Source organism: Pongo pygmaeus, chromosome 12, assembly GCF_028885625.2.
Source record: "Pongo pygmaeus isolate AG05252 chromosome 12, NHGRI_mPonPyg2-v2.0_pri, whole genome shotgun sequence".
In the NCBI taxonomy this organism is placed as follows: domain Eukaryota; kingdom Metazoa; phylum Chordata; class Mammalia; order Primates; family Hominidae; genus Pongo; species Pongo pygmaeus.
In genome coordinates, this window is record NC_072385.2 from 24,029,308 (window position 1) to 24,160,562 (window position 131,255).

The 131,255-nt window shown below is 54.2% G+C and overlaps 2 protein-coding genes and 1 long non-coding RNA gene across 5 annotated transcripts; 2 read left to right on the plus strand and 1 right to left on the minus strand.

The window, feature by feature from the left end:
• The first annotated feature begins 6,373 nt into the window (after positions 1–6,373).
• Positions 6,374–23,687, plus strand: PROM2 (prominin 2). Of its 2 annotated transcripts, XM_054475227.2 has the most exons (24): positions 6,374–7,046; positions 7,676–7,725; positions 8,145–8,347; positions 8,442–8,562; positions 8,809–8,872; positions 9,183–9,272; positions 9,576–9,778; positions 10,142–10,216; positions 10,933–10,996; positions 11,197–11,356; positions 12,050–12,202; positions 13,442–13,565; positions 14,127–14,218; positions 14,345–14,429; positions 17,177–17,323; positions 17,848–17,919; positions 18,686–18,778; positions 18,973–19,026; positions 19,301–19,381; positions 19,564–19,632; positions 20,378–20,467; positions 20,650–20,756; positions 21,099–21,172; positions 21,390–23,687. In XM_054475227.2, exons 1-23 carry the CDS (start codon positions 6,803–6,805, stop codon positions 21,160–21,162), a joined length of 2,505 nt encoding a protein of 834 aa, XP_054331202.1. In that variant the 5' UTR covers positions 6,374–6,802; the 3' UTR covers positions 21,163–21,172; positions 21,390–23,687. The 2 variants fall into 2 exon arrangements, with proteins under 2 accessions (XP_054331202.1, XP_054331203.1); XM_054475228.2 differs by lacking the exon at positions 8,145–8,347 and having other exon boundaries at positions 6,996–7,046.
• A 5,601-nt stretch (positions 23,688–29,288) lies between these two features.
• On the plus strand, positions 29,289–118,546 carry KCNIP3 (potassium voltage-gated channel interacting protein 3). 2 transcript variants are annotated; one of them, XM_054475229.2, is made up of 9 exons: positions 29,289–29,477; positions 42,447–42,612; positions 106,906–107,030; positions 107,458–107,527; positions 107,748–107,818; positions 114,013–114,120; positions 114,792–114,896; positions 115,631–115,693; positions 116,403–118,546. In XM_054475229.2, the coding sequence occupies exons 1-9, from the start codon at positions 29,463–29,465 to the stop codon at positions 116,448–116,450; spliced, it is 771 nt and encodes a 256-aa protein (XP_054331204.1). In that variant the 5' UTR covers positions 29,289–29,462; the 3' UTR covers positions 116,451–118,546. The 2 variants fall into 2 exon arrangements, with proteins under 2 accessions (XP_054331204.1, XP_054331205.1); XM_054475230.2 differs by lacking the exons at positions 29,289–29,477; positions 42,447–42,612 and adding an exon at positions 77,989–78,506.
• On the minus strand, positions 104,972–114,846 carry LOC134737834 (uncharacterized). The gene is made up of 3 exons (XR_010123200.1): positions 114,213–114,846; positions 113,864–114,083; positions 104,972–105,390 (listed from the first exon to the last, which is right to left on the minus strand). It is a non-coding gene; the product is annotated as an uncharacterized LOC134737834 (long non-coding RNA).
• Positions 118,547–131,255: the final 12,709 nt, after the last annotated feature.

Genomic DNA, 131,255 nt, shown 5'->3' on the forward strand with positions numbered 1-131,255 from the left:
TGGCTCCTCTCAGTGTGGAAGATGGGAAGCCAATGCTGCTTTCCCCTGACTTTCTCATTCTGCTTCCTGACCCTTGGGGGCGGCTCTTGTCCTGGCTCGGTGCTCCTGGTTCTGCTTCATCTCGCTGTCACTGTCCTGAGAGGGAGTACAAGCTGCAGAGCAGGGATGGACAGTGCAGGACGGCACAGGCCCCAGCTGCCAGACCTTTGACCTCCAGGGCCATTCAGCCTTACAAAAGCATCCTGGGCGTCTCGCCACATGATTAACTCACAATAACTTGCGGTCAGCTAATCCTTTATGGTCTTTCTGTTTCCACAAACAGTTGTGAATCTGAGAATCCTTGAGTTGGCCGTTTCATCCTCCTGCCTCCCTTTCGGGCAGTGAGTATGAGCCCCGTGCCAGTCTCTCCAGATCCCTTCCAGGCCTCCTCCTGCCATTGGGACCACACACTTTCCCCCTGGTTGTGTGCAGTAGGCGCACTGATGAGACTGGTTTCCAGGTGCTGAGCAGGGCAGGCTGTGATCAGAGTAGGTAATGGGCCGCCAGAAACTTCCTTCAGGCTTTGGGTCTCACGTTTCACCCCAGCGTGGCACCCCCATCCCAGGCTCCGGGCTGTGGTTGGGCAGGCTCATCTTTAGGCCTAGCCCTACCTCTTCCCGGGCCCCACTGATGAGAAGCCTCTGCTCTTCCACCGTGGACTCCCAGAACTAACTATCTCAGGGACAAAGGGTGCAATAGAAAGTCTGTCTATTTCAGCTTGTTAGTGCAGAGCTCCTGAGGACCTGAGCAAGTCACATCAGGAGACTCTGGGGGCCCCACAGTGCTCGGGAGAGTTTGATGGACAGTGCTGTTGTGAGCCCCCAAGAGGCAGAAACAAACAGACGCATGGCCCCTCCAAAGGGGGAACACCAATGACCTCTCCTTCCACTGAATGTGGGGGAAGAGACTGAAGGGAAGAAGGTGTCAGGTTAGGCCCAGCGGCTTTTGGCCAATGTGTGTCCACTGTATTTATAAGTCCAGTTCTAGCGGGGCTACATGATGCTACCAGACCACATGTGGCCTCAGCAGCCTCGAGGTTCTGCACACCAGACTTCTGTCTGTCTCCTCCCAAGGAGTCAGGGCTCCAGGGCCCCAAGGAGAGGGGCAGCTGATGCCAGTGTCAGATGTGGCCCGAGCCTAACCTTGAGACAAGCCCCCTGCTGATCTTGGAGAGAGAGGGCAGCCGACGAGGCTCTGGGCAATGAGGAGATCTGGGTCAGGCTGGAAGATGCTGCTTTCCCATTTGACACAGAGGCCATGGACAGGGGGCAGAGGGGACTCACCCGACCATGGAAACGGGGAAAGAGCACTCACCTGGCCATGGCCCATGGAGAGGGAGCAGAGGGTACTCATTGAGGGGACTCACCTGGCCATTGAGAGGAGGCATAGCCTATCCCGTGGGCCTGGGCTGCAAGGACTGAAGTTTTTAGTTGACCAGAAGCCTTCCTACAGCCGGTCTTTCTGGAGGATCTGTTTGATTGTGGCCTGCTTTTTCTAGAAACTCACCCTGCCACAGGGAACCAGAGCACAGCCACCCCTGCCTGCAGGGCCCCTGCCCTCCCAACTCTGACCACTTCTAACAAAGCTCCCTGAGGCCCTGATGTCCCGTGGCCTTCTAGTCCCTGCCAGGTAGCCGTGGTGAGGCCTTACTGGCCTGCCATCGCCGTCATGGGGACTCTGGACACTTTGCTGAAACCCTCACACACGTCCACACTTGGGCAGCCTCTGTCTGGTTTGCATCCCATCCTTACTGCTTGGAGAGGCTCACGAAGAAGGTCCCAGGGCTCACTGAAGAGCCTCCTCCCTTTCCCACCCCACCCACCTCGCCCTTCCTTGCCAGGCTCACTCATCACAGCGGCACAGAGTTTTAGTCTGGGGATTCACTCATTCATTCTTCTTCTTTTTAAAAAATCTATTTATTTATTTAAAGACCAGTTTATGAGACTGGCTAAATTTTTTTTTTTTTTTTTTTGTATTTTTGATAGAGACAAGGTTTCACCATGTTGGCCAAGCTGGTCTTGAACTCCTGGGCTCAAGCGATCCACCCACCCCGGCCCCCATAGTGCTGGGATTACAGGCGCCTGCCACCAACCCAGCTAATGTTTGTATTTTTAGTAGAGATGGGGTTTCACTATGTTGGCCAGGCTAGGCTGGAACTCCTGGCCTCAAGTGATCTGCCCGGCTTGGCCTCCCAAAGTGCTGGGACTATAGGCGTGAGCCACAGCACCCGGCCAGGGGTTTTGGTTTGTTTATTTTCATGGCCCTTATGGGGAACAAATCTTATCTTTAAATGTATTCAGATGTGCTTTTCCAAAGTTTCGAGACTGGAGAATATGCTGAGAATATGCTGGGTTCTGTGTTCGGGGCTGAAGAGGATGTGACCATGAGTAAAACTCAGTCCTGTCTATGTGGGGGGTGACAGACAGGTAAACGGCTAATATGGGGGCAGGTTTCATATTAAGGGATGCCTTGAAAGGACCCCTCACTCAGCCTAGGGGTCATAGAGAAGGTGACCACTGAACCAAGCTTAAAGGATGAGCAGAAATTGGGTGAACGTGGAGGCTGGGGATAAAGAAGGGAAATCGTGAGCAGGGCCAGGATGGAGGGGAGTGTGGTAGGGTGAGCCGAGGACTGCAGGCACTAGCCAGGGGAACTGAGAAGGGCTCCAATGTTGGAGGGCCCTGGAGACAAATTAAGGAGTCCAGTGTAGGAGCCACTAGGAGGTTTGAAGCAGGGGAGCCCGGGGTCCATCTGCATTCCCGATGGTCCTTTCTGAAGCAATACTCAGGAGGGGTGCTGGAAGGCTGGATGTGTGGCTGCATGCCAGAATGAGGGACAAGAAGTCAGGCAGGGACCCACATTCTGGGAGCGTGGTGGTCAAAATGCTCCAAAATATTCCCAGAAAGGCATCCCAGAGGCCTGTTCCCCCATGGCCACCATGTGCCACAAGCTTGGGCCCAGCCACTATGCTTGCTCCATGTAAGGCTGTTGCAGCCAGAGGGCCCTGGTGGACTGGGAGACCCTGCCTCTGGCTGGGACCATCAGTTTCCTCCCGCTGGGATGGAGAGTGTGGCCTGGGGTGCTGGTGGGACTCACAGTAGACCACCTGGGAGAACACATAGACTCAGATTGGCAGGGCAGACCTCTCTGCCATGTTGGATGAGGGGAGTCTGTTCTGCAGAGGAGGCCAATGTGCACTGGGGAGAGGCCCCGTCCCAGAGAGAGGGTCTGAGACAGACATGGGGGCACTTGATGGATTTCCTTTTCCAGGATCTGAGCCCTCCTGAGGGCCCTTGGACTCCAAAAGTGCCCTTGTATCTCTATAATAAATCCTCATGTTTCAAATCCTTCAGCTGACCTAAGTGAGATTTTCGTTGTTGCCATCAAAAATGTTGACTAAGACAGTGGCTGTGTGTAGCCTTGATGGTCTGGTAAGTGGGTCTTTGTCCCCTTGCATTGGTTTAAAACTCATTCCCAGTGTGTGGCATGGATAGCAGAGGCAAGAAAGAAGAGGAGCCTGTCTTCTTGCCTGCCGTTTCCTTGAGAAGTGTCTGAGCATCTTGCTGGTCTATTCCCAGCATGGCTGCATGAGGCAGCCAGAGGGGCCCAGGGGCTTTCTGGAGGGCAGAGTTCCTCCCCTTGCTGAGGTCTCCACCTCTCCCCGCCTCTTCCCCACCTTGGGGCTGTGGGGTTTGGGGAACATCGATCTTCTGGAGATGAGTGAGTCAGGGTGAGCACGTGGCCCCAGGAGGTGTTTCCAGGGCAACCAGGAGCAGCTTCTCCTGGTCAACCAAAGAATTCCCCATGGAGGTCAGAGGGTGCCAGGGGTCAACAAGAGCAGAGAAAGTGCAGGTCTGCCCAGAAAAATGTGAGGAAAAGGAGGGGCCGGGACCCCCCTTGGCCTCCCATCCCCACTTTCAGAAGCCCTCCAGCTGGGCGGCCTGTCCCGCCCCCCAAAGCCCTTAGTGGCTGCCCCAAGGGCACCCATGCTTGTAAGCAGCCCCCACCTGCCTGCTTGCTGGGCTTTTCCAGGGAATTCAATTAGAGCAGTGGCTTCCTCGCCTCCTCTGCCCAGCTCCAGGGCTGGATCCTGAACCCCACCTGCTCTCCCACACAAGGCTGGGGGTGGGAGGAGGTAGGGGCTGATCGGTGGGTCTGATGATAAATTGTTTATTGGGATCCTGCTGGGGAAGGGGAGCTGTCCTGTGCACTCCTGGCTTGGCCGCTGACTCAGAATAGTCCTTTCTTCCATGTATCTATTTCTCCATCTGTTCAATAGGCAGATTCAGCATCTTCATCCCGCCCTGGGCTGAGGAAGAGGCTTGGTATGTTTTTGTTTTTCCTAGGGGAAATCTTATCTTCAAACTACGGTGTTTTTACCATACACACAGATAAAAACAATAGCAGTAGCCAATGATTGGCTTAATTATGACAATAATTGAGAAGAGAGAGGGAGTGGGAGTGGAGCACGTGGGGCCAAAGCTGCTTATTTCCCAAGTCCACAAGGGCTTTTAGTACTAACCAGGAAGCTGGCACCTGAATTCCCCCACCACTAGTGCACCCGGGTCAGAAGATACAAAATCACCTAAGCAGCAGGTGCTCGGGTGAGGGCCGTGTCCATCTTGCTGCTGATGGGGTGGTTAGAAAGCCATCCCAGGGGAAAGCATTCTTTCTAACAGCCTAAATTGGACAGAGAAGGAGAAGGGAGAAGCAGTGAGGCCCTGGAGAGACCAGCCCTTCCTCAGTGCAGCCTCTGTGGAACCAGGAGCCCCCAACATAGATGCTGGGCTCAGGTGAGTCGGGAGGAAGGGCTATGGGCGGGCCTAGGCACAGCCTGCACTGAGCTTCACAACACAGTCATAGGCAGTGTGGCCAGGGGCCTCTCTGCACACCCTGGGGTTGGACCCCTACAGGAGGAGCTGCCCCTGGACCCTCCCTGGGGTCCACGGCCAGCTCCCACCAGACCTAGGGTTCCGGGGCACCCCTAGACTATTCTTCACTGCATCCCTGATCCTCATCTCTGAATCACCCTTTGATGAGGCCCCACTTCCTGTCTCACCCCACTGTAACTGGACTATGCCTTCTACCATTGTGTTCTTCATCTCCTGGCTCTGAGAAAGCTGCAGAGGCAGCAATGGGGAGGGTACGAGCTCTACTGTGGGCCCAGCCCTGATTCACACGTAAGGCCCTAATTGCCTGATAACCCTACCAGGGACAGCAGGACATCCCTGAGCCTCTCACCCACCCTGCAGACCATCCTGAACTACTGCCCTGGGCTGAGCTTGGGAGTCCTGGGAGCCATGGAGCCAGCGCTTCTCTCCAAGGCTCCCAGTCGGGGTAGGGAGCTGCCATGGAATCTCACAAACTTTGATTACTTATTTAAATATGAGTAACACACGTTTAGTGCACAGAAATGAGGAAGTACACGTGAGCAAAAGAGAATGAAAAATTGCCGGCAACTCCACTGCAAAATGATCGCTGTTTTACACCTTCACTGTGTGTACTGGTCTGTAATCTTTTTTTTTTTTTGAGACGGAGTCTCTCTCTGTCGCCCAGGCTGGAGTGCAGTGGTGCGATCTCAGCTCACTGCAAGCTCCGTCTCCCGGGTTCATGCCATTCTCCTGCCTCAGCCTCCCCAGTAGCTGGGACTACAGGCGCCTGCCACCACGCCCGGCTAATTTTTTTTTTTGTATTTTTAGTAGAGACGGAGTTTCACCGTGTTAGCCGGGATGGTCTCGATCTCCTGACCTCGTGATCCGCCCTCCTCAGCCTCCCATCTGGTCTGTAATCTTCTATTTGAGGAAATGATTGCCATTTTACACCTTCACTGCGTGTGCTGGTCTGTAATCTGCTATTTGCACTTATGAGTGCATGTGAGTATTTTTCAGTCACAAGAGACATTTCCACAGCATGTTCTTTAGCAACTGCCCGGTGTGTGATGTAAGAGGCTCATTTTGCTGGTTCCTCAGTGGTGGCTTTCAGGACTGTTTCTGATATCCTCCAGCCCTTCAGTGAATTTCCCCATGACCTGCTCAGCTACAGGCGACTTTCTGGGCATTGGGTATACAGCTGTTCACAAAACAGACCTGTGCAGACACATTTCTGGTCATATCCTATCAGTTGTTTCAACTGCTGACTGGATGACGTATGGCCAGGCCAAAGGGCACACCTCTGGGATTTACCCTCCCAAAGGCCCGTGCCTGTCAGGGTAGGCCTCTGTTCCGGATTGGCCTGGCAGTGGGCACCAGGCATGACCTGCAGGGACAGAGCAGGTTCCAGATGAAGCAGGGAGAGGAAGCCTGGGTCCTGGCCCTGTGTGTCTGGTCTTATGACCATTTTGACCAGGGCTTCACCAAGCAGCTGTTTTCCCAGCTCCCAGACTGGGCTGCTGGGGCTGGGCGTGGAACAGAATATTTGAAATGGGGCCACTCTAGGTGATCCCAAGCTGCTGAGGTGCCTTTTGGACCCAGCTGGAGGCAGCCGTTGCCTGCAAGGATCTAGGTGGTGGGGAGTCCAGGCTTCCACCCGTGGCCACCAAGGGCGGTCCCAGCCTGGCCCTGCCCCTACCCTGTGCCTCCACCCCTGCCCTTCCTATGCTCCGAGGCAGGCAGGGAGGCGGGAGGCCAGGTAGCTCAGGAACCCAAACCTGTCGGGCAGGTTTTGAGAGCTGTGGAGAGAGGGACAGAGGCTGGAGAAGGATGCATGGCCTGCCCTGGGCTTGCCTGTCCCCTCCTGAGCCTGAGCCCCTTACCTTCCTGACCCCATGAGGCACGCACTGGCTCTGCTGGCTCCCCTGCTGGGCCTGGGCCTGGGGCTGGCCCTGAGTCGGCTGGCAGCAGGGGCCACAGACTGCAAGTTCCTTGGCCCGGCAGAGCACCTGACGTTCACCCCAGCAGCCAGGGCCCGGTGGCTGGCCCCTCGAGTTCATGCGCCAGGACTCCTGGACTCCCTCTATGGCACCGTGCGCCGCTTCCTCTCCGTGGTGCAGCTCAATCCTTTCCCTTCAGGTGAGTGTGCCCCTCCCCCATGAGGGCCTCAGCATTTGGGTCCCCAGCCCAGCTTCCTCTGTCCCCCTCTACCATGGGATATGCCCAACCTACCAGCAGGCACTTGCCACCTTCCTGGGGTAGAAGGCGGAGGATCTGGGGAGGGCTCCAGAACCTACTGTGTGACTGTGGGTAGGCCTCATTTCCTCTCTGAGCCTCAGGTGCTCTGTCTGTAAAGTGAGGAGGTTACATTGGAAATAATTAGACCTGACTCAGACATCCTCTTAGTCTATCGGTGCTTGGGTTGGGTGGTCCAGGAGTAGCTGAAGGACCCTCCCCGTCCTGTCCCTTGCTGCTTGAGGGGAAGAACTGCCAGGCCAGGCCCCTTCTCTGCCTTTGCCCAGTCTCAGGACTGACCTGTAGGGTCCAGGAGGAGAGGTGTGCAGCCTCCTCTCTGCTCGCCCTCCTGAGCAGTGCTGAGGTCAGAGCAGGATGGCACAGGGCTGCGGTGATGCAGCCTTCTGCGAGGGTGCCATGGTGGTGGCAGGAGCCCTGCCTCAGAGCCACTTTGCCCTGGCAGTGGGGAGAGGATGGACACAGGGGCAGGGCAGTGGCTGCCCCCAAATCCTCAGCTTGGCTCTTTCCCGTAGAGTTGGTAAAGGCCCTACTGAATGAGCTGGCCTCCGTGAAGGTGAATGAGGTGAGCAAACTCAGGAAAGGTGCTGGGGGAGGGAGTTCTGGGGTGAGCAGCAGGGCGGGAGCAGAAAAGCCTCGGCTCTGCTTAGCCCGCCTCGCTGGGTGTCCACCAGGCGGGGGCTCAGGCGTCCTCTCCCCTCCTCTGTGGGTGCTGCAGTCCGCAGACCTGGGTGCAAACCACAGCTCTGCCATTTACTGGCAGTGAGGTTTGCAGGGAGCTGGAACTTCCTGAACTTCAGCTTCCTCCTGTGTACCATGGTGATGAGCAGTAAGAATGCGGTCACCTCTGGGACGGGTTCCACGAGATGCAGGCCATGCCCCCGACGGCACTCCCACCCCTTCTGGTTTCCCTCTGGACTCAGGCAGAAGCCAGGGTTGGGCAGTGGGGGTCGGGTCGCCCCTCATGCCCTGCCACCTGCCCAGGTGGTGCGGTACCAGGCGGGCTACGTGGTGTGCGCCGTGATCGCGGGCCTCTACCTGCTGCTGGTGCCCACTGCCGGGCTTTGCTTCTGCTGCTGCCGCTGCCGCCGGCGCTGCGGGGGACGAGTTAAGACAGAGCACAAGGCGCTGGCCTGTGAGCGCGCGGCCCTCATGGTCTTCCTGCTGCTGACTACCCTCTTGCTGCTGTAAGGCGCTGCCCAGGGCCCGGATGGGGCGGGCTGTGGCCTCCAGGCTCCCTCTTACCCAGCAAGCGCCTTCCTCCTCCCTCCGTTCCCACAGGATTGGCGTGGTCTGTGCCTTTGTCACCAACCAGCGTACGCATGAACAGATGGGCCCCAGCATCGAGGCCATGCCTGAGACCCTGCTCAGCCTCTGGGGCCTGGTCTCTGATGTCCCCCAAGTGAGCACTGTTACCCCTCACCCTCATGTGCCCCTGTGAGCACTGGGCCCGGGCAGGACAGAGCCGTGTGGGCCCTCACTGGCCCATAACCAACGCATCTGAAAGCCGCCTCCTCTCCCGCCCTTGCCTGAGAGTCGACCACCCTCAGGGTGGATGCTATAGGGGCAGGGAAGGGGCCAGGGAGAGATGGGGATAAGGACTGTGGGTGACCAGGAAGGGCTGCCTCAGGGCCTTGTGTTTGCCTAGGAGCTGCAGGCCGTGGCACAGCAATTCTCCCTGCCCCAGGAGCAAGTCTCAGAGGAGCTGGATGGTGAGGGTCTCGGGGGCTGGCAGGTGGGCCAGCTCCAGGGCCTCTGCTCGGGTGCCTCGGTGGGGGCCTTTCACTCCCTCATTCTGGACACCCCCTGGGAACAGGCTGGTAGAGATGGGGATCAGGCCAGCTGGAGAGCAAGAGTGGCCGCCACTCAGCTGCTGGAGGAAGAAGCCATGTCCCCCTCCTTCACTCCTCTCCACCCCCCGGCTCCTACAGAGCCCAGTGGGGCCTGGGGAGGCAGGATGGGAATGGGGAGGGACCCTCCACTCTTGGGGCCCCACCCTGCAGACTGCCCTGTGCTCTTCAGGTGTCGGTGTGAGCATTGGGAGCGCGATCCACACTCAGCTCAGGAGCTCCGTGTACCCCTTGCTGGCAGCTGTGGGCAGTTTGGGCCAGGGTGAGCTGGGGCCGCACCCTGGATAGTGTGGAGCCCAGCGGGTGTCCTCCTGGGGCGATCCCACCTGCACCTAGCCCTGGATTTCCTGAGCCACCTCTGCCCCACCTATGACTTCCCCATCGCTGTACCCCAGGATCCAGCCCCCCCTCCCCTGGCTTAACGTGCCCTGGGGCAGTTTCCATTGTAGGCAGGAGGTCAATGATTTGCAGGTCCCTTTGGCTGGGGGAGGGGAGTTCTGCCTCCTGCAAGGTGTCTGGGGATGCATATGGTGGACCCTGCTCAGGCTAGGTGTGGGTCTTTCAGCCCTGCAGGTCTCCGTGCACCACCTGCAAACTTTGAATGCTACAGTGGTAGAGCTGCAGGCCGGGCAGCAGGACCTGGAGCCAGCCATCCGGGAACACCGAGACCGCCTCCTTGAGCTGCTGCAGGAGGCCGGGTGCCGGGGAGATTGTGCAGGGGCCCTGAGCCAGGCCCGCACCCTGGAGCTGGGTGCTGACTTCAGCCAGGTGCAGACCCAGGACAGAGTCTTCTTAAAGCCACGGAGAGCTAGCTGCCTGCTGCTCCTGGGATCTGGCAAATTCCCAGTCCCCTTGCCCTGATGTTCCTCCCTTGCTCCACCCACCCAGGGTTACTGCCGGTCATCCTGGCAGTGGGTGGAGTGCTCCCCAGGCCACGCCCTGTACGTGAGCTTCAAGTGTGTGAGCTCCTTGAGTTCTTGCTGCCGCCAGGGGCAGTAAGAGCCATGGCAGTCCTCATTTTACACTTGAGGACATTGGGGTTCAGAGGCACCTGCCCCCCGCATCCACCCTCAGGGATGCCCTTCAGGCCTCTCCATGAACTTTGTCATAACCCACCTTCCCCCATTTCAGGTGCCCTCTGTGGACCATGTCCTGCACCAGCTGAAGGGTGTGCCCGAGGCCAACTTCTCCAGCATGGTCCAGGAGGTGAGAGCCACCTGGTCTGCCTGATTTCTCCCTCACCTGCCAAGTGAGGGCCTCTGTTTCCCCCTTTTGGGCAGGAACCCAGTTGAACCTAATATTTGGGGCCCCACCCACCACACAGCACCCTGGGCAGGGGACTCCCGACGACCATCCTTGGTGTGCACACCATCTGTGCTCAGAGGGGAGAGCTGGGACCTTCAAGGTGGCAGGCATCTGGGGGTGGCAAGGGAGCAGTACTCAGTCTGAGCCCAGAGGGCAGGCGGTTCCCCCGGGTGGAGATGGGCCAAGGGGGAGGACGCGGTGCTGTGAGTCAGCGCCCAGGACCCAGGACCTGGAGCTGGGGAAATGATGAGTCAGCTGTGCTGGGTGGCTGGAGTGGAAGGTTCCAGAAGGAAGGAAGTCAGAGCTGAGGCTGGAAGGGTGGACTGGAGCTGGACCTTCAGGAGCTAGACCTGGCAGTTGTGTGGAGGGTGGCTGAGAGTTCACTGCAATGGTGGGAGAGGGATAGGGGTAGGAAGAAGAGGTCCGGGGGAGGCAACGTTTTGGGAAGTTGAGTCAGACTGGGCCAGGGGATGGGAGAGGAGAGCAGCAACCAAGAGAAAAGAGGGAAGCTGGGAGCACTGAGGGGGGCCCTCCCTCTAGGCCTGGTGACTTTGGGGTCTCCCAAGAGGGGACACTGGGCAGAGATGGGGAGGCCCAGCCCTACTTGGTTCCTGCAGGAGAACAACACTTTCAACGCCCTTCCAGCCCTGGCTGCCATGCAGACGTCCAGTGTGGTGCAAGGTTAGGCCGCATGGGTCAGAGCCACCTGCCAGGCATGGCTTCCCACCCCACCCCTACCAGGGAGGCTTGTTGAGAGAGGACTGGGGTGGCGGGGGACTGTCCTCCCTCTGTGGTTCCCAGATGTTCTTCCTGCCCACTTGTCTTGTTCCTGAGCCCCAGGGTGCCCTCCGCATCCCACAAGTCCCTGCTACTTTGGGCAGAGCTGAAGAAGGCAGTGGCCCAGCAGCCGGAAGGGGTGAGGACACTGGCTGAAGCGTTCCCGGGCTGGGAGGCAGCTTCCCGCTGGGCCCAGGCACTGCAGGAGGTGGAGGAGAGCAGCCGCCCCTACCTGCAGGAGGTGCAGAGATACGAGACCTACAGGTGCTGGGCACCCGCAGGGTGGGGTAGGGTGGGTAGCCCAGCCTCTATGCCACCCTGACACCCTGAGCCCCATTTCCCAGCCCCTATCAGCCCCTGACTATACTGAGCCTCTGTGTTTTTTGTTTGTTTGTTTTTGTTTTTGTTTTTGTTGTTGTTGTTTTTTTGAGACGGTGTCTTGCTCTCTCACCAGGCTGGAGTGCAGTGGGGCAATCTTGGGTCACTGCAACCTCCACCTCCCCGGTTCAAGTGATTCTCCTGCCTCAGCCTCCCAAGTAGCTGGCACTACAGGCGTGCGCCACCACGCCCAGCTAATTTTTGCATTTTTGGTAGAGACAGGGTTTCACCATATTGGCCAGGATTGTCTCTATCTCTTGACCTCGTGATCCGCCAGCCTTGGCCTCCCAAAGTGCTGGGATTACAGGCCTTAGGCACCGAGCCCGGCCGCTTCTGCATATTTTTAAGCCAAGACCCCTGACGCCAGAAGCCTCCAAGTCCCTACCAGGCTGTGTGCCCTCGGAACCTGAGCCTGGAGACCACACAAGAGCAGTAGGGCCTCAGGAAGAGTCTGTATCTGCATTTCTGAAGCCCCAGCCTTGGGGTTAGAGGCCACACCCGGTCGTCATGTCCCTCACCTGTCCTTGTTGGTGCCAGCTACCTCCTTTCTTAGTGACACCCATGTCCTCTCTGTGGCAGGTGGATCGTGGGCTGTGTGCTGTGCTCCGTGGTCCTGCTTGTGGTGCTCTGCAACCTGCTGGGCCTCAATCTGGGCATCTGGGGCCTGTCTGCCAGGGAGGACCCCAGCCACCCAGAAGCCAAGGGCGAGGCTGGAGCCCGCTTCCTCATGGCGTAAGAAAGGGCCGGGAGAGGGGAAGCGTCCCCCCTTATAGGGCTGGCTGATTACTCTCGCTCCTGGGCATAGCTCCCGGTGTGGCTGCCAGTGTCATCATCTGAATAAAGGGGTTGAACCAGAGCAGGAATGGCCAACAAGGAGCTCTTCCCTCCTACAGCAGGGGCAACTGTAGCACCTAATGGGCACTCCTTCCCCTGAGTCAGACACAGCCTAGAGTCCCTACCCCAGCTTCCAGGCGGCCCCCACCACCAATAGGCAGCAGCACCAGAGGTGGAATCTGTTTGCCAACCCCAGACTAGATGGTCTCTAAGGCCAAGGCTGCCACATACGGTTGTACAGGCTGTTCACTGAACAAGAGTACCTGGCTAAAGGGGTAAGTGGGGGCTGAAATCCACCCCATGTTTTACTTTCCAAGCCTCACAGCCTGACATGGGGCTGTGCCTGCCTCATAAAACCTTCAAGCCCCCTGGTCTAAGATCTTTACTCCTCAGACCTGCTGGGATTCTGCCCTGTCGGCAGGTCATGCCTGGTCATGCCAGGTGACCCTTTTGAGTGCTGGGTCCTGGAGTAGGTCACCTCCATGGGCCCTAGGCACAGAAGTGAGCAGTCTTGGCTCTTTGGGTTTTGTTTGTTTTTTGTTTTGTTTGTTGTTGTTGTGCCAGGGTCTTGCCCTGTCACCCAGGATGGAGTGCAGTGACACCATCATGGCTCACTATAGCCTCAACCTCCCAGGCTCAAGCTATTCTCACGCCTCAGCCTCCCAAATAGTTGAGACTACAGGCGTGTGCCACCACGCCCAGCTAATTTTTAAAATTTTGTAGAGACAGGGTCTCACTCTGTTGCCCAGGCTGGTCTCATACTCCTGGACTCAAGCTATCCTCCCACCTCAACCTGTCCTCCCACCTCAAACTCCCAAAGTGCTGGGATTATAGGTGTGAGCCCGGCTAGTCCTGGCTCTTTGAATAAAACAGCTGTTCTCTCCTCTAGGCTGCCAGGGCCAGCCAGGGAACCAGGGACAGGGTGGGGATGGGGTGAAGGTGAGGCCGGGACAGTCAGAAATTATGGGTTCTCCCTCCTCTCCAGGAGGCCAAGTCCTCCAAGCCCCTCTCCTCTAAAGGCTCTGTCCTGGGGCCAACTGGCTGAGCAGGCTGGCCCTGGGGTGAGGGTGGGACAGAGGGTATGGTCAGGGTAGCCAGTCCCTACTGTCCCTCAGTCCTGCCTCTTGCCTTCCCCAGAGGTGTGGGCCTCAGCTTCCTCTTTGCTGCCCCCCTCATCCTCCTGGTGTTCGCCACCTTCCTGGTGGGCGGCAACGTGCAGACGCTGGTGTGCCGGAGCTGGGAGAACGGCGAGCTCTTTGAGGTAGGCCTGTCTCTGCTCGAAGGCCCTCCTGGGGAGGGAGGTTGGGGGCGGTATCAGCAGAGCAGGAGGGTTGGGGGAAAGTGGGGGTCAGGGGGATAAGAGGGGGAGAGGGAGGGGAGGAGTGAGACAGACATGGCCAAGGAAAGAGACAGAAACCCGCCAGTGGATAGTGGAGGGAGAGAGCACCCATGAGTCCCTGAGATGCTGCCCAGGCCCCAGGGCAGGGACCTTGAGAGATGGCACCCTGACCCATTCCCTGTCATCTCCTAACACTGTCTGGGAGATGGGACCCTGGTGCCCGGTGAGCTGCGATGCTGGACCAGGTTCTCTGCAGAAGATCGGGCTAGGCACCCCTACTAGGGATTCGTGGGAAGAGCCCCTGTAAGGATTTGGGGCCCAGGGGTCACCAGAGTTAGAGGCCAGGTGTGAGCTGGGGTGAGGGGATGTTTCCTACACCTGGTCTGTGCTGTGCCACAGACCACACAGGGCCAGGCCCTAGGGGACCAGGGTGGCCTTGCCCCCACCCCACTCTGTGCCCATTTCTCACTGCCCCATCCCCAGTTTGCAGACACCCCCGGGAACCTGCCCCCGTCCATGAACCTGTCGCAACTTCTTGGCCTGAGGATGAACATCAGCATCCACCAAGCCTATCAGTGAGTGGACAGCCTGGGCAGAGCTGGGGACCAGGGAAGGAAGGAGGAGGGCCAGTGTCCCTCAGGGGACATCAGCCCCCCTGCCACCCCCAAGGCTCATCGTCTGCACCCCTCACTCCTCCTCAGGCAGTGCAAGGAAGGGGCAGCGCTCTGGACAGTCCTGCAGCTCAACGACTCCTATGACCTGGAGGAGCACCTGGATATCAGCCAGGTGAGAGAACGTTTTGGAAACTGTGAGGAGCCCTCCTCAGATCCCCCTCCTCTGGTCTTTTTGCCTCTGTGGAGGCACTGTCTCTTTGAAGCTAGGAGACCTGAGAAGTCTGTGTGAGCGATTAAGGTGCCCGAGGGCAGAGGCCCAGTTATCAGCTCTGGGGAAGGTTCCGAGTGTGTAGGTGGGTCCATGTGCACCTGAAGGCTATGTCCAGCTCCAAGCACAGCCAAGGTGGCAGCAGGAAAGGTTGGTGACAGTGAGCATGAGGACGAGGGGGCACATGTGTCCTGACTGAGGACAGGCATTGGCTGGGATGCTCCACTTGGGAGGGGGAGGCTGCGGAAGGACGTGGCAGTGGTGATTCTGGCTAACAGTGGTGGAGGGCCTGCCAAGCTCACACAGGTGGGAGGTGGTGGTGGCAGGATTCCATCCCCAGCCTGAAAAACAAGCCTCTTCCTGTAACCTCTGGAGTTACTGGAACTTGGTGTGTAGAACTGGAGACACTTGCCAATGCTGGAAAGAGACAGTTCTAGAATGAAGGCAAGGAAGGGCTGTTTCACAAGAGGGATGGACTTTGAGAGTGGGGCTCTCCTCATGGTGCACAGAAGCTGGAAGACATTCACTGCTCGACTTCCACGCTCCTAAGCATATGCTGGGGAAACCCACATCCCCTGGCCCCGGTTCCCCTCTCCCTCCCCAAACACAGAGCATGCTAACTCCTGATTTTGCATCGTTCTGGGAAACCCTTCCAACCCCTGGATCCACCAACCAGCCTCGGCCCACGGACACCACAGCCGGATGGCCCAGTCCCAACTCTGTGCCTTGAACTGCACAACTTGGGACAGTTATGCAGCTCACTCCTCCTTCCGCATCTTTAACCAGACAGGAGGCCCCCCAAGCAGGTGATATCCCAGTGCTAGGCCGAGACACTGCCCTGTGGAGGAAGGCTGGCCAGGGAGGGATGAACCAGGGCCCTGGGCAGAGGAGCCCCCATCCCCTGCTGGCAGGAAGCCATGGCTCTCGAGGAGAGGAGTCCTGGGCTCTGGTCCTTGGCAGGGGAGGGTCCTTGGCAGGAGAGTCTGGATAGACAGGGCTTTGGATTCAGATGCACTGGGCAGTCCTCTGAGGCCACCTGACAATGTACCAAATGTGGCTGTAAGAATCCTCGTCCTCAAAGGAGATACTGAGGGGTAGGCAGACGTGAGTAGGACACAGGGCTTTCCAGAGCATGGGGAGGGCACCAGCCACCTTCCCACTTCTCCTGAAACTGCTGCCACTGATGCCTGAGACACAGCCCGAAGGCCCCCACCTGAGAGGACCAGGCCTTTTCTTCTCCAGGAGAAGGCAGCCTGGAGGGATGAGGGGAGGAGAGCCAAGCTGGGCTGCAGTCTCTAACCACCTGTGTAAACTCGGCAAGTGGATGCTCCACTCTGACCTCAGTTTCTTATCTGTTAAACACTGGGCTGAATTTTATGACCTCTAAATCTCTTCCAGTGATAGTAGGAAAATGCTGAGGCTCTTTCCTGAAAATGCAGTTGCGTGCATTCATTCATTCATTCATTCATTCATTCATTCATTCACACAGCTAACAAACTTGTCCCCTGCCCACCATGTGTGACCCTCCGAGTTAGATGCTGGGGGTTTGGGGCGGAATAGGCAGGCAAAGCCCCACTCTTGTGGAGCTGACAGCATTGAACAATTAACCCACAAATAAGATCATTTCAGAGCAACAAGTGCTTTGAAGGCCTCGACACAGCTGACAGGATACAGAGGGGCTGAGAGAGCTATTTTATTTCAGGTGGCCAGGGAAGGTCTGTGTCTCGGCCCAGAAGCCAGATGGGCACTGGAGGAAGGCCAGGTCTTGGCATTTGGGGCAGGGGCCTACTGGGAGCCTGTCTGGGGCTTGGGGTGTCCAGGACAGGGGGCCCTGAGGGCCTGCCGTGTGAGTCTGTTCTTGCGTTGCTATAAAGGAATACCTGAGGCTGGGCATGGTGGCTCATGCCTGTAATCCCAGTAGTTTGGGAAGTTGAGGTGGAAGGATTAGTTGAGCCTAGGAGTCCAAGACCAGCCTGGGCAACATGGGGAGACCCCCTCTCTACCATATTTTTTAAAAAGCCAGGTGTGGTGTCTTGCACCTGTAGTCCCAGCTACTCGAGAGGCTGAGGTGGGAGAATCACTGGAGCCCGGGAGATCTAGGCTGCAGTGAGCTGTGATTGTGCTATTGCCCTCCAGCCTGGGCAACAGAGCAAGACCCTGTCCCCTCCCCCAACCAAAAAAAAAAAGCAATACCTGAGGATGCATAATTATAAAGAAAAGAGGTTTAAGTGCAGGCTGTACAGGAAGCATGGCACCGGCACCCGTTTCTGGGGAGGCCTCAGGAAGCTTCCACTCGTGGCCGAAGGCCAAGGGGAGCCAGCGCATCACATAGGCAGAGAGGGAATGAGAGAGCCAACGCGGAGGTGCCACGCTCTTTCACACAACCAGGTCTCACGTGAACTAACTGAGCAAAACTCACTCATCCCATGGCAATGGCACTAAGCCACACGTGAGGGATCCGCCCCCGTGATCTAGTACCTCCCGCCAGGCCCACCTTCACCCCCAACACCGGGGATCGCATTGCAACATGAAATTTGGAGGGGACAAATATCCAAACCATATCGCCTGGTGACGCCCTCGCTTTGGGGAGCATCTCTGGAGTCCTGGCTCAGCAACTGGGCATGACTCCCGCCCTGTCCCCGCTCTCCCAGTACACCAACAAGCTACGGCAGGAGTTGCAGAGCCTGAAAGTAGACACGCAGAGCCTGGACCTGCTGAGCTCAGCTGCCCGCCGGGACCTGGAGGCCCTGCAGAGTAGTGGGCTTCAGCGCATCCACTACCCCGACTTCCTCGTTCAGGTCAGCGGTGGGCACCTCAGCAGGGCTTCCTCAGCAGGTGGTGATGGAACGAAGGGGCCCACAGAGGAGCTGGGTGTGCATCTCGCCTTGTCCCAGTTCTGGGCTCTTCCACATTTCCTGGGGCCTCTTCCTGTGGAGGTGTCCCCAGATCATGTGCTCCTGGGCCTGTCCTCCTGCCACCACCCCGGTCACACGGAAATGGACACCCTCTCCCCCAACCCAACAGCATGTATTGCTGTTCATGGTCCTGAACCCATTGCTGCCGAGGACGCAGTGGGAAGTTGCCTCTTCCTTAATTACACCAGAGGGTGCCTTATTTGTTCTTGTTGTTTCTATCTCACTGGGAAAATGTCTGAAATATTTCACAGTTCCAGGGAAAACTCACTGTGACTGATATGTCACAATACACTTAGCTGGTGTAGGTTATATTTGATAAGACTGGGGATTTGGAGGCTGGGATCAGGTGGTCGTGGGCCCCAGGGGAGCTGATTTCATCCCTCCTGGCCTCTTCTGTCCACCTGCAGATCCAGAGGCCCGTGGTGAAGACCAGCATGGAGCAGCTGGCCCAGGAGCTGCAAGGACTGGCCCAGGCCCAAGTGAGAGGGAAACAGGGCCCCGACTGGGCAGCAGGAGCCACGGGGGGCTTGGGAGGCGGGAAAGGGTGGGAGGATGTGAGGGCAAAGGCAGGGAACTGAGGACCCCCACCAGTGAGGCCTGAGGCTCCTGACCCCTGGCTGGGCTGGAGGGTTTTGCAGCATCAGTTCTGACTCAAGCTCTGCCACCCATTGGCTGTGTGGCCTTGGGCAAGACATGCAGTGTCTCTGAGCCGGAGGTTCTTCATCTGTTGGGTGGACTGTCCTCCATCTCAGAGCAGATGAAATCACTTCTCTGGCCTCACGCAGTTGGGCAGGTGTTTCTGTGTGCCACTTGTGGGATTTGCTGGGACAGGTGCTGTGAGGACATTGGGATGAATGAGATGTCATGGCAGTTGCCCTTGAGGGGAAAAATAGCATTTTGTATTTATAACTATTTAGGGTTTAAAAGTTCTCTTTGAAACATCCCATAGGCCCCGCAACAACCCCACAGGGTGGGCAGAGCCAGGAGCATCCTCAATTTCAGCAGGTGCCCCTGTAGCTCAGGCATGTTCTGTGACTGACTTAGGGGCACCCAGCAAGCTAGAGTGAACCTAGAACTTGGATCTAGGCCCCCCAAACCAAGATCAGGCCCTGGAGCTTAAGGAGGGCTCGGTTTTCTGCCTCTGAGCCCAGCACTCCCACTTCCCCTTGGTATGTCGGACTGAAAGGCTGGGTGAGGGGTAGATGGGTCCTGGGCGGGGCCGTTCTGATTTTTGTATCCTTTCAGGACAATTCTGTGCTGGGGCAGCAGCTGCAGGAGGAGGCCCACGGACTCAGAAACCTTCACCGGGAGAAGGTCGTCCCCCAGCAGAGCCTTGTGGTCAGTTTGGAGGCCGAGGGAGCCTGGGGCCTGGGGGAGGGGAGACCTGGAGAGGGGACGGTGAAAGGGGAGGGAAGTTCTGAGAGTTCCCCTCCTCTCCCCTCCCCTCCCCTCCACTCCCCTCCACTTTCCTCCCCTCTCCTCCCTCCCCTTCCCTTCCACTCCTCTAACCAGCCCTGATCTCTTCTCCACAGGCAAAGCTCAACCTCAGCGTCAGGGCCCTGGAGTCCTCTGCCCCGAATCTCCAGGTGGCTGCTGTTGGTGGGGACGTATGGTGGAGCGGGGGGCTGCAGAGGGGGGGAGGAAGTAGGAGCCCATCTCACTGTGCACCTCAGAGCTCTGCCCAGGTTGCAGGTGGGGTTGGGAGGAAGATGGGGGTGGCAGCAGAGCCTGGGGGATCACCACCCTTGGCTTGTCTGTTGGAGCTGAACCCTCTCCTGCTGAGTGTGCTGCGGTGTGTGTCGAATTAATGAATGGATGCGTGAATGTGGGACACTGAGTTGAGGCTCTCGTCCCCTCCAGCTGGAGACCTCAGATGTCCTAGCCAATGTCTCTTACCTGAAAGGAGAGCTGCCTGCCTGGGCCACCAGGATCCTGAGGAATGTGAGTGGTGGGTGGGACAGGGAAGGGGCTTCCACCCCTGGCTTCTCCAGTCCAAGCTTCTCACTGTGGCTCCCAGGAAAGCTGGGCCTGTCCCCAAGTTGCCAGGCATGGGGGGTGGCGTGGGTGGGGGGCAGTGCTGCTTCTGGGACCCCTACAGCCCAGACCTCCTTTCCTTCCTGCAGGTGAGTGAGTGTTTCCTGGCCCGGGAGATGGGCTACTTCTCCCAGTACGTGGCCTGGGTGAGAGAGGAGGTGAGTGGGGCCTCAGAGCAATGACTGATTCCCTGCTCCATCGGACCAGCTGTTCACCCTGCTTTGCCCCGCCCCCACCCCCGGAGCCCCTTGGGGGTGACCCAGCCCTTCAGGATCAAACCCAAACTCCCAAACCTGGCATCTGCACCCCTGCTTGCTGGCTGAGCTCTGCCCACCCCACCTCTGCTGCAGCGCTTCCCTGAGCTGAGTGTGAGCAGGGTTGGTGTTCTCCAAAATGTTTCATCACACCTGGCCTGCAGGTCCTTTCCTGGGCTGGCCCTTTCCCCAGCTTGTCCAAGGCCAATCCTCAAAGCCCACCTCCCGCTGCAGACCCTTGCTGAACACAGCCTCTGCAAGCTGTCTGGATCCCCACACTAGGGCGACAGGGGTCTGGCTTTACCCTGAGTGTGTCTGTGTGTCTATGTGTGTGTGAGTGTGTGTGTGTGCATGCACACACACGTGTGCCTTCAAGCACTGTGGCTTGACGCACAGTGCTGCGTCATAGTAGGCCTTAATCCAGGCTGGTGAACAGATGGAAAGGGGAGGGGCCCAGCGAGGAGCCTGTGGAGTATGTCCCCATCTGTCTGTACCTGCCTCTCTGCATGTGTGTTCAAGTGTGCGGTGGTCCCAGTGGTGTCCCCAGGCCTTTCTGTGTCCCTGTCAACCACTCTCCCTGAATTGAATATGGGTGTGCGCCTGTGGGTCCGGGTGTCTCTGCATCACCTGCCTCATGTTGGCGCCACAGGTGACTCAGCGCATCGCCACCTGCCAGCCCCTCTCTGGAGCCCTGGACAACAGCCGTGTGATCCTGTGTGACATGACGGCTGACCCCTGGGTGAGTGCTCCAGCTCACCAGGGCTTGTCCACCAAGTCCCCAAGTCTTCCTGCTCTCCAGGGAGGGCTGGGTGAGCAGGGTGTGAAGCCAGGCATGGCGTCTGCCCTGGCTCTGATGACAAGGCAGCTGGGTGAGGCTGGGTGCCACATGGGTTGGTGAGCCGAACTCATGCCTTGTTGCAGAATGCCTTCTGGTTCTGCCTGGCATGGTGCACCTTCTTCCTGATCCCCAGCATCATCTTTGCTGTCAAGACCTCCAAATACTTCCGTCCTATCCGGAAACGCCTCAGGTGAGGGGCTGCCAGGGCTGCAGGCAGCATCAGGGGCCAGGGAGGTATCTTTTCAGCCGCCAGGGTCCCGTGCCACAGCCCCTCCTGAGACCTCCCAGGCAGAGGAGGCTCATGACCAAGCCCTGAAGAGCCACATTCTGAGGAGCTCCAAAGCCGGGAAGTTCTCCTGTATGTCTGCCCCTTACCCTTCTTGCTGCATCCATTCGGGTGCAGCTTCGTGGGACCTTTCCCATCCCCCACAGGGCTTCTGAGGAGAAACCCTCAGGGCTCTGGGTTTGTCCCTGTGTCGGGGCTGAGGGTCTGGGGGAAGGGTATGCTCACTCTCTGTCTTTGACACTGCAGCTCCACCAGCTCTGAGGAGACTCAGCTCTTCCACATCCCCCGGGTTACCTCCCTGAAGCTGTAGGGCCCTGTGGGTGAGTTTTCCCCAGCTCGCTTAATTGCTCCCTGCCAGGGATTAAGGGAGTGGGGTGGGGAGGGGCTGGGGTCTGTGGTTTCCAGAGACTAGGAGGGCAGGAAGGCTTGGGGACATAGTGGAGTCTGGGTATTGGGTGTGGCCCATCCAGCAGTGGGGCTGACAGCCCTGTTCTCCCCTCCCTCCCCTTCACCTGTTTCCTTCTTAATCCCTGACAGGGTGAGGTGACCCTGAGGCTGCCTGTCCTCCCCTTTGATTCAGCCTGGGCCACAGGACTTCGGTAGCTCTTGCCCCAGAGCCCAGGCTGGCCTCCAGGCCTGGACTGTCCCCAGTTCTGGCTTACCTGGCCCCACCTTACCTGCTCCTTTCCACCCCTTTCTGCTCACGACCCCCATCATTCACTATCAGAATCACATGGGACTTCTGTGCAGCTGCAGAGCCAGCAGGTCCCTCCAGGTGTCACCCCTCACCCCCATGCTGGTGGCATCCTCACAAGAAGAGCCTGTTCTCCACCTGCTGGAGCCTGGACCCTGGGGCGGGGCAGAGGCCTCGTTCAACCCCACTCCCCTTCCTGTGTGTCCTCCCCCTGCCAAGCCTCCCCCTGCGCCTCTCTGAGCCCCTCGCCCCCCACATTGTCCTCATCTGGCCTCCCCCCGGACCCCACTTCCCTCTTATACCCTTCCTGGCCCTTTGCTTCCTCCCTTAGTCCCCTCTTCACCATATCTCCACTGCCACCTTGCTGGCCCCAGGGACCACCCTGCCCAACCAAACCACTCGGGTAACGCCACTAATCTGGCAGGGGCCACCATGGCCTAGGTCTGGGCTGGCTGCAGGCCCTGCCTCATGGCCCCTGAGCCCTCCACTGCCCCAGGGCCTTGGGCCCTCTGCAGATCTCATCCAGGATTTATTGGTGTCCAGTGGGGTGAGGGAGGCCTGTCTGAAGGCCGAGCCTCCCTGCCTGCACCCAGGTTAGAAATGGGGGTACTAGTACTTAGCTCCTCTCTGAGTGCTGGCTCCCAAGGAAGGGACCTGGGACCTGGGCCACAGTGGGGGCTCGCCCTTATCTCTTCAGAAGGAAGCGTCTTCCACAGCCCCCACCCAGCTTTCTTAGGAGTGATCTGGTGGCCAGAACAGGATTTTGCACTGCCCCTTCTATCCTGCACATGTGGCCTAGGGTCATCCCCAGCCCATCCCTGTGTCTGCCCTGAGTGCTGGACGCTGCGTTCCAGAAACGAGGAAGAGGAGAGAGAAGAGATGGACAGACTTCAGATCCTTAAAGTGTTCTCACTTCCCTGAGACTTGGTTCTGGGTCCTTAAAACCAGGTTTCCTAGGCTGGGGCCCTGTACATAGTTGGTGTTTAATGAGTGTTTATGGAGAAGAGAGTTCTAAGGTCACCTCTGGCTGCAGGCATCCAGGGATTATTCCAGCAATCTGCAGGTAGGGAGAGGGTCCCAGCCTGGGAGCCTGCTGTCAGGAGCAGGCAGACCCGGACTCACAGCCTGGCTGTGATGCTTGTTTGCTCAGCTTCTCCATTTATAAGATGGGGAGAATAGTCACAGCCTCCTCAAAGGGTTGTGAAAATCAAATGTGATAATTTGTGGAAAGCCCTTAGCAGTGGCCTGGCACAAAACAAATGCTCAGTAGATGGAAGCTGCCTATTATTATTGTCGTTGTTGTTGTTTGCCATGACTGCTCTGGGCCGGGGGTAGAGCTAGCGTCTGGGCATGTGCGAGGGAAGAGGGAGGCAGGCCTCTATTCAAAGGCAGAAATTCCTTTAAGATTGTGGTCTGCTGGGTTTCAGGGAGTGTCTGTGTTGTTTGTTTTTGTTTGTTTGTTTGTTTTGAGACAGGGTCTCGCTCTGTCACCCAGGCTGGAGTGTAGTGGTGCCATCTTGGCTCACTGCAACCTCCACCTCCTGGGCTCAAGCGATTCTCATGCCTCAGCCTCCCAAATAGCTGGGACTACAGGTGTGTGCCACTATGCCTGGCTAATTTTTGTATTTTTTGTAGAGACGGGGTTTTGCCATGTTGCCCAGGCTGGAAGTGTCTATGTTTAACTGCATCTTATAAACCAGCAACAAGTTTTCTACTAGAAATTAGAATGGTGCATACACAATGTATTGTTATCACTGTCAGATGAGCATCCTTGAATGTAGCATGACTGCCTCTTTTTTGCGTTTCTTAGAGGTTTTTTTTTCGCTTGTTACTCATCTGTTGACCTACCTGGGGGAAGTAGCACCCTTGCATTTAAAAAATAAAATTGATGCCATTACAAATGGAATAGAAACAATTTTTAAAATATTTTCAGTTCTCTTTCAAAATTACCTATTTTATCTTTTATATATTTGAACATATTAAGCATAGTTATTTTAAAGTTCAGTTAGTCCCTTATATGGAGCCTCCATGAGTCTGTTTCTAGTGCCTGTTGTTTCTCTTGTTTTTTGTTAGTTTTGTCCTGTCTCCTCCCATACTTGGCAATATTTTAATTGAGTACAAGTAATTTCAGGTCTAGGATGGAGTTATCTTCCTCTGTGAGGATTATGTTTACATCTGGCAGGTGGCTGGGGATGCAGTGAGCCAGATCTCTTTCATCTACTTGCAGGGAATGAGATGATTTGAGTCACTTTAAGGGCTGATCTACTTCTGTTTCATTCATATTCATAGGGTGAAGCCCACTGGGGCTCCAACCCAAAGCGTAAAACATTTGCCAGGTAGCCTTCCTGTTGGTGGGCTTTGCAGTGTCTTCTAGAATCAGCAGACCCCCTACAGAAAACGTAGTCCCAGATGCCATGCATATGTCTCTGAGTTGCCTTCTTTTCCCAGATCTTGGCCTTGTAATTCTTCACTGCTTTGTTTCCTTCCCAATACTCTCAATTAGACTTAAATATATATATATGTACATATATTTATTAAATAAATATGTATATATATAACTTTAAAAGCTGTTCAAAATGTCCTCCCCCGCACCCCCCCCACACACAAATTTTGAGCGGCTTTTTAAGTTGTCCTGAACTGGGAATTTGGTCCAAATTACCCAGTGCACAGTTATTAGAAGTAGTCCTAAAAAATTGACTTTGTTGTTGCCATTATAAATTGGGAAAAGGCTGCCACTCTTTGAATTTAGTGTCCAGAAACTGTGGCCCAGCTAATTGAACATTGTCTTTTGAAAGGAGTTTTGTTTAGAGAGCACCACGGTAACACTGGTTACCCGGGGATGGGGTGGCACTCGGCAGTTGGCAGACAGACAGAAATAGCCACAGAGAAAAATAAATTACCTATTTCTCTGGCTTTTAAAATGCTGGAATCCTAAAATGCTAATGCTACTTTACATGTGAAACAAAGCCCCTTCGAAGTCACAGTCTATCTCTTCTGGCCCATGACCGTCTCTGAGGGAGCAAACTATCATCTGGTTGAGCAGAGGAAGCTCTAGGAAGTTACACAGCTGGTTCAGGGTCTCAGAAGTTGAAGCCCAGCCAGGCTTTGGAAGCAGGTCCCCTGGTCCTGGTGGCCCTGGAGGTTTCTTCCTGGAGGCAATGCCAGTTTCCATTCCCTGCGGGCATGTGGGAGCGAGGCCCTATCTCCAAGGTGACTTGAACCAAGTGTCCTTGCTGTCCCTGTGGCAGGGATGACAGATTGGGGGTGCTAGGAGTTCTTCCAGACCCTTCAACCTGGCCACCCAGCAGAAGGCCTCACGGTAGATTCTGCCAAAGAAATGCCAGATGGGCCAAGGTGTCTGAGGTCTCAGGTGGCTGCTCAGGGCAGCTCCAGCTGGCTCGAGGTGTACAAAGGGAGAGCCAAGTGGCTGGGGCAAGAGCCTGCCCAACTACCTGAAGGGACAAACAATGTGAGTTAACATTTATTTACTGAGTTCTGAGCATAAGTCAGGAAGCACTTTCCATGAATTAACTGGGAGGCAGGCATTGTTATTTACCTGCCTGACAGTTGAGAAAGCTCAGGCACACAGACTGGATGTGGGCGGAGTGGAAAGGGCAACGCTCATCCGAATGAATCCGCCGAGAACAGTGCCACTCAGGCCACATCTGAGTCTTCTGGAATCAGCCTGAGGCCCTGATGTGGGTGGATGTGGACAGCGTCCCCCTTCCCTACTCTCCCCCAGCCAGAGCCGTCCATCGCTTCTAGCCTGAGTGCCAGGAGCTGAACCAGGAGGCTAGTGGCCAACCTGGTGCACACAGCACATGCTGCCAGAATAAAGCTCCTTCTCCGTGGTCCCAGCCCTTCCTAGCACATGCTGGGTGTGCCCGTCCTGGGATGGTCCACACTCATCCGTCTTACAAATGCTCAACAAGAACTGCAGCTCAGGTGAGGAGGGATGGAGGGGGTGTGCAGAGGGTGGGGCCCCATCCGAGCCCTTGGCTTCTGCCCACGAGTGAAGCAGAATTTAGGGAAGAGGTGGCTGAGCCCCTACCCACACTGAGGGCTGGAGTGGGAGCCAAGGAGTCAGGCGCTGAGGTTAGAGGAGGGAGGTTTCAGGGAGGCGAGCTGAGTCCAAGGGGTGCGGTCGGCCGCCCTCTCTTCACTTCAAGCTGCAAGGAAAGGGGCTTTAAAGAAAGCCGCCAGAGAGCTTCACGGTGTCCCCTGCAGTTTAATAAATCCCTTGGACTGATGCCTCACCCACTGCAAAGTCTAGAGGGCAGTCAGCCTGGCTGCATTGAAGGCGGAGCTAAGGAGAGGGCTGGCGGCCCAGGTGAGGGCCTCCTGTGAGAGACAGCGTGCAGTCTCCCAGGTCCAGTTGAAGGAGGCTGCCCAGAGAGTGAACCGACCTCAGCCAAGAGGAGGCAGAGCTGCCACTAGGTTTTGGGGGCTTGTGGGTCCCCTGAGGCCCATGTGAAACACTCTAGTCAGGGGACCATGGGGCCAGGCTCTGAGGACCTTTGCAGGAGCCCACAGAGAAAGAGGGACAGCTCTCAACCTCTGCAAACCCAAAGCGCGGCTCAGCCGGAGGCTGCCATGCCCGCTGCCTGCCCCAAGCCGCCACCCCCAGGCCTGAGCTGGGTGGGGAGCAGGAGAGTTGACGATGGCATGGGCCTGGGTGGGGGCTGAGCCTGTGTTGTGTGATGTGAAGTGATGAGGACCATTTGTATTTTCTTACCAAGATGCACCCAGCCAGCCAGGCTTTTCTCTCTCTCTCCCTGTACCCCTCAGCCAGGGCCCAACAAAAAATAGGGCCTAAGGAAAAGAGCCCTGGGCTGGGGCTCCACAGAGCTGGGTTTGGAGGCCTGGGGAGGAGGGACTTGAATTTGGGCCTGGAATGCGGGATCGTGAGCAAATATGGAGGAAGGCGTAGAGGCCCCCAAGGCCCGTGGGCAGGAGCGCCATGAGCCGCTTGCCTGGGGAGGACAAGAATGAGGGCCCTGGTCAGCTGAAACAGCCCACGACTGCCTCCTGAAACACTGTGACAAGAGGAAACCTGACCTTCATCCGGGCTTGAAATCATCGCTTCCTTTCCCACGTCCAAACTCCCCCCAGCCTCGGTTTCTCCCCACAGCCCCTATGTGAGGAGACCACAGTGGGAAACACAGGGCTGAAGCATTCCTAGCGGACAAGACCAGGTCCTCTCACAGCCTCCTTAACCTTCTGTGGGTCTGATACACCGCAGAGAATACTGGGAATTGCCAAGGCCGTCTCTGGGAAGTCTGCAGATGCCAGTGTGCTCACAACACGTCCTCCTCTGAGGCCCACGTGGGAGTCCCAGCCCCCTTTCTTCTCCCCTTCTCATTCCTGTGTTCCCTACAGGCCCAGGGGAGGGGCCCAGCTGGAAGCACTGGGGGCCCTGGACAGGCCACTGAGGAAGGCGGGTGTGGTGGCAGGGTCACACACGCCCCACATCTGTGTGAAGGGTGTCCACCCACATGCTAGCTGCAGTGGGAGGTTCGCAAGGCCCGAGCAGCTGGTGGGCCCAGCAGAGCAGGGCAGTCGTCCCAGGCCTGCGGTGTCACGGCTGGTGGACTCCGAGGACAGCGCATCTGAGTGTGGGATGTCAGCGAGTGTGCCAAGCAGGGGCGAGCAACTCTTGGGGGTGCTGCTGTGACGAGTGGGCTCCTCTGCTCCTGACTCCTTCGGCCAGGCCGTCAGGAAGACCAGCCCGTCACGGCAGTGCGGCCACCAAGTTTCCAAGCTGCTGTGTAAGCCCTGGGCATAGAGCCGTCAGCGGGATCTCAGCACCCATGGTGCTCACTCTAGGAAGAAGGCAACAGGCTTTGGGACCTGGCTTTACCACTCGCTAGCCTGTGACTTGGGCAAGTCTTTTAGCTTTTCTGGGTCTATTTTATCATCTGTAGAGTGAGATAATTACACTTTTCTCCCAAGGCCACTATGAGGACTCAAAATGCTCAATGCGTCCCTGCTTGTGGAGGTGAAGCTTGCTCAGAGTCAGGAGGGCAGGACAGTCCCAGGCGGTGAAAGGAGGATGGGGCTGGGCACAGTGGCTCACGCCTGGAACTCCAGCACTTTGGGAGGCAGAGGCAGGTGGATCACTTGAGCCCAAGACTTTGAGACCAGCCTGGGCAACATAGTGAGACCCCATCTCTACAAAAAAATACAAAAATTAGCCGCGCATGGTGGCATGTGCCCTGTAGTCCCAGCTACTTGGGAGGCTGAAATAGGAGGATTGTTTGAGCCTGGGAGGTCAAGGCTGCAGTGAGCCATGATCATCCACTGCACTCCAGCCTGGGTGACACAGTGAGACCCTGTCTCAAAAAAAAAAAAAAAAAAAAAGCGGATGAACTCCCAGGATGTGGGCCCTGAGCTGGCAGCCACGAAGGGGCTTGCCTCCCTCCCCCACTTCCTAGGGTGCAGTGTGGGTGGGGCAGGGGCAGCTGGGGAGTCCTCCGGGCTCTGCTGAGCCCCTTCCCCAGTGTGAAGTCCAGCCTGTTCTGAAGTTGCGCAGGGCCAGACAGCTGGGCTGCCACCTCCCCTCTGGAAACAGTCCTCCTTGCCTCGGTGGGTCGACAGTTCCAGGCTATTTTCTTCCCCTTGAGGATCTGAAAGTTGGAGGTAATTGGTTGGCTCAAAAAAAAAAAAAAAAGAAAAAAAAAAAAAGGAAAAGGGCATGCAAGCACAATTGTGCAGGCTGCAAAGGAGGGAGGCATCCTAGGGCTTCGTCTCCATGGGAACTACTGGCACAGGCTGGCTCCTCTGGGCTCCAAAAAGGGAAACTTGGCAAAGGTTTCAGGCACCTGGCTCCTGAGTGGTTTGCTTGGGGACCAAGCAAATGCCCAGGAGCTGCCCGCCTGAGGGACAGGACAGAGCCCCCTCTCTCAGGGATGCCTGGGAGCCCTCAGCCCCGTCCTTCACCCTCACACCCCAGGAGATCCCGTCAGGTCCTCAGCCGCCCTGGACGCATCCTGACTTGGGAGCTGGGAGGGGACCCAGCACAGCTGGAGAGCATGAGCAGCTCATGCTTTGGGGAGACACCCACGCTTCGAGGCCCTAGGATGGGTGAATGGGAGGCAGTTAATGAGGGACAGATGAAAGAGGTGGAAGGACCCCTGAGTGTCACCCTGCTGATGTGGCCCTGGTGGCTGTCGCTGTTTCTGGGTTGTGAGCCCCAGACCAGCACCTTGCAGAACAGCACCTCAGGCCAGGACCCTGAGAGAGGATGCTTCAGATGCTGGGTGCAGTGGCTCCCTGCTGTCCTGGGGGCCCCTTGGGCTGAGATCATCATAAGGGTGGCACGTCCTGTGTCTGTGAAGAGTGGCAGGCAGGACTGGGGCGGTGGGGGCATCCTGGCTTGTCCAGGAATGATCCCTTCCTTTTCCACTTCCACAGTCCCTCCGGGGCACTCTGGGTTCAACTGCTGCTCCTCCCCACTTCTTGGGGCGGAAACTCCTGCCCTGAACTCCCCTCTCCCCAGCCCCAGCTCCCTGCACCCTCTACCCCCATTCTTCCTTGGTGACCAAAAAGGGCGAGGAGCAGAGAAAGAGGCAGATGGCAGGTGAGGCACAGAGAGATGCTGGTGACAGGGTAGGGGAGAGGCCAGGAGAGCCAGACAGAGGCTTGGACAGGCTCTGAGAGGCCAGGATTAGGGGCTATGGAGAGAGGAAGAGAGAGAGAGAGAGAGAGAGAGAAAGGGAGGGAGGGAGGAGGCAGAGGGGTGGAGCGATAGAAGCCGGCAGGGAGGAAGGGGTGAGCAGGGGGAGGGTGAGAAGCTGCCGTTGACAATTACGTCTGGGTCCAAGCAAACATGAGGCAGCTGCCAGCCGGCCTGGGCAGTCTTGTCTGCCTCGGCTGTGAAGTGGGGAGGCTGGCAACAGTTTCCTTCAGCGCCCAGGATGCAGCCGGCTAAGGTAGGTGCTGGGGGAATGGGGTCTTGCTCTGGAGGGGGATGCGGGGGAGGAATGGAGGCTCCTGGGGGTTGCCCTGGACCAGGAAGCCTTTTTCTTTGACCCCTGTCCCCTCTTGTTCTACTTTCCTTTGGGGAAAGTGAGCGTTGGGGTGTCCTGACTGGCGTTGGGGTGTCCTGGCTGGTGTTGGAGTGTCCTGGCTGGCGTTGGGGTGTCCTGGCTGGTGTTGGGGTGTCCTGGCTGGGAGGCTGAACTCCTGGGGCTCCCTTTGGATGGGAGAGGTTTTAAGTGTTTGCGGAAGAGAAGCTGGACAGAGGAGGAGCTTGGGGTCAGCCCACGACTCATCCTGCTCAGTTAGGTCCCTGGGCCAGGTGCCAGCGTGGCTGACACTGAGCCAGGGCCCCACAGCCTTCAGGGTTGGGGGAGGGGTGAGCCTGGGAGGGAGTCACTTGTGCTTGGAGGTTGGTCAATGAACGCATCTTCTAATCAAGCCATCAAGTAACGAATGAGTGCCCACTTCCTCTGAAAGGGCTAGGAGCCCCTAACAAGAGCACTTCCCACACATTCCCTCTCAGCAGGGCTGTGGGGAGGTCAGAGAGAGAACGCAAGGAAAATGCCTGGCACAGAGTTTGAGAAACAGTGGTGGGGAGCAGGGAAGGGTGAAGAATTAAAGGAGGAATGAGGGAAGGAGAAATAAGCTGGCCCTCCACCTCTAGCTGACTCTCAAAAGGTCTGGCCTGATGCCCTGTGAGCTGCTCACACATTCAGGATAGTTCAGGACTAGGTCTGGCTGCTCATAACAGAACGCCCCAAATAACAGTGGATGGAACAAGGTTAGCGGGGTTTCTCTCTCATGCAGAAGTCCAGAGGGGCAGTGGAGGGCTGGCTTGGAGGCCGCCTGGTCAGCAGCATTTCAGGCCTGCTCCGTATCACCCCCGAGGTTACCTTAAGGTGCAGCATGGCTGCTGGAGCTCCACCAGCACACATGGGCTCATACTGACATATGAGCAGGAAGGAGAAAGAAAGAAGGGCAAAAGGACCCAGAGACAATCAGGGTCTTGAGTGTAGGAAAGAAGGGATATGGGGTTGGCACCTCAGCGTCTCTGCCCTGAAGAGATGGCTTCCTGCCTCTTTCACTTGTGAGGACAAGCATCCAAGCATGGGCGGGTGGCTGGCTTGGACCACACTGCCCCCAAACCCCAGGCCTCCCTTGTGCTATCTGCTCCATCTTCCAGGGTGCCAAGAGGATCAGCTGAGGTGATGGCGTGAAGCCCTTTGAGCATGGCAACACTACACATGGAAAATGTGCCTTCTCTCCTGTCACCTCAAGTCTCCCCAGCAACCACCATGCAGGCAGGGCAGAGTGGAGAAATGTAGCGCCTTGTCCCAGGCTCAGACACTACGGTATCAGGGTGCACAGTGCAACCGTGCCCATAGGCAGAGACGCATTGAGCGACCCTGCATGACTACAGAGATGGGAATTTCCAGAGTCAGGCTGCACACAGGTGTGCACACAGCCAGCTCTGACCTCCAGCAGAAGACCGTCCTCCCCTCCTTTGCCTTTCCTCTGCTGGCCTTAACTGCCAAAGGTCACTCTGGGAGCTTGGCCACTCCTGCCCCTGCCAGACTGGCGGAGTGGGTGGCCTGAGTCCTGCACTTACATCTGGTTCTTCCCTTGGCCGTTGTGACCCCACACTGCGCTCCACCCTCCCACAACCAGCTCCTGGGCCCCGGTGGGTCTCACTGTCCTTATGTCTGCTAGTGGCCTTCCTGTGGCTGGCCTGGCCAGGGAGGGGAGTGGGACCCACACCTTCTGGTGCTGGGCCCAGAAGAGGCAGTGGTCCTAGGAGAAGCCACCACTAGGTTTCTCATCAAGATCAATGGGAGATTGTGACGGACTGTAGTCAGAGCTCAGGCGGGGAGGTGTTCTGACTCCTCAGGGTCACGGTCAGTGGCTGTCCCCCAGTAACACCCCATGTCTGCCCGGCTCCCCAGCCTTCTCCCCACACTCCCCAGCCATTCACGAATTCTCACCTCACTCCTGGAGGGAGGCGGGGAGGCACTGCCGTTCCAATTCTAGACACTGAGGCTCAGAAAACTGGAACAGCTCCAGGACTCCATGAGCTTGATCCCATGAGCTCTTAGGAGAAAGGAGCGAAAGACCTGCAGTTTCTGCGACAGGCACTGCTGTCGCGGTGTTGGGGCTGTGGTGTCTTCACAGACCAGCCCGTGCACCGGGAATCCCTTCTGCCTGGCTTCCAGCCTTGTTGCAGGGCACTGTGCGAGATGGGCCCTAATTTGCTCCCACATTTCAAAACACCCCAGGCTGCGCTGGGAAGAAAGGGGCTCTGCCTCGGCCCTCCAGGTAGAGCCCAGGAGAAGGGCAGGGCTGAGGACCAGGAGCCTGAGGGTGCCAACGCCCATCTGGGACATTTTCTCCCACATTATCTCCCTGGACCCTCATGCAGCCCACAAGGCAGCTGTTGGTATCGTCCCCACTTCACAGATGGGGAAACAGTGGCCTGCCCTAGACTGCAGGCTACAAAGTTGTGGCTGAGATTTGAACCCTGCTCTGTCTTACTCCAGAGCGCAACAGGTCCCTAGGGCTTGGGGGTTGTGGAAGAAGACGCAAGAGGAGAAGGGCATGCCTTTAACCAGATGGCAGAGGAGGGGCCCATCCCAGCCATGGGCCTGGTTCCCTGGGCCAGTGGTCTGTTGTGCCCTCTGAGCCCTCTAGTGAGGGCACACAAGCCAGACTCCACCTGGCCACATCCCCTGCGTTAGCCACGTGACCTGGAGCTAGTTGCCTCCCATTTTTGGACTGTGGATCCAGAGCTAGGAAGGAAAGGACCCCAACATTTTAAATTCAGGTTGCCTTGTCTTATCAAGACCTTCTGTGTGAGGCAGAGAACTGCTTTGCTGACTTAGCAGAGGGGGCTTAGAGTCCCCCTGCCCTCCCCAGCCCACCCCTGGGCATCCCAGTGACTTCCAGGAGCAGCCAATGTGGCTTCTGCGGGGAAGAAGGCACTCTCAGTTTCTAAGGTGAAACAGAAGAGGGGAGAGAAGTTAGCATGTCTTCCTGACCTAGTGCCCAGACCTGGGGCAGGCAGGAGCCTGAGAGTGGGGGAAGGGTACAGCATGGGGCGAGTCCCGTGCTGCTCCCTGCCCAGGGCTCCCGGCCCCAGCTGACTGATGTTGCCCTTGAGCAGGTGCATCTGTCATCTGTGATCAGCCCATGCCCTAGAAGGCCACAGAGCAGCCCTGTGGCAGGGAGAGAAGCAAGAGGACCTGCAGAGTTGGAGAGGGAGCAGCTGAGCTGAGACGGGAGGGCAGCGTGGGGGTGGCGTGTCCCACACTAGAGTCGGCCCAGCCTCCCACTCCGATCTGCCGCCTCAGATCTCTGCCCAGCATGCTCTCTCCAACAGTCTGGCCGGGCCTGGGCCAGGCTCAGCAAGGAAAAGCAGCTGCTGGTCTTTTCTGGCCGCACCTCCCAGCCTGCTCAACACCCCCGGCCTTCCCCAACCTTCATCACATGGACAGTGGGCAGATGCCAGGGTAGGCAAGGGGCAAGTCCCCCGCATCCCAGTCATCTGCTGCTGGTGCCACATGCCCCTGTGCCCAGCTCTGTCGTGGGATCCTCTCTCAAGATGGGCACTCTGGACAGTGCCCCAGAGAACCAAACTGTAGCCCCACCTCTGCCCCACTGACTCAGGGCCTCAGTCTTCCCATCTGGGTCTGAGAGATGCTCACAGCATCTGCCAGGCCTTGTGATGAGCAGTGCGGGGCTGGGAGGGCACGGGCCTGGCTGACTCACGTCAGGGCCACTGCCAGCAGTGCCCCACATGTGCACACAAATGTCCATGGGTCTTGCACAGAGCCCGGATCCTCACCTTGAGGGACTGAAGGACCCCGGGCAGGAGACAGGCATGGCCAAAAGGCATCATGGCTGTGCCTTGTTGGCTGTGAGCCCTGACTCTGCACCAGCAGACCTGGGCTCAGTCCAGGCCCCGTCACACACTGGCTGTGTGTCGTCTGACAGGTTACTTAGCTCCTCTGTGCCACTGTCTCCTCATTTTCCTGGGGGAAGTATGAATATCACAGAACCCCCAGATAAATGTGATCCTATACCAACCAGCTTGGCCTGGCCCCTGGCACAGAGTGAGGCCTCCACACATGAAGGGAATACCTATGCCATCCCTTCTGGCTGTTGAGGAGAGCCTGGGAAGGCCACCAAGAGGCAATTTGGCCATGGGCAACTCAAGTTCACCCCTGGGTTAACGTGACACCCTCACTGCCAGGCAGCATAGGAAGCTTGTCCTTGTCAGGTGGCAGCCATCAGAGCAGGGGAGGACAGCCCAGCTCTCCTGCTCTGGTGCTGTGATAGGGCTGGGGCCCAGGGCTGTGTGTGTGTGTGTGTGTGCGCGCTCATAGGCGTGTTCACAGGCATGTGTACGTGTGTGTGTATGTGCATATGTGCATGCATGCATCTTCAGGGACTCATGACCACCTCGGCTCCCCTGACAAGGCGAGCTGCCTCGCCTATGTCTGTCTGTGCCCAGAGGTGGGTGGAGAATCCAGGCTCCCCAAAGCTTCCCCATTCCATACCCTGGGGGCCTGCACGACACAACGCCCACCACTTCTTCCTGCCATCTGTCCCGAGTGATGGAAATAGAGCCAGTGACAGCAAGCAGTGCTGGGTGGGCCAGTCCGCACCGCAGCAGCCGTGGACAGGGTTGGGGGTGGGGAGCCCCACATCTGAGCAGCCTGGATGTCTCATGCTGGCCCTGGCCTCGGGGAAGCCCTTCCGGAAAGGAAGGGGGTGAGAATCGGGGGACCCCTTTCGCCTTTCAGGCAAGGCCAAGAATTTTCTATCTGGAGGGACAGACACTCTAAACAAATCCTCCAAGCTGCATTTTCAGATCTACTGAGGAGCTGTATAAGAACAGAGTAGCCCAGGCCTCTCTGCATCAAACAATCCAGCCCCTGGGCAGGCAGATGGTGGGAGCCTCCCCGTGTGATTCTGATGTGTGGCAGCTGAGAGCGGCACGCTGGGCCTCCCTGCCAGGCATGCTAGGCTGTGGGTTTGGACAGCCAGACCCTCCCTGGGATCGGAAGGGCGAGGAACACTGACCCTCCCCCACTGGAGGCTTTGTCACCTTGCCTTTCCCTTAACCCTGTGAGGGCATATTGTCACCCCCATTTTGCAGATGAGGAAACTGAGGCTTGGAGCTGTCAGGTTCTCTGTCACGGTCACCGAGCTGGGAAGCGAGGGTGCGGGATTCATGTAACTGGTTGGCCACAGACGCCTCCCACTGTCCTCGGCTGCTGGAAATCACATCCACCTGCCTTCGATCTCCTGCCCTGCCCCCAACTAGCCGTGCCCTCTGAGCCCACACCCAGGGGCCCTGGTGGCTCATACGAAGCCACTCACTTCTGTTTTGCATCGGTTAAGTCTGTAGACATCTGGGAGGAGTCAGCGATGCATCTTGCCCATGCATGTACTCCTAGAACGCCACCTCTGGGGAACGGAGACTGGATACTTTAACACAGGTTTTCCAGGACCCCCACTTCTCACAGGCCATCCTGTGCTTCCCAGTCACCTCTGCCACATCTGCTCTGGAAGGCTCTCTCAGAGTTTCTCTGGAGCACAGTTGATGAGAACCATGGAGACCGAACTAGCGGCTCAAGGGTTTCACCTTGGCACACCCCTGACAGTCTGACTCCATCTTCTCAGCCATATGGGCCTCCACAAGACGAAGCTGTGCCATGCTGGGCATGGGGCAAGGAGTGGGACACTGCTCCGTGGGCCACCTGGCCTCTCAGGGGACCTACGGGGTAGGGAGCCACGAGGCAAAATGTCCGGTCCAGGTCCTGGAGGTTTGTTCCAAGTGCTCAGCCTCTGTCTGTGGTGTGGAGACTCTCGGGGTGATGGTGTGGTGTTTGCGGCAGAGATTGGACCATGTTCAGGGGGAGAGGAAGGCAGGGAGGACAGCCCTGCCTCCTACATCCCCGCAGTGACAGTTTTCTCAGGCACTGGGGAGTCGCCGCCCCTCCCTCACTGGCCACATCTAGAGTAGGTCCTAAATACCTGTCTCCATAATATCCCCAGCACCCAGCCATGACCTCTGCCTGGCTCAGCCTTCCCCCGCTCTCCTGGGCCTGGGCATCCCTCGCCTCCCCCAGGTGGCCGCCTGCCTCATCGAACCCCCAACCTGACCTGCACATTCCACCAGGCCACCCTTCTGAGGCAGCTCGGACTCCAGCTGGCCTTGAGTGGCAGAGAGCAGCTGGGGCGGCTGTGCCCTGCCAGGAGGATGCTGCCCCAAGCCAGCCAGCTGGCAGGTCTGAGAACCATCCAGACCAGTCCTGTCCAACAGAGACATGAGGCAAGCCACAGATGTCACTTAAAATGTGCCAGTAGGCACAGTAAAGAAAGAAAAAAAGTTAAATTATTTTAACCATATGTTTTATTAAACTCAGTGTAAATGATTATCATTTCAACCTGCAATTGATATAAAGCATTTTTAATGAGCTATTTGATAGTCTAGTAAGTAAACGTTTGGAACCCAGTGTGTGTTTACACGAGGGCACGTCTCAGTGTGGACCAGCCACATGTCAGTCTCAGCAGCCTGTGTGGCCAGAGGCCGCTGTCACTCAGACTTGGGGGGTCACCTGGCTGAGTAGAGCAGGTCCCCAGCCTCAGCCACAGAGAGAAACACACACTTCCTGCCTTTACTGTTTTGCTGTATCTGTTGTGACCTGTGCTATTGTTTCTTATTATTTTTCTTTAAATTAACTCATGCATTGAATTTTAGTGAATTCATTTAAAAGGGAATCTTTAAATCAGCACTGTAAGTGGGAAGCTGGGGGCAGAAGTGGAAGGTAACCACCACATTGCCATGAAATAAGGCAGCAGCGATAAACTGCCACCCATGGTCTGTGGCCTGTTGAGGCTCTGAGCTGAGGCCATGCCCTCCCTTTGTAAAGAGGATGGCAGTGGGGAGCCGGAGAGCGCGCTGGCCCCAAGTCTAAGTCATCTCCTGCACCTCGTAGGTGCAGCTCCCCACTGCCGGAGACCTCAGGCCAAAGCCCCCAGGACGCAGCTGACTCAGAACAGGTTGGGTTTACCCTTGTTGAATAACAGGAGAACACATACCCCAGGGACCCTGGCAAGCTGCATGAGAGGGGGTGAGCTAGAACCCATTGCAGGATTTGGGGCTCAGTTGGGTGCTTTGGGTAATTCTGAGGTTCTAAGGAACCTCAAAAAGTTGGTGTGACCATTAAATAAGATAACCCCTCCAAACAACTAACTCAGCACCAGCACACAGCAGGGGCATCACCCACGCCATCCTTTTCCGTCCCTCCCTGGCTCACCAGCAGCCTCTACCCTTCAGAGAACCTTGTGACCTTTGAGAAGGCTGCAGGTCCCCAGGGCCAGCCTAGGGCCGTTTCTGGGACACAGCCCTAAATGCCCACACTGCCTAGTATGCCGCCAGGGACTCTGCCTGAACCCAGAGCCCAGATCTTCTGGCTTCACTGGTCTCTGCCACTCAACCCTGGCCATCCTCTAAAGCTGGTAGACAATGACAGTTCTGTCACCCATTAAAATGAGGCCAGCATCAAGCAGGAGTTGGAGGAGAGAGTCTCAGGTGAATTGTGAAGAGCACAGGGGACTTTTGATCATTCGTGAATATTTATTCAGAGCCTTGTGCATGCTTGCGTTTTTAACACCCTCACTTTGGGTGTGTGAGAGTATTTTTTGATGGAAATCTTTATTGAGCTTGTTGTAGATTCACATGCAGTTGTAGGAGCTCACACAGAGGGCCCATGTACGCTTTACCCGGTTTCCCCAATGACAGCATATTGCAAAACTACAACACAATAGCACAACCGGAGTGCCTGCAATGATGCAACCCACCAGTCCTACTCCGATTTCCCAGTTCACACGCACTCATTTCCGTGTGCGTTTTTTGCTACAATTTTTATCACATGTGTAGGTTCAGGCACCCAACAGCTCCATCAAGATGCTCCATCAAGATGCAAAACAGCTCCGTCCCCACAAGGCCCCTCCTGCCGCCCTGTGAGAGCCACACCCCTCTCCCTCCTCCCTGCCTCCCCCCATCCTTAACCCCTGGCCCTCTAATCTGTTCTCCATTTCTAAAACTTTGTCATTTTACAATGTTGTATAAATAGAATCACACAGAATGTGACCTTTTGGATTGGCTTTTTCATTCAGCGTAATTCTCTGGAGGTTCACGCAGGTGTGGTGTGTGCCAACAGTTTGTTTGTTTTACTTGTTCAGAATTCCGTGGTATGGACGCACTGCAGTTTGTTTAATCATTCACCCATTGAAGGGCATTGGGATGCTTCCAGTTTGGGGCCATTCCAAGTAAAGCTGCCATGAACATTTGTGTATAGGTTTTCACTTGAACATAACTTTTCGTTTCTCAAGGATAAACGCCCAAGAGTACCGTGGCTGGGCTCTGTGGTAGCGCATATCTAGTTTTTATAGGAAGCTGCCAAACGGTTCTCCAGAGTGGCTAAGGCATTTTCTCTTTCCACCGACAGTGGAGGGGTGATTCTGTTTCTCCACATCCTCACCAGCATTCAGTTGTCATTATCTTTGGTTCTAGCTGTTCCGACAGGCACATAGTGGTGTCTCACAGCGGTCCTCCTCTGTGTTGCCGGAATGGCCAATGACGGCGAACATCTCCTCCCGCCGCCTCTGCCGTCCACGCGTCCTCTCTGGTGAAATGTGTGTGCATGTCCTTCCCGCTTTCTAACCTGATGGTTTGCTTTTGCTTTTTTGCTGTTGAGTTTTGGGAGTGAGGATCTCTTGGGCGCCAGGCTGTGTCATAAGGAAAAGCAGGTCACATGAGGATCGGGTTCCACTCTCGCAGAGCTGATGCACTAAAGGGGAGAGACAGAAAATGCACCAGAAAACACAATAATAGGATCAGTTCACAAGGGCTGGCTGCTGTGAAGAAGTGCTGAGATGGAGGTGCACGGGGGAGGGTGGCCTAGGTAGTCAGGCAGGGGCTCTCCCAGGACCTGAGCCCTGAGTGAGGCCTTGAACGCCCAGGGCAGAAGCGTCCAGTGCCAGGAGCAGCAGGTGCCAAGGCGGTGGTGTGGGAGCAGACTTGGAGGGGCACGGTGGGGCTGTCAGGGCCTGGCCGGGAGGCACTGGGGCTCCCGGCAGGGTTGGGGCATCTAATTCATGTTCCATCTCATCACTGCCCCAGCTTCTCTCCCAGCACCGAGGCACTGTGGGGTGAGGGGCCATGGGGCCGCCTCTCAGGATGTCCTCCCTTCCATGCTGTGAGCCTCCCAAGCCAGCAGAAGGGTGCCTGGGCTGCTATTTAACATTCCCTGACAGCTCAGTCAGACCCTCTTCCAGACAGACAAGTGTCAAATATTCATGAGGATGACCCGGTCACTCTCCCTCCTCCCGCCTCCCCGACAGCCTGACTGGCCCAGGCCGCAGCCTGATGAGTCCCAGCGCTTCCCAGGCTCGGCTGCTGGGGTCTCCCTGCCCTCCTCTCCCTGGCCCTCCCCTCCCCTCTCTCCTCAGAACCCACCCCCTGCCTCACAAAGTGGGGTGGCCATCTCAGGCCTGCTTCATAAAGGGGGGGTGGCCGTCCCAGGCCTGCCTCACAAAGGGGGGTGGCCATCATGGGCCTGCCTTGTGGGGCTCACAGGTGGGATTCTGGCCCCTCAGCCAGATGGAGGAGCCTGGCCCGGAACCCCTGCCACCACTCCACCCAGACTCTCTCCACAGGGAGAAAAGACACACTGGGGCCCCCTAGCCCAGAAGGGCATCACAGCACTCCTCAACGGATACTTTTGGAAGGCTGCTGACGTGCCTGAGGGGCTTCGGAACACACCCAGCTCCAGAGACCACTCCGGGGACCCAGGCTGAGAAACAGCCTCAGCAGCAAAGCCCGTGGTCAAGCCCTTGTGAACTTTGTAATCAGAAGACTATACGTGTAGTGTGGCCCTGGCATGTCTCAAAGCTTCTCAGGGAATTAGTTTCCTCATCTGCAAAATGGGGATCGTGTTACCGATTGCAGGGGGTTGTCCTGAAGAGATTACTTTCAGCTCAGCATAGACATCCACTTGGCAGGTGCTCAGCCTGCCCTTTGGGCTCACCCAGCCTTCCTGGGAGGACAGAGCCCTGTGAGCTAGAACCCAGGACACCCATGGGATCTCCCGCAGGACCTGGGCCCGGGGCTTCAAGACGGAATCCCTGTGACTAACCCTGGGCCCCGAGAAGCAGCCTTGCCAGCCAAGCCAGTGCTGTTCTGAGATGGGCTGCAGACGGGGCTGGGGGTCCCAGTGAAGAGCTCCTGCCAGGGGCTCTGAGGCTGCCTCAGTTTCTTCTAATGTCCTCTGCTCACCCCCCATGCAGAGCCTGCAGCAAAGAATTTGTGATGTAATGAAGCACCTGCTGCCCCTCTCTCCCCTACGCCCCTCCTTAACCAAAATAAAGACTCCTGAATAAGATCATGAATAAAGGAGAAGGTGCGTTTCTGACCCAGCCTGACAGGACGCGTGTGTGCATACGTATGTGTGAGCACGTGTGCATATGAGTATGTGTACATGTGTGTGCATATGCGTGTGTGCATATGCGTGTGTGCATATGCATGTGTGCTTGTGTATGCCTGTGTGCATATGAACATGTGTACTTGTGTGCATATTTATGTGTGCATGTGTGTGTGCATGCGTGTACGTGAGCATGTGTACACGTGTGTGTGCATAGCGTGTGCATGTAGGGAGCTTCCCTCAGCACCCCAGGCACCCGTCCACTCCCAGCTCTCCCCCTGTTTCTGCTCCATCAGCATGGTCAGTGCCTCTTCTTGCTGCAGCTCTGGGCACCACTGAGCCCCCTCATTGCTCGGTGAGCCTTGGAGAAGGGGTGGGACGTGCAAGGGTTGTTGCCAAGGGTGTGTCGGAGGAAGGGTGGATGATGACTGTGAGCTGGAGGACTGGTAGTTGGGACCTAGCTGGGGAAGGCCCAAAAGCCAGGATAAGGGAACTGGACATCTCCCTGCCTAGGGGACCACTTCACTAAACACTGACTAGTGGGTCGGCTGCCCATCCTGAATGTGGATAGGCCTCGGGGGACCATGAGCCAATGAAGCACCCGGAGAATCCTCCCCCAGCTGGAGCCTGCAGTGTGCAGAGACCAGTGGGGGGTCCCAGGCCCATGCCTCAGGAGAGGGGCCAGCCTTTGCAGCAGCAGCAGAGCCCTGTCACTGGGCTCTGTGTGGACGGGCATGGCCAGGGTTGGTGTCCGGTGCTGCTCTCTGATCTCGACTGCTTTCCAGCACTGGCTCTCTGTGCTTCCCTGCAGGCTGTGACTGGGGGCCAATTCTCCTGCTGCCAATTCTCCCAGTTCAAATCAGCCTAAGTCAGTCTCTGGCTCTTGCACCTGACAGTCCAACTAGCACAGGGGCTGTCTTGCAGGGCTGCCTCTGTAGAAGCTGCTTGACGGCCCCGTCCATCTCTTATTTACTTTGAACAACCAAATACTTTTCAGGACCGTGCAAAGGTAGCACATATGAGACCCTGTAACCTGGGAAGGGCATTGCCAACCCACCCCCTGAGTGGCCCTCTTTCCTGGCCAAGGAACCCAACCGCTCAGAATGCATATGCATGTGGGGGTGGTGCCACTGCCACAGCTGGCGGTCAGGCAGCGCGTCACAGACAGAATAGGCATGAGGGCCATTGGTGGGCTGTGGTCCAATTGGCCAGGCCACACCTGTCCCCCTGCCACCCCAAGCAGGAGGGGACAGCACAAAAGCAGCAAACTAGACCCAGCAGGTGCACAGAGGTGTGGCCAGTGGCAGCCTGCCATGCACCTCCCTCCTCTGGGCCTCATGGGCCAGCTGCCAGCATGGGAACTGAACATGGTGGGCAGTTTGGATGTCAGGATTGGGGGGCCTGAAATACGTTGTAGGAGAGCAAATCTTGCTGCCCTGGGGCCTCCACCATGACCCCAGGCTGTTGTTTTCCGATCCACACCGACTCAGGCACATGGCCCACTGCCTCTTTTTTTTTTGAGACAGTCTGGCTCTGTTGGCCTGGCTGGGGTGCAGTGGCATGATCTCGGTTCACTGTAACCTCTGTCTCCAGGGCTCAAGCAATTCTCCTGCCTCAACTTCCTGAGTAGCTGGGATTACAGGCACATGCCACCACGTCTGGCTAATTTTTGTATTTTTAGTAGAGACAGGGTTTCATCATGTTGGCCAGGCTGGTCTCGAACTCCTGACCTCAGGTGATCCGCCTGCCTCGGCCTCCTAAAGTGCTAGGATTACAGGCGTGAACCACCACGCCCGGCTGATCCACCGCCTCTTAGTGACCACCCATGGCTCACTCCTCCTAAGACTCTCCTGCCCATAGCTGGAGCCGTTTCTCCAGATCCCTGCCAGCCTCAGTGGTGGGTTCCACCAGTGCAGCCCTCCTGGGGTCACCACCCAGCCTTTCATTCATTCTCAGCTTGCCTCAACATGAAAACTCAGGCAGAGCAGGGGCCCTGCTGGGGGAGTGAGGGAGCCGGACCTGGCTGTGTGACCCTGTACAGATCCATTTGCCTCTCTGGTCTTCAGGCAGATGAGGGGTTGGGATCGTGATTTCTAAGGGGCCGTCCAGCTCTGACAACCTGGCCTGTGCCAAGGTGGGGAATCCAATGAGCAAGTCTGGGATCACTGCTGACATCCCCTCTCTGCACCCCTGTCCTCCCCTCTTCCAGGGGTCCCATCTTACACCATAGCCAGGGTGTAGAGTGAAAGGAACCTCCCCAGGTCTGGCAGGAATGGCCAGGACGAGGGGCACTAGGCATGCAGCCCTGGAAGGTGAGCCCCCTGTTGTGTTCAGGCTCGCCTCACCTAGGATATCAGGGCAGCTCGGGACCATCCAGGGGTCCCCCCTCTGAGCAGGGGCTCAGGGCTGCTCTGCCTGTTCCTACTGCAGGAGGTGACAAAGGCGTCGGACGGCAGCCTCCTGGGGGACCTCGGGCACACACCACTTAGCAAGAAGGAGGGTATCAAGTGGCAGAGGCCGAGGCTCAGCCGCCAGGCTTTGATGAGATGCTGCCTGGTCAAGTGGATCCTGTCCAGCACAGCCCCACAGGGCTCAGGTAGGGGCCAGGGTGGGCTGTGGTCAAGGGTGGGGGTGGGGAGATCTGTTCTGGCACTGTCCTTTCTGAGGGCTCAAAGGCCAGCCTGGGACCCCAGCCTGGGCCACATCGCCCCTGTCTCTATTGGAGGTGTGTTTTCATTCATTCACACCCTTCCCCATTCATTGAGTGCCTGCTTCACACAGGCCACTGAGCTCCTAGTGGGACCCACAGAGCATGGGTACAGAGAGCTGGGACCACACTGGGGTTTTCCAGTTGGCTAGAAAGACAGAGCCAGGCTGCAGAGTCCAACAAACCAGGCTCCACCCTGCCCATTGCTCATGCCCTGAGTAAGCCGGGCCACCTCATTGATCCTTTCTAAGCCCTCCGTGAGAAGGCAGGCTGGAACCTGTCCACAGGGCACATTTGAAGTTGGTGATCAGGAGGCCCCACCCTCAGCCCCTCCTTGGTCCTGTTCAGTGCACCCCAAGGATTGGTACTGGCTCTTTGCCTTGGGCTGCATTCTGGTGGTGTGTTAACGAGAGAACGGGCAGAAACCACTGCCCTGGGCTTGCCATGGGTGATATTTGGTGTTTGCCGAGTATGACAGGGCTGAACAGGCAATGGCAGCCTCTGGCGGCTCCCACGATCTCACACACACATGCAGACACCTCACACTCACACCTATGCACACACACCGGTGCCTCTACCACACATGAGTTTGCACACTCACCATGCACACATAGGTAGGCATACCATACACACTTGCATACTCACATACACACACACCACATGCAGGCACGCACACACCATACACACTGGTGGGATCAGACATGTGAGTATGGTGCGTATAAGAGTCTGCCTCTGACTTTAAGGAAAAGGTGCAGACTTGCCCTTGAGAGCTGCATCTTGTTTGCTGTCTTGGACCCTCTCTAGCTGTGTGATTTCCAGGGAGCCTTGGTCCCCCGGCCAGGAGAATGGGCACGATCAGGGTCCCAGCCTCCTAGGCTTGATGGGAGTCATGAGTGGAGGGGATCAACTGAGGGGTCTGGGCAAACAGCAGGCACAGTGGCTGACAGCCACAGCCAGAGGTCCATGCCTGTGCACAAAGGGACTGGCTGCTACGCACCAGATCCCCATCCTTTACCCACAAATGCCACTCCAGGGTGCTCCCAGCACGATTCCAGCCCCCTCCCTTTTGCCACCAGCACCTGTGCTTCCCCACACAGCCCCTACCCATCTGTGATGCTGTCACCTTGGCTGAGACTTGTCCCCAACCCCTTCCCACGGAAGCGCTAGCACCTGTGAAAGCATGGGTGAGGTCCACATGCACCCCCAACTTCTCGGGGACGGGGGTGGCAGGTTTTGCAGGTGGCAGAAACATGATGAGGTCATTAAAAGCACATGCACATAGCTCAACCGGGAAGGACCGCCTTCAGGGCACTGTTCATTCTGCATCAGAATGAAAATGCGTCTGTTCTCCCTTAGGGTGGGGGCGAGAGCACGGTGGCCATCGCATGTGCTGCGGGCTCAGGTCCACTCTGACGGGCACAGCTTCAGGTCGCTCGAGACTCAGATTTCCTCCACTTCAGTCTTCCAGGGTTTTCTTGGTGGCAACAAGTATTTAAGGGGTGCTGCAGTGGAATCCTCCCTCCATCCCTCAGGTCCTGCAGATGCTCAGCCTCATCCTGCCGTCTCTCTGACGGGCAGAGGTGGCTCAGGACAGGCTGGGGCTGGTGTGCATCCTTTCCCGAAGCTTTCTGCACACCCGTGACAGCAGCAACTATGCTGAGTGGGGTGGACGGGGAGAAAGGCGACAGTGGGGCCAGCATGGTGTGTTCAAGTCAGGGCGAGGGGAAGCACCCCTGCACGGCCCACCCCTTCATGCCCCATCCCACCTCAGGGCAGCTTCCTAGAGGGCAGGGCCTTTCCACACCCAGCTGTCAGGACACGGTTGCTGAACAACTTGTCAAGGGCACACAGGAGACAGGGCCAGGGCAGGGCCAGGGCACCAGCGATGGGTTTGTTCCCCTGCATGGATGTGTTTACCGGACCCTGTGCCGGGACTGGGAGCAGATGTGAACGACATATCCAAGAGCCTACTTGATTGTGCAAAGGAGGCAGTGTGGAGCTCATCACCCTGATTTACCAAAGCGTCCACGGCAGCTCAGAGAGGTCACATGACTCAGCAGATGGCACAAGAAGCAGGGGTTGGGGTGGGGGTGGCTCGGACCCAGAGCTCCACGGTGCCCACCCTGACCAGCATCTTTGGTGGGAGCTGAGGGACGAGGGAGCCCAGGGACCTCACGGACAGAGGAGCTGGGACTCTGATGTGCCCTTTGTCTCCCTTGGCCATAGCTCCTGGGTCTCCTGTCTTCAGTCCAAACACGTCCCGTGTGTGTCCCGCAAGGAGGCCGGGCTGGTGTGGTCACACTGAGGGCTTTGTGCGCGTGTGAAGTGCTGTGCCGTGTGCAGATGAGGCATCCTCACTCTTTGGGAGCTGGCACAGGCTCTGGGTGCAAAGAACAATGGGGCCCATTCAGTGTAGCCCCACTGCGTGCTCTGCGAGGCCCAGCACGGTGTCCTGAGCCTTGGGGTCCTGTGGGAGGGGGGCGGCCCAGACACTGTGCCCTTGTACTGGGGTTTTTCCATTCAGCAGAAGTGGGGCCAGAGACACATGTTGGGAACAGCTGGGAGTGAGAGCCAAGGCCCAGCCTGGGAGTCCTGGAGGCTTGGGCGAGGTAGAACGTCGGCAAGGAGTGGACAGGACTCAGGGGACTGGAGACACTGGGCAAGGGCTGCAGCATCTGTGGCTGGGCCCTGGGTGGCCACTTCTGGGTGTGAAGACCCCAGGATGGAGTCAGGAGGTGGCCAGCAGCGGGGCCTATAAGAGGGGAGACCAGGAGACTCAGAGCACAGGCAGCCTGGCCCCACCCTACCCAGGAGAGGCGCCCCATCCTCAGCCTAGAAGCTCCTTGGGCCTAGAAGCTCCTCTTCCATGACCTGGAAGCTGGGACTCTGGCCTGCCCTGCATCTAAAGCCCCTCCCTGCAGGACGCCTCTCCAGAGGCATGGCCAGTGCCACAACTGGACAGACCTGTTTCTCAAGTTTGGTGCCCACAAGGGCTGTGGGACTTGGGTTTCTTCAACTGGAATAATAATGTCACCCACAAATAAGCTGGGGTCCCAGCTGCAGACAACTGAAACAGGGCGGGCTCCAGGCCTCAGGAAGTTCACGGAAACTCTGGAGGACTAGAGAACGAGGTCTGAATGGGACGAAGCCAGGGCCCCACCTACCGCCTCGGGAGATGCCTGGCATCCTAGACCACTCTGGCAGGAACGCTCTAGCAGCTGCTGCACGCTTCTGTGTGACACGGTGCAGCCATTCCTCACACACGCACACACACATACACACACACAGAAGCACACACACATGAGCACACACACTCACACACGCATACTTACACACACACATGCACATGCCCCTCCCCCAGAGAGAAGACCCACATCCTCCTCAGTCGCCCATGTGTCCCAGGGAGATGCTCATTCTCCCCGGGGTTCCATGGCAACCCCACGTAAAATCATAAAGTCACCACCACCAGTGCTCCTGGGAAAGAGGGGTAGCAGAAAGGCATGGGAACAAAAGGTGAGTTAACTCGTCTCTAATACGGAAAGATCTATAAACAGAATTTTCCTGTATTTGAAGATACAGGATACAATTGACATCATGAGGCATCAAGATACATGACATCAAAGTGAGATGTCAGACCAGTGCAAATTTTCAAGGATTTCTGAAAATTAACCGCTTTCCATGGGGTTGTAGTATGACATCCGTGGCCATCTTTAATCCACCACAAGGGCCTTGGCTGAGTCCTTGGTGGAGTGATCCAAACCCCCATTCCTGAGGGATCTGAGTCCTGGGTGGTCCTGCCTCATTGGGGTTGCTAGAAGCCCCCACTGACTTTCATCACTGTAACTGGCAGTGTTGCTAGGCTCCCTGGAGAATTCACTGGATTTGAGGCAGAGTCCTCCCTGCTCCCCTCGATAATAGGGTCATTCACTGGCTGATGGCCCTTGATGCCAGTTGGTCTCATTTCTAGTGAGGGGCCCAGCATGGCCAGGCGGCTGTCCCAGCTTCCAGTTTAGCAGACCCCCTGCTGCCTCCTGCTGGGGACCCATTCTCCCATGGGACTCTAAAGCCTCTAATCCAGAGCCTGGAGTATTGGTAAGGAGCAGCAGAGGTGCGGTGAGCAGGCACTGGATGAGGGAGGGGCCTTTGCGCGTTTTCCCGGGCTCCGGACTTGTTCTTCTGGCGGCGGGGAGAGGAGCACATCCAGCACTGTCACTGGCACCCGACAGGGCAGCCCTGGAACCCGCAACTGGTGCCAGAACCAGTCTTCAGCGGGTCTCATCACTGTTCTGTGAGGACGGCTGCTTCTGGGGATGGGCACAGGACGGGGACGGGAGCCTGTGAGCCCTGGTCTTTGATCACCCTGCTCTATTCCGCGGTGAAATGAGTCTGTTGCTCGGGATCTATGGCGTGGGGGCACCGTGATGGGGGGAGGTGCAGGCAGCACCAGGGCAGGCCAGAGGGAAATTCACACCCAGAGTGACCATCACTCCCATGAGGATAATGGGAGCCCAGAGTGATGGCAGGGATGCAGAGTGGCTGACCTGCCACCTGGTGGCTGGCTGGGCACTGAACTGCAGCTGCAGCCTGATCAGCCCAGGGAGAAGTTATTTTATTGAACCTATGGTGTTTCATTCTCAAGCAAATGCCAGAGGGTCCAGGAACAGAGGCTGTGAGGCGCACAGAGGCTGTGAGGTGAACAGAGGGGACCACTGGCCCACCTGATCGTCCAGTGCCTCCTCGGCCCCAGCGCCCCTTGGAGGGCACTTGTGAAGCACTTGCTGTCCCACATTCTGGGTGGTTCCTCCCCAGGCCTCCCAGCCCTTACTCCCCCGATCCCGCCCCTCCACCTCCCTGACCCCTGAACTAATGGTTAACAGTCATCCATGAATCAGTGTAAACCTGTGCCTCGGGCCCTCTCTTCTTCAGACAATGTGGGCAACACATGTACCAGGATGTCCCTTCTCCATGTCCTTCCCCTAGGTGGGCCTCAATGTCACCTAGAGTTGGAGCCAACATTTCTTGCAGTTCTGTCTATAAGTCACCTCCGAAAGTTTTTCCTCCTCAGATGGCTTCGAGACCGTAGGGGGCAGGTGGGCTGTGGGGAAAGCGGCAATGCAGCAGATACTGTGGGAGTCACGGCCCCCGCAGGTACAGCCTCCCTGCACCCTCCAGATCTGCCCTGCCTCGGGCCCCATCCACAGCACCTGGGCATGACGACACAGCACTGTGTGCACATGCAGATACCAGTGGGGCTGGGCGAGAGGTTGATACTCGATTGCTGGTGGGCAGTTCGGGGCTCATGGCCACCTGGTCTGTCTCTCTCTCTCTGTCTCTCTCACCATCAGGTGCTCCACCCCCACAGCAGCCCAGCAGTGGGCAGTTAGCTGAGTGCCAACAGGAGAGATTTTTGGCATTGCTGAAAACCCAAGAGACCACAGATTTCCCCTCTAGGGGCCTGCCATGGCCCCGCAGAGCATCCCAACTTGCCTTGGACTCATCGTATGTCATTGAATGTTCTGGGTCATTAGGCCCAAGGGGCAGCGCTGCTTGTACTTGGTCTGCCCCTGCAGAACAGCCTCTGAGCAGTACATTTAACTGTGGTGCACAGGAGGCCCGCCGGGCACCGCACCTTCCTTTACTGGCAGGGTTGTGAGGCGCAGCAGCTTGTCTTTCCCTCTACAAGGGATCCCTTGGCTGGCCTGAACTTGCATATAACAGAAACCCCAAATAACAGTGGCTTGATCAAGACAGGTGCATCAGCTCCTATATGGGAAATATGGGGTGAGGCAGTGGCTGGCACTAGTTTGGCAGCTGGGGGACGTCAGTGTCAATGTCTTTGGTTCTTCTACCGTTCCCCTCGCTGTGGCGATGTGGTTGCTTTGCAGCCCACACAGCCTCATTTCAGGCAACAGGAAGGAGAACCCACGTGGAAGGTGAGAATGGTGGTCCCCGGGTCAGGAAGGCAGCACTCACAGAAGTCTCTGGAAGACGGATGCTTCCATTCCACTGGCCAGAGATAAGCTGCCCTCACTGTGAGGAAGGCAGGGGAATGGTGGAGTTTTCCGCTGGGCGCATTTCCATCTCCAACAGCATCTGAACCCTGTTGGTGAAACTGAGGAAGAATGGATACAGAACTGGCATTCTCAGCCGCATGTGGCTTGCAGGGTTGTTTTGATGACTGAAGACACTCACTGGCACCCAGAAAGGCCTTGGCAAGCTGCCTGGCTGTTACCTCCTTTATCGATTGCTAGGTGCTCAAAAATGTGGAGGGCAGGGGGTTGGTCAGCTCCAGTCATGAATTTGGCTCTCCCTTCTCCTCCACAGAAGAGGAACCGCTTCCCACTTCCCCTTCTGCATTTTAGAGAGGCACAGCAGGGCTGAGGGATGAGGCCAGTGGGTAGAGGTCAGAGGTCAAGAGACAGCCTAAGGCTAGGGCCCTACCTATGCCCCCGTTCTACTCAGGGCCCCTGGCCCCGAGCCTCCTAGGCAGGGGACTGTGTGGGAGCAGGCTGTTCCCTTTCTGGCTGCAGAGAAGCCCTGGGGCCCAGGTGAGGCCCCTCTGCAGTGAGATCACACCCTCAGCTGATAATCACACCAGTGTCACCTCCTCAGTTGGTGCTGGGAGCTCAGGAGTGATGCCCACCCCATCCCCACGCCTCCCAGCCCAAGAAGCCGCAGGGGCCCTTCTGCCTCCAGGAACAGTGAGTTCCGGGGGCCTGGAGGCTGAGGCCAGACACCAGGTGAAGGGGCCAGCCCTGTGACAGGGGCAGGGGCTACTTGAGAGGGCAGACCCAAGGCAGGGAGACTGAGTGTGCTCTGGCTGCCCCGGGGCTCTGGGTTGAGGGGCAGGCAGACCCTGGAAAGGCTGGGAGAGCCAGAGGCAGGGACAGAAAGTAGGAGAGAATGACAGGCCCAGAGAGCCCAAGACACTGGGGACAAGCCGAGACCAAGAGGAGAGACGCTGCTTTTGAGAGACAGAGACAGACAGACAGACAGACCAGGAGTGGGGAGTCCTAGAAAAAGAAAGGTGTTGAGTGTCAGGCTGAGGAGAGGCTGGCAGAGGAGGTCAGGGAGCAGGCTTGTGGGGGCACCGCCTGCACAGTGGCAGGCAGGGCAGGCTGAGGGCAGGAGCCGGGTGGATCAAGCCAGGCCCAAGGACGGCAGGGTGCGGCCCTGGCCCGAGGCTGCAGGAGTGCCAGCATGGCTGTGGGAAGCACCTGGGAGGCAGCATCAGCGTCTTCTTCTGCTTCATCTCTGGGAACCTGGCTCGAGGTGAGGGCTGTTTTGGTGGGGGTGGGATGGGGCTACAGAAGGGACAGCTTTGGGCCGGGCCGAGGACTGGGCCTGCCTTATCTGGGGCAGGGGTGACAGGGGGCAGGGGTGGGCAGTGGCCCTGGGAGCAGGACCAGGAGGACTGCAGTCTCTGCAACCCACCCCTCCCCACTGTGACCTGGGGACAGTGAACGCCAAGCCTGGGATCCCCCACTCGTGGCCCCAGGGAGGCAGAGCAGATGGGGAGCCGCTGGCTTCTCCAGGGGGTACACAGACTCAGGACCAGCCTGGGCTGGGAGAGAGTGGGGCGGCTCTCAGGCCAGTCCTCCTCCTGTGCACACCGACTCCACTGCCCAGGCCCTCCTCGTCTCCCTCCCTCACTGGAGATCCTCTCCTCGTCCATCAAAGGCAGAAGTGGTGTCTGTGATGAGGATTAACAAAAATGGGCAAGTGTGTATTAAGATCTCTATATAGAAAGTGCTCAGTTAATGACAGCCACCTCCCGAAACCTAAGCAACCCAGAGGCCTTGGCAGGGATGTAGGGGACTCCCTGAGTCTGTGCTTGTGGGCCCAGGCCTGTGGGGAACCGGGAGGTGGGTGATCCACAGCCAGCCAGTTCCACTCCCGGCTTCAGCTCTCCCTCCTTTGCCTGCACCTGGGGCTCAGCAGGACCAAGACCAAGGCTTGGCCATGGGGCCACGAAGCAGGCACAGGGGTGGCGTCCTGCATGGGGGGACCTGGCATTTTCTGGGAAGGACACTGGGGAAGGGTTGATATCAGGAGCTTCAGACCCTGAAAGGAGTGACCATCAGCAGCTTGGAGTGCTGAGCAAGTGCTGTGGGGACGCGGATGAAAGTAGGCTAAAGAAGTTAAGTGATTTCCAAAGAGAGATAAAATGACATCCCTAAAACAAAGATGAGCTGGTGTAGACATGTGACATATACATCCCAGGACCTGGTACCACAAGCTGCCTATGCTGCCAGAAGATGCTGCCCTCATGCTGAGAGGTCACCTGCAGCCGCCGGCTGGGCTGGGCTGCCACAGCCTCTCCAGGGACCAGGGGCTCATCCCCCCATCTTGTCCCTGCCCTGTCCTGAGTGCCTCGCACAGAGCCTGGCACACGAAATACCTGTCGAATTCATGCATGACATTTTGAGAAGCATGCAAACGTAAGATTGAGCATACACTCACGCATCCCCAAACCAGCAGAATAACAGGGGCTTGGAGAGTGGTAGAGCAGCACAGAGTCTGCAGGAGGAAGGCGGACCCTGCTGTGCGGAGGCTGGTGGAGCTGGGGGCTCAGTCTAGCCCCAGGTGGCAAGTTCGGTGGCTCTGAGTGGGGACTCGGAGAGCCCAGGGTTCCTGGGTCTTCCAGTTTTTCAGAAGACAGGGGAATGCTGTGGCTACATGTGCTGTCCCTTAGCGGTGCCTCAGGCTCCCAAGCCTTCCCTTCCTCAGGATGTTTTTTTGGGGAAGGAGAGAACTTTGAATACAGTGGACCCTGGGCCACTTCTCTGTGAAGTAAGACACTGGTGGGCCAGGCCCAGGGGGAGAGGAATGTACCCACGGTCACTGAGCCCCTGGGCACGACCCTCCAAGCTGGGTGCTTCTCCTCGCTCCTCCTGGCTAGTAACCCCGAGCATCCCTCCTGCCTGCCCTTGGCCTGGCTCCTTATCTTCCCCGGGGGGCTACAGCGATAGTGCTTCCTCCACTGGGTGGCCCAGAGGGCCAGTTTATTGCCATGGTGTTGCCATAAGCAAGAGTCCGTATTGTCTGGAGCTCTGGGCGCCTGTATCATGCCTTTTTCCTGCCCCACAGGCGCTCGGGCTCACGGTGCTCCCTCTTGCTCCCTCCGCTGTGCCGTCTGTCTCAGTCCATGTTCCTTGCCTTCCTTAGGGAGAGTGAGACATAAGCCTCGTATTGGATTAGGAGGCCAGGAGGTGGCCACTGAGCCCCAGCTCAGAACAAGGGAGGGAGGGCAAGGGCAGCAGGTTTGCCTCTGCCCAGGGCCCCAGGTGCCTCTCCTGGCACCGAGGGCTGGGGCTTGCTGGTCGACCTCTGAGCTCCTCCCAGCTCTGGCGATGCCAGTTCTGGGATTCTCAGCAAGCCAGGGAGGTGCTCTCTGGGAGCAGGGGTGAGGAGGCTGAGAGCTGGCTGGGTGTGGACTCGGAGGCGCGGCTGAGAATGAGGTGGGTGCTGCTGAAAACACCATTGCCTGCTGCCAAAGTATGGAACCACATGGAGGGAGCCTGAGGCGCTGTGGCCTCTGACCCTCAGTCCACTAGGTGTGGCTGCTCTTCCCTGCCATTTGCATTAAATTTTCTGCAGATTCTGTGGTCATCTTTCAGGTGTCAGCAAGTACTCAGGGAATTCTTTCCAGCCCGGCACCCCTCCTTTGCTTCAGGACTCCCTCCCGCCACTCACGGCAGCCTGGAGGGGTTGGGGAGGAGGAGGCAGGGTGTGGTGGGGTGTGGGCGGGTCCAGGGTCTCTATGCCCTTCCCAGGCCTGCCCAAGTTCGCCACCCCTCAGCAGCCCCTGCCACCCCTTGGCCTGTCTCCCAGGTGCTGAGCCTGCCCCTCTCCCGTGGTCTTTCTTGTGGGGAGGATGGGACTTTGAAGATGGATTCCCCGGGAGCATCTCCTCTGGCTCCATGAAGGCCTCTGGGTGGGTGTCCAGTTCACTGACCTCACCCTCATGGCCACTGGCCAGTGTAGCCACAGTCACCACCCGACCTCCTCTAGGGGTAGGTCAGACCCAACTGGCCCTGCCTCCCCCAGACTCCAGGGGACACATTCAGATCACCACGGGCTTCTCAGAAGTCCCTGAATTGGAGGGAGGAGGGGACTGAAGCTCCCCAGGGTGGGAGAAGAAGGGAAAATGCCCAGCAATCCAGCCAGCCTTCCCTAGGCCCTCTCCTCCCCACCCCTCCCCAGCCTCTCCTCCCTGGCACCCCCAGCCTTTCCTAGGCCCTCTCCTCCCTGACCCCCCAGTCTCTCCTCCCTGACCCCCAGCCTCTCCTCCCCACCCCCCAAGCCTCTCCTCCCCGGCCCTGCCCCCCGAGCCTTCCTTAGGCCCTCCCCTCCCCAGCCCCCCAAGCCTAGGGAAGTCTAGGCCTTTTCCTCTCCGCCTCCCCCAGCCTTCCCTACGCCGCCCTCTGCGGGTGAAGGGGTGGGTCACAGAGCCGGTTTCGCAGCACCTTAGTGTGGCCTGCAGAGCTGGTCCTATATCTCTCGTGCTGTTCCTGGCTGTTGGGACTTCTCTCCAACTCAACAGGAAAAGTTACATTTAATACCAGATATAAGCATGGAGTTCACGTCAAGAGAGCGCCAGCCCTGTGCTCTGGGCCACTCACCCTATCACAGGGCAGGTGCCCCGGATGGAGCCCCAGAGACAAGTCTGGGGTGCAGTGGAAGAAGCGGGGTCAGGGCTGGGGCTGGGGCACCCGACTGAGGCAGCAGAGACCAGAGGTTACACACAAAATTGGGCACATCTGGCTTGAATTGACAAAGCGTCATTCTGACGCACTAAAAATGCCATTCTGGAAATAGACACTGAGTGCATGTCAAGGTTCTGTTGAACTCCCTAATGAGGGAACTAACAGAATGACAGAGCTGATTTAAAAGAGAAACATGGGGCTCTTTAGAGAGGGTGGGAACAAAAGGCACACAGAGACAGGGCTGCTCAGTTAAACAGAAGGGACATGAAACTGAGAAAGACCCAGGTGAGTGAGGCCACTGCCTGCAGGGTTATCTTCTCTGCCAGAGGGAAGAGGAAACCATAGCATCTGTAACCGTGTTACAGGCCTGGAAGACAGCGGAGCCCTAATCAACCGTGCAGCTTAGTTCTGCTCCTCCGAGAGTCAGATCCCACGACCGCCATGCTAGGCAGTGCCTGGCGGGACCTCAAAGGCCAGTCAGTGCTCCTCAGGCCACATTTCCAAAACTCTTAAGCATCTCATCTCTGCCACTCATGGCTCTGTGTGAAGCAAATTGCTTCTAACCTCTCTGAGCCTCAGTTTCCTCATCTGCAAAATGGCCATAAGAATAATGAGGTTGGCAGGGCCTGGTGGCTCATGCCTGTAATCCCAGCACTTTGGGAGGCCGAGGTGGGCAGATTGCTTGAGCCCAGAGTTCGAGACCAGCTTGGGCACACAGTGAGATCCAATCTCTACAAAAAATACAAAAATTAGCTGGATATGGTGACACACACCTGTGGTCCTAGCTACTTGCAGGGAACATGGGCAGATTGCTTGAACCCGGGAGGTCAAGGCTGCAGTGAGCTGTGTTTGTGCCACTGCACTCCAGCCTGGGTAACGGAGTGAGATCCTGCCTCAAAGAAAAAAATAAAAAAGAATGAGGTCACTGTGGAGGTTGATGTCAGAGGCACGTGAAAAGCCCTGTCCCCGTGGGACAGCCTGCTGCTCTCCCCACCTTGCTGTGATCCTGGGCAAGTTGCTGGGTCTCTATGCATCTCAATCTCCTCATCCATCAAATGGGCACAACGGAGAGTGGTTTTAAGGATTCTATCAGTGTCCACAAAGGGCCAAGGCAGCCCTGGCCACAAGGGCAGGGCTGGTGATAGTGGGACTGGTTTCGAGGCCCTGAGTTGAGGTCTCGGTTTCCTTGTCTGTGAAGTGAAGGCTGGAGAGAAGGATTTTCAAGGTCTAGGACCAGATGTTTATCCCGTGATTTCTCCCCACCCCGCTCATCCTGGCACAGGGGCCAGGGAGCCTGGGTTGTGCGTGTGGCTCCTGTTCACAGGACGGGGCCTGCCTTCAAAACACCACCCAGCCCCAGCCCTTGGCAGCTCTCCCTGGCGCCTCTGAGTACTGCGAGGCCCTGTGCCCCTCTGCTCAGAGCACTTCTCAAACACTTTCCCAGGGCCTTGCCAACGAGGCAGAGTTCGTTAGGAGCCACCGCGAGCAGGTCCATGCTCTTCTTTACCCAGGAATTTGGGATTCTCCAGGAAGAATGGGCTGCTGTGGTCCTGGCCCCCGCTCTGGCCTCCACCCACCCAGCCTCCCCCATTGCCTGCCTCCTAATGGCCAAATAGAACATGTAGGAGGGGGATGGACAGGAACACTGTGGGAGAGTCAGCGGAAGGACGTGCTGACTGGCGAGGTGGGCAGGGCAGCCTCCAGAACGGTGCAGAGTCACCTGCCCAGGCACAGGGCCCTTTGGCCCCATGGCCACCTTCCTGGCGCCAGGCCCCTCCCCAGTATGCTGCGCGTGTGCGGCCCACATCCCTGCCCTCTGGGGTGCAGGAGGTTGGGAGTTTTTTGGGAAGGTGGGGAGAGGAGACAGGAGCAGCTTTCAGATGCTCTGGGGTGGGAGGAAACGTCTGTGTGTGCTTAGGGCTACTCAAGGAAAAGGCAGAACTGCGGTGGCAGAGAGGGCAGTCGGCACTCTGGGCTCCGTGGCACAATCTCCCAGGCTGGAGCCCGCAGGCCTGGCCACCCCTCCAGGAAAGGGCCCCGCCCTGCCGGCGCAGGAGCGCTCTCTGCAGGCGTTCCCTCCTCTTCCACCAGGGGGCAGCAGGTGCCAACGCCTGCGCCTCCCCGGACCATTTCACTCGTTCAAGTCACTGGCTCCACCGCGTTTTCTGTTCCCACCCCGTCACAACTTTGGGGCTTAAAGACACCAGGATCTGGCATCCCCGGGATGCCACCTGTCTTCCAGGATGTGTCCTGGCTCCCGATGCCCTGGGCTAAGCCCCGGACAGGCTGGGAACCTCTCCCCAGCAGCCCCTGCCCCGGTCCCTAGGGCCCCGCAGGCCTTGGGGTGGCAGTGACCTCGTCTCATGTCACCCCAGAGGCCTCGGGAGGGCGGTGGTTTTGTCTAGGAAGTCCTGTCCTCCTGTATGGATGAGGGGCCAGCTCCTGCGGGCAGGGGAGGGGAGGGCCCCCAGGGCCACGTGCGGGGCTCCTGACTGCAGGTGCCGCGTCCACACTCGGGGCCTGCACCTGACGGGGCGGGGAGGCAGAGGGAGCCCGCGGCCACTGCCTAGGAATCCCCACCCACGCAGATAGACCGGGGCTCCCCATCTCCCCTCCGTGGGCTGGCAGGGCCTCTGCGGGGAATGAGGAGAGATGGGCGATGGGCTGACTTGGTCAGTGAACTAAACGGATTCCCTGATACAGATTCAGGTTTTCATTCTTGTTTGAAATAATGCTGAGAAGTTTTTCTTAATAACGTGAGGGCCGGGCGTGGTGGCTCACGCCTGTAATCCCAGCACTTTGGGAGGCCAAGGTGGGCGAATCACAAGGTCAGGAGTTCGAGACCAGCCTGGCCAATATGGCGAAACTCCGTCTCTACTAAAAACACAAAAGTTAGCCGGGCGTGGTGGTGGGCGCCTGTAGTCCCAGCTACTCGGGAGGCTGAGGCAGAAGAATGGCTTGAACTCGGGAGGTGGAGGTTGCAATGAGCCGAGATGGCACCACTGTACTCCAGCCTGGGCGACAGAGCGAGACTCCGTCTCAAAACAAAACAAAAGACAGTTTTATGACCTCTTCCAATTTGGGAGGAAATGCAAAAAGCCCAGGACCATGGTGACAAACCCCTGGCTGGCTGAGTCTGGGCTGGGAGGTAGAAGGGGGCTCCAGTCTCTTGCTGGCTGAGCGACAGGCAGAGGACAGGGACAGTGTGGGGAGGGAAGTGTCCTGGCTGGGCCCCTGCCAGCCTTCGGAGCAAGGTGCAGCCACACTGGTGGGGTCCCAGAGGCCTGGACCCCCACTCGGGTGGCTGAGAGCTGGCCCTCCCAGAGAGGGAAGGGCTTGGGCCTGGGCCTGAGCATTGACTGGAATCCTGGGACTGGAGTGGGGCCTGGCGGAGACGGTGCAGGAGCTCACCTGAGCAGCAGGGAGGCTGTGGCAGGGAGTGCTGGCCGCAGCTCAGCCCAGCAGAAGGGGGCGTGCGGAAACCTGTGCCCGCCTCTGAGCCTAAGAAAGAACAGAAGAGGACAGTCAGGGGACGTCCCAGCAGCTTGGGGTCTGGCTGAAAGCTGGGTATCGTGTGAGGAGGGTCCCGGCCAGGCAGGAGGTTCAGGGGGCCAAGGCAGCCATTGTCCCCTACCCCCAAAACAGGTTTCCTGGAGTGAGGCAAGATGCCCAGGGCAGGGGGCAGGTCAGGGCACATGCACGCACACACGCACTCACACACTCATACACACATACACACACTCATACATACACACTCATACACTCATACACACTCATACACACATACACTCATAGGCACACATACACTCACACATACACTCATAGACACATACACATTCACTTATACACACATACACACTCATACATACACACACATACACACACTCATAGGCACACATACACTCCTACACACTCACATACACACACTCATAGACACACATACACATTCACTCATATACACACTCATACACACATACACATTCACTCATACACACATACACATTCACTCATACACACATACACACTCATATACACACCTACTAACACTCATATACACACACTCATATACACACTCATACACATACATACACTCATATGCACACTTATAAAGTCATAGACATACATACTCATATACACACTCATATACACATATACACAGTCACACACATACACGCACTCATATATACACACACTCATACACATACACACACATACACTCATACACACTTACACTCACATACACATACACACTCATATACACACATACACATACACACATACACATGTGTAAACACATATACTCACACGTGCACACATAAACACACATTCACCCCAGTACACACACTCACATACACATACACACACGCACACACACATTCACACACTGCACTCGGGAGGGCCAAGAACAGCATCAGGCCGGGCTCTGGGAGGGCAAAAGCTCCCAAATTCTTAGTGCCCAACATGGCCTACAGGGCTGTGTGCCTGGCCCGGCCTGCCGGCCCTGTTCTCAGATGGGGAGCCCTACAGGACACCCGCTGCTGCACCGCGGCTGTGCTTGTGAATGGCGGTGGGAACGCCCATGGTGGGGGTTGCTCTTGACTCTGTTCCTTGTTCCCCGGTCTCCCCAGAGGGCAGGCCTCCTCCGGCCACCTGGCCCAGGGGCAGCTTCAAAAACATACACGGGAGTCTGCTACTCTCCTGCCAAAACCCTGGTTTCCGTTGGTCCTCGAATAAATTCCAAATGCACCTCGGCCTACAGGGTCCTGTGGGACCCGGCTCTGCCCACATGGCTGAGCCCCTCGGCCCCAGTAGGCCTCCGCCTGGAACTCCCCTCGCCCTGCCCTTCCTTGGCAGGGCACTCATGCGTGGGGCCCTCGCTGCCCCCAGCACCCGCACCTCGTGGCCGCTCTCCCCAGCAGGCCTCGGTTTAACGGGTCGCCTCCTCAGAAGACTTGCTCCCTCTTATCACCACAGTGCTCGGTGCGTGCCGGCTGCCCAGTCAGATTGCACGGGACAAGTCACTCTCTTGCTGGAGGACTGAAGGCTGACTGTTCACTAGACCTAGACTGTGCCACGTCTACGGAACAAGGAAGGCTTGAGTAGGTCACCGCCTAGCTCCATTCTAGGGACCCTAGGTCAACCGGCCGACTCCCAGGGTCTCTGCGAGTACTGATGATGGCGCTTTACGCTAACCATGCACACCTTGTCTGTAGTGAGTGCCATCACTTGCCCCCAGTTCCCATCCCCAGGACCTCATTGTCCCCTTACACTTACGGATTCCAGCTCAGTGGCTCTGAGGCCACCCTACCTGCTTTTCAAGAACTCTGGATGTGGACTCACTCACACACATTCATACACACTGTCACATACACACACTGTCACATACACTTAAACTCACACATGCACACATGTACACACCCACACACGCACACTCACCATGCACACTCACACTCTCTGTCACACACACATGCACCTGGAAGCAGTGGCTGTTGTTTTCATTTACAGCCACAGTTGATGTGGCTTCTGAGCACCTCCTGGGGCCAGAGCAAGGGGATGTCCACTGTGAGGAGGGATCTGGAGTGGCAGGACACCTTCTCTGTCTTGGGCAGGTGCTGGTGCCCACACCTGTGCCCTCAGCTAGTTCTCATGCTAATCCTGCAGGGGGCGTCACCATCGCCTCCATCTTCCAGGGGAAGAGCTTGAGGCTGAGAGGGGGAATGGTTTGTCCGTCCATCCGTTCGTCCATCCATCCGTCCAACACACAGCAAGAGGCACCCTAGAGGCTACACACAGCAGGACTCAGCCCAGCTGGGAGGGAAGAAGGAGCCAGGGAAGCCTTCCCCTCTGCCTCCCACCTTGCAGGTCCCCTTCCAATCTCACCCCAAACTTCCATGCTAAACTTGCCATAGAATCTGCTGTGGTTGGGTTGTCAGGGACAGACCTGAGCTGGGGAGATTTGCAGACTTGCTGCCAGCCTGTACTGGACACACCTGGGGTTCCGTGGCCCCCACACCCTCTCAGGGGAAGAGAGCAGAGGCAAGGGCCCGTGTGCAGTTTATCTCGGCCTCACCCGATGGGGACTTCATCATGAGGATCTCACACACGCAAGCCTGCACCACCCCCGGCCCCCACCAGCTTCCCCAGGACTGGGAAAATGGGCCAAACATGATGGCACACTCTCCCCCTCCCCCGGCCCCTCTGGCCTTCATCGTAGACCTGCTGAGCTCTCATGGCACCAATGAGGAAACTGAGGACTGGAAAAAGAATGTGAACTGTCTGAGGTCGTTTAGGTCTAACTCCCAGAGCAGTGCTGCTGCTGCTCCACACACTGTCTGAGCTGCAGTGTCCCGCTTGGGAAATGTGAGGCCCACTCAGAGAGGCTGTGGGCTCTGTCTGAGTGCCTGGAGGAGAGTGGTGGGGCGGGCAGTGGGCAGCTGAGCTGTTTCCAAGCACTGATCTCACAAAGGAAGTGGTGACTCTGGGGAAGGCGGGCTGGACGCTGCTGTGTGCCTGCTTAGGTGCATGTACCCATGTGTGTGGCACATGCATGTGTGTGCACACTCCTGTGTGTGTGAGCTTGCTCACCACCTTCAGGTCGTCTGTGACTGCCGTGCCTGTGTGCTGGGGAAGGGCTCGGGTGCTATTCTTGGGACAGCATTCTCAGTCTACAGTCAGATCTGCTAACTGACCACCAGGGAGCCTGGCCTGAGCAGGCATTGCTCCCCAGTACCAGACTCAGGGTGGGGAAGAGTGTGCCCCAGCACACACCTTGGAGGAAGAAACACAGGTCAGATGTCTTTCAGTTCTAACTGCCTCTGAGCTCTGGCCTTTGCTGGGCCTTAGCTATGCCCTCAGGAATGCGGGCTGCTGGCCGGGGCCAGGGACACCTCTCAGTGACCCATGGAAGGAAGAGGGGAGCTGTGGAGGGGCGAAGGCAGAGAATGGATGGGTCTCAGTGTAGCCCAGCGGTTCCTAGGAAGGGTGGGAGGGCTTGGACTGCAGAGACCTTGGGCAAGTCACCGTGCCTCTTTTGGCCTCCACTTCCTCATCTTTAACATGGGCTGTGATGAGAGAAGAAATTGCCTCTTTGCGTTACTTCAAGGATTAAACAGAACACAGCAATTAGCCCAGGGGTACTCCGTGCACAGTAAGTGCCTAGTTAGTGCTGTGGCTCCCAGCGCTGGGCTGAGCCTCAGAGTGGCCCTACAACCTTCTTATCCCATAGCACTCCTATGGAGAACATCCCACTTCCTAGAGTAAGCTGATCCTGTACTTCAACTAAGCCAAAGGTCTGGGGTAAGAGCAGAGGCCCAGGCGTCTCCCTTGATACCTGCCCTCCACCTCTGGACCACCAGGCCCCAGGCCAACAGGACTGGCATTCGCTGGGCACTGGTCACCCTGGATACTGCACTGGGCTTGCTCACATGCCCTGATGTGGGAATCACTAGCCCATCCTACAGGGGGGTTAAGCAGCCTGTCTGGTGTGATCAAGCTGGTAGGGCCCCCCTGTATCTGACTCCAGACCCTGTGCCCTAAGGGCACCTGCACCGCTGGGACTCCATCAATGCTGGTCTCACACAGTGCTGGCCTGGCTGCCGGGAGCGGGGGGACCCGGGAGCAGGCTGAAGCTGTGCCCTCTGGCCGGCCTGATAGGGGTCTGCTGGGCACGGACCCCTGCGTCAGGTTCGTGGCTGGCGCGCACGTTCCCAATTAAGCAGAGTAAATATTTACAGCCATTACGGCCATTGATCGCCTTCGATCCTGGGCGCTGCTGTGAGATGCCCCTGCTTACTCATGCTTTCTTAAAAACAGCTCTTCCCTGCGCGTCTTTAATAATTCAGCTCCTAATTGTCTCCAAACACAAACCTGAAAATGCCAACTCAGTGCCTTCGCCCCCGCTTTGGTCCCCCTCTCGTCCCCCCTGCCGGGGGCCCCTCTCCCCCTTTCTGCTGCAGATCCTGGCCTCCCTGCCCTGCCTCTGACCACTTCTAGGAGGGGCTCAGGACGTCCCTCACCTCCGGCCGCAGCCACCGCCGGCTGCCGCAGCAGAAGTGAGCTGGGAGTAATTGAGTTGCAGGGCTGGGGCGAGAAGAGGCAGGAGCAGGAAGGTCTGGCTGCGGCTCCCCAGGGTGCCCTGAAGTGCTACTGGGCAGGGAGGGGCAGAGATCTGGGGCATCTCGAGGTGACAGGGGAGGCTGATCCTGAATGGGTCCCTGGACAGGCCTCAGCCCAGACCTCCCCTGCCAAGGGCTGGGGGTGGAGGTGAAGCCAAATCAATATTTATAGCATCTCCCGGGCACCAGGTCTCCTGGCTGGGGCTGCTCCCCAGTGGCCTCTGAGGGCCATCCCATATGGGGTGGAGTCTAGGGGACTGCGTTGTGTCCCAGCCCTGCTCTCGGGGCAGGGTGACCAGGTGCTACCAAGAGCTCCACTACCAACTTCACTTCCCTCTCCCTCGACGCCCAGTCCGGGTCACACATCGGTGCTAAGGGAGACTCACCCGTCCGTGCCCCCCAGGGCAGCTGCCCAGTGTAAAACTCTCACAGCCAGACAAACACCACAAGGGGCGTGAGAGGACAGGCACACAGTCACTAGAACTGCAGCTGGCCCGGAGCCAGTGGCCACCGATGCAGAGGGCCCTTTCAGCCAGGGTGCCGGGGCTGTGGCTCCCAATCCCAGGTCACTGGACTGGCCCTGATCCCTCCTCTGCTCTCTGGTCTGAGAACACCCCATTGTGAAGCCGTGGGTCTCCTTGTCTGGCAGGCAATGTCCCAGGCTCGGGGGACATGGCAGGGAACCAGATAGAATAAAACCCCCTAGAGCTTATAAGCTATAAAATGAGGTTGATGAATAAAAGATATATTGGAAGGGAATAGGGCTGCAGAAATTACCTAGGACTGGGAAGAAGGGAGGGGTGCCTAGGGCAGGGCCTGCAGGTCACATGGCGTTCAAATACAGATCCGAGGGGTGAGGGAGAGTGAAAGGGAAGCTGTCCAGGCAGGCAGAGGGGCAGCAAGGGCCAGAGCTCAGGGGTGCGGCGAGCTGGCGGGAGAGGCTCCTCCTGCTGTTGAGGGGTGGAGGCTGAGCCCGAGGGGTAGGCCAGGGGACAGCTAGGGCTTTGTGGCTGTCCAGGGTGGCAGTGGAGGAGGGAGGGAGCAGCGGTGCATTTGGAGGCACTCTGAAGATGGGACTGAAAGGATTTGCAGATGTCCTCGGTGTCAGTTGCGTGATAACCAGAGGAGTCAGGCCAAGGCTTTTGTCCTGAGCTGCTGGAAGAACCAAGCTGTTATTCACTGTGGTGGGAAAAACAGAAGCTGTCCTGGCATGAGGGGAGGAGGGGGCTTGGTGGTAGCATTTCAAATCTGAGACATCTAAAGAGATCCTAGCAGAGGCTTCAAGGAGGCAGGTGGAATCTGCAAGGGTTGGAACTGGAGGGATACATTTGGGGGTCATAGACGGATTTGAAGCCAAAAGACTGAGCAGAAGAGGCCCGGGACTGAGCCAGGTGTGCATGCTGATGTCTAAAGGCCTCCTTGCCCCCACTGCCTGCGCCCATCCCCATAGCTTGGCTTGGACATTTGCAGAAGGCTGCTATTGTTTCTTCTGTTCAGAAAGATACCTATCCACATTCCAAAGAGCGCCCCACATCCTGTTCTGCCATCGGTAGCCACGTGGGCTCCCAGCTTCTTACCCGATCCAGCTGGCCAGTCATGACAGGAATACCCACTGGCCAGGGCAGGTGCCTGACCCAGGCTGGGCCAAGGAGATCCCTTCCCAGATGTTTTGACAGTGGGAGGCCCCGTGACTGGGATGCAGAGGCTGTGACATGCAGGCCTGGGCAACTTCTTGTAGCCAACCATGAAGCCACATGGAAGAAGCCACTTGAGAAGGGACACTGACATGCAGCATCTGCATGTGAGAGGTGAAGGACACGGTGTGAGTGGACTTTTCTGGTCATCCCTGCCCCGTTCTCTTCCCGTGGTTTGGTTTAAGGGCTAACAAGTCCCTTTGAGCAAGTTCACTCAAGTTAGACTTAATACAGCATCTCAGCATTCAGACAGAGAAAGGAGGCACAGGCCAAGGAATCCAGGGGCCCAGGAGCACAGGCAAAAGGCCGGTCCTCCTGAGCCCTCAACCAGACTGCACAGAGCCAGGCGAGAACACGCATGTGACACACAAATGGCCCTGGTGCACCGGGGCAGATGTGTACCAACAGGAGAACGTATTGATGATCTGATTTTATTCTGATCAACTGTTTTAAGATTTGTATAAGGCTGGTCTGCCTCGGTGGCTCACGCCTATAATACCAGCACTTTGGGAGGCCGAGGCAGGTGGATGACCTGAGGTCAGGAGTTCAAGACCAGCCTGGCCAACATGGCAGAACGCCATCTCTTATTTTGAAAATATCAAAAAGAACTTAAAAGTCATGGAGGAGAGTTCAGCATGCTCATCTTTCATCTAAAAGGAGTCCCAGAAAACAGGTGAGGGGACGGAGAGGAGGAGGTGCTCCTTAATATTAAAGAGAACAAATGTAAGCATTATTTCATTTCATCTTCAAGTGTGGGCCATGGGATATTAATATGTGTCACGTGGAAAGGAATTTTGTGGGCAAACACATTTGGGGAGTACTAGTCAGATGAGGCTACACAAATTCTTTCACTACAGAACTTCTCAGAGCCTTTACTATACACCCTTTATATTTTCAAGACAATGTGGGGGTGGTGAAGAGCCCTGGCTTTGGAATCTCAGACCTGGGTTCTCAAGCCTTCCCTGCCTCTTTTTGTCTTTGTGTTTGGGAAGACCTTTTTTCCCTCTGGGCCTCAATTTTCTCATCTGTTAAATGGGAATCACAATTACATCCTTGGGGGTCTTCCAGACTTAGGGACAGGACAAAGGGAGAAGACAAATGTGAAGATGCTTAATAAAATGTCAGGTTATGTGAATGTGAAATGCCCTGTCTCACGTGAGTTCTGTGACAGCCTCTGGCTGGGCCTCACTTGTCTCACCTGTGAAATGGGAGTTGGGGTAAAATCACTGTAGCTCCCCTACCCTGCGTGCAGTCACGCTGCAGCTAGAGTGGTTGTTATAGAGAAAACAAAAACCAAACGAATGCTCCCTTGCTCTGAGGATAAATCCCCGGCCACAGGCTTGGCCATGCCCTTATAACTGTTTGACTGTCTGCCTGCACCTCTAGAGTGTAAGTTCCTTGAGGCCAGGGCCGCAGCTGCAGCATGTAATGCCACATCTGGCAGGCACAGAGTCGACTTGGGAAGTATTTGTCAAATGAGTAAATGCATGAACTTAGGCCTCTTCTAACTCTGAAATCTTACATCCCTCTGGATTGAGAAAAGACTCAAAAGCCATTCTCCTACTACTGCTGCAGGAAACAGACTGCCCTGGACCCTGACTCCTCCCCTATGGTGGCCTCACCAGGGCCCGCCCTCGGTCAACCTAGCCTCGAAGAAGGGAATGCTTGGGTGTTTCCAGAGACTCCTCAGAGCACGTGCTCAGGGTAGAGTCCTGATGCTTCTAGAGACCGTATGGGCAAGTCCTGTAGCCTCTGTTAGTCGCAATTGTGACAGCTCGTAGGAGCATGGTGAGGATTCAATGATACTATGTCAGTGAGTGCCTAGGACAGTGCCTGGCACGTGGTAAGCAGCAATGAGTGACACTGCTGCTATCCATTATTATTACCCAATTCCCTCACTGAGCACAGAGGTCATGATGGGTGGCTGAGTCCTCCCATCTTCCTTGAGGCAAAGGTGGGACTTGGATAGGGGGAGTCTCACTCCTGCCCAGCACCCTGGCTGCTCCCCTGCTGCTTTCTGACTCAGACCCCAAGGTTTTGATTCCCAAGTCATTCATCTGCATTCAGCTGACACAGGCCATCTGCAAGACACACACCTCTCTGAGCTGTCAGAAGACACCGCAGAAGCTGAGATCCTGGCATCAAGCATCCCAGATGGAAATTCCCCAAGACACCCTTGGGCCCTCGGCTGAAGTTCAAACAAAGAAATGCTTATGTTCAGAGATCTTCACAGATCACCAGCGAGGATGTGACTTGAGAACACTTTGCGTCAGCATCATAAAACATGAGGATTGATGACCCGTGTGAATGGGGCGAGTGCCAGGGGAACGCAGGCTCAGAGTTGGCCGGCGGTGCTTCCTGCGTACACTCTGTGCAGAGGGTGCCAGCCTAGACTGAGGTGGGGGGGAGGTTAGAATAGCACCGCACTAGTTAGCATGTCCCATAGGCCCCTGTTTACAGCACACTCGCATGGGCATGTGTGCACCTGGTTCTCATGACAATATGCAGGGTGGGTAGGGGTTAAGGAATGCTTCCCCACTTTGGGGATGAGGGAAACTGAGGTTCAAGGAGGTGCGATGCCAGGCAGCTGAGGTCACACAGCCTTGGATCTCCCTACTTATCACTACCCTCTCCTCTTGCCAGCAGAGAGAGGTGGGAAAGCCAAGTTCAGCCAAAACCCAGAAATTTACCCAGAGAAACTCACAAACCAACATGGTGGGCCTTGTACAAACTCTAAGAGTATGAAGAGAAGAGCTACAGCTGGCCTTACCCAGTCCTGCCATGCTGGGACTGGTCAGCTCCCCTGGACTGCATCTGGGTAGGGGCATGAAAAGACAAAAGATGGGATGAGAAATCCTCCACATGAGAGAGGAAATGGGAACCTTTCATCACTGTGGACCAGGAAGCAGGGTGAGGGGCTCACAGGACAAGGTGGCCTCAAACATTCCCCTTCCATTGCCTGTTTAATGTTACTAGATACTTGCAGACCTCTGGCAGAACAGATGGGGACTTGGATATGCCTTGTAAGGGGATGGGGGCATGAAGAGAGATTGGTTCCCCTGACCAAGGGGGAATCAAACAGGTCACTGAGCGCTCAAAGGAGAATATTCCCAGAGCTATGCAGTGAGGGGCCTGCTATCACAGTAACACTTGGGCATGTGTCAAGTCCCCACTTGGCCAAGTAGCTTGGTCTTCTCCTACCTTCCAAGTCTTTCCTCACCATGAGAACCATGGGAACCAGAACTACTTAATTAAGGAACATGAAATTCCTTTCCTTTCAGATCACCGGTCTCGACTCTGGCCTGAGATGCTAAGAGATCCCACAGCTCCTGTGATGGGAAAAGATCTATTCCCAGAATGTGGTTCCCACATGGGAAATTTTACCTGTTCAGTACTTCTTGTGGAATGTATCTACTAATGATATATTCTCACAATTTTTACTTAACTTGGAATGCCTTAATTTACCCTTCATTTTTTAAAAGACATTTTTGCTGGGTATAGAATTCTAGGATGGCCAGTAATTGTTCTTTGAGCAATAACATTTGAAAAATGTTCTTCCATTGTATTCTGGCTTCTGTGGTTTTTGTTGTGAAGTCTACCATCATTTTTGTATTGTTATTTCTCTGAGTACAATGTGTCTGTTTTTCTTCTGGATGCTTTTAAGGTTTTCTCTTTACCTCTAATTTTCAGCAGTTTGACCATGCACATGTCAGAATCTCCACACCATAGCAGATGTACCTACCTGTGGTTTTCGTTGTACTTATCCTGCCTGGGGTTCACTGAGTTTATTAAACACGTGATTTGATATCTTTCATCAGTTTTGGAAAATTTCTTCAAATTCTATTGTGATTTCTTTAAAATTTTTTAAAATTATTATCATAATTTATTCAAGTTCTAAGTATTTCTTCTAATTCTAATTCCATGCTTTTCTCTCTCTCCTTTTCTTCTGGGAGTCTAGTTATACATTTGTTAGACTTTTTTACTTTGACCCACACATCCTCCTTAAATTCTTTTCTGTTTTTTTCTTCCATTCATTTTTAGTCCATTCACATTTAAGGTAAAGATTGATATGACACGATTTACACTGCCATTTTGCTACTTGTTTTCTATTTGTCACTTGCCTTTTTGTTCCTCTGTTCCTCCTTTATTATCATCTGTTGTATTTGCACTTCCTTGTCTCTTGCCATGTCTTGTAATTTTTAGCTGAACACTGTAGCTCTGTGACAGACAGTGTGAACTTCTTTTGCAGGTCACCCATGTTGTAAGGTTTGGGGGCAGTGAGAGACAGATGTGGCTTCTAGTTTGTCCTTTTGAGTTCCAGTTTGTTCTCACTTTATCTTACTTCATGTCCAGTCTCTCTTCTCATTTTCTGGTCCTGCCAACCTACAGCAACTTCAGGCATATGCAGAGGCAATGGCCCTCAATAAGACTTCTTCCCCAGCTTCCACGGCTATACAAAGTCTCATTCTTATAACAAAGCCCAGATTCCATATCATTCATAGTGGTACCACGTCTCTGACCAAGCCTTCAACGATACAAGATCCAAATTTTCTGTTAAATTTTAAACTACATCTTTTCATTTATTTTGCCCATTTCTTTTTTCTATTTTTAAAAACATATTTATCATAGTTATTTTGAACTATGTCCTTATCTGCTAACTTAAACATCTGAGTCATCTCTGGATTTTATTTCTATTGACTTCATAATCAGACACTTCCTCCCTCTTCTCATGTCTAAAAATTTTTTATTGCATGCTGGAAATCGTGAGTGATATGTTATACAGGCCCTGGGTTTACTTACCTCCCTATAAGGAGCATTGAGTTTTGTTTTGGCGGGCATTTAAATTCCTGGCAAATCACACCGTTCTTGTCAAAGTTTGCTTTTAGTCTTTGTTAGGGCAGGTCTGTTTCAGCTTTTTTCCTTATTCACAGAGTACAGCTCTTCTCTTAAGGCGTGATCTTAATCTTAGCAAATGGCTTTTCTGAGGTCTCAACAGAAAGCCCAGGGTGTTCACCAGTGCGTGGGTGGGCCTGAACCTCCATATTTCCTCAGTGCTGTCTGACCCCTGGGATCTTTGCTCTGCTCTCAACATCGCGGCAGCTGTTCTCTGCAAGCACTCCAGAGTCTCTCCCTGCTAATGCAGAGCCTAGCAATTAGCCAAGGCCCCAAAGGATCTTTTCATGCAGATTTTGGGGGCTAGTTTTTCTCTGTGGCTCCCTCCTTTCCAGACCCCCATCATCTCAAATGTTAGCTGCCTTAGCAGCCTTGAACTCTGGGCTCTATTTCCTTTATCCAGTGTGACCACCAGTGCTAGGAGATCTTGTATGCCCAGCATTTTGGAGAATATACTCAAGGGTAAAGATGAAGTGAACTGTGGGGTCCATTCAGTGCGATTCTCTTTTCTCAAGGATCATTGCCCTCTGTTTGTTGCTGTCCAGTGCCCTCCTAGAGTTGCTGTACATACCCTGTCCAAGTCCTAGAGTTGTTTTCAGTGGTCAGATTAGTCTGATGCCACCTACTCTAACATGGTTGGAACCTTCCTTTCCTGGATTCAAGGGGGCAGGGGGAGGGAATGATGTTTGTATGGTTAAAAATACAAATTTATTCAAACTCATCTATGTTCCTGCTAGGTCTCTGAGTGTATCATTGGGATATAAAATGAATCATTTCTCTGTCATAACAGTTGAGGCTACAGCCCTTATTGAGTACCTCAAATGGACCAAGGCTTTATTCTAAAGTGCTTTATACATCTAATTGATGTCACCTTCCCATTCACTCTGAGACATATGCATTACTATCATTCCCATTTTACAGTTGCAGACATCGAGTGATGTTGAGGCTAACTTACTTGCCCAAGGTCTGTTGGCTTTATTACTTCCCCTTGATGATGTCCTCACCTCTCCAGTCCTTCTGCTGCTACCTCAGTCCAGGCCACCCTCATCTTTCACCCAAGCTCTCTGCTGTCCTGATGATGGGCTTTTCTGCTTCTAGTCTTCTCTGATAAGCAGGGTCAGAGTAGAAAGGTGGGCAGCTAGGCTGGTGGTGCTGATGAGGACTGGGGCCAAGAAAGTCCAGGCCCAACCACGGGTCTACAGTATGGGAAACTGGAAGTGGTGGGGGAAGCAGGAGAACAAACAGTGAATGTTTCTCAGTCAGGGATTAGGCCTGTGGGAGGAGACACGGGCCCAAGACTGATGGCCCACGAGGAGCAGGCAGACACCAGGCAAGGCAGGGGCCCCGAGGCATCGACACAGCCAGGGCAGGAAGTGGGTGGGGAGGCAGGGGCCGTGGGGCAGCATGTCAATGTGGCACTGCCTTCAGGCTGAGTTCAAACCCCAGCTCTGCCTCTCACCAGCTGTGGACACTTGGGCACATCTCTTAGGCTCAGTTTCTCCACCTTAGACTCCATGTGAGGTTGACGTTAGCTTCGTGAAATAGAACACCTAATTATGGCGAATTAAATGAGATGAGTTTAGCTTTCTCAAGCAATGAGAAATCCAGACGTTTAGCTTGGCAGCTCCAGCCATCAGAGCCCAGGAACCTGTGTCCTTCTTTCATGGTTCCAAGGACAGTCATCATAAGCCCATCCCAGAAATGAGGAGGGAGAAATGGCAACAAGAGTATCCTAGCTGAGTCCTTCCCACTTCCATAAAGATGGTTTCCTAAAAGCCCTACCCAGTGGTTTCTATTTATGTCCCATTGGCCCAAACTATATCACATGGCCATCTAGCCACAAAGACCCCGGGAAATGTAATTTTGTGGCCAAGAACACTGTTGCCCCCAATGAAATTAGACTTGATCTTAGCCAAAAGGCAGAGAAGCAATTCCAACAAGATAAGGAGTCTACTCGAGGGGAAGAAGGAGAGAGGTGACATGAAATCAGCAACCAGAAGTCTCTGCCACAGGGGTAAATGATGTCACTTCCTTTATCTGTGAGGTTGATGTGAGGAGGAAATCAGGACATTGGTGTAAAGCACCTAACAGGTACTTGTTCAGCAAATGGCAGCAGGTATTCTTGAGTTTGAGGAACTTTTCTAATGATCCCTCGAAGGCCCATCCCCAGAGAAAAGGCTTCATAAGCGCTTGCAGCATGGACTCGTCTAAGCTCCACCCAAAGAGAGACCCATCTGTACAGGCCGACGGGACACAGCCTGGAGCCTTTGTGAAGCCCTGCCTTGGAGCAAGTTGATGCTCTTTACTTGTTATCTTGACTCAGCGGGTGGAGGATGAGGCTCTGGGCCCTGTGCCTAAATACCATAAGGAGCTGGGAATTAGTGCATACACTGCTGATTATCTGCCCCAATCTATCCCTCTCTTCTTCCTCTTCTAAAAGCTCTGCTTTTGGCTCCAATTTCAGGTGTCCCCCCTCCTCCTTCAGCCACAAGGGGAGCCAGGCCTGACTGATCTGATCATCATGCTTGTGGTAATTAGGTCAGGCCAGGCACGGTGGCTCACACCTGTAATCTCAGCACTCTGGGAGGCTGAGGTGGGCAGATCACTTGAGATCAGGAGATCGAGACCAGCCTGGCCAACATGGTGAAACCCTGTCTCTACCAAAAAAACACACAAAAATTAGCTGGGCATGGTGGTGCATGCCTGTAATCCCAGCTACTTGGGAGGCTGAGGTGGGAGAATCACTTGAACTCAGGAGGCAGAGGTCACAGTGAGCTGAGATTGTGCCAATGCACTCCAGTGTGACTGGCAGAGTAAGACCCTGTCAAAAAAAAAAAAAAAGATTGAAAATAATAATAATAATGAGGTCAGACCAGGTGCTGTAATAATGGGACCCCCAAAACCCAGTAGCACCACTCTTATCTCTTCTGTTTGGTCCAAAAGCAATTGGCATTTCCAACCCTGTGAATAAGCCTTCAATACCTGGTATCTCCATCTCTCTTTCCACCTCTATTTCCAAATCGATAGCTCTTACTTGATCTCATCTCTTTCCTTAAGGCATAAAAAAAGTGTATTTCTTTCTCCCTTTCTCCCTAGGTGAGAGTTCTAGACTGGTGGGAGGCTCTGTTCCATGCAGCCATTCAGGCACCCAGGCCCTTTCCACCCTGTGGCTGTGTTCTCCCCTAACCCCTAAGATCTGCATGGCTGAGGCTGGTCACCAACGTGTGTGAGTTCCAGCCAGTGGGAAAAGAGAAGAGAGAACAAGTAGGAGAGTCACTTACCGTCTTAAGACCTCCGTCCCAGGCCGGGCATGGTGGCTCATGCCTGTAATCCCAGCACTTTGGGATGCTGAGGCAGGTGGATCACCTGAGGTCAGGAGTTTGAGACCAGCCTGGCCAACATGGCGAAACCCCATCTCTACTAAAAATACAAAATTAGCCAGGCGTGGTGGTGCATGCCTGTAATCCCAGCTGCTTAGGAGGTGCAGCAGGAGAATCACTTGAACCCGGGAGGCAGAGGTTGCAGTGAGTTGAGATGGTGCCATTGCACTCCAGCTTGGGCAAAAAGAGTGAAACTCCATCTCAAAAACAAACAAACAAACAAACAACAACAACAACAACAAAACCTCCATCCCCCCAAAGCAGCATTCATAGCTTCCTTTGGCAACAACGCACATCCACACTAATTACAAGGAGGCCTGGGAAATGCAGTCCCTGCTAGATGGTCACATGTGTAGCTAAGACTTTGTTACTGTAAAGAGAGGAGAATGGGTTTTGGTGGCAAGCTGGCAGTCTCTGCCACAGTGGTGGCCTCTTTTCTGTTGCCAGCAATTTATTTCGGCATGGCATGTGACATAATCGTAGCCAATGAAACATGAGGGGATTTTTCATGAGAAGTTTATGGGAAAGTCTTTCCCACAGTAAGAGATGCTGGAAGAGATGGTTTCTTCTCCCCTTGGACAGTATCATGTCAGAATGTGATATCTGGAATTAGGCATCTGTTTTGTGATCATGATGGGAACAGGCTGTGGTTAAGGTAGATGCTCTAAAGCTGGTAGTGTAGTTAGATGCAAGAGCCCAGGTTCTTGCTGATACCACTGCATCTAAGCTGGCTGCCCCTGGAAGCCACCCTCTGGCTGGACTTCCCATGTGTGACATAGTACATTTCCTTATGATTTAAGCCAAGGAATGGGGTTTTCCGTTACCTGTAGCCATAAGCCTCCCAGATTTCATATGAAGTTGGGCCAGAGCAGAGGCTGTGTGGAAGGGTTCTGTGCGGCCCCTGGGGGTCTGATTCAAGGGTGATATGGTTTGGGTCTGTGTCTCCACCCAAATCTCAAGTTGAATTGTAATCCCTAATGTTGGAGGTGGGGTCCCGTGGGAGGTGACTGGATCATGGCATTGTTTCTCATTGATGATTTAGCACCATCCACTTGGAGCTGTTCTCAAGATAGAGAGTGAGTTCTTGTGAGACCCGGGTGTTTAAAAGTGTGTGGCACCTCCCCCCTCACTCTCTTTCTTGCTCCTGCTCCTGCCATGTGAGACATGCCTGCTCCCCCTTCACCTTCCACCATGATTGAGGATACCAGCACCACGCTTCCTGGTCAGCCTGTGGAACCATGAGATGAATATATCTCTTTTCTTTATAAATTACCCAGTCTCAGGGATTTCTTTATAGCAATGTGAGAATGGACTAATACAGAGGGCTTGGGCAATACTCTAAGGTCAAGATAGCTGGGATCCCTTGGTGTCATTTCATGGGTTGTCCTGGCTCTGAGGAAACAGGCTTTCCAGAAACAAGGTCCCACTTGCGCGTCTTGAGACGCTTTCATATCCATAGCCCACTGTGCAACAGGCAGGTAAATATCACCAAATGACTCCATTTTACAAGGAGGAAAGGAAGGCTCAAAGAGGCAATGTGCTGTGGCCAAGTCCATGAACAGGCTAGGGTTGGGAGCAGGAACTCAGCCCTGGTTCTCCTGGACTCCCAGGCCTGTGCTCTTGCTAGTGACACCAGGGCATCTTGTGCTGAAACAATCGGGAAAAGGTGTCATGTGAACCCTATCAATTATAATAAATATTTATACAAGGCAGGCAATAGCCATCCATTCGGGAAGCTTGCAGTCTAGTGGGAGAGCAGAAACAAATAAACACATAAGCAAATATCTATGTTCCCATTGCAGTAACTGCAAGGAGGGAAAAGGACGGGGGCGGGGTGAAGACTGATGATGGAGGAGATCTAGGAAGGTGACTCTGCAGAAGTGACATTAGAGTGCAGACCCCAAGGATGATGAGGCATAAACTGGGCAAAGACAGGGAGGAGGAAAAGTGCTCACAGTTCACGGAAGAGCATGTGTGAAGACCCTGAAATGAGAGAGTGCTGGGCTCATTCTGGTAGCTGCGAGTGTGACCAGAGCAACACGAGCAAGAGAGAGGAGGGGCCCGGCCATGGGGGACAAGGTTGAATTGAAATCACAGGCTTTGGAGCTGGACTGCTTGGGTTCAAATCCTGACTCTGGTTTATCAGCTGTGTGCCCTTAAGCAAAGCATTAACCACTCTGTGCTTCAACTTCTTCCTCCTTTCCAGTTCCTACCTTATCAGAACTGTGAGGAATGAAGAGATGAGTCATGTTGAAACACCTGGTACATAGTAAGTGCTTTAGCTGCTTGGATTAGGGGCCTTCTTAGGACTGTGGTCTTTGTTCCGTGAGTAGTGCAGAATGCATTAGTTAGGACCCTGTTGGCTGCAGGGGACAGCAACTCAACTCACATTGGCTTAAGCCACAGTTGGCGGATTGATTGGTTCATACGTCCGAAAGATACAGGCTTAAATGTGTCATGGGGCATGCAGCATTGCCAACTGGACTTGATCTCTTTGTCTACATTTTTCGCTGTGTTTTCTCCTGAGGTGACTCCGTTCTCAGGCCCGCTGTTCCCACATGGTGGCAGCCTGGCCACTTAGCTACTATAATCCCCTGCTTTTCCCCGGGCCAGTCTCGTGGAGGGCTCTCACTATCCTCATCTGGTGGCCATCCCTGAGCCAATCACTGTGGCAGCAGAGGAGTGGTATGGAGTGGAAAAGAGAAATTGACACTGATTGAGCCAACCTCCAAAGTCACCGCACTGAGGCTGGGAAAGGAAATTGGGGTGTGGTCACCAGCCACACAGGCAAACATGGCCAGTGCTGAACCAGGGGGCCCCTGGTGGTTTCCAGTTGGGAAGGGGCACGGTCTGATTTTCGTCTTGAGATGATCATGCTGGTTGCTGAACCGAGAAGAGGTAGGAGAACCACATTGGAGGCGGGGAGAGGCACTGGGGACCCATGTTGGGAGTCCAGGAGGGAGAATGATGCTGTGGCTGGGCTGGTGGCAGTGGGGCAGAGATGGACGAGGAGGCACAGGGTGAGAGTGTGGTGACAGGCTGGACAGGGGTGGGGACAGGCAGATATTCCAAGGTAAGAGCCAGGGTTTTGGCTGAACAGCTGACATGGGGAGACTTGGGGAGTGGCAGGTTGGGAGAGGATGAAGAGGTCAGCTTTGGAGGTGCTGAGTTTGAGGAGCCTTCAGAGTGTGAAATTCCACTCCTGGGCATTCTTGTCTGGTTTCTATGAAATATGGGAAAAATAAATAAATTGAATAATGCCTGCTTTGCCCAGTAGAAAGCACTAGAACTAAACTAGAATAAGGCAGGCCTCCCCCAGCCCCACTCCGGAGAGTTGGGACTGGACCAGTGTGCTGAGCTGTTTTCACAGAATGGGTCCCTCAAACAGCATGCATCCAGCCTAGACCTGCCCTTATGAGTCAGGAGACCGCATGAAATCCCTGGGCAGCTAGGTGGTCAGGAGCAGTTAACATGGGACATCCAGGGAATGTCGGTCAAACTGACAGAGTCCCAGGCCTTGGGAACTGCCAGTGCAGCTGTGGTAACAAGATGGAAGATGCCGGGGCAGAGAGCCAAAATGCAGGGAGGAAGCGTGTGGCCCAGGCAGGTGTGTGCTAGTTCATAGGCAAAGGCAGTCAAGACAGGGCTGCTAGAATCTGGGTTGGCTTCTTGGAGACAAAACTAGATGGCAGCTTCAATATTCCAGCCATGGTTGTGACCTCAGGTGTGGGGTGCATGTCCAGGTTTGGAGTGACCCCCCCACCCTAACCCCAAAGCAATTTCCTCTGAAAACTTCCTAAACTAGAGCAAGATGCAGGACATCCTTGCATCCTAGTCATCCTGAGGACTTCAGGAGAGGGCTTAGGACCCCAGCCTTCTCCAATCACCCCAAGGACCAGTGAACTGCTCCCTCCACATTGCCCCTCAACTTGTCTCTGCCTCTGGGGCAGTCCTTCCCTAACTCCCCGCCCTGAAGAGGTTTTTTTGCATGTCCCTCACCTCCAGCCTGCGCTTCCCTCAAAGCAATGAGTGCCACCCACACACAGCATACTGCCACATGGAGGCACTTGGGGTGTGCTGGGGACCAAGGAAATGCACGCCAGGGTAGACAGTCGCCTGGGAAGGCACTTCATGGGTGGTGTGGGGTGGGGGGGGGGCACATGGGGCCTCAGGGCTCACCTGCTGGCTTTCCTTCTCCAAGTCCCAGGGAAGGGGAGTGTGATAAGACCCTCAGCCCAGCCTCAGTGGGCCCACGCTGGTGAGTGAGCCTGGGAGTCAGCTCCCCATCCATTAGGCCCGTAGCCCAGGCGGCTAATGCCGCGTGGACACTCTGCTCTCAGGCCTGGTATCCACTTAGGCGTTGTTAATATTTTACACGGCACAGCCAGAGGATCGATGTCTTGTTTATAGCTCAGGGTTTATGGGCAGTCATCGAAGCTCTCACTGGGAACTGGGAAGATGCTCAGGAGCACCCAGGGAAACAGAGGCAGAGAAGAGGGTTGGAGGCCAGCCTCAGGACCCCCAAGATGGCCTCCTTTGCATGCTCAGTTCTCTGTGTCAGATCCCTGTGAAGCTGGGCACATGCAGCTCTGAGGGTGCATTGCAGGGGCCATTGGAGCCCCTGCCACGTGCCAGCCTGTATCTCATTCCATCCTTTCAAGCCCCCGGAGAGGCTGGATTATTGTTCCCATTTTGTGGATGAGGAAACAGGCTTAGAGGGGTTATGTACCGCTACGCTTTTACAGGTTACTAATGGAGGCTGAGCCGGCACTACCTGGACACAGGCTGGATCTTGGTCAGCACTTAAGTGTGTAAATTACATTGCAGGAGGCTCTTTAACCTTAAAAGCTCTGCTCCAACAGAGCTGTTTTCTCTGGGGATTGTTAGCCTCTCTGCTTAGAACTTTTGCCTTTGGTCAGTGGAGAATCACCACATCCCAATTAACTAGAATTAAAAGCTATGCATTTACAGTTCTTTAAAACTATCGCCAACGGCTCAGACATTTAACTAGGCATGTGATACAGTGAGGCTGCACTGCGCAGCCCCTCTCCCGCTCAGTTCCCACCAGAAACAGGCTGGTGTCACGGGAAAGTCTCCGCTCCGGACTCCAGCAGGCCTGGCTGTCCCTGTGCCCCTCACGTAATTAGCCCTCTAGCCTAGGTTTCCTCCCCCGTAAAATGGAGGAAGAGGAATGCCCACGGGGGGAGCCCTTTAAGAATCGCACGTAAGCTCAAAGGCTTGGCACACATACGCACGCTCCAGGGGGCCCTCGCAGCCACGCGCCACGGCTCCTACCCCACCCAGGCAGCGAGCTCTGTGTCTGGGACCAAGCACCGTGTTATGCTCAACATCAGCTGAATGAATGGCCGAGTGAGTGGCAGAGGCTCCCTAGATGGAAGCTGCAATTGCTCAGGCCGTGAGTCCAAACAGGACTCGCGCTTATAGGCGTGGAGCGGAGCTGGATTTCTCCCTTGGCTAACACAGTGGGAAGGATGAGGTGCGGGCCGTAGCCGCGCTGCCCGCGCTGAGTCCGCCCGGCGGGGATGCCCACAGTGCGCCGCGCCCGCTGGAGGGCAGCAGAGGGCCAGGCTCCCGGCTCAGGTCTCCGGCCTCGCAGCTCCGAGGACCCCGGGCTCCGCCCGGCCACGCCTCGTCCTCTCCTATTTTCTCCTTCCTTTTCGCGGCTTCCCCTCCTCTACCAGCCACCGGCAGGAAGAAGGCCACCCACAAACGAATAAGCATGCCCTTGCCCTGCCCGTGCGTGGCACTCCGCATCCGCTTAGCTCTTCCCCGCCGCCCGAAGGCGGGCGTCTTCCCCTCTCTGCGGAGCAGGCGGCGGCGGCGGCTGCGAGTCCGTGACTCGACCAAGGTCACGCAGCAAAGTCAGCGAGCAAGCTCTGTTCCGCAGACGCCAGGGCCAAAGCCCACATTTCCCCTAAAGCCCCGAGTGCACGCGGGTTTCCGGAACGGGAGAACTTTGGAGACCAACTTCTGCATTTTCAAAGGGGGCCAGCCCGGGCCCAGTTTAATCTCCGGCGGAGGACCGGGGTTGCGGGAAATGTGCCGGGGAGTGAGGGCTTCCCGGATCCCCCGCCGCCGACTCCGCGCGGGCCAGCAGGGCGGGGCGGGCCGGGCTCAGCACCTCCCCGGGAAAGCGCAGCCACCGCCCCCTCCTCTCGGGCTCCTGGCCCCTCCCCAGCCCCTCGGCCCCCATCCTGCGCGTGGGAGAAACCGCCGACCGCGCGGCCTCCAGGGGCTGGCGGAGCAGCGGTGGCGACGCGCCAGACTCAGTCCCGGGCTGGCCCGTGTGGGGCGGGGCGGGGCCGGCTCCCTCCGCCCTTCCCGGGCAGGCGCGGGGGGGCCGCAGGGACGCCTCCCGGAGTGGCCGCCGCGCCTAGGCCAATGAGCGCGCGGGGAGCGGCGATGGAGGCTGGGGCGGCCTGGAGCGCCCGGGACCCCCGCCGCCGCCGCCGCCGCCGCCGCCGCGCCCCCGCGCCCCGGCGCCCGCGGGGCTGGAGAGGGGGCGACAGAGGCGCGGCGCCCGCGCCGGGCATGGAGGCGCCGCTGGCCCGCGCTGGCCGTCCGCGCTGCGTTTCGCGCCGCCGCCGCCGCCGCCGCACCTCGAAGTTTGCCGGCTGACTCGGAAAGTTGCGCTCGGGCTCGGCCGCCGCGTCTGGCCGCCGCGTCCAGCCTCCGGCCTGACCCGCTCGCCGCCGCCGCCCTCCGCGGGGCCCCGGCCCAGCCAACCCCGCAGCCCCGCCTGCCGGGGGCATGTGAGCCGTCGCCGCCCCCGAGAGGCCGTGCGGGCTGCACGGGCCCCAGCGCCTCTGAGGCAGCGCGCGGGCGAGGGGTGCGCCCGGGCCCCAGGGCCCCAGGCAGCCCGGCTCGCCATGGGCATCCAGGGCATGGAGCTGTGCGCCATGGCCGTGGTGGTGCTGCTGTTCATCGCCGTCCTCAAGCAGTTCGGCATCCTGGAGCCCATATCCATGGAAGGTAACGCGTGGCCACTTGCTCCTCGGCCGCCTCCGCGGGAGACCAGTGGTCTGGAGGGAGGGACCAGCACCCGCACGCCGGGGTGCACTGGTCTGGCGAGGAGCGGCCTCGGCCGCCGCCCCCTCCTGGCTCCGGAGGGTTGGGCCTGGGACTAAGGAGACATAGAGGGCCTGGGCTCCAGGAAGCCCCAGAGGGGACGAAGCCGCAGCGCTTGGGCTGGGTGTGAGCGAGGCACCTGGTGACACCTTGAGTGGACAGCCCCTGCCATCCTAGGCCTGCAGTCCGAGCGCCCCTGGTGAGCACACCGGCTTGGGTCGCCCTGTAGCGGGAGGTGGCGCAGGGTGCAGATGACAGGAAGGACCCTCAGCCCAAGGCACCTGGCAGCCGGTGGTGGGGAGAGATTTGAGGCCTTTCCCGTGTGATGGGGCCTCCCCTTTCGCCCCGCACCTGGTATCCAGTTACCCCTCCCCAAGCAAGGTTCAAGCCCATGGGATCAGTAACCAAACCCGCAGGCGCCACATTTCTGTCTCAATAAAATATTAACTGAAGAGACAGACCCACACTTGGATCAGACACTGACGGCCCCCTGGGGCCCTTCCATGGTACACCTGGTTCTGAAGGGGACCCTGAAGCCAGGGATTGTAGCTTTTCCCCTGTTCAAAGAGGCCCTGCACCTCTGGGCCGTGGGGAAGGGGCTAGCTCGTCTTGTTCTCGTCCCTGCTGCCCTCTCCGAGGACATGGGCATCCTGCCTGCCCCAGCACTCTGCTGACCTTGCCGGGCTCCAACTTCCAGTACTGAGACCCAGAGGCCTGAGAATGAGAGAGAGCCAGCCTGCTCCTGCCTGGGAGCTGCCCAGCAGCCCCTCGGGCATGGGGATGTGCCCCGAGTTCCTGCGAAGGGCTGCTGAGGGCAGGAAGGGGCAGGAAGCAAGGCTTCCCTCCATTCTACCTTCGGTGTCCCGGGCTGGCTCTTTTCCCAAAATCCACGGCCACATGCCCCTCAGAAGCCACTGGGCTCTGCCACACCTTCTGTCTTGGTGAGTGTATGAGGCCCAGAGAGAAAGGGCTTGCTCCAGGTGGTTCAGAGAGGTGCCACTAGGAGCTTTGGGTTGGAGATGGGGGAGAAAGTGGCCCAGGCTGGGCCTTCGCTCGACCAGATGCTGGCCCTGGCAGAGGGAATCTGTGACAGGGAACTTCGTGGGAAATACAGGTGCTGGGATTGGCGCAGAGTGTGGAGGGGTGAGCGTCCTGTGCTGCTATGCCTTAGAGGACCGTGCCTCCTGCAGGGATTGCCATTCCCTGTCCCCTTGCCCCATTTTCTTTCCCCATCTGGAGCCTGAGGTGGGCGTGGGGGGTGGCTGGTGCCCAGGGAAGCCGTGATCTCTCTATTGCTCTTCCCTGATCCACGGGGCCTCCAGTGGCCAGGAGCAACAGCCAGCCTCACTTCACTTAGTACCTCAGACCTTCCTAACAGTGGGTTCACCCACAGTCGGGGGCAGTGTGAAGTTTGCCTTTGTGATTTCTGAGGAGGTTTCTTTGCAAGGTGGACAGTATGCACAAGACGACAGATGGTTTATTCCACCTGCCAAAAACCCCATTCAGGCTCCCATGAGTCTCCGTTTTCTGGTGTATGTGCCCACTCATACTCCTGGAGTTCTGGGGTCTTGATCCAGTTGGGGGAGCTCAGAGCCTCAGAGTCAGCCAGGCCTGTGCTGAGATCCTGTCACCTTCATAAACTGGCTGTAAAAATCCCTTAAACAGTCCAAGCCTCAGCTCACCATCCGTAAAGTGGGGCTGATAAAAATTCCTGCTCCCTAGGGCTGTGGCAGGCTTGAACCAATCAGTGGGGCTTGCATGGATAATAAATGTGCAGGCTTTGTGAGCCATGCTTATCAGGGATACTAGCAATGAGTATGTGAGTGATACTCACAATAACGGCACTGATTCATGGTTGCAGCCATTCTCTCACTCAGACACCCCCACCCCCGTCAGAGGGAGGGCGTCGTGAGTTCCAGATGTTCTGTTGGTGGGGAATGGTGTCAGCCGGCCGAGGGCCCGGAAGCTCCCATTGGCCAGGCAGTGTCTAAGGAACTGTCAGATAAGCTGTGAGGAGCCCAAGCTGTCCCACCAGCCTGGATGTGAGCTATCCTCAGTGCCGCTGGGGGCCGGAAGGGGACTGTTGTCCCAGCTCCGCTCCAAGCCTGCTCGTGTGCAGTCAGAGGGGTCTCTTGTCCTCTCTGAGCCTCCGTGGTTCTCATCTGTAATAGACCAGAGTTATGGTGCCCTGGGGATTGTTAGAAACTAATGGATCTGGGTTCTGGGGATGCAGCCTTCTAGAAATACATGCAGCAGTCAAAAAGCCTTCCTCTCTGCCCCGGGTCCCCCATCAGTCCCTTTCCCTGGATGACTTCATGGAAGAGTCACCTCAGTCACTTTTCCTGAGCAGTAATGGAGCAGGAAGCTTGCCCCTTGATCCATGGACAAGGGGGCTGAGCCCGGGGTGGTGGCGTGGCTGTCCTGACCACTAGGGCAAATCAGTGGGCAGCAGGGCATGGGCCTGTCCAGAGGCCAGGCTAGCCTCAGCGTGACAGACTCTGGGTGGCAGAAAGGCAGTCCTCATCCTGTCTGCTTAATTAGGATTCCTCCTTTCGTCGTGACCTACGGGATATCAGAGATGAAGAAGCTGCCTGTCATCCACGAGCCTCGCCTCAGCAAGGGTGTGAGAGCTTGGAGATGCTGGGATGGCCCCGAGGGCCATCAAGGGGATCTCATCTTGGCTTTGGGACCTGGACCCCGTGGGGCTGGGCTGGGGGTGGGGTCTGCATCTGAAGGGCTATGGTGCCTGACACTCCATGTTTAACACAGTGGGGTCCCAGCCCAGAAGGTCCGTAAAGCTCCTGGAATTATGGGCAAGATTGCGTGTTTGCTGCTTCTTCCTGGAGTGCTGAAATACGGTTCTCGAGGGGATCTGCGTTCCCAAAGTGTTCGAAGGCTTGTCCCTGTGGCTCTCCATGGAGCCTTGCTGGTGGAGGGTGTTGGTGGGCCCCAGCAGGCAGCATTCCTGATGTGCTGGTGACATAAAGGTCCTCCTTGTCCCTCTGTGGTCCTGGGCTCCTAGCACATTCCTTGTAGGAGCAGAGACTCCCTTACACACTTGATTTTTCTCCACAGCCTTGTCACTCCCTTTAAGATACTGGGTATCTCAGTTTCTTTATCATTAGTTCGTGGTCTGTCTACCCCAGCTGAGGGCAGGGACTTTGTCCTGGTCATGTTAGCACCCTGTGCCTAGAACAGTGCCTGGCACCAGGCAGCAGCTTGGGGAGGATTTGTTAAATTCATGAGGGAACCTGCTGACCAAGAGGGAGAACTGGAGCCTTCTGTCCCCTCTGCTCCAGCCCCTGCTGGCGAGCCTCAGGCCAGGTCCTGTGAGAGCTACTGCCTGGATGGGCACCGAGCAGAGGGCCTGGAGCAGCAGGGGTGGGGGCTGCCGCAGAGAGCACAGAGGCTGGAGGTGGGGTGTGCTCAGTGTCATCAGGGTAAGTGGGTGGAGCCGAGTGAGTGAGGAGCGGTGGCAGTGGAGGTGGGGGGCCAGTGGGCTCTTCACCGAGCCATACATTATCATCATAATCACCTGGGAACTTTAAAAAATACCCGCTGTGCCCACCCTGGGGCATTGAACTCTAAATCTCTGGGTGGAACCCAGGCACTGGGATTTTTAGGAGTTTCTTGGGGGACTCTCTGTCCTGGGTCCCCCATCAGTCCCTTTCTCTGGGTGACTTTGTGGGAAGCTCAGCGGGTCCATTTGGACCTGGTAAGTTTGGGATGTATTAATTTTCTATCACTGCTGTGACAGATTCCCACAGATGTCATGCGTGAAACCAAAAAAAATTGACTGTTGTATAGCTCTGTGGCTCAGAGGTCTGCAGGGACCTCCCTGGCTCATGCCTGTAATCCCAGCACTTTGAGAGGCTGAGGTGGGAGGGTCACGGGAGGCCAAGAGTTCCAGACCAACCTCATCAACATAGCAAGACCCTGTCTCTACAAAAAAAAAAAAAGATCCAAGTGGAGTCATGAAGGAGGTACTGGGGTGTACATGTCAGGAATTTACAGGAATAGTCTGGCTAAGAAAGAAGTTTACAGGCCACTGGCAAATGTGGGGATATAGCACTGTGAGACTGGGGGAGTTGCCAGAGAAGTGGGTAGGACAGGCCAGGTGCGGTGGATCAGGCCTATAATCCCAGCACTTTGGGAGGCCGAGGTGGGCAGATCACTTGAGGTCAGGAGTTCCAGACCAGCCTGGCCAACATGGTGAAACCCCGTCTCTACTAAAAATACAAAAATTAGCTGGGCATGGTGGCGGGCGCCTGTAATTTCAGCTACTTGGGAGACTGAGGCAAGAGAATCACTTGAACCCGGATTGCAGTTTGCCAAGATCGCGCCACTGCACTCCAGCCTGGGCAACAGAGCAAGACTCTCAAAACAAACAAGAAGTGGGTAGGACAGAAAGGGGACCAGATTCAAGGGCCCAACCCTGGGGCCCTGCAGCATTTGTTAGCGGGTCAGGAACGCTGGAGACCTGTGTCCTGGAGGCCAGGGAGGAGGGCTAGCCGGGGGAGGGAGGGAATGGCCCCGGGGTCAGAGGCTGCTGACGAGCTGGTTGTGGAACCTGAATATCCAGGCTGCAGGTCACCTGAGGACAAGACCCAGCACCGGACTTAGCAGCCCCTCCTGGAATCTCCATGCTCCCCGACTACCCTTCCCCTCTAGCCCTCCCTCTCCAGCCCTCTCTCCCTCCCTGGCTGTCGAAGGAGTCTCACAGTGCCATGTCCCCACATTTGCCAGTGGCCTGTAAACTTCTCCTAGTCCTCCCTCCCCTGCCTTTCCCCCCAGCCCTCCCTCCCCTGCCTTCCGGTTCAGGGACATCCTGTTGCCAGTTAGGGGCCGGTCAGGGGGCCAGCCAGGGCCCTGACCCACTGGCAATGCCAGACCTCCCCTGGTCATCACAACTGGTGATCAGACATGTCCAGGAGGGAGGCAGGAAGGCCAGATGCTTTCCTGTGTGGAGTTGATAACAGCCTGGTTGCCCTGCAGGAGGCCTCCGGTCCATGGCTGAAGAGGGTGTGCAGCCTGTCAGGTTGTTGCTTCAGTGATTTGGGGGTTCCCAGGCTTCTGCCCCCTAAACCTGGCACTCTGTCCCAATGCCTATAGTCCCACCATTAGCCATATGGGTTAGTGAACAAACACTGAGAGTGTGTGTTGGGATGGGGGCTGTAAGGGCCTCCCAGCTGGACAGGATTGGATTCTGGCTGGGGCAGGAGTGTCTCCTAGTGGGAGGATTGAGCCCTATGCACAAAGTGAGTAAGTTGCCAAGATTGTACAGGAGGCAAGGCCCTGGGAAGAGAAAGAGATGCTTTCCATGCGGAGAACCTGGGTGGGGGCCTCCCCCAGCACTCCACACACAACTGATCCCAGAGGAAGAGCAGCTGACACCAGACCCCTCACTGGATGCGGCAGTGTGGTCCAGTTCAGCTTCCCCATGAAGGGCCTTCTGGGATCAGATCGCATTCAGATGCCAGAGTGGGAGGCAGCCAGCATTGGGCTGGAGCCGGGCATCCCGACCCACAGGCCCTGCCTGGTCTAGCACACTGGGTTTCCCTCCGTTCCAGCCCGGTTTGGCCACCTGCTTACCAGGTGACTTCTCTACGTTTAACTTCCTTGAGCTTCACCTTCCTCATCTGTAGAATGGGGATAATAATACCTCCCAGTATCCACTTTAGCCAGAGGGGGTGCTGAGCCAAAAACACTTTGGAAAAGTTGAAAGAGGAACTCGGATCTCAGAAATTCAGAAGGGGAGGGCAAGCAGAAGTGGGTGCAGGCGGGTGAGCCTGGGTGCTGTTGCGAGGCTGATGCAGCCCCGACCCAGAGCTTTATGACCACATCTGTGGCATGAGGCTCGGCTTTGGCCGCTGCTTCTCTTAGCTCAGCTCAGATTTCCACGCGGCTCTCAACCAAGGGCAGTTTTACCCCGCAGGGACGTTTGGCAACGTCGAGAGACATTTTTGGTTGTCACAGCTGGGGAGGTGCTACTGGCATCTGGGGGTTACAGGCCAGGGGTCTGCTCACCATCCCGCAGTGCACAGGACGGCCCCAGCACAGAGAGGTATCTGACCCCATGTCAGTAGCACGGAAGTGGAGGACGCTGTTCTAGAAGGAGCGCTGGTCGAGGGCTGGGAGTGCCACTTCACGTGGACAAGTCACTTCTGTCTGAGTGGTTTCCTCACCTGTAAGTGAGGGGTGGGGAGCAGAGGTACCGTCTCCCCTGGGAACTCTCCCGGACCCTGCCTTCTCCCTGCCCCCTCAGGTTGTGTTAGATAACACTGCCCTCAGATTTTCTGTGTTCCTGTCCTGCCCTGCCGTGGGCTCTCTCAGAGCAGCAGGGGCGTGTGTCTCTACACTTAGGGCCTCACAGTATGCCCAACACTGCGTGGCAAGCAGCAGGTGTTCAGTAAATGTAAGTTATATGCCACCATAGCACGCACTTATTGGACACGCGTTTTATGCCAGGCAGCACAGGTAACGTGGAGTCTTGGCCCTACCTTTACAGTAGCTCTGGGACGGTGCCCTCTGCGGGGAGGGTCCCTCTGGCTGGGGTGGAGGCAGGGGGACTGGGTTGTGGGCCTGGGGATAGCAGAGGTGTGAGGTGCGATGGGGAAGAGGAGAATGCCTAGAACCAGGATGTGCAGGGTCTGGCCCACTGCCCTTGCTCTTCCCTCCTGGGAGGTGACCCCAAACACTCTGCACATGCCCTCTACACACCTGCCCTGAAAGCGTCTCTAACTGCGGAGCCAAGGGGACTACCAGGGGCCTGATCTTACAAAGGTGACCTTGGGGCCTGTTGGGTCTGCAGCTACCTCTTGGCTTGGAGCAGGCCCAAGGGGCCATTGTGATCCTTCCTGCTCATTCTCTTGCTCTCCTTCCCCCCATCACCCTCTCCCACCTTTGCTGGGGCCAATGGTGATGCTGTGGGTGTGCTGGGTGCCCTGTTCCCTGGCTGGGCCTGCTGCCCTTTGTAAACTGCCAGTCCCTCAGGTCTCGTGCAGCTCCTTGAGCAGGCTTTCCAGATCTGGGATGCTGATGACAGTGATAGGAACCAACCTCTAGAGAATGCTCTCTCTTTGGGGGCACTTTATGCATATCCCAATCTTGTCCTCATCAGCAGGCTCATTTCATCAACAAGGAAACTGAGGGCCAGGGAGTGGCAGAGCCAGGACCTTTCTGAACACCGGCACACCTGCCCTGAATGCATCTACAGCTGCAGGGCCTTGGGGACCACTGGAGATGGTCGTGTGTGTCCCAGCCTCTTACAGGACAGGTGTCAGGAGCCCAAAGTGGAGGCAGCTGCCCTGGTTCAAGTCCACAGTGAGAGGACCCACTGCCCTGAGCTGTTGTGGAGACTGCATGTCTGAGTGTGCATACAGCTTGTAAGGCAGCATCCGGCATGGAGGAGATGCTTTCTTTCTTTTTAAATTATTATTATTATTATACTTTAAGCTCTAGGGTACATGTGCACAACGTGCAGGTTTGATACATAGGTATACATGTGTCACGTTGGTTTGCTGCACTCATCAACTCATCATTTACATTAGGTATTTCGCCTAATGCTATCCCTCCCCCAGCCCCCCAGCCCCCCAGCCTCCAACAGGCCCTGATGTGTAAAGTTACCTGCCCTGTGTCCAAGTGGTCTCATTGTTCAATTCCCACCTGTGAGTGGGAGAACATGCGGTGTTTGGTTTTCTGTCCTTGTGATAGTTTGCTGAGAACGTTGGTTTCCAGCTTCATCCATGTCCCTGCAAAGGACATGAACTCATCCTTTTTTATGGCTGCATAGTATTCCATGGTGTACATGTGCCACATTTTCTTAATCCAGTCTATCATTGATGGACATTTGGGTTGGTTCCAAGTCTTTGCTATTGTGAATAGTGCCGCAATAAACATACGTGTGCATGTGTCTTTATAGCAGCATGATTTATAATCCTTTGGGTATATACCCAGTAATGGGATGGCTGGGTCAAATGGTAATTCTAGTTCTAGATCCCTGAGGAATCGCCACACTGTCTTCCACAATGGTTGAACTAATTTACACTCCTACCAACAGTGTAAAGGCGTTCCTATTTCTCCACATCCTCTCCAGCATCTGTTGTTTCCTGACTTTTTAGTGATCGCCATTCTAACTGGCATGAGATGGTATCTCATTGTGGATTTGATTTGCATTTCTCTAATGACCAGTGATTATGAGCTTTTTTTCATATGTCTGTTGGCTGCATAGATGTCTTCTTTTGAGAAGTGTCTGTTCATATCCTTTGCCCACTTTTTGATGGGGTTGTTTGTTTTTTTTCTTGTAAATTTGTTTCAGTTCTTTGTAGATTCTGGATATCAGCCCTTTGTCAGATGGGTAGATTGCAAAAAATTTCTTGCATTCTGTAGGTTGCCTGTTCACTCTGATGGTAGTTTATTTTGTCGTGCAGAAGCTCTTTAGTTTACTTAGATCCCATTTGTCTATTTTGACTTCTGCTGCTATTGCTTTTGGTGTTTTAGTCATGAAGTCCTCGCCCATGGCTATGTCCTGAATGGTATTGCTTAGATTTTCTTCTAGGGTTTTTATGGTTTTAGGTCTAACATTTAAGTCTTTAATCCATCTTCAATTAATTTTTGTATAAGGTGTAAGGAAGGGATCCAGTTTCAGCTTTCTACATATGGCTAGCCAGTTTTCCCAGCACCATTTATTAAATAGGGAATCCTTTCCCCATTTCTTGTTTTTGTCAGGTTTGTCAAAGATCAGATGGTTGTAGATGTGTAGTGTTATTTCTGAGGCCTGTGTTCTGTTCCATTGGTCTGTATATCTGTTTTGGTACCAGTGCCATGCGGTTTTGTTTACTGTAGCCTTGTAGTACAGTTTGAAGTCAGGTAGCATGACGCCTAGGAGGAGGCACTTTCAGAGTGTACATTCACCTTACTTCTTGCCCGAAATGACCCAGGCAACATTCCCCCACAGCTACACAACACTACCTGTGTCCTAGGAGTTAGTGGGAAGGGAAGATGCACGTGGCCCACACTTGGTCGTGTTGGGCTTTCTTCATCCCATGCCCTGTAGGGTCAGGAGCCCAGAGGCTGCTGGCTGGGAGCCCAGGGGCTGGGAATCTGGGCAAGGCCCCTCCCTCCCCAGGTCAGTGGCTCTACTGTCACATACCTAGACACAGGTGGTAGCATCACAGCAGTCTCACCACAGACTCTCCAATAAGTCTTACAAGTCCAGTGCCCCTTGATGGGTAAAAGGGACAGCTCAGCTCAGATTCAAAGGGAGTCTTGCCCCAAAGGCCTCCCTTCACTCCACAGCAGTTCCTGGACCTTCTGTGGGACCCTATGGCTTAGGAGTGACCTGAGCAGCAGAGACTAAGTGAAGGCTGAGATACCCGGCCCTGGACAGGGGTAGGGAGCCCCATTTCATGGTGTGTGGGATGCCCTGCCTCCCTCTTCCCCACGCCCTCATGGACTGTCAGCCAGAGGCACCAGTGGGCAATTCCAGGGCTAACTGCACCTCTGAGGAGCTGAGCTCCAGTCGTCTAGAGGCCGGACCCCTGGGGCGGTGGTTAGGGCTGCTTTCTTCCCTGGTCCCCACAGGCGTTATGGGGATTAGGCAGCCTTCCAGCCCAGTGCACAGTCACTAAGGAGGGTATGATGTGAAGTCATGAGTGCAGGGCCACACCAAGGCTCTCAGTGGACCCAGGACTGCAGGAATTCCGGGGCTTCCCATCATTAAATTAAATTAGTATTGAAATGCAGTATCTATGTCAGGAAGGCCATGAGTGCTCCCCTTGGTGACCACACGTGTACTTTTGGAAATACCAGATCCAGTCACACCCCAGCCTGGTGCCCTGCCTTGCTGGCCTCACCTTGCTGTGGCTGGAGCCGGAACTGGCTGGCTGTTGTCTGAGCCAGCTGTGTCCACCCCTGACTTCTGTGTGTGTCAGGCACAGGCTGGGCGCAGTGTCACACAGGGGCATGAATGTGCTGCAGTGCACCAAGGGGACCTTGACCGGCAGCTTTGGAGAGTACTGGTGGCGGGAGCATCTGAATGGAGTGTGTTCAGGAGGGATGGGAGCCGGGGAGCATGGCACCTCTTCGGAGTTTTGCCACAAAGGGGAACAGGATGGGTGACAGCTGGCAGGGGACATAGGCTCGAGAGGTTTTTAGAGAATCTTCCATTGCTTCTGCTTCTCTCTTATGTGGCAAGCTGCAGGAGGCCTATGAGAGGCTTTGCAGAGGTACTGGTGCAGCTCAGAGAGGTTTCACAGGCTTCACCAATGGGGTGGCCAAAAAGTTCCTCTTGCTCAGTGCCTGGTGCATTTCAGCTTAGTGAATTAAAGATTTGGAGCCACTTTGCTGAGCTTTTGCACAGAGATGACTACATGGGGTATAGGACAGGACCTGGACTGAGACTTTTACACACTGGGAAGAAAGCCCTGCTTGTAGTCTGTCAGGCTGCTGTACAACTTTTAAACATCAAAAAGGCCTCATGCTTTTACTCCTTTGGCAAAATGCTTGTTGGATAGAGGAATTCAAACTTGATTGCAGCCCCCCTGGCTATCAATGGTGTATTAGCCTGTTTTCTGCTGCTATAACAGAATACCACAGAGTGGGTAATTGTATTGTACAGAAATTTATTGGTTTACAGTTCTGGAAGCTAGGAAGTATAAGATTGAGGGGCTGGCATCTGGCGAGGGCCTTCTTGCTGTGTTGTAACATGGTGGAAAGCATCACATGGCTGAAGGGCACAGGGAGCAAGAGAGAGTAAGAGGGGCAAACCTACTCTCATGGTAACAAACCCGCTTCTGCAATAAGGGCATTAGTTCATTCATGAGGGCAGAGCCCTCGTAAACTAAACATTTCTTAAAGGTCCTACCTCTTGCAAGCATGATGGTGTGCACCTGTAGTCCTAGCTAAGTGTAAGCTGAGGTAGGAGGGTCACTTGAGCTCAGGAGTTGGAGACCTGCCTGGGCAACACAGTCAGACCCCCCTCTCAAAAACCAAACAAATTTTTTTTTTTTTTAAAAAGGTCCCATCTCTTAATACTGTTGCAGTGGCAACTAAATTTCAACATGAGTTTTGGAGGGGACAAACATTCAAACCGTAGCATTCTGCCCGACCCACCCCCGCAAAATTCATGTCCTTCTCACATACAAAATATATTCATTCCATCCTGATAGCCCCCAAAAGTCTCAGCTCATTCCAGCAGCAACTCATAAGCCCAGAGTCTCATCTAAATGAGATATGGGTGAGACTCAAGGCATGATTCATCCTGAGGCAAATTCCTCTCCAGCTGTGAGCCTGTGAAATTAAACAAGTTACAGGCTTCTAGAATACAATGGTGAGACAGTTGTGGGATAGACATTTCCATTCAGGGAGAAACCGGCAAGAAAAAGGGGGTAACTGGTCCCAAGTACGTCCAAAACCAACCATGAAGAGCAACATTAAATCTTAAGACTCGGGAATAATGTTCCTTGACTCCACAACCCACCTCCTGGACACACTGGGGCCCTGGGCAGCCCCACCTCCGTGGCTTTGGTGGGCTCGGCAGCCACAGCAGCTCTCCCAGGTTGATGTTGCTAGCCGGTCAGGCTGGTAGCTCTGCCGTCTTAAGGGCAGCCCAGCCCCTGTGGCTCCACAAGGCATTGTCCTAGCAAGGACTCTCTGGAGTGGCTCTCCCTCTGCAGCAGGTCTCTGCCTGGACCCCCAGGCTGTCTGATCCAGCCTTTGAAATCCAGGCAGAGGCAGCCATGCCTCCACTGCTCTTGAATTCTGTGTGCCTGCAGAATTAGCACCACATGGATGCTGCCAAGGCTTACTGCTTGCCCTCTGGAGCCGTGGCCTGAGCCACACCCAGGCCCACTTGAGCCACGGCTGGGGCAGCCAAGGAGCACTGTGGTGGAATGTGAGGAGCAGAGTCCCAAAGGCAGTCCAGGGCAGCAGGTCCTTGGAGGGGGCCCTTGGCCCATCCCCTAAAACCATTCTCCCCTCCTAGAGCTCTGGGCCTGTGATGAGAGGGCCAGCCTGAAATATCCTGAAATGCCTTCATGATAAGTTCTGTCTTTAAGTCATTTCTTTCTTCTTTCATTTTACTATATGATATTAAAAGAAACCACACAGCACCTTCAATATTTTGCTTAGAAATTTCTTCTGCTGGGTATACCGGTTCATCACTCTTAAATTCTGCCTTCCATACTCCAGCCCAGGCGACAGTGTGAGACTCCGTCTCAAAAAAAAAAAAAAAAATATTCTGCCTTCCATAAACATAAAGCCACTGGGTGTGGATACAATTCAGCCAAGTTCCTTGTCACTATAAGGATGGGCTTTCCTCCAGTTTCCAATACCTTATTCCTCAATTCCCTCTGAGACCTCATCACCATCCATATTTCTGCCAACATTCTGATGACAGCCACTTTAATCTCCAGGAAGTTTCAGACTTTTCCTACAGCTCTTCTCATCTACTGAGCCCTTAATGTTCTGTTCATGGTGACAGGCTTTTTTCTAGTCTGCTCTTCCAGACTCTACTCACTACCCAGTTCCAAAGCCACTTTCACATTTTTAAGTGTTTGTTGTAACAACACCCACTCTCAGTACCAGTTTTCTGTCTTAGGCTGTTTTGTGGAGAGTACCACAAACAGGGTAATTTATAATGAACAGATATGTATTGGCTCACAGTTCTGGAGGCTGGGAAGTCCAAGATTGAGGGCTTGGCATCTGGAGATGGCCTTCTTACTGAATCATCATTCCATGGCGAAGAAGAGAGAGAGAGAGAGAGAGAGAGAGAGAGAAAGAGGGGCAAAGCCACTACTGTGATAATGGTGTTAGTCCATTCATGAGGGTGGGGCCCTCATGGCCTGAACACTTCTTACAGGTTCCACCTCTGAATACTGTCACAGTGGTGACTACATTTCAACATGAGTTTTGGAGGGGACAAACATTCAAACCACAGCAAATGGAGACTTTGATGGGGAGGAGGTGGCCCAGGACTAGCCCCTGGAGAAGGAGGAGGAGAGTCACACTGGGGGAGAGGTAGAAAGGGAAATGGCTGAGTTCGTTGGCATCACAATTTTGCCCTGAGCAGTCTTCTACAAGTTAACATCTAAACACACAGAGCTGGAGTGCTGATCAATAGTAAAAAGCCCAAGTTTCTTATAGACAGTGCTCTAATGTTACGTTGAAAAGCCGTGCAGCCATCTTCTTGCCTTGTCTTCCATTTCTGGGTAATTTTAACTTCCATGTCTTGGTGGATGACAGCAGCAGTCATCCTGTTTCTCAGGTCAGAAATGTGGAGTCATTCTGGACTCTGCCTGCCCCACCCTGGTCAAGTCAGCAGCTAGAAACTCTGGCTTCTTCATTCCTGATACCTCCTGCCAGTTCCCTTCACTCCATTCTCTTCATGTCACTGTGACACCCTGTGGCCAGAGTGACCATTCTGGAGTGGAAATCAGACAACCTTTCTCTGCTTTGGGCCCTTTGATGGCTCTCGTGCCCACATGTGCCTCGGCTCACCTTAGACTCCATGCCTGGGTGCCCTTGACCCCAGTTCACCTGCTGTCACTGGACCTGAGTCTTGGAATATTATCTCTTTTTCTCTGATTCTCCTGCTCACTCTGTGCCCAACAGGTGTAAACATCAGGGAATGCTGGGGCCTGGGACAATCTGCAGGAGGCAGGCTCTGCCTAGAGACATTAAAATTAAAGCCCACACCAGTACTCCATAAATTCACCCAAGGAAACATAGCTGGGAGGATCCTACCCAGTGTGTGTTCCAGAGCAGCTCCCATGCACAGGCACTGTTCCAGGGCTGGGTACGGCAGCGAGGAGACCCGAATCCCTGCTGCAGTCACCCTGTAGAGGGAGAGACCAACAATATACCAGGTGTCTTAGTCTTCTCCAGCTGCCATAACAAAATAACACAGACTGAAGGACTTAAACAACAGAAATGTATTTTCTCCCAGCTCTGGAAAGAAAGTCTGAGAAGAGGGTGCCAGCAGGGTCAGTTTCTGGTGAGGGCTCTCTTCCTGGTGTGCTGACGGCTGCCTTCTTGCTCTGTCTTCATGTGGCCTTTTGCTGCATGCACGTGGAGGCAGACATAGCTGTCTCTCTTACTCTTTTTTTTTCCTTTTTTTTTTGAGATGGAGTCTTGCTCTGTCGCCCAGGCTGGAGCGCAGTGGTGTGATCTCAGCTCACTGCAAGCTCCGCCTCCTGAGTTCAAGTGACTCTCCTGCCTCAGCCTCTCGAGTAGCTGGATTACAGGCATGCACCACCATGCCCGGCTAATTTTGTATTTTTAGTAGAGATGGGGTTTCTCCATGTTGGTCAGGCCAGTCTCGAACTCCCGACCTCAGGTGATCCGCCCACCTCAGCCTCCCAAAGTGCTGGGATTACAGGCTTGAGCCACCACACCCGGCCTCTCTTACTCTTCGTATAAGGCTACCAATCTTATGGGATAAGGGCCCAACCTTGTGACCCCACGTAGCCTTGGTTACCTCCCAAGGACCCTATCTCCAAATACAGTCACAGTAGGGATTAAGACTTCAACGATGAATTTGAGGGGACACAGTTCAATCCATAGCACTAGTAAACAGAAATCTGCATATGCCAGGGAGCAATAGCCAAATGAAGAGAGAAACAGATGGGGATAGAGAGAAATAGAAGTGTCCCTCTGAGGAGGAGGTGACATTTGAGCAGAGGCCAGCAATAGGGGGGCCCTATGGGGACAGCGTGCCTGGTAGGTTTGAGGGGCACCCACATGGCTAAGGTGGAGGCAGTGAAGAGAGAGACATGGGAGATGAGGTCAGAGCTGGGGGACTGGGGACACTTATCAGCCATCTAAGGACTTTGAATTTTATACTGAGAGCTTGGGGGAGGTTGTTGAGCAGAGGCGTATGAGATATGTTTACAACCGCTTCTTCTGGCACTATCTGAAGAATAGACTAACAGGGTCCAGGGTAGAAGCCTTGGGCCTGGGTGGAGGGAGGGGAGGTGAGAGTAGGGGTCAGAGGCAGAACATATGTTGAAAGTAGAGCTGGCAGGATTTGCACATGGGTTGTGTGTGTGCCCCTGCGGAGCTCTGGCAGGATAGAGTTGCATCAACTGAGGGGGAAGGCTGTGGGTGGAGCAGGTTTAGGGGGAAGCTCAAGAGCTCACTTGGGACATGTCCCCTTAGAAACCTCCCCGACATCCAGTGCAGATGGCAAGGACGCAGGTGAGCCCAGAACTCAGGGGAGAAGCTGTCCACATCCTTGACCAGGGCTAAACTTCAAGTAACTTTCAGGTTTGGAAAGTTAAATGAGTAACATTTTTTTTCTCGTTGTTCTCGTGCATTTTCCATACTAATGATTTTGAATACCTCTGTGTGTGCCTGCTGGCCTTCCCAGCTTCCCCCTCTGTCAGTTGCCTTTTCACATTCTCTGACCCTTTCTCCTGGGATTGCTGTCTGCTTTTTTTTGGTCCAAGCATCCAGGGTTTAATCCAGACCAGAGGTATCTGTTCACGCCTCCACTTCACCCCGCGCGCTCTCATTTTCTCTTGCTCTGGGAAAATGAAATTGTAACCAATTCAATTAACCTCTAATAAACGTATATTTGATATGTGAGTTATAAAGAATAACATACTGAACACCAGGGAACCCACCCTCCCCTGTCCCAGCCCCATGGAGGTTCCCATAGCCAGATCTGTGTGTGTCATTCCTTGATTTTTGTTCTTATGATTTTATCTCTTATGTTCCCTACATATATAGGATTCAGTTGTTCTTGGCTTTGAATTTTATGAAAAATGGACTTATACTGGTTTCCTAAGACTGGTTTTTCATTCAGCAATACATAACTTGCTGTGTGTTAATATAGTTCACTCATTTTTTCACTGCTGAGTAATAGTTCGTCAGGTGCATACACCGTAATATATATTTTTTATTTTTTCATTTTTATTTATTTATTTTTTGAGACAGGGTCTCACTGTGTCACCCAGGCTGGAGTGCAGTGGTGTGACCATTGGCTCACTGCCGCCTTTTGCCTCCACAGCTCAAGCAATCAATCCTCCCACCTCAGCCACCCGAGTAGCTGGGACCACAGACACACACCACCACGCCCGGCTAATTTTTGTATTTTTAGTAGAGATGGGGTTTCGCCATGTTGCCCAGGCTGGTCTCAAACTCCTGGGCTCCAGCGATCCTCCTGCTTCGGCCTCCCAGAATGCTGATATTACAGGTGTGAGCCACCTAGCCCGGCCTAGACCACAGTATATTTATCTGTTCTGTTGTCAGTGGACGTTTGGTTGATTCAAGCCATTATTGTAAAGAGTGCGCCAATGGCTATTCTTGTACATGTCTCCTGGGCACTTGGATTTAGCATGTGTACTAGGAGATGATTCCTGGGCCCTAGGCCTAGTGTTAATTTTATACAAAGTGTTAATTTTATACAATTTATGTAATACATAACTACTATGAAAATTGCAAATAGATTTCCACAGTGTTTGTACCAGTTCCCACATTCACTAGAGCCGTGGTCCCCAACCTTTTTGGCAACAGGGACTGGTTTTGTGGAAGACAGCTTTTCCACGATGATGCTGGGGGAGGGGATGTTAATGGGCATCAGGCATTAGTTAAATTCTCATAAGGGGCCTGTGCAACCTAGACCCCTCGCGTGCACAGTTCACAGTAGGGTTTGCGCACCTATGAGAATTTAATGCCGCTGCTCATCTGACAGGAGGTGAAGCTCAGGCAGGAATGAGAGCAGTGAGGACCAGCGGTAGATACAGATGAAGCTTCATTTGCTCACCTGCTGCCCACCTCCCGCTGTGCAGCCCAGTTCCTAACAGACCACTGACTAGTACCGGTCCTCGGCCCAGGGAGTTGAGGACCCCTGCGCTAGAATGTTTCAGAATTACCATTGATCTGCATATTTGCCAAAAAACTTATTTTTCATTATTATTATTTCTTAGCAATCTAGGAGGTACTGCATTCTCCTGCTAATTTACATGCTCCTGTTTATTACTGAAATTGAGCCATCTTTTGGGTTTGTATTCATCTTTCTGGTTTCCCTTTCTGCTGATACCTGCTCTAGAAATTCCTCTTTCATCATTCGTGAACACTGCACGCTATCTTCTTCTATTCCGTTGAGTGTCTCACGCTGACCTTTGTTAAACAGAAATCTTTAATTTTGATGTAATCAGATTCATCCTTTTTTTCTTGTGGTTTGAGCTTTTGGAGTTTTAAGAAATCTGTCCACAATCTTAGGTTAACAGGAGGCTCTTTTACATTTTATTATAGCTCTATCATTTACCGTTCACATTGGGGTCTCTAATGCACCTGGAACCTACATTTGCATGTGGGATATGGAAGGAGTCTAGATTTGTTTTCTTTATATGGTGATCCAGTTTTCCTAACACCATCTACTAAATACTCTGACCTTTTTTCCCATAGCTTTCATGAAATCCCTCCTACACCTCACTTTCTTTTTTGAGCTCTCTGGTCTGTTTGTTGGTACGTTTGTCTGTTCTTGTACCAACCATACAATTTTTATTACAATGACTATACAACATGTACTAGTGTCTGAGAGAAACTCCTCCCTTGTTATTCTTTCTTTTCAGGTTTATATTAATTGTTTATTTCTCCATATACATTTCAGCGTGTTTATCAAGCTTTCCAAAAAAAAATCCAACTGGATTTTTTATTGGAATTGCATTGAATTTACTTACAGATTACTCTGGGGAGAAATGACATTAATATGTGGCCATAAGATGGAATGCCTCATGTATTCGGAATATCTTTCTATGTAGAGGTCCTTTGAGTTTTTATTACTACCTAGAGATACTCTTTAGTTTTATTGCTATTGTGAGTGTTTATCTTGGTATTTTTAATTATATTTTCTAGATGGTTATTACTGGTGTAGAGAACTGCTATTGATTTTTGTATTGATTAATCTTGTATCTGGCAACCTTACTGAACTCTCCTGTCTGTTGATTCTTTTAGTCCCTCTAGGGACCCTATCATCTAAATAATGTTAATTTTATCCTTTACTTCCCAATTCATACACTATTTATTTCTTTTCTAAATTTCCTAAGAGCATTGGCAGGACATTGATTAGTGGGGACTGTGGCCAAACTTGTCCCAAATATTAAAGAGAATGTGTCTAAGCTTTTGCCCTTAAATCCAATATTTTCTGTAATTTTTTTTGTAAATATGTGATTTGCAAATATAAGCAAATCACGTTAAAGAACTTCCCTTTGACTCCTGGTTTGCTGAGAGGTTTTTTTGGTCGTCGTTTATTTTAATTATAAATAGACATGAAAGCTTATCAAATGTCCTTTCTGCATTTTAAGATTTTCATGTGATTTTTCCTCTTTATGTTCTTCCAGATAAAATCTTCTTGATCATGATGTACTTAAAAAAATGCCATTGGCTTCATTTAGCTAACATTTGGTTTAGGGTTTTGCATCTGTGTTCAAAAGTGGCATTAGGCATACATTGTTCACTCTCACGCTTGCATTTTCTGATATGGTTTGGATGTTTGTCACCCCTACATCTCATGTTGAAATGAATCCCCAATGTTGGAGGTGGGGACTAGTGGGAAGTATTGGATCACGGGCGCGGATCCCTCTTGAATGGCCTAGCACCATGCTCATGGTAATGAGTGAGTTCTCTCCCTGAGTTCATGTGAAATCTGACTTTTATACAATTTATATAATACATTAAAGAGCCTGGCACCTCCTCCCTTGTGTCTTTTGCTTCCACTCTTGCCATGTGACCTGTTTGCTTCCTCTTCGCCCTCCACCACGATTGGAAGCTTCCTGAGGCCCTCACCAGAGGCAGATGCCACCACTGTGCTTTGTGTACATCCTGCAGAACCACAAGTGAAATAAACCTCTTTTCTTTATAAATAATGCAGTCTCGAGGATCACTTGAACCCAGGAGTTTGAGACCAGCCTGGGCAACATGACAAAACCCGTCTATATTATAATACAAAAAGTTAGCTGCTTATAGTGGTGTGTGCCTGTAGTCTCAGCTACTTGGGAGGCTGAGGTGGGAGGATCACCTGAGCCTGGAAGGCTGCAGTGAGCTGATTGCACCACTGCACTCCAGCCTGGACAACAGAGTGAGACCCTGTCTCAAAAAAAAAAAAAAAATTTACCTAGTCTCAGGTATTCCTTTCTAGCAATACAAGAATGGATTAACACCTTGCCCTTATGTCTTTTTTTTTTTTTTTTTTTTGAGATGGAGTCTCTCTCTGTTGCCCAGGCTGGATTACGGTGACACGATGTCAGCTCACTGCAACCTCCGCCTCCAGGTTTCAAGCAATTCTCCTGCCTCAGCTTCCCAAGTAGCTGGGATTATAGGCGTGCACCACCGTGCCCAGATAATTTTTGTATTTTTAGTAGAGACGGGGTTTCGTCATGTTGGCCAGGCTGGTCTTGAACTCCTGGCCTCAGGTCATCCACCCGCATCGGCCTCCCAAAGTGCTGGGATTACAGGCATGAGCCACCGTACCTGGCCCCTTATGCCACTTTTCAATCAAAATTACAATATTGACCACATGGAGATCATCCACAATCCTTGTAAGAGCAGTTTTCTTGGAGTGGAGTAAGTTCGAGGGAGAACAGGAGGAGAGGAAGTGAAGGCAGGGAGTTACAGGAGGTGAGAAAAAGGCTTAGGGGAAAATATGGTCAAGGAGTTTTGTTGTTTTTAATGGAAGAAATAGCAGCAGGTTTGGAGTTTCTGTCTTATTTTGTTTCTTGGCCCTCGGGAAAGGATTAAGTTCATCCTACTCTGTAGTTCATGGGATATCATCAGCCTTGACCCATTTACAGCCTCTCATTTGTTTTTCCTCTTTTACTCCCCCATTTCCCTCCTCCCCATAGCTAAGTATTCTCATTTTTTTTCTAATTTAAATTAATGTAAAATTTACCTTTTTGGCTGTCTAGTTCTATGAATCTCGATACATGCATAGTCATGTAACCATCACCACAATCAAGATGTAGAAAAATTTAATTTAATTTAATTTAATTTTTATTTTTATTTCCTTACTTACTTTTTGGAGATGGGGTCTCTGTTGCCCAGGCTGGAGTGCAGTAGTGTGATCCTAGCTCACGGCAGCCTTGAACTCCAGGGCTTAAGCAGTCCTCCCACCTCAGCCTCCTGAGAGGTAGGACTACAGGCACGCACCACCACACCGGGCACCTGGCGATATAGAACAATGTTGTCACCACAAAAAATTGCCTTATGCTCCCTCTTTGGTAGTCAGCCCCCAGGCAGCCACTGATCTGTTCTCTTTCCCTGTAATTTTCTGTCCTTTTATCTTTTCCAGACTGTCCCATGAATGTTGTCAGACATGATCTGCCTCTGGAGTCTGGACTCTTTCACGTCATTGCATGTGCAATTCATTCATGTTTTGCGTGTGTCAGGAGTTTGTTCCCTATTGTTGCTGAGTGTCTTTCCTTGTGTGATGTACCACAGCTTATCCACTCACCGGTTGGAGGGCATTTGGGTTATATACAGTTTGGAGCAATTTTGAATAAAATTGCTCTAAACATTTGCCTAAAGTTGAATATAGTACTTTCATTTCATTTGGGTAAATAACCAGAAATGGGATTGCTGGGTCTTATGGGAAGAGCCTCTTTATAAGAAAGGGCCAAGATGATTTCCAGCGTGGCAGTACCACTTCTCTCTCCTGCCAGCAACATATAGTGGTTCCCGTCGCTCAGCATCCCCCCACCGCAAGCGCCCGACATTGTCAATATTTGTTATGTAAGCAATTCTCATAGGTATATAGCAGTATTTCATTGAGGTTTCAATTTGTATTTCCTTAATGGAAAATGATGCTAATCCTCTTTCTTGTGCTTATTTACCAGCCTTGACTCCTCCATAGTGAAGTGTTTGATTAGGTTTTTTGACATTTACTAATTTGAGTTCTTTGATTTCTTACTGCAGAGTTTTGAGACTTCTTTATATATTCTGTATATTCTTTGTCAGATATGCAGCTTGCAAAGATAATATTTTTTCCCAGTCTGTGTTTACTTTTTTATTTAACAATATCTTTGTATTCCCAGCACTTTTGGAGGCTGAGGTGGCCGGATCACTCAGGAACTCCTGAGGTCAGGAGTTCGAGACCACCCTGGCCAACATAGTGAAATCCTGTCTCTACTAAAAATACAAAAACTAGCCAGGTGTGGTGGTGCGTGCCTGTAGTCCCAGTTACTAGGGAGACTGAGGCACGAGAATCACTTGAACTCGGGAGGCAGAGGTTGCAGTGAGCTGAGATCATACCACTGCACTCCAGCCTGGGGGACGGAGCCAAACTCTGTCTTAAAAAAATAATAAAATAAAATAAAAATAAAAAACCAATATCTTTATTCTTCTTTCACAAAATTATTTTAGCTATTCTAGTTCCTCTCTCTTTCTAGATAAATTTTAGAGTATGTTGTCTGTATGTACAAAAAAACTCTTGCTGGGATTTTGGTAGGAATTGTATGAAATCTGTGGATCATTTTGGAGATAACTGGCATCTTTATAGCACTGAGTCTTTCAATCCATGAACATAGTTATGTTTCTTCCATCATTTGAATCCTCTGTGATTTCTTTCATCAGCATTTTGTAGTTTTTGGCATACGGATTATATACATGTTTTGCAAGATATATACCTAAGTATTTCATTTGTGAGATGAGCAATTGTAAATGGTATTGTTTTTTAAGTTTTGTTTTTTTAATTTGTGTGTAAGATTTTTATTCTGATTTGCATTCCAAAGGAAATTACAAAATCCATTCACTTCTTTATATAAAAAAGTGACTTAACTTTTTTTTTTTTTTTTTTTTTTTTTTTTTGAGATGGAGTCTCGCTCTTGTTGCCCAGGCTGGAGTGCAGTGGCATGATCTCGGCTCACTGCAACCTCCGCCTCCCAGGTTCAAGCGATTCTCCTGTCTCAGCCTCCCAAGTAGCTGGGATTACAGGCACCTGCCACAACGCCCGGCTGATTTTTGTATTTTTAGTAGAGACAGGGTTTTGCCATGTTGGCCAGGCTGGTCTCGAACTCCTGACCTCAGGTGATCCGCCTGCCTTGGCCTCCCAAAGTGCTGGGATTACAGGCATGAGCCACTGCGCCCGGCCTGTGACTTAACATTTTAATACAAATTATAAAACATGATCAAGTTGCAGGACAAACTAGGCTAGCTGCTTGGAGTAACAAGTTTTTAAGTCACCATTTTCTACCTCCATGCTAAGGACAACCTTCTAATTAGTGATCAGCTGTACTGTAATAGCAGAATAATGCTGAGACTTGAGTAAACAGAAAAGCTGAAGATCTTCTCCAGTTCCCAGCCAGGTAGTTTTCTATGCCTTCTCATAGTAGCAAACAGCAACTATGTCACCAAAAGTGAGGATCCAATGGCATAAGAATGACACAATGGACTTTGGGGACTCTGCAGAAAGGGTGGGAGGGGGTGAGGGATAAAAGACTATAAATTGGGATCAGCATATACTGCCAGGGTGATGGGTGCACCACAATCTCACAGATCACCACTAAAGAACTTACTCATGTAACCAAACACCACCTGTTCCCCAATAACCTATGGAAATAAAAAAAAAAATTAAGTGGGAGTCATGACCATTTTGCCATCCTTAATTTCTCTTACAAAATTTGTGTCTTTGCCATCCCATTTCTGTATGTGAACACGGTTGTCTCCATCCAGACTAACAACAGACGTACTCTAACAGTGTACAGTGTCTGTCATCAGCAGTAGTTTCTCTGTGTGATTGAATATGCTTTGAGTCCTGATCACCACTTTGTCTCCTTCCTGACTGATAATCACTGTTGGTTTGGTCACATGTCCTCCTGCCCAGTGGCAAAGCCTACACCTTTGATGACCCTTCATGTAGTCATCAGACTTCTGACTGTCCCTCAGCTTCCAGGTAGCACAAAAAGCCCCCACCGTCCTTCCCTCTCCCTGTTTAGCTCCAAAACAGATCAAAGAGACCGGAGCAAGGGTCTTGGATCTTACTGCCAGGAAATTCAGGAGACACCTTAGCCTAAATTTTGATTTCTAATTGTTCATTACTGATCTATAGAAATGTGATTGATTTTTGTATATTGACCTTTTTTCTTGTGGGGAAAACATTCTGTTTTTTACCATTAAGAATGATGTTGACTATAGATTTTGTGTAGATGCTCTTTAATAATGTGGGGAAGTTCCCTTTCATTCCCAGTTATTTTTAATGAATGGATGTTGAATTTTGTCAAATGCTTTTTCTGCATCAATTGATATGATTATGTGCTTTTTTCTTTTTTAGACTATTAATATGGTGGATTATGTTGATTTATTTTCAAATATTGAATCAGCCTCATGTTCCTGGAAAACCCCTCTTGGTGTGGTGTATTGTTCTTTTTATTCATCAAAGGATTCAATTTGCTAATATTTTGTTGAGAAATTTCACACCTGTGTTCATGAAGAATATTGGTTGGGACTATTCAGGTTATCTTTTTCACCTGGGATGAATTTGGGTAGTCTATAATTTTTCAGGAATTGGTCCATTTTATAAAAGTTGTTGAATTTGTGTGTGAAGACTTGTTCATAATATCTCCTTTTTATCCTTTTAATGTCTGGAGAGTTAGTACTTATTTCCCTTGTTTCCTTCCTGATATTGGTAGTTTATGTCTTTTCTTTCTTTTTTTTTTCAATTTTTTCAATTTTTTTTTTGAGCTGGGGTCTTGCCCTGCTGCCCAGGCTGAAGTGCAGTGGTATGACCGTGGCTCACTGCAGCGTCAGTCTCCCAGGCTCAAGTGCTCCTCCCACCTTAGCCTCCCAAGCAGCTGGGACTACAGGCGCACACGACCATGCCTGGGTAATTTTTTTGTAGAGACAGGGTCTTGCTATGTTGCCCAGGCTGGTCTCAAACTCCTGGGCTCAATCAATCCACCTGCCTCAGCCTCTGAAAGTGCTGGGATTACAGGCGTGAACCACTGCACTCAGTCCATCCAGTGAATTTTTAATTTTAGGTATTGTTTTGTTCAAGCTTAGAAGTTCCATTTTGTTCTTTTATTATAGTTTTTAATTTTTCTACTAAGATTCTCATCTATTATGCTTTCTTTTCTTTATTTCTTTCAAAGTATTGATAATAGTTGTTTTAAAGTTATTTTCTAATAATTCTAACAATAAAAGTCTAATAATTCTGCTTATCCTTCATCTCTTTATTATGGTCACATTTTCTTGCTTCTTCTCATGTCTTTTTATTTTTTATTGTATGCTGGACATTGTGAAAGGGATAGTGTAGGCAATGGATTATATTGTTTTAATATAAATGCTAACAAATTTTCGTTTGGGATGTAGTTAAATTATTGGCCAACTCACGTGATCTTCACAGACTTTATTTTAGGCTTTGTCAGAGTAGTTTTGTTTTGACTTTGTCATTGGGTCTAGAGCATGCGCTTACTCAAGGATGTGGTTCACAGTCCTAAAGCCTAGCTTTTCTGGGGTTTCAGCCAACACCTGAGATGCTTAGGGAGGTATCTCCACTCTGGCTGAGCCAGTACTCCAGTTTTCCCATCACTGCATGAATTCTCATATGTCCTTTCAAATACCTTTTCCTGTGCTTATTTGGCCAGTTGTACATCTTTTTTGTGACATGTCCTTGTCTTTTGCCTGTTTAAAAAATCGAGTTATTAGTCTTATATGGATTTGTAGAAGTTTATTATGTATTCTGGAAATGAGTCCTTTGTCAGATACATATACTGGAGATATGTTTTTCCAGTCTATGACTTGAGTTTCTTAATGACTTTATTATAAGGTTTGCAGCTATGCTTATATTTGTCATTGATTTTTTTTCTCTTTTTTTTTTTTGAGACAAAGTTTTGCTCTGTCAACAGGCTGGAATGCAGTGGTGTGATCTCAGCTCACCGCAATCTCCAACCTCCTGGGCTCAAGCGATTCTCATGCCCCAGCCTCCTGAGTAGCTGGGATTACAGGCGTGCACCACCACACCCGGCTAACTTTTTTTTGGTATTTTTAGTAGAGACAGGGTTTCGCCATGTTGGCCAGGCTGGTCTTGAACTCCTGACCTCAAGTGATCCACCTACCTCAGCCTCCCAAAGTGCTGGGATTACAGGCATAAGCCACTGCACCCAGCCTGTCATTGATTTCTACTCTTGTTTTTATTATGTTCTTTCTTCTATTTACTTTGAATTTAATTTGCTCTGCATTTTTTAGATTCTGACTCTTAGATCTAGAAGCTTATGTCATTGCTTTTACACCTATCTTCTTTTCTAATAAAGGAATTGAAAGCAATAAATTTCCCTGTCAGCCCAGCTTTGCCTGCATCCAGCAAATTTTGATATGCTCTGTTTTTTAATCATTCAATTCAAAATATCTCAAAATGCGATCGCCTTGCAGTTTTATTCTGTGACCTATGAGCTAATTAGAAACGTACTGTTTATTTCCACATACTTGAGATTTTCTAAATATCTTGTCCTGAATTTTAACTTAATACCATTGTGGTAAGAGTCTGTGTTCCAGCATCTGATATATATTGGTAACCACAGGATATGCTCTTGAAAAGAATGTGTATCTACAATTATACAGTGTTCTATAAATATTAATTAGGTCAAATTGGTTGATGGTGTTTTTCAAATCTTTTATATCATCACTTGTCATACCATTTACTGGAAAAGGATGCTAAAATCTTCCAATTATGATTGTGACTTATTTGTTTCTCTCTTTAGTTCTGAATTTTTTGTTTTAGGTATTTTAAAGCTCTGTTACTAGGTGATGTCTATTTTAGCTTACTCTGCCTTCTTGATGAATTAATCCTTGTGTCATTATAAAACATCCAGCTTTCTTAATGTTTTTCCATTCTTTTATTTTAAATCTTTTTTTTTTTTTGAGATGGAGTCTCACTGTGTCACCCCGGCTGGAGTGTAATGGCGCAATCTTGGCTCACTGCAACCTTCGCCTCCCGGGTTGAAGCAATTCTCCTGCCTCAGCCTCCCAAGTAGCTGGGATTACAGGTGCCCGCCACCACACCCGGCTCATTTTTGTATTTTTAGTAGAGATGGGGTTTCACCATGTTGGCCAGGCTGGTCTTGAACGCCTGATCTCAGGTGATTCACCCACCTCAGCCTCCCAAATTGTTGGGCTTACAGGCGTGAGCCACAGCACCCGGCCTTAATCTATCTTTGTATTAGGAGTATCCCTCTTGTAAACAGGATATAATTGGATCTTGCTTTTCCAGTCCGAAAAGTCTGCCTCTTAATCAAAGGATTCTTACCATCCATCCATCCATCCACGCTGCTGTGTGTACATCTGCTCCATGGCACAGTTCTACCTAGTGTGCAGCCTCCATATTTCGCCTACCCATCCTGCCTGCCATAAACCCCTGAGTTGCCTCCAACTCTCCCGCCAAAAATGCTGTTGCTGTGAGCATCCTTGTGCAGGCCCCTGGGCAAGGGAAGAGTCTGTGTGGGATGCTTGCCTGGCGTGGGATGCTGGTTTACAGGGTTTACCTATACTTAATATGACTAAGGATTCGAGATTCTACAGTATGTCTATATGGTGATGGGAATGATCCAGAAGAGAGGAAAAGGTGATGAGGAAAGAGTGGGAGACTTGCTGGCACCACTTGCCTGAGTAGGCGAGAGGGGTCGGAACCCCCTGCACAAGTGGCAGGTTTGTCTTCGCTGGCAGCAGGCACAGTTCAGCCTCGGAGCAGGCAGGGGTGCAGACGTCTGGGCCAGGTGCAGGCAGGTGGGTAGGTGTGGAGTGAGGGCTTGGGGAAGTTTTCCTCCATGGCTTGTATCTTCTCAGTGAAGTGGGAAGCAACCTGAGGGTAAGGATGGGAGAGGAGATACTGGAAACTTAAGGGGAAGGATGGTATGAAATAGTTATCTTGGAGATTGGGAGCATGTGTGGACCAAAGAAACAGCCTGATTGCTGAGCAGCTTTCAGGGTGCTCTTGTGGTTAGTGAGAGTGGGCAGTGCAGGCTGTCTTTCCCGCCACGCTCTCAGGAGAGGCCTGGGTATGGAGCAAGCTCAGCACAGGACCAGTGCCCAGCACCATGCCAGGCACCACGGGCACAGGATGAGCTGTGCAGGACAGCTGCCCCTAAAGAGGTCGCTGTGCAGTGGGAGAGGCAGCAGCCAGCACCAGCCATGTGGGTGATTGTGGATCACCACCATTCTGTGTGGCCCAGGGGAGACAGGGCGGCGGTGCAGCGGGGCCCGTGTGTCCTGGGTCTGTGGGAAGGTGGCGCTCTGTAATTACGCGAGGATGCTGCTCAGCAAGGTGTGGGCACTCAGTGCTGTTTCAGCCCTAGCTTTATTTTGCATTGTAAAAGTGATGCATGTCACACCAAAAGAAATTAGGAAAATGTTTTTTAAAATCATAAATAAAAAAGTAAAAATCACCTGAAATCGCACCTCCCCCCACCAAATGTAGCCATGGTTAATTAACAAGTTTATGGTGTTTTTTTTTTTTTTGAGATGCAGTCTTGCTCTGTCACCCAGGCTGGAGTGCAGTGGCGCGATCTCGGCTCACTGCAAGCTCTGCCTCCCCGGTTCACGCCATTCTCCTGCCTCAGCCTCCCGAGTAGCTGGGAATACAGGTGCCTGCCACCATGCCTGGCTAAGTTTTTGTATTTTTAGTAGAGATGGGGTTTCACCATGTTAGCCAAGATGGTCTCGATCTCCTGACCTCGTGATCCGCCCACCTCAGCCTCCCAAAGTGCTGGGATTACAGGCGTGAGCCACCGTGCCCAGCCAAGTTTGTGTATTGTTTTTAAAGGACAGGTCTGATCCCTGCCCCCACAGCCCTGGAGGTTTAGCCTCCTAACCAGATGTGAATAACGTCCCTCTGCCAACTGTAGCTGAACAGCATCGCCTTAGGCCTTGAGGGCCAAGGGAGGCACCCTCTCCATTCCTGGGGAAAGTCAGGGAGGGCCACATGGAGGAAGTGGTCTAGGAATTGGATCTTGAAGTTCAAGGGTCCCTCATGCCTGTCTTGCTGTCTTTCCCCCTCCTGTATCCCCTTGTTCAGTGCCTCTTTAGGACAAGAGCAGCTCCCACCTTGTCCCACCGTGCAGATGACAGGGGGGCACACTGCAGGGGCTGCGATGGGGAGGCCCGCCCTGTGGGGGGCAGGAAAGCAGAGGCACAGCTCTTGCGTGGGCCACTCAGTCACACCCCGTCTGTGCAGTGCACAGCCTGTGTGGCTGTCCATGGTAGTCATGCAAGGAGAGTTCCTCCACCCGCTATTTTGGCCCATGCCCTGACCACACCTGAGCAAGATGGAGGAGCAGGGCTACAGGCCTTACCCTGTCTGGTCTGTGTCCCCCTCCAGATAGCAGCGACAGTGAGCTGGAGCTGTCCACGGTGCGCCACCAGCCGGAGGGGCTGGACCAGCTGCAGGCCCAGACCAAGTTCACCAAGAAGGAGCTGCAGTCTCTCTACAGGGGCTTTAAGAATGTGAGTGTTCCCCATTCCCCCGGGAGAGGCCTTGGAGACCCTGGCCCAGGGAGACCTGGAAACTTCTCCATGCCACAGTAAATATCCCAGGGGCCTTTAAGGGGCTTATGTGTTGTGGGAAAGCTGTGTGGCGGGGGCAGGCTTCGGAATGGGCATCGCTGAGGCCGCCACACTCCTCCCTCCATGTCTTTGCTGCTGGTACAGAGGAGGAGGGTATGGGGGAGCAGTCACCCCCTTCCTATTCATCCCTGCTCCCTCTCACCCCACCCCTGCCCAGGCTTTCCACAACCCAGGCCAGGGGGCCCCAGCAGTGCCACGGGCAGCAGGCAGCCCCCAAGGGGATGGAGAGAGGCCAGCCAGGCACCATGCGGAGTCGGGCTTGGAGCTGGGGGTGGCCGAGGGCTGAGGGGGTGCCTTCCTGCTGCAGGAGTGTCCCACGGGCCTGGTGGATGAAGACACCTTCAAACTCATTTACGCGCAGTTCTTCCCTCAGGGAGGTGAGTCCGAGGCAGGGCAGCCCTGCTGTGTCCCAGTGTGGAGGGAGGGGACCCTCCTGTTGCCCCTTGCATCCTAGAGGCTTGGTGCTGCCCCTGTCCTGTGGGAAACAGGGACTCTGAGCCAGGACGCAGTTAGCACCCTCAGTTGGGGTTGCCTGGGGTGGGAGATGAGCCGCCAGGCAGCCCCAACACACCCCAGCCTCTTCCTTGCCCTCCCCAGATGCCACCACCTATGCACACTTCCTCTTCAACGCCTTTGATGCCGACGGGAACGGGGCAATCCACTTTGAGGTAGGTCCTCGCGGATTCCTCCCACGTGTCCCGCCCCTGTGGCTGCAGGGGTGAATCCTTGCCCTGGCGTCACTCTCAGGGCTGTCGAGAGAGCCATGGTCCTGGGTGGAAAGGAGCTTGTGAGTCACCCTGGGAACGAGTGAATGTGGCTGGCCCTGGGCCAGTGAGCTCTGCAGTGTTTGACTTTGCTGGGCCGGCACCACGTTCTCAGCCTTTTCTTCCATTTGACAGTTTGCATCCAGCTCTGCCTGGTCAAGGGAGCCCCCGAGGCACACACAGGTGGTAGTGACCCAGCGGGAATTTGCATTTTCAAAGGGATCAGGGCTTAACTCAGAGGCCTGGTTTGCTGATGGTGGGATGTGAGACCTCCATTTGTAGAATTTACTCCTTGTTACCCAGAAAATAGGCCAAAAATATCTAGAAAACATCCCAGCTGGAGCAGCCTCCAGGGCTCATCCCAGCTGGGCACTGAGAGCAAAGCCTGGTGTTACCCACTGGCGGAAGGAGAAGCCTGTCCCCCACCCAGACAGTTCCCTGTGGGGGCCTGGCCTGGGCTCCTCCCCAGCCCCACCACACAGGATCATTGGAGAGAGGCCCCATCTGCGGAGCCCAAGCCTCTAAAAATAGCTGCAGGCGAAAAGCTGAAACCGCTTTGGGGAGGAAAACCTTGCTGAGAGCCGGCTTGATCGATACCCCGACAGCTTGGTTTCCAGGCTAAGGGCAGCTAACAGGAAAGCACAGAGAATCACATGGGGCCAGAAGGCCCCGGCCACACGGGGTAATAATAACTTGTCGATAAACTGCGCGGGTTATTTTTATGCCGCAAGCCCGCCAGGCACACTGATGCTCCCCACCTGCCCTGTGACCACAGGACCCCTCCACTCTGAGCCACACTGTGAGGGCTCTGCACATAGACGCAGACCGTGTTTTCACATCTTGTTTTCAGATTTGAAATACCAACCCCACAGCACACAGAAAACACCCGGTTAGCACGGAGGAGCCTCAGGGAGGACTCAAGGTCCTTTCCCTGCCCCTCCCTCCTGGGGTGCCCTTTAAGAGGCACCTGAGACTTCAGGCAGTAAAGTGTCTTTAGGAAACGGTGTAAGGGAGCAGGCGGGGTGCGAGTGGTTTTTCTTGTTCAGGAATGAGATGACTGAGAGGCTCGGCAGAGCCCCTGCGCATGGCAGTGCTCAGGAGGGTCACAGTCGCCCCTCACCTCCTGTGGCCATCTCCCTCACTGTCCTGAGGGACAGCCTTGTGGCCCTTTAAGGAAGCAGGTGGCAGCCCTCTGGGCTGGGTCTGTCAGTGGCTCCACTGTGGCCCCTCTGCTGGGCACCTTCTCAGAAGATCACTCATCCCTGGCATCTTCCCGGGCCTTCTGCAGCTTCTCTGCACGTGAAACGAAGTCCTCTGGCTTCACGCAGTTACATTTACCTTGAGGAACTTCTCGATTTCAAAGTGTTCTGCTCTGGGAAGGAGGAGGGCGCAAGTCCCTATGGCCCCATCCTGGGAGCCCCACAGGCTGGGATCCCAGTGGTAACAAAGGATCCTGCCAGGGACGGAGGCACCAAATCTAGTCTGGAGAACACCGGCCATCCTCACTGCCAGGCCTCAGAGCCTCCTACGTGCGCCTGTAATGCAAGGCAAGCCTGCGTGACACTGTCTGCAATGATCCTGTCCCTTTCTGTATATTCTTAGAGACAAGATGCATATTAGTTAGAGTTTACTGATATGGTAATAGATAATACCCTCCCTCCGCTCACCAAAAAGCATAACCAAAAAGACCAAATCGGAAAACACACAGACCTCAGCAGAGCCGAGTGGGCGATGCCATCCCCACACCCCACCTCGGAGTGGCTCCTGCTCCCATCCCCACGGACCTTCTGGGATTTGCCAGCAGCAGGGAGCCCCAGGTGAGCAGCGCCACACACAGATTTGCTGAACGCTCTGGTCACCAGGGCCTTTCTCGTGCAACTCATCTGGCTTGCCAGAGACATGCAAAGCTTCCAAAACGATTCTGTAGACTGTTGGGGTCTCTTCGGTGCCCAGGATCAAGTCAGGCCCAGCTTGGAAGTGGCAGCCAGGTGGGCATCTGGAGGTGTGGCCGCTTCTCTGTTACCCCCGACAGTAAACTGCTCCATGTGCCAGTGGCCAAGCGGCATCCAGGGCCGTGTGACGGCAGGCCTGCAAGCCCAGCAACCACATGTGACTCCCAGCCCCTTGCTGAGCACCTGCTCCGGGCTCTGCTGGGACACCCTCCTGTGCACTCTTGTGCACCTTCACCTGGAAGTGTGCTGTGTCGCCAGAGCCCTCACCCTGCCTAGCCCCTGCCATGGGGACAGCCGTAGAACAGAGGCTGTGTATGTGACAGGGTTCCTACACTTTGGCATTCAGAGCATGGAGTTAAAACTTGCCATGGTCGCAGTGTGTATGGGCAAGGAATTTAGAAGCAGCGTGCGGTCAGACATGGGCTGGCAGGACTTGGGGTCATCTGTGTATTACCTTTATGAATGGAGACTAGCCAGTGGCCTAACAGGGGACATTCCCACCATCTCCTAGTACTGTCACTACTGTAGCCAACACACAGAGAGAGGCTAAGGGACACTGCATAGGGACATTCCTCAGCTGCTAGCAGCAGGCTCTGTGGCTGAACATGAGGGCTTCTCCGCAGCAGACAGACAGACCACCTGAGGGGCCCATGTCAGCTGAAGACAAGGTAGAGGACAGCGGTGCCTGCCCAGGGTCCCCAGAACGGTGTGCTCCACGTCTTTGCTGCCCACTAGGAAGGCCTGTCTGACCCAGGGCTTCAGGGATAACTTAGAATCTTCACTACTGTGTAAACCATGCCCAAGCTTCAGTGATTATTATTCCCTAAACTTGGGCATAGTAGAAATATAACAATGTTTCTCCTTGTTTTTTAATTTTTAATTTTTTTGTTTTATTTTTAGACAGGCTGGAGTGCAGTGGCACCACCATAGCTCATTGCAGCCTCGACCTCCTGGCCTCAAGTGATCCTCCCACCCCAGCCTCCCGAGTAGCTGGGACTGCAGGTGCATGCCACCATGCCCAGCTAATTTTTTTATTTTAATTGTTGTAGACGCAAGGTCTCACTATGTTGCCCAGGCTAGTCTTGAAATCCTGGCCTCAAGCAATTCTCCTGTCTCAGCCTCCCAAAGTGCTGGAATTGCAGGTGTTAGCCACCACACCTGGGTGTTTCTTCTTTAAAATATTTTCACTGGCCGGGCTCAGTGGCTCACGCCTGCAATCCCAGCACCTTGAGAGGCCAAGGCGGGCAGATCACCTGAGGTCGGGAGTTTGAGACAAGCCTGGCCAACATAGCGAAACCCCGTCTCTACTAAAAATACAAAAAAAAAAATTAGCTGGGCATGGTGGCGGGTGCCTGTAATCCCAGCTGATTGGGAGGCTGAGGCAAGAGAATCGCTTGAACCCAGAAGTCAGAGGTTGCAGTGAGCAGAGATTGCACCACTGTACTCCAGCCTGGGTGACAGAGTGGGACTCAATCTCAAAAAAAAGAAAAAAATATATATATATAGTCATTGTCTTCAGTTACACACACACGACTGGAGTCCAACACATTCACAGGGTGCACGTTGGAAAACCAGCAGGTGACCACCACCTTGTCTGCTGTAGCCAGTCGCCTGTGCTTGTTTCCATGTCCCCCAGCAGCTTGCTTCCACTTTTCTACCCCCTGCCACTAGTGAGAATTTGGGACTCCCTCAGACACACAATGTTCCCATCCCCCCAGCCCCCCACCCATCCCCCAGGAGGCTGAGGTGGGAGGATCGATTGAGCCCAGGAGTTTGGGACTGCAGTGAGCCCAGCTTTCCAACAGACTCTAGGCTTCAGGTTGGATAAGGCCTTGGTTTACTCTGATTTGTGAACTGGACCCCTCGCTGAGGCTTGTTGTCCATTGCAATGATCTTTTCCTTTCCTTTGCCTACGGTTAACATTGGTCCTGATGATTCGTTTGTCTGGTGTTCTGTGACCTCATTATTCATGCAAGCCCAGGCCCTTCTCCAGTCATCTGAACCTGCTGCCCGGCATCTGCCAGAGGAGGCCCCCCGCCACCAGCCTCCCACGACTCTATCCTCGCTGGGGCCTGGTGCTCTCTGGGGCTTCCTCCCCTCTCTGCTGGGCTGGGCCTTCTAGTTCTGGGATCCCTGATCTTCCTTTCTCTTGCTTTACTCTCTGTGTGTTCAGGGGCTTACCGCCCAGCTGCTTCCTATAAAAGAGGATGTGAGCTGTAACTTTGGAGCCTTTGAGCACCTGGGAATGTCTTTATTCTGTTCTTACTCTTGCTTGATCCATTGTAGGGACCAGCACCCCCAGAGGGAGCTGTTCTCCTTCAAAGTTGGGGGTCGCATCGTTCCCTGGGCCTCCTGCCTCAGGCGCTGCTGCAGAGCAGGTGCCCCTGCTGACACTGACCCGTGAATGGGACCCGATTTTGCTTTTTCTGTTTGGCTTTGCTTTTCTCTCTGAAAGTTTATAGGATCCTCTGTTTGCACCCAATTTGCTGAAATTTCACCATGATCTATGCCTGCAGCTAAACTGCAGGCTGTTTTCATGCATTGTGCCAAGCCTTGGTGGACACTGGAAATCTCTGCTTCCATTCTGGGAAATCGTCTTTCCTGATTGCTCCTACCCACTTTCCTCCATTTTCTCCCGTTCTTCCCGAACTGCCTGTGTCCCAGCATTGGCCCCTCTGGAGTGCACCTCTCATTATCCTCTTTTCTCCCCTATATTCCAGCTGTTGGCCTTCTCATTCCACTTCATGGAAGATTCCATTTGCTCTCCCAACCTTTCTTTTGAAGTCTGTCATTTTGCTTTCTTATTTTTAATTTCCAAGAGCTCTTTCTTTTTTCCAGTTACCCCTTTTTTGTGACATCCTATTCTTATTTTAGTGATGGAAGATTTCTAATCTCTGAACCTAATAGTTGTTGTCAAATTTTTTTCTCCTGGGATAATTTTTGTTCTTCCAAATCGCTTTCCTCTGTCTCTGTCTCTCTCTCTCATGGTACAGACTTTCTCCAATCCCGAAAATCTAACACTTGAGGGGCCTCGGGGCCTTGGTGCATGGCCCTGTCCCTTGCACTCTGACCGTCCTCCGTCCCACTTGGCTGGTACAGCCCTTTTCTCACCCCTTTCTTTCAGAGTAGCCTGGGAGGATCCCAGGGTGCAGGGAGGGTTTCACCTTTAAACCTTCCAAGAGGTAGGGGGAAAGCTTGCTTTCTACCAACTGCTGTAACAAAACAGTTGAAGTTGTCACATGGAAACCATTTAAACAGCCATATTCTGTCATATTGGTAGTAAAGTGTCCCATGCCAAAGGCGATGGCCACACACAGCATGTCGTGACTCAAGAGCTGAGCAGCAGGGTTGGACGAGGTGGCCGTGGGATTACACCTGTAATCCCAGCACTTTCGAAGGCCAAGGCAGGAGAATTACCTGGGGCCGGGAGTTGGAGACCAGCCTGGACAACATAGCGAGACCCCATCTCTATAAGTATAAAATAAATTAGCCAGGCATGGATTACTCCGAGTGGTCCCAGCTACTCAGGAGGCTGAGGTGGAGGATCGCTTGAGCCTGGGAATTTGGGACTGCAGTGAGCCATGATGGCGACTGGTGACAGTCTGAGACTCTGTCTCTAAAAACAACAACAAACAAAAAGCTGAGCTTCATTCCTCTAGCTATTTAATCTGGAAGTTTTCAAGCACCTTTGCCATGCAGATGCTTGGCAGAATAAACATAGAGCACCTCCTTTATTAAAAGAGCACCCCCAGGCGTCTCCAGCAGTAGCACTGCATTAAATGGGTCTGGGACACCATATATATTTGAATATCTTTATCTGGCATCAGTATCAGCTACCATGCCACACATGCAGACACATGCTCGTGCACTCACACAGGTGCACACCCTCACAGGTTCACACATACAGATGCACACCCTCACACGGGTGCACACCCTCACACAAGTTGACACACAGCTGCACACCCGTGCATGCGCTCACACACGGGCACACACTCACCCTGTGCCGACCTGAATGGATGCCGTCAGTCTCTTAGGGAGGCTCTGTGCCTGTTGGAGGCATGAATTTCAGTGGAAGCCACACAGCAACTGGAACTAGAACCTGGGCATTGATTGGATGTCACGCCCCGCACTCTCTTTTCCCCATAGGACTTTGTGGTTGGCCTCTCCATCCTGCTGCGGGGCACAGTCCACGAGAAGCTCAAGTGGGCCTTTAATCTCTACGACATTAACAAGGATGGCTACATCACCAAAGAGGTAGTGGGGGGCTGGGGGCAGGGATTGTCCCCTCCTCCCCTCCTGCTGCTCCACCCCCCGCTGCTCTTCCTCTCCCTGCTCCTGCTGCCCACCTGTCTTCTCCCGCTCTCCATCCAGAGACTGGCCCCGGGGACAGCAGCCAGTGGGCTCTCCTCTCCTGGGCTCGGTCCTGGATACCCCGGTGTGGAGTGTGGGCTCAGGTACCCTGTACCACACATCTCGGTCCACCTCAGCAAGTGTTCTCGGTCATACTGTCTTACACAAAAGGCCTCGGGGAGACTTAAGTGGAGAAGCCAGAGGTCCTGGCCTTGGCCCCCATCAAGTGAAGGGGGCAGTGCAGTCCCTTAAGGCATGGGTGGAGAGGGGAGCCCTCCCACATGGGCCCACAGGCAGGTTTTGTTTGGTCCAAGCACTTTTTCTGCTGCAGCGTCACATTTTGGAGATAAGCACATAGCAATCCACCTCTCACTTCTCTGGAAGATGAGCTTCCCCTAGAGTCAGAAGCTCACTCTGGGTGCCCTGGAAGCGGACAGGCTTCTCTCTCCAGCTCGTCTGGCCCCTTGCACTCACTGCCTTGGAGGTGCCCTGCACCCTTGGATGCCGCCCACTCCCTTTGAGCCCTTCCAGCCACCCCGGGCTTGCAGCAGGCTCATGCCAGCCTCCCCCTCCAGGAGATGCTGGCCATCATGAAGTCCATCTATGACATGATGGGCCGTCACACCTACCCCATCCTGCGGGAGGACGCGCCGGCGGAGCACGTGGAGAGGTTCTTCCAGGTGAGCGAGCACCAGCCTTGCCTAGGGAGGGGAGCCTGGCAGAGGAAGGGGCTCTCGCTTTTGGGGCCACCCTGGGCAAGTGGCTTGCCTCTCTGAGCCTCCCCACTCCCCATGAGGAGGTTAAACTTGCCCCTCCAATCTGGCTGGTTGTTAGAACCCCTGAGAAGTGAACTACACAACTGCTCTGCCCTGTGGACCTCATCTGGGGGCCAGGGCTGGGGATCCTGAGACAGCTGACCCTGGGCCAGAGCTCCATGCCTCCTGAGAGCTGTGTGGCTCCTCCAGGAAGACGCTCTGGGAGAGGAGCGGGTTGGGGGCCTTCACCTGTATGCATGGGGGCTGCAGGGGCTGCAGGCTTTGCCTCCTACTTGCTGGGGCCACTAGACACGGGCCATCCTGTGATTCAGTTGCTCCCTCTGCCCTGGCTGCCTCTCAGGGAGGTGAGGCAGTCAGATGAGCATGGGGACAAATTCTGGGAAACCCAAGCCCAGGAGGGCTCAGGGAATTGGCCTAGGGGAGCAGTGGGGAGATGCTTGGAGCCTCAGCAGTTGGTTGGGAGGTGGCTACTAAGGGTGGATTATGTGGCCTGGATCCAGAGTAGTCACAGCGGACAAGTCAGAGTGGAGGGAGCCCACCCGCCCATCCATCCACCCATGACTTCTGTGTCCTCAGGCCAGGGGCAGGGCTGTCTCTGCTGGGGCACAGACTCACCTTGGGCATGGCTTGGGTTGCAGAAAATGGACCGGAACCAGGACGGGGTGGTGACCATTGAAGAGTTCCTGGAGACCTGTCAGAAGGTAGGTGGCACGGGAGGCTGGGCCACAGTTCTCTGCAGGCTCTGCACAGAGGTGGGTGGTTGGCAGCGTCCGCCCCTTCCCTCACCCCAGTCCCACCCCTGCCAGCCCAGGACGTGGCAGCTGTCCTTGACCCTTCGCCACCTCCTGGACAACCCCAAGCTCCACTTGCCCTCTTGTCTGAGTCTCCTCCTCCTCACCCACCCCTGCAGCCCACAGCATCCCCCTACTACCCCCACACCCTCCCTCAGCCCCGCCCCTGGAGAGCCTCAAGTTAGGGGCAGACATGGGGTCAGCCAGAGGGAGAGGGTCACTGTGGGGGGGCACCAGAACCTCCGCAGTGTTGCTGCTGGCCCTTCCAGAGAGCACCTCGGGGGGCAGGACGCTGGGCCTCCAGCGCCTCTACTGCCCCACTCCCAGAGCAGTCCTGGTTAGCGCCCACCTCCGCTGGAGGCCAGCCGGGATCCCCTTCATCAGCTCATCCCAGATGGGCTTGCAGTCAGGAGTGGGGTTGAAGACAGGCTATGCCTCACCAGCCAGGGACCTCGGACCAGCTACTCCACCTCACTGTCCCCCATCTCCCCTGCACCCAATAAGACAGACAGACAGGCAGTCGCCACAGGCTCCGAGTCCCTGGCGGGAATCTGCTCAAGGGGGCAGGATTTGGAGCCCACCCAGCACCTGAGCGGCCTCCCTTCCTGTCTCCACGCAGGACGAGAACATCATGAGCTCCATGCAGCTGTTTGAGAATGTCATCTAGGACACGTCCGAAGGAGTGCATGGCCACGGCCACCTCCACCCCCAAGAAACCTCCATCCTGCCAGGAGCAGCCTCCAAGAAACTTTTAAAAATAGATTTGCAAAAAGTGAACAGATTGCTACACACACACACACACACACACACACACACACACACACACACACACACACACACACACACACACACACACACACACACACACACACACACACACACACACACACAGCCATTCATCTGCACTGGCAGAAGGGACAGAGGTCAGGGAGGGACTGAGTCTGGCTGGGAGCTGAGTCCAGGAGCCCCAGCCAGCCCTTCCCAGGCCAGCGAGGAGAGGCTGCCTCTGGGTGAGTGGCTGACAGAGCAGGTCTGCAGGACACCAGCCGCTGGATGTCACCAAGAAGGGGCTCGAGTGCCCCTGCAGGGGAGGGTCCAATCTCCGGTGTGAGCCCACCTCGTCCCGTTCTCCATTCTGCTTTCTTGCCACACAGTGGGCCGGCTCCAGGCTCCCCTGGTCTCCTCCCCACAGCCACTCTCTGCCCACTACCTATGCTTCTAGAAAGCCCCTCACCTCAGGAGCCCAGAGGGACCAGCTGGGGGCCAGGGGGGAGAGGGGGTGATGGAGGCCAAGCCTGCAGCTTTCTGGAAATGGTTCCCTGGGGGTCCCAGGACCCCCTGCCACTCCACTGACCTGGAAGAGCTGGGTACCAGGCCACCCACTGTGGGGCAAGCCTGGGTGGTGAGGGGCCGCTAGGCCCCATTCTCCCTCCGCGGCAGGAAGGTGGGGGATTTCAAGCTTGGGGATTGGGTCGTGGTGGAGAATCTGAGGGCACTCTGCCAGCTCCACAGGGTGGGATGAGCCTCTCCTTGCCCCAGTCCTGGTTCAGTGGGAATGCGGTGGGTGGGGCTGTACACACCCTCCAGCACAGACTGTTCCCTCCAAGGTCCTCTTAGGTCCCAGGAGGAGGCACGTGGTTCAGAGACTGGCAGCCAGGGAGCCCGGGGCAGAGCTCAGAGGGGCCTGGGAACGGGAGTGTCCCTCCTCTTCCTGCAGTGCCCCTCCCACGGCCCAGCAGCTTGGCTGAGCCCCTTCTCCTGAAGCAGTGTTGCCATCCCTCTGCCTTGCACAAAAAGCACAAGCATTCCTTAGCAGCTCAGGCGCAGCCCCGGTGGGAGCCCAGCACACTGCTTCTCAGAGGCCAGGCCCTCCTGCTGGCTGAGGCTTGGGCCCAGTAGCCCCAATACGGTGGCCCTGGGGAAGAGGCCTTGGGGGTCTGCTCTGTGCCTGAGATCAGTGGGGCCCCAAAGCCCAGCCCGGCTGACCAACATTCAAAAGCACAAATCCTGGGGACTCTGCTTGACTGTCCCCTCCATCTGGGGATGGAGAATGCCAGCCCAAAGCTGGAGCCAGTGGTGAGGGCTGAGGGGGCTGTGGCTGGGTAGTCAGCAGAAACCCCCAGGAGGAGAGAGATGCTTCTCCCGACTGCTTGGGGCCTCACCCAGAAGGAAGCCGGTCCCAGGCCGCATGGCCCCTCCAGGAACATTCCCACATAATACATTCCATCACAGCCAGCCCAGCTCCACTCAGGGCTGGCCCGGGGAGTCCCCGAGTGCCCCAGGAGGCTAGTCCCAGGGTGAGCAGAGCCCTCAGAGGAAAGGCGGTATGGCAGAGGCCGTGGGGGCCCCTCGGCATTCACACACAGCCTGGCCTCCCCCGCGGAGCTGCATGGACACCCGGCTCCAGGCTCCAGGCTGACTGGGGGCCTCTGCCTCCAGGAGGGCATCAGCTTTCCCTGGCTCAGGGATCTCCTCCCTCCCCTCACCCCCTGCCCAGCCCTCCCAGCTGGTGTCACTCTGCCTCTAAGGCCAAGGCCTCAGGAGAGCATCACCACCATACCCCTGCCGGCCTTGGCCTTGGGGCCAGACTGGCTGCACAGCCCAACCAGGAGGGGTCTGCCTCCCATGCTGGGACACAGACCGGCCGCATGTCTGCATGGCAGAAGCGTCTCCCTTGGCCACGGCCTGGGAGGGTGGTTCCTGTTCTCAGCATCCACTAATATTCAGTCCTGTATATTTTAATAAAATAAACTTGACAAAGGAGAGGGATTCCTGTTGGCTTTATCCTAGCTCTGAACTTCAGCTCAGCTTTTCCCACCCCTGCTGCCATTAGCCGTGGATCCTGCCCGGTGCTGTGCTGGTAAATGTTTGACAGCTGGCTCTGGGGGCAGAGAATGCCGCTCAAATTCTCAGGCTTGCAGTGTGACCTCACTGAGGCCGAGTGAGGCCGAGATGCACGCAGTGGGCCTTCGGGGCCTTCATGGGAAGTGCCAGTCCTGGAGCCTCTGCACAGACCCCACAGGGCAGGAGGACTTCTTCTTGAGGCACCATGTGTATTTCACCCCCAGATAATTTTTCTTTCCCAGTTCCAGGAAGTCATTCTGGGTGTCCCCTTGGCTGGAGAGTGAGGGTCACGGGGCAGAAGAAAGCAATATTTGCCTGAACACATCTCCTGGTGTTTATTTTCAAAAGTATAAGCCCTGTGAGGACAATGCCGGGGAAGGGACAAGAAGGAAAGCCTGGGAGGAGGGAGGAGGAGGGTTCCCCAATTCACCAGTTCAGATTGAAGAAATCCAAACACGTCCTAAGCAAGCAAGATAAAAGGGAACTCACCTAAACATGTTACGGTGAATTGCAGAACACCAAAGACAAAGAGATGGCAAAGACAGCCAGAGACAGACTGCCTGCCAGCTCTCCTCAGTGATAGTGATGCGGAAAGACGGGAATAGCATGTCCAGTTTGCCAAGAGAAAAGTAACTACCAACCTGGAATTTTACACCAGGCAAATAAAATATTTTCATTGTGGCATGGTGGCTAACGCCTGTAATCCCAGCACTTCGGGAGGCCGAGGTGGGTGGATCACCTGAGGACGGGAGTTCAAGACCAGCCTGGCCAACATGGTGAAACCCCATCTCTACTAAAAATACAAAAAATTAGCTGGGCATGGTGGCGAGTGCCTGTAATCCCAGCTACTAGGGAGGCTGAAGCAGGAGAATTGCTTGAGCCTGGGAGACAGAGGTTTCAGTGAGCCAAGATGGTGCCACTGCACTCCAGCCTGGGGTGGAATAGACTCAAAAAATAAATAGTCTCAAAAAATAAATAAATAAATAACTTAGGAGACTGCCACCAATAGATAATAGAGAAAAGGGCTTTACTTCATGTGGAAGCAAGGCGATCTCCCAGCTAAAAGTTCCAAGAGGCAAGAAGCATGAAGGGTGTAGAGAGCAGTAAATATTGAGGGAATCTAAAGAAATGCAATGTTACTTACAAAAATAGTAAAAAAAAAAAAAAAAGCATAATTTCCAAAAATAGCTAATGCAATATTTCTAGCCTCACTGCTCTCCCAGACCTTATCGCTTCCTCATCAAGAGATGGAGACTAGTTTTTCTGCCCTCAAAACTCAGTAGGACTTCATGTGACTCTCTTGATGACTAGAGTATGGCAGAAGTGAGGCTCACTCACTCACATGTGTGATAGCTGGTGCTGTTGGCAGTAAGCCGGAACATCAGTTGGGGTTGTTGGCAGGAAACATATAGGGGCTCTCCATGTGGCCTGGGCTTCCCTACAATGTGGCGGCTAGGTTTCCAAGGGCAAGTGTCCTAAGACAGAACCAGGCACCAGCCGTATTGCCTTTGATGACCTAGCCTCAGAAGTCAAGCTGTATCACTTCTTCCAGGTTCTAGTCATCAAGAGTCATATGAAGTCCCACTGAGTTTTGAGCGTAGGAGAACTAGTCTCCATCTCTTGATGAGGAAGTGATAAAGTCTGGGAGAGCAATGGCTCTAGAAATATTGCATTAGCTATTTTTGGAAATTATACTGATTTTTTTTTTTTTTTACTATTTTTGCAAGTAACATTGCATTGCTTTAGATTCCCTCAATATTTACCGCTGTCTACGCCCTTCATGCTTCTTGCGTCAGCCTCAAGCACACAGGACAGACAGAAGCTACCCACGCACCCTTGTGACATAGTCACCCATCTGCCACAACACAAACCCCAGTTCACCATTCACCAGCTGTGTGACCTTGGGAAAGTCACACAGTCTCTCTGTGCCTCGGTTTTCTCATCTGTAAAACAAGCACAAGGAGAGAGCCTGCATTACAGAATCAGGCTTAGATGAGCACAGGATGTTCAGCTACCACATCCAGCTCCAGCAATGGGTTGGACCATCTCATGGCCTGGCTTTTGGGAGCGAACCATTCCCTGCCCCAGAACTACTTCTGCAAAACGCGGCTGCCCTCTGCCTCGATTCTCTGTCATGTGCAGCATCTTCTCTCCATTAGGGCACACTCCCACCGCCCCCAGAGGAGTTGACTGGACTGAAGATGGCCCTTTCTGCTGGGCATGGCTTTCCCCTGCCAAGCCTCTCAATGGCCCATGGATTGGCTTCCCCTGGGACAGGGTCGGGGCTGGTCCAATTCGCTCTGGGAGCCAGCACTGTGTGGCTCCCACCCAGACATCAACGCAGAAGTCTGAGTGGGAAAGGGGCAAAGGCAGGGGAGTCCTCTTGCTCCCCTCACCCTGCCCTGAGGACAGAGAAGAGCTGTGTCCCCAGTCCACATCCCAGGTGACTGCTTGACACATGCCATGTCTCTAAAGCCTTGTAGCATCTAGGGCGCAGGGCAATGCTTCCATTCTGGAACTTTCTGTGTCGTCTTGAGCATGTCAGTTTACTTTGCTGAGCCTCGGTTTCCCTTATCTGTAAAATAAGCAACGGCAACACAAAACTCCTCTGCTAGGGCTGGTGTGATGATTCCGCATGCACATCTACTCGTCTCTTAATAAACACGGGCTTCCCTCCTTCCTAGCCACTGACGTGTGCCTGCATCTGTCCCTTTTTACGAAATGGTGACTCACACCCATAAGCCATCAGAGAGCGGACAGACATTTCAGGAGTTTCCAGGTCTTGGAAACAAATCCGTGCTGGTCCCCAGTTTTCCTGGTAACCCCAAGGCCCGTGTGAGGACCAGCAGGCTGAGGAGTGGTAGTCCGGGCCATCGGGCCACAGCAGGCCACTCTCACTGCGCGGAAATAGGGAGGGAAGAGGGCTCAGAGCCGGCGCTGGCACCCGTGGGCCTGGCCTGTCTCATTCACCCCAACAAAGGCCCTCTCGACAGCGTAGGGTGGGAAAGGCGGGTCTAGAGACGGTGGCCAGCGTGCCCACACCCTCCCCGTTGTGCCCTGTAGCACAGCTTTCCAGAGAATTGGCCGCTCGTGTTTAGAAGGTCCCAGGCTTCTCGGCTGCAGGAGAGATTACACAGGAGACAGAAGTGAGGCGTTCGAGTGCTGTGTCCCCCACTGACCGCCAGGGGGCGACGGGGCCCCACCGCGGCCTCCAGCTCCTCAGTCCTTCGGCCCGAGGAAGCTCCTTGGAAGGAGCTTGTCATTTCCTTCACAGCCCCAAAGACACGTTCCTATTTCTGCCTCACTCTCCACGTGGTTTGCCCCCAAAACTGAATGTATCAAGTAACGAACGCACCGAGTGCGCCAAGCTGGGTGCTGGGGACAGGCACGACGCGTGTCCCCGGCCTAATTCCCCGGGGCGCTCCTAAGAAGCCTGCACGTGACCCGCTAGGCTTTCCGGACCGGACCGAAGACAGCTTACGAACCACACTCACACCCTTCACAGGCCCCTGTCGGGTCCGGAAGGCGGGAGACAGCGGCCTTCCAGGAGCCCACGGAAGTAGACCCTTGCAGATAACTGAGGCCCACAGACCTGGACTTTGACAGGATCACGGCCTGCCCCAGGGAGGTAGAGACGTTTCTGCACTCTCTGGGGGCTCTGCGGTCTCTAACCTGTGCCCCGTGGCCCCGAACCCTCAGGAACACCAACACTGTCCTTCAAGTTCACAGCCACCTCCCAGGATCCCTAGGCTGCAGAGTGCTTCGCCCTCCCTGAGCCCTAATCATTGCGTCTCTGCTTTGGGTGGGGCTTTGACCTTCACTCCCCACGCCTTCCAAGCGCTGTGTTCCCAGGTCTAGGCAAGGCAGGTGCCATTCTCCATTTATTAAACACCTTCCACACACCGGGCACAGCTGCATCTTGAGTCCACAGGGAAGAGGCCGCAGTTCCTGCTGTCAGGAAATTCAAGTCTTGTGGGCACAGCAGAAGGCAGTGAGAACAGGCCCTGATGGTGATGGGGCGATGCAGGAAGTGACCTCGGGGCACAGGCTGGAGACTGCACTTGTGGGGATGCGATGGAGGGCTCATACATCCCCTAGAACTGTGAATAGAACAGGAGCGAGCAGAACCTTCCTTGGTGTGGGACATGTCTGCCATGTGTTCAGATCACCGTGGAGCCTTTGATCCCCATCACCTGCCCTGACTTCCCTGGCGGACACATTCCAGGCGGAGTTGTCTAGAGTGAGTAAGGCTTGGACACCTGCTGTGGAGGACCTCTCTGACCCAGTTCTGCCCTCCTCCAAAGGTGGTTCTTTGATCTGTTCATTGCCCTCATCAACCTTCTGTGTCCCAGACAAGCCCCCAAGTCTGGAGGCACTGCTGCCACCCCAAAGCAGGTACTGGGCCCTCCCCAAGCCCTCTGGTCCTTTCACCTGGGCCCCAGCCCCTTGGGTTAGGGGCCTACCAAAGGCTGGGCATTCCTGGAGAGGAAATCACTGGTCATGTGTGGGCCAGCTGCGGTGGCCTGGACTTTGTCCCAGCCGCCTGATTGTCAAGAGAATGTGCAGAGTCCAGCTCCCTGCAAGGTGAGCTTCACAGGGGTCAGAGATTGGGAAAGAGAGTTGGGGGTGGGGGAGAGGTGGGGCCCTGCTTCACAGGGAAGGGGACCTGAGGGCCGGTAACAGAGCCAGCATGGCCAGGAGTAACCTCATGCCTGAGTGAGGTCAAGATGGTACCAGGAAGAAACTCTCCCCGCCCCACCCACACCCCCGCCACTCAAACATCTCACGGATCTAGAAGGGGAACATATGGGTCTTGTTCGCCTTTGGCCAGAGCTGAGAGGTCCTGGCGAAGGGGCTGTGTACTGGGCGGGGACCTGTCAGGAAGGCCCTGTGTGGCCCTGGAAGGGAGTCAGGCTCCTCCTGCACAGCGCCAGAGTGCAGCCATCTTTAAGTGGTGGTGGCAGCACTCAGTGGACCACCATTGCCTCCCCTGCCCGCCTCCCCCCAACTGCTGCCCGGCCACCGAGGGCCATCAGTCTTAGCACTGGGCTCCCTGCCAGCCCTGTGCACCTTTCTGTTCTCTCTGTTCCTCAAGCAGGAAACCCGGCTTCTCTGGAGCTCACCAGGCCCAGCCGTACCTGCCTTTGCTCCTGCTCTTTGACCCGTGCACAGAGCTCCCTCTGTTCAGCTCTTGACCAGCTTTGAACATAATCAAACCCTCCGCGGATAAAGGGTCTGTGTCTATCCCATCCCTCTGCCTGAGATAAAAGGCTCCAGGAACTTCTCTCTTGCTTGTGGCCTTGGGTACCATGAGGGCAAGGAGGAAGGTCTCCTGACCAAGCACCAGTCTTCTGCCTCCCCAGACTCCTCCCTCTTCTACTGCCAGTAGCTCCCAGTCTCACTGGGGGACCCCTCCTCCACTCGCCATCCATGAAGCCTTGGAGTCAGCCCTCACCTCCGAGGGAAAAGAGCAAGGCCAGGCCTAAGCCACTGGGTGCATTGCCCCCCTCGGGTCATAGTGATTGGTGGAGGGGCGGGTACATGACCTGATTATCGTCATTAGGGCCCAGGGAGACCGTTGCTGGGAAGGCTGGGAAAGATGCTCCCTCGTCCCCCATCTCTGAAGCTGCAAAGGTGTGAGTCCTGGAGCTGTTGCTGCCATTTTGTCACTGTGAGGAGCCATGGAAAGAAGCCAGCAGGGGAAGTCCTGACAGAGAGGAAGCAAAACCTGGGAGGGCATCAGCCCTGCAACTGCACCTGAAGCCACCTGCTTCCAATCGCTGGACTATTCACTTATGTGAGCCAGTGGGGAGGCAAGACTCAGCCAGTGCTGCTGAAGTGAAGGTCACAGGGAGGGAGGCCCTGGCAGGGCTCCCCGGGAGGGGCCAGGCACAGGGCCTTGAGCCTTTGGGGTCGTGAGGCCAGCTGTGGGGTTACACCAGGGTCGAAGGCTCTTAGAGATATCTCTGCTGGCAGGCTGCCTGCACTGGAGGGCCTCAGCCTGGGCACCCACCCCAGCCCAGCCCCTCCTCCATCTACTTTCCTCCCCTGAGCTCTCCTGGCTGTGTCCCAACCCAGGAACACAGCACGTGAAGCCAGGCGGCACTTTTTCCCAGTTTTGAAAAATTACCAAATACAGTAAAACATCCAGAAACTAAAAATAAGGCCCCAAGGAGCCAGGCATCCGTTATTTCCTGACAGCCAACCGGGATTTAGAAATCCGCAAGTTTCTTGCTTTGTTGACAAACTTTCCCAGCAGAAAACTTCCCAAGTAAGTAGAAGTGTGTTCTGGGCAGAGCAAATGGGCCCCAGAGGAGAGGAATCACTGGTCTCCCCCTTTCACCCCCACCATGCCCCCACCCCGTTCCCTGCCCACTCCAGGGCCTCGTTCCCGCTGCCCCTGCAGATGTGGAAAAAGCGACAAGACACTGGTTGGCAGGGCCAACCATCTATCCCATCTATCCCACCCGATCCCCTGTCTGCCCATTGCTTCATTCATTGAAACAAAAACCAACAAAAAATAAGTTGTGCAGCCAGCACTGTGCCAGGGAGTGGGGATAAAATAGCAGAATACCTGCAAAGCCTTCCCTGGTAGAGCCTATACTTTTTCAGAGACAAGACGTTAATAAAGTAAATCCTATGAAAAGTATAAATTTACACCCGATGTCATGATCAGGAAGATGAGGCCCATGGTTTGATGAGAGCTTTGGGCCAGGCGCCATGACCTGTGGGCTCCACCAGGGAGCAGCCTTTGAGCCCAGCCTGCAGGATGAGGAGGAAGGGGCTGGGGAAAGGGGTGAGGGGTGGGAGGGAGACAGCACTGCCAGGGGCTGTGGCCAGATCCCGGGCACAAATGCTGGGGAAATGGGAGAGGCCCACAGGGCAGAGCCACCCCAAAGGTGTTGGCCTCAGCCCGAGGGCAGCACGGAGCCACTGAGGACTATTAAATTAAATTGATGTTTTAAAACCCCACTCTGACTGAAACATGGACACCAGATTGGAGAGGACCCGAGTGGATGCAGAGAAACCAGAGAGGAGGCTATTCTGTTTAGCTATTGCCACACAGCCACTGAGCTTTATCATATGTCACAAGGCCAGGGCTTGACTGGGCCCGCTAGGTGATTCTTGGCATGGTCTCTCATGCCGATTGCAATTAGACAGAGGCTGAGGCAGAAGTCAATTGATAGTTGGAGTGTTCATGGCCAATAGGCATGAGCTGTGGAGCCTCTGGAAGGCACTAATAGAACCATCACACCTGGACTGCTAGGATTGTGGAGCCAGTCTAAACCGTCTCCTGGAGACAATCACTCTCCTTTTGAGAAACAGCCTCTTGCTTTGCTGTTGGGCTTTGGTAAAGACTGAAAACTTAACCATGGGCCGTCAGGCGACCACATGGCCTGAGCTTCCTAAAACAATCTGTATTGTCTGACCCACTTAGTCATAAGCTGGACGTGCCATCAAGTGGTAGTGGCAGATAAGAGCTGGAGCTCAGGCAGGAGGGAGGGGATAGCTAAGCTGCAGGAGCAGGTGGCTCAGGTTCTTTTGACAGCAAGTTCAGTTGCATTGCTTCCTCTCTCTCCATCCCTGCCTATGGCTTCCTGCATGTTGTTTAGGATCAGTTTACTGAGGAAGAAGAAACTCAAGCAAGACTTATGAATGGATCTGTACAATCGGCTTATGCCACTCAAAAGTGACAAGCTGCACATGGCAGCCCCACTCAGGGATGACTCTGAAGGGCAGTGGTGAAGGAAATCCTCCCAGTAGATAGAACTTTGAGCAGTATATTTGGCTGTCTGGAGTAAGAGATGGCGGAAAGTATGGTGGCAGGAATGGGGTCTATGCATGGTCTCAACTACGTGGATTTCCCCTTCTCAAGGTGGACCTGGCTGACGCCACTGCTCAGACTCAGTCAGCCAACAACAGAGACCAATGTCAAGTCCCTGCTATGGCACCATTCCCCATGGAAACTGGCCAGCCACCTGGTGTCAGGTTGATTACACTGGACCTCCTCCATCGTGGAAGAGGCAGAGGTTTTCCCTGACAGGACACATATTCTAGAGGGTTTCAACTTCCCTGCCCAGCATCGTCTATGGACTATAAGAAGCGGGAGTGCTTCTCTCACAAGTACATCTAATAACTCACAGCAGTTTTGTTTCTTGTCCTGGCCACTTTGAGCTCTGCTGGCTTGGAGATATTAGTACTCAAAGGGAGAGTGCCTCTCCCAGGAGACGAGAAGTTAAGACTGCTTCCTGGTCACATTGGATTCCTTATGCCACTCAATCAACAGGCAAAACAAGAGGGTTGATCCAGTGGCTGCAGCGATGGGTCCTGATGACCAGGGGAAAATTTGGTTCCAAGGGGAATATGGTTGCTACAATAGACACAAGATTCCAGCGAGTTTCACCAGTATAAAACTACAGCATCCTCTCTGCTGTCTCCAGCAAGATCTGGCTCTCATGGTCTGTGGGATGGGAGCTTCTTCCTTGGGTGCTTCCTTGTATCTTAGGAGTTTGGCTGCTTTTTTTTTTTTTTTTTTTGAGACAGGGTCTCCCTCTGTCCCCCAGGCTGGAGTGCAGTGGCGTGATCATGGCTCACTGCAGCCTCAACCTCCCTGCCTCAAGTAATCCTCCCAGCTCAGTGTGCATCTGTGCTGGGACCACAGATGCACACCACCATGGCTGGCTAATTTTTTTATTTTTTATTGTACAGACAGGGTCTCACTATGTCACCCAGGCTGGTCTCAAACTCCTGGGCCCACGAGATCCTCCTGCCTTGGCCTGCAAAGGGCTGGCATTACAGACATAAAACACCACGCCCAACTTGGCTGCTCCTTATATCTAGTCCTTCCTTAGTCCTTAGAGTTCTCTTTACTTCTTACCAGCCTATCCCTCATGGCTCCAATCCCCTGTCATAGTTGCTACTTCCTTGTATTAAACTCAGTCTGTTCCAATCCCTGTGTGATTTCTCTCTCCTGATCAGACCTAGACTGATGCACTGTCCTGAGAGCCGGGAGGCAGCTGGGTCACTGATTAGAACCTAGTTGTGATGGACTGCATTGTGCCCCCTCCTCATCCACATGTTGAAGTCCTAACCCCAGTACATCAGAATGTGACTGGATTTGGTGATAGGGCCTTTAAAGAGGTAATGCAATTAAAATGAGGGCTCTAGGGTGGGCACTAATCCAACCTGATTGGCATCCTTATAAGGAGAGGAAATTAGGACACATAAAGAGACACAAGTGCCATGTGTGCACAGAGGGACAACCATGTGCAGAGGCAGCCAGGAGACAGCCACCTGCAAGCCAAGGAGAGAGTCCTCAGAAGAACCCAGCCCACCGACACTATGATCTCAGACTCCTGGCCTCCAGAACTGAGGTGAAAAATTGCTGCTGTTTAAGCCCCCCAGGCTATGGTACTTTTTGCAGCAGCCAAGCAGGCTGACAGGCTAGCTGTGGAAGGAATGCAGGGTCCTTCCCCCATACTCTACTTGTCAGAAGTGAATTGCTAGGTTCCGCCCACAATAAAGGCAATGGACATGGAAGACATGTCAAATAATTTGAGGACATGTTTTTAAATCATCACAGAGGCCATAGTGGGAGTGCAGCCAGCAGAGTCAAATAGCATCTTGGCCTGGATGGTGGGAAGTCTATTGGTTCAGATGATATGGGGAGGTAAATTTGCCAGGATGTGAAGATGCAAATGGGAATGACGTGGGGAAAGGGCAAAGACTGAATTCTGACTTGGGGGCTGCCCAGGTGGACGGTCAGAGGATGCCATGACATCCTCTGAGATACAGAAGAGGACCACATTTGATGTGGAAAAATCATGAGTTCATGTTGAGCTTGTGGTGCCTTTGAGACATCAAAATGAAAGTGTCCAATAAACAGTTGAGTTTATGGAGATGGACACATATGAGTCTTCTTTCTATAGGTGGCAACTAAACCATCAAGCCTGTGGTTGATGTGAAAATGTGGCCTGAGGGATCCTACTGAGTGAGAAGAGACATAAGTACCGTGCTTTGAGAGGCAGCAACATTTATAGGTTGGGTGGAGGAGAGTGAGTCTGAAAAATGACTGAGATAGAGGAGGAACATTCAAGACAATGTGATATGACGGAAGACCTTCAATGGAGACTATGTTTGGCTGCGAGTAACAGGGATCCAGAATAATGGTAGCTTTTAAAACCATAGATTTGTTTTTTCTCTCTTGCATAAAAGGCCAACAGAGCACTGTTTGGCATTGGTTTGGCAGCTCAACAATCCTCAGGGATCCACCTCCTAGCTCCGGTAACCTGTCACCTCAAGGCCAGAGATGGCCCTTCGTGCTCCAGCCATCATATTCACATTTCAGCCAGCAGAAAGAAAGAAGGGTGAAGAGTAAGGACCTCCTGATTCTTTTTAAATAATTCCTTTAACTCTCTAACTTTTCTATTTAGATCTTGCTAACCAGACTAACTCTCATGGTCTCACGTAGCCTCAAAGCATGACTGAGAAATGAATCTCTCTATTCTAGGCAGCCATGTATTTAGCAAACAAATGGGGTTTTACTGCTGAGGAAGAGGGAAAGAAAGAATACTGGAGGGCAACCAGTCACCTCTGCTGGGAAGCCACGGGAAGGCAGTATTTAAAGCATAGGGAAATGGCCCAGAGAGGCCAAGAGTGCTTAGAGGTAATGATAAAAAGTGTCTTTTGAGCCAGGCATGGTGGCGGGTGCCCCTGTAGTCCCAGCTACTTAGGAGGCTGAGGCAGGAGAATCGCTTGAACCCGGAGGCGGAGGTTGCAGTGAGCTGAAATCGCGCCACTGCACTCCAGCCTGGGTGACAGAGAGAGACTCCATCTCAACAACAACAACAACAAAAAGTGTCTTTTGGTCTTAGTACCATGGAAATCACTGGGGACTTAAGTAAGACTTGTTTCAGTGGAAGGATGGGGCCAAAGGTCAGATCAGGATGAATGAGGAATGAATGGGAGACAAGGAAATCAAAGCGAAGATTCATATGGGAATTAAGCTCCTGTGGGAGACTTTCCAAGGAAGGTTGGTGAGCAATGTGGGAGGGGCAGCTGGAGGGAAGTGGGGCCAAAGAAGAGTTTTGCTTGGTTTTGTTTAAGATAGAGAGATGTGAGCATGGGGGAAGGACGTGCTGAAGAGGCAGAGCCCTGCTCAAGAGGAATACGGGGTAATTCTCAGTGTAAGGCAACCAAGGTGCAGGGGCTCCTGCACAGAACTTGAGGCCTGGAAAGGGGGACGCTCCTCATCAGTGGGGCTAGCACATGGCAGGTGCAGGTGTGGAGGGTCTGAGGGCATGGGAGTAGGAAATGGAGGGCATTCCCCCCAAGTGACGGCTTCTGTTTTCTCTGTTAAACATGCGAGTTACCAACCAGAGCGAGGGAGAGGCAGAGAGAGGAGCAAGCCGCCTGTAGGGCTGGGCGTGCATTGAGGCAGTGACAAAGAATTCATGGCAAAACCAACCCACATCATAAGGGTGGCCACGGAGAAAGCAGGGGTCAAAAGCTTTTATTTCCCCTCTGATTATTCAGCCACATTGTCAATGGAAAAAGTCACAAAATGTAGAAATTTAGCCAGGAGAGCTTTATCTCTTAGAAAGTGTTGCCACCTGCAGGATGGACATCCCACAGGCAGGGAAACGTGGCCTTTAGCAGAAACCAAAAGCAGACACTTCAGAGGAAAAAGCGGAGAGGCTGAGGTGTATGCCCAAAGACAGGAACTATACATACCTATTCGGTAAGTTATATGAGACCCTTATGAATACTTATGAGGGGATCCTAACACATGCAACTGAATAATCCTGTGTGTTGCATACAACCCATGTTCACTTTGGGGTGGAAACATAACATTAAATGCCTAAAATTAGGCTCTATAGGTCAAAAGGTAAAAGAACATTAGCCAGGTGCAGTGTTGTGTGCCTGTGGTCCCAGCTACTCGGGAGGCCGAGGTGGGAGGATGGCTTGAGCCCAGGAGGCAGAGGTTGCAGTGAGCCAGCATCATGCCACTGCACTCCAGCCTGGGCAACAGAGCCAGACCTGCCTTAAAAAAAAAGAACACAAAGGTACTCAGTGCACAGCCTCTATAAACTGGCCAGAACCAGCCCATGGTCAGTGGTGTCTTATCAGGAGAAAATCACTGAAGTCAGTCACTTGTTCAATCAAACCTGTAGTTATGCTTTGTGGAATGGAGTCTGGAGTCTGGGGGCATCAATTAGCATCTGGCAGTTGGTGAGTTAGAATCTTTATTATTTTAGTGTAGGGGTATGTGACTTTTGCCTGGCATGGCCTTAGTCTTATTTATAATTTAATAATTTATAAGCCACAAAGACTCCATGCCATCAGTCTTATGATCTGTTTTGCCACCCTGGATTTGTCCAGCTCTCCACCATCTCTTGTCCTAGGTACAAGCAGTTTCTCCAAGGAGGTGTCTACACCCAAACAACCACTGGCCTGTTTCCTGTCACTACACATTCATTTTCATTTCTAGTGTACTGTAGTCCCTTCTCTTTTTTTTTTTTTTTGAGATGGAGTCTCGCTCTGTCGCCCAGGCTGGAGTGCAGTGGCGCAATCTCGGCTCACTGCAAGCTCCACCTCCTGGGTTCACGCCATTCTCCTGCCTCAGCCT

Coding starts and splice junctions, on each gene's coding strand:
- KCNIP3 (XM_054475229.2), top strand. Junction 42,613..106,905: donor CACAGCCCCACAGGGCTCAG/GTAGGGGCCAGG, acceptor GTCCCCCTCCAG/ATAGCAGCGACAGTGAGCTG. Junction 115,694..116,402: donor TCCTGGAGACCTGTCAGAAG/GTAGGTGGCACG, acceptor GTCTCCACGCAG/GACGAGAACATCATGAGCTC.
- PROM2 (XM_054475227.2), top strand. CDS start 6,803: ATGAGGCACGCACTGGCTCTGCTGGCTCCCCTGCTGGGCCTGGGCCTG. Junction 12,203..13,441: donor GGAGCCCGCTTCCTCATGGC/GTAAGAAAGGGC, acceptor TGCCTTCCCCAG/AGGTGTGGGCCTCAGCTTCC. Junction 19,027..19,300: donor CCTCTGCCCCGAATCTCCAG/GTGGCTGCTGTT, acceptor CGTCCCCTCCAG/CTGGAGACCTCAGATGTCCT.